The sequence below is a fragment of the Bufo bufo genome, chromosome 3 (genome assembly GCF_905171765.1).
Source record: "Bufo bufo chromosome 3, aBufBuf1.1, whole genome shotgun sequence".
Lineage (NCBI taxonomy): Eukaryota > Metazoa > Chordata > Amphibia > Anura > Bufonidae > Bufo > Bufo bufo.
Window position 1 is genome coordinate 615,304,552 of NC_053391.1, and position 144,179 is coordinate 615,448,730.

Genomic DNA, 144,179 nt, shown 5'->3' on the forward strand with positions numbered 1-144,179 from the left:
TTCAATAATAAAATTAATCCTCAAAAATACAACTTGCCTAATAATTCTGCACTCCCTGTATACTAAAAGGTTTTGCCTCACTATAGACAATTTTATTATGTAATCACCTTAAAACTAAGTGGTAGTTCACTAGAGACTTAGGGATGCATACTGAAAAAATATACCTTGCACCTTCCTTTGTCTCCATCCCACTAATGGTGTATATCTGATACTTATGTTAATTGATGAAAATCAATATTAAAGGGTTTCTGTCACCTGAAAAATGGGTATTAAGCTGGCTGAGATTAGCAATGTGCTAATGTTAGCTGAATATAACTATATTAGTGCCATCTCACTGCCTAAAGCCTTTATTGAGAAAAAAAAACTTGTATAATATGGGGGGGGGGGGGGGGGGGGCATTGTTCCTGCTCCGAGAGGCTCCGTTCTCCCACCTCTGACCACGCCCTGCTACACTAGATTGACAGGGGCAGGCATCGTTGGTCTCCTACCTCCGGCCCTATCTGCAGTGGAAATCTCGCAAAGTTCAGTATTCGGCGCAGGCGCAGTGAGGAAGCTGGCAGTCGGTGAGCGCCCTTCACTGCTGTAGGTCGGCTTTAAAGGGAGTGCTGGAGTGCTGTGGAGGTCACAGTTAAGAGGGCAGGCTGCTGTTGAGGTCACAGTTATGTGGACGGTCCGCTATGGAGGTCAGTGTTAATGGTCAGATTGCTGTAGAGGTCACTGTTAAGTGGGCGGGTTGTTGTGGAAATCACTGTTAAGGAGATGGGTTACAGTGGAGGTCACTACTAAAGGGGAGGCCGCTGTGGAGGTCACTGTTAAGGGGGTGGGATGCAGTGAAGGTCACAGTTAAAGGGGCGGGTACTGTGGAGGTCTCTGTTAAGGGGGTAGGGAACGGTGGAGGTTACAGTTTAGGGGATGGTCCGCTATGGAGGTCAGTGTTTAGGGGAGGGCGCTGTAGAGGTCACTGTTAAGGGAGCGGGGTGTTGTGGAGGTCACATTTTGAGGGAACGGAGCTCTGTGGAGGTCACTGTTAAGGGGGCGGCTTATTGTGGAAATCACTGTTAACAAGACTGGGTACTGTGGAGGTCGCAAATAAAGGGACAGCCGCTGGGGAGGTCACTGTTAAAGAGGCGGGTGCTGTGGAGGTTACTATTAAGGAGGCAGGGGACTGTGGAGGTCACTATTAAAGGGGCGGACACTGTGGAGGTCACTGTTAAGGGAGAAGGGGACTGTGGGGTCACTGTTAAGGGAGCGGGGTAGAGTGGAGGTCACCGTTAAGGGAGCGGGGTACTGTGGCAGTCACTGTTAAAGTCTGTGGAGGTCTCTGTTAAGGGGGTTGGGAATGGTGGAGGTCACAGTTAAGGGGACTGTAACCTATGGTCAGTGTTAAGGGGCGGGTGCTGTAGAGGTCACTGTTAATGGGGTGTGCCCCTGTGGAGGTCAGTGGCAAGGAGGTGGGGTGCTGTGGAACTCACTGTTAAAGGGGCAGGCTGCTGTGGAGGTCCCATTTTAAGGAGGCGGGGCACTGTGGGGGTCAGTGTTAAGGGGTGGGGGGCTGTAGATGTTACTGTTATAGGGGTTGCTGTCGATATCTTTTAATGACACACACAAACAATAGGTCATCAGTATCTGATTGATAGGGCCTGATTGATAGGTCCATTCTGACTGAGTTGCACATAGGCCATGTAACCTCTGAACGTGATGTCACTGGCCTAGGAAGAGGCCTCTTCAAACAGCTGGCGTGGTGCCAGGAATCAGACCCCCATTGATTAGATATCGATTACCTATCCTGAGGATAGTTCATGAGTATTTTGCTCCCGGAAAACCAATTTAACATTTAGCAAATCACATACAGCCTAGTCTTAGATAGAAAATTCCATTGGGAAGTGCAGTTCCCAGCTGGTGGGTCATAGGTTTGGAGTTTCACTCTATTCTGGGACAATCTTCAAAATAATTAGCTGGAGGTTCATGGGTTTGGTGTCTTAATCTGTTCCGGAAACAATCTTCATAATAATCATATGACAAAAATTCCTGAGACTTCCAAGTCCCAGCGGCGGCAAAAAAAAGAAATGGTTAAAGTTCACATTGTACGTGCTAATAATCTCAGCAGTGTTACATAGTAACAGGCATAATGTCAGGAACATGGATTTTCAGAAAATAACACAAGACAAAGTCAGCAGAAGTCAACAGAGGAAGTGGAAAGTGCTGGGTCTGCACTCAAAAAAGAGGGAGGGGGGGGCAGAGGAAGAGGGAGACAGCAGGAAAGCTGAGGAAGACACTACAGCAACTTCCCGAAAGTCCATGTGATGGAAAACAAGGGTGAGTGGATGTGAAGAGGAGAAAGGATTAAGGAGAAGAGGTAGGCGCGGCAGAGGTGAGCTGAGACTTGTATCAGTGTTTTTGTTTCTTTCGCACCCTCCCTCCCCTTCCCAGTACCTTCCTCCCTAATCAAGTTCATTCAAGACCTGCGAGGAGGTGACATGGCTCTGGAGACATCTGGGTGAAGCCTTCCTGCAGTGTCACTTTATTGATGAGCTGTGGACAGGCGGTGAGGAGCTGCTGGTTGAGGTAAGACTACAATACACTCATTATACGTGAAGATACAATTACACTCTACTATTAGCACTCACAGGCAAATGCTGGGAGGATCTTGGCAGAGACGTCTATGTAAGGGGCCATGAGCAGGATGAGATTTTTCTTCAGATCTGAGCCTCCAACATCTTGGAAGAGTTATTACAACAAATAGTGAGACGAGGCAGATGTTATCCGTGATCGTGGCCGAAAGTCCATTGTGGGCCATTCTCATCTGAAAGTACAATGAGATCTGAATAAATAAGCACTTACCTGTACTAGAAAACATGGATACAACATAAGACATGATCTTCTGTCACCTATAGAATTCAACGTACATAACTATGTACCATGAGTATGTAGACACGAGACACGTAGAATCTGTGCACATATATACACATCCTCAGCATGGCAGCAGTTTACCTATAGAATCTAGTGCACATATATATCCTCAGCATGGCAGCAGTTTACCTATAGAATCTAGTGCACATATATACACATCCTCAGCATGGCAGCAGTTTACCTATAGAATCTAGTGCACATATATACACATCCTCAGCATGGCAGCAGTTTACCTATAGAATCTAGTGCACATATATACACATCCTCAGCATGGCAGCAGTTTACCTATAGAATCTGTGCACATATATACACATCCTTAGCATAGCAACAGTTTACCTATAGAATCTAGTACAGATATATACACATCCTCAGCATGGCAGCAGTTTACCTATAGAATCTAGTGCACATATATACACATCCTCAGCATGGCAGCAGTTTACCTATAGAATCTAGTGCACATATATACACATCCTCAGCATGGCAGCAGTTTACCTATAGAATCTAGTGCACATATATACACATCCTCAGCATGGCAGCAGTTTACCTATAGAATCTGTGCACATATATACACATCCTTAGCATAGCAACAGTTTACCTATAGAATCTAGTACAGATATATACACATCCTCAGCATGGCAGCAGTTTACCTATAGAATCTGTGCACATATATACAAATCCTCAGCATGGCAGCAGTTTACCTATAGAATCCGTGCACATATATACACATCCTCTGCACTATAATGAGGACGGGCTGGATGTCCGGCCACAGCAGGGCAAACATGCCGAGAGGAGGGCCAGACAAAAACTGCAGCGCGCTGTCGTTTTATTCCGGCCGCCTTTCATATCGCTGTAATCGTATTGACCCAGAGAATAACATGCCACATGGTCCAGAAAGGTGGCGTTCAAAAGTTTGCTATGAGGCCCAGTCCTTTCTAGTTAAGCCGCTGCCCAAAGTGCTGTATTGGTGGGACCTTTACTAAGTCAATTGAGTTTTTTCTTTAAGCGTGTCTTCTCCTCTGAGAATTTGAAATAATTGTCAGACTACTCCTTTAACTCATTATTGCAATGCATTTTGAGCAGCATATTTGCAGAAGATGCCTAAAGGCCCCTTTACATAGGTCGATGATCGGGGCAATTATCTAAAGAAGCATTCCTAAGAACGCTCCTTCCCGATATTTGCCCTGTCTAAGGCCTCATGCACACGACCGTTGTTTTGGTCTGCATCCGAGCCGCAGTTTTTGCGGCTCGGATGCGGACCCATTCACTTCAATGGGGCTGCAAAAGATGCGCCACTGATCACCCAATAAACTAGCAAGTGGTTAAAATATATTTACTGGGGCCAAAGCACGTTCACAGCAAAATCAGCCAAGTCAGTGCAAACTGAATGATCATCCGGTGGAAACAGAGCTAGTGCGGATCACTCTAGCAATTGCCTGTCCTCATACAGAAGAGGTGATTGGGGCATGTATGTGCGGCTCTCACCTCCTGTATCGAGCTGCAGTTATCGGGAATAAATGGTTTGTTCCCGATAAATGACTGTTGTGTCAGCCTGTGATAATTGGTACTTTGGCGCACTATCTTTTATAATGTGGATACTTTGTATATGGATACTGTATCATTGTTTCTACAGTCATGTTTATTTTGGTTTATAGGTGCACCTCACTATGGACATAATTACGCTATTGGAGATTGCTGTTTGTGTGTTCACATCTGCATTGGAGACTCTGTTCGGAGCTTCCTTTGAAGATTCTGTCATATTTGACAGAATATGAGTGGCGGTGCCCTCTGACAGACATTGGATTGCCAGTATCCAGTCTGCCATCCACTGCCTATGGTCAGCACTGAAAGCGGTCGGATCCCTGTCAGATCCCATTGTAGTCTGTCCTCCTGGAGTTCACAATGGAGATGTGAACGTAGCCTAAGGCCTAGTTCACACGAACGTATGGCTTTTATAGTTTTTTGCGGTCCTTTTTTCACGGATCTGTTGTTCCGTTTTTGAGTTCCGTTGTGTTTCCGTTTCCTTTCCGTTTTTCCGTTCCGTTTTTCCATACGGCATATAGAGTATACAGTAATTACATAGAAAAAATTGGGCTGGGCATAAGATTTTCAATAGATGGTTCAGCAAAAACAGAACAGATACGGAAGACATACGGATGCATTTCCGTATGTGTTCCGTTTTTTTTGTGGACCCATTGACTTTAATGAAGCCACGGAACTTGATTTGCGGCCAAATATAGGACATGTTCTCTATCTTTCAACGGAACGGAAAAACGGAAACGGAATGCATACGGAACACATTCCGTTTTTTTTGCGGAACCATTGAAATGAATGGTTCTGTATACGGACCGTATACGGAACACAAAAAAACGGCCCATACACTCGCAAAAAAAACGTTTGTGTGAACTGGGCCTAATTTTGACACAAATTTTGACACCGGATCCTTTTCCTGCATCTCACTTATTTTCAGCACAAATAACTCTCACGTGATACTAATAAAATGTGTACTGCAGTGTATGTGGCCATGTGTACAAGTCTATTGTCTGTGTGTATGCCATTGTGCTTGCCTGGGGTTATTAACTCAATTACAGATCATTACATGGCTGGAACAGATACCAGACAATGCAATATCACTGCTATTGATACCAGACATTGAACTAGTGCTCATTATTTACTATTTACTATCAGCCTTTACATTGGATGGGGTCTAGGGTTGCCACCTATTCACCCCTACATACTGGCTAGGTGTCAGACACTGACTTAAAGGGGTCGTCTCACTTCAGCAAATGGCATTTATCATGTGAAGAAAGTTAATACAAGGCACTTACTAATGTATTGTGATTGTCCATATTGCCTCCTTTGCTGGCTGGATTCATTTCTTCATCACATTATACGCTGCTCGTATCCAGGGATTATGACCACCCTGCAATCCAGCAATGGTTGTCATGGTTTCATACTATAGGAAAAAGCGTCAGCCTCTTTGGTGGCCAGGACTGCTGGAGTGCGCCTAGGGGGGCACTTTTTCCTATAGTGTGCAAGCACAACCATCACTGCCGGATTGCAGGGTGGTCGTAACCATGGAAACGATCAGTGTATAATGGGATGGAAAAATAAATCAAACCAGCAAAGTTGGTAATATGGACAATCACAATACATTAGTAAGTGCCTTGTAATAACTTTCTCTACATGATAAACACCATTTGCTGAAGTGAGACAACCCCTTTACTACTGTAAGTGGCACAGAATACTTATCTGGTGGCAATATTGTTTGTAAATTTTGTGCTGCCAGGTCTTCTGTATGGAAGACATGTGCCATGAAGAAGCTTCAGTGCCCACCGACCAGCTGTTCCGCATTTGTTTTGGTGCTGGAAATACTGTAGGCTCTAGAACGACACAGCTCTGTCCACTGTGTAGATGACGGAGCTGGTTACTGCAGTGCTACTACCACTGCAGTAACCAGCTCCAACCACTATACAATGGGTGGAGCTGTGTAGTCCCAGCGCCAATTTCCAGCCCCAGGGGTACTACAGAACAGCTGATTGGCTGGGGTGCAGGGAGTTGGATCCCCGCTGATCAGATAATGATCATTTTTCCTAAGGATAGGCCATTGATAGAAAAATATTGGAGTAGATTTATCAAAACTGGTGTAAAAAAAATTGCCTTTTTTTCCCCATAGCAACCAATCAGATTCCACCTTACATCTTCCGAAAGAGCGCTGAAAAATTGAAAGGTGGAATCTGATTGGTTGCTATGGGCATCCAAGCCAGTTTTCCTTTACACACCTTTGATAAATCTTCCCCATTGAGTTTAACTCAATATTACACTCTGAGTTAATTAATACAGTTACTATTATTGTAACGGGACGCCGTGTTCATTGTATGTACACACGAGTACAGGGAAGTCACTTGTGACCTAGAACAGCACAGATGATTGTTGCTTTATGAAACACAGATTATAGGATAAGGAAGACTTGAATCAACACGGCAAGATCACTCTACAGCTACACCGTAATCCCAATTTTTACTGGATGATGCCAGAAATAGCAGATATAAGAACCTTGGCGAAATACTATCAATTTTAGTAAATATGAAGATATGTATGTAAAGGTCCATGTATCTAAACATATAAACATTTACTCAAATCAAGGACAAGTATATCAGTTACACATTTTTATAATAGTTTCTATACACTGCAATGCAGATTCCTAGATATGTCCAGTAGGTATGGTCATATGGCAAAATGTTCTTTAGAATCCAAATTCAGCTATCCCCGTTTACTTCAACATTGACAGAGAGCCAACATAATACTGATACTCATTATCATCGGAACAATTTAATATTACAGTACAGCTACAGGGACTTTCTTGAGTAACTGTACCGCCCAATATCGACTAAACTGTATGTATGGCCGTGTCTGCAAAAAGAATGTTCAACAGATAATTGCTTGTTCAACTGCTGTGCAACCATCAACCAACTTCTATCTAATGTGTATGGCCACCTCTACTACTAGAACCACCAGTAATCATCTTTTCGTTGCCGATCTTACTTCTAGAACCACGAGTAATCATTTGCTGGTCTTGCATCTAGAACCACAATCAATAATCTGTTTACTGACAACCTTTCTATCTAATGTGTATGGCCACCTCTACTTCTAGAACCACCAGTAATCATCTTTTGGTTTCCGGTCTTGCTTCTAGAACCACCAGTAATCATCTTTTGGTTTCCGGTCTTGCTTCTAGAACTACCAGTAATCATTTGTTGATGACTGGTCTTGCATCTAGAACCACAATCAATAATCTGCTTACTGACAACCTTTCTATCTAATATGTATGGCCACCTCTACTTCTAGAACCACCAGTAATCATCTTTTGGTTTCCGGTCTTGCTTCTAGAACTACCAGTAATCATTTGTTGATGGCAGGTCTTGCATCTAGAACCACCAGCAATAATCTGTTTACTTACAACCTTGCTATCTAATGTGTATGGCTTCCTCTACTTCTAGAATAGTCAGCAGTCATCTGTTCACAGTCGGTCTTGCTCTAGAACCACCAGCAATTCATCCTTTCACTACTATTCTTGCTTCTAAAATGGGATATAGAAAATAACCCGGCCACAAGCAATGCTCACATTTCGTATAGCTGGCCACAGGCATTAGATGTATGTCCTCTGAACGACTTTGGCGGGATCCGTCAACCATCTAATATATATGGGGGCCTCTTGACATCTGCAGTCAAAGGCAGAGTAGGGTCAGGCATGTTGGATTTCAATATGCTGAATCCTTTTGTTCTCGGGAGCAGTGCATGTGACATGGCCTGTAGATGTGAGGTTGACAGTACCTGTAGGAACATTGTTCCTACAGGTCTTCTTTCATCGCTGCATACAACAGGGACTATATTGCATGTATTGTGACTATTTAATGGATGCTACATCTCACTGATGACCTATTATCTCGTTCTCACAGGCTATTTACAGTCAGGACAGCTATTTGGGGGTGGTTCAGTGGTAGCAGTTGTACCAGAGCCATGATGCTTGAGGGGCCCAAAGACCACATAAGAAGCTCATCATATAGTCACAGGCCTGTTGTTTAATTTAATGTAAATCTGGCAATGGTGATCAAGCATCACAAATTAGTAGTAACAGCCTGTGTGACTATCTGTATGATGGGACATGTGACTAAAAATACTATTGCCATGTACATCTGCAAGGGTTAATGTGCTATTTACAGCCTGTGAAGACAGACATTGGGGGAAATTATAAAAGGAGTTCAGGGAAAAGGGCTGCAGTTGCCCATAGCAACCAATCAGGTTACAGCACTCATTTTTCAGAGGCTCTTTGGAAAATAAAAGAAGCGACCTGATTGGTTGCTATGGAAAATGGCTCAATTTTTTTTCTTGTTTCAGAGTTGATAAATCTTCCCCATTATGATTTCTAATTAATGGAGAATAAGAGTTATTAAGTATCAGGGAGTTAGTAACAAAGATGAAAGGTTCACTTTAGGGTTTGTACACATGACATTGGGGCATATTGTTCAATGTGCACATTTGGAGTGTGCTGCCAAATGTATGCCTCCTATGCTATATGCCTGTTCATTTTGTGGGACCACCCATAAGTACTGAAAAGTGTAGTCAACACAAAAAAAGGTATCCAGCCAGAAACCAGCTAAACCTGGACAGATGTGCGACATACAGCTGGTCATGTAAACTCTTTAGAGTCTCATATAACCATGGTGCCATATGAGCAATAAAGCAATATAACGTATAAAGAAATAACGACAACCACTTAAATATGGTGCAAAATGGCATAAAATATTAATCATGAAATGATCAATAAATAATAATTTAATAAATTAATAAATAACCAATAAACCATCAGTAATGTCCACAATTGTCCCCTCCAGCAAAGCTGGGTGACTAACCCCCCTCTAATTTCGGACCGCGACTTGTAAATGGGGGAGGGCGGGCAGGGCGACGTCTTCTCTCTTCCAGGTTCGGCGACGGACAAGGCTCCAGACCCGCCGAACACCTCCTTAAATACTTGAATTTCCCGCTTCAGGTGGTAGAGCAGCCAATCAGAAAGAGGCAGAAAACAGGTACCCCAGTAACAGGTAGGCAACGATGAACCAATCACAGCTCTTCCTTAAATCACCTCAGATTAGCTGAAAGATAAATGGCAGAAAACAAGCACAAAAAGGGGAGAAAAGGGGGGAAAAAAGTGACAGAACTGCTACTCCCAATATGCTCAATGACACCATGGTGGGAGTCCGGCATACGCCATTGTGCCCACTGTCAGGAGCACGGTCCAAGTATGTGTGGTATCTTTAGCTTCATCACTGTGTTAGCAGAGGATGATACCTACAAAATATATGGTTCCCAACATGTAGCTGGTACATTCAGGGCATGTAAGCCCAGGCCTGGTTGGGCCCCAAACCCGCCAAGGATTACAAAAGCCCCACCCATTTTGGCCCGGGGCATTGCGAATTTGCCTGGACTGTCTTTAAAAATTGGGGATAGGCCCTTGCAAATTTGGGACTGTTGGCAACTATACCAAATTACTGGTACCTGCAATCTTGTATGACAACATCCAGAATCAGTCACAATAGATAATAATCCTTAATGAATCCTCCATTAAGGGTTGAATGAACCCCACCCGGGTCGTGCTGAAATCTCTGCGAACTGTAAGGCCCCTTTCACACAAGCGAGTTTTCTGCGTGTGAAGTGAACACATAGCAGCCGCACTGAATCCTGACCCATTCATTCCAATGGGTCTGTGTACATGAAAAAAAAAAACGGATGACGTCCATATGGCATCCATTTTTTTGTGGATCCATTCTAACAATGCCTATCCTTGTACGGAACGGACATACGGATGAGGATAGCACACGGTGTGCAGTCCGCATTTTTTGCGGACCCATTGAAATGAATGGGTATGCATCCTATCCGCAAAAAAAAAAACGTAACGGACACGGAAACAAAATACGTTCGTGTGAATGTAGCCTAATCCAGATGCAATTCGGGTGGAATGCGTTTTTTCACTGATGGTTGCTAGGAGATGTTTGTAAGCCTTCTTTTTTTTTTCACGCGCATTGCACCCGCGTGGAAAAAACTAAAAACACTGAACACAATTGCAGACAAAACTGACTGAACTTGCTTCCGAAATGGTGCGAGTTTCACTGAACACACCCTGAACGCATTCTGACACAATCCGTACCGTTCGCGTGAAAGAGGCCTAAGGCTTTATTCACACATCAGTGTTTGGGCTCATGCACACGAACGTATTTTATTTCCGTGTCCGTTCCGTTTTTTTTGCAGACTGTAGGCGGAACCATTCATTTCAATGGGTCCCCAAAAAAACGGAAGGTACTCCGTTTGCATTCCGTTTCCGTATGTCATATTATTGTTCGCATTACGGACAAAGATAGTACTGTTCTATTAGGGGCCAGCTGTTCTGCTCCGCAAAATACGGAATGCACACGGACGTCATCCGTATTTTTTGCGGACCGCAAAATACATATGGTCGTGTGCATGGGGCCTTTTGGTGAGTGATTTCCATCAGTTATGGTGAACCAAAATCAGGACTGGAGCCTCCACAGAGATAAGGTATTAGGCCTCATGCACACGACCGTTGTTTTGGTCCACATCCGAACCGCCGTTTTTGCGGCTCGGATGCGGACCCATTCACTTCAATGGGGCCGTAAAAGATGCGGACAGCACTCCGTGTGCTGTCCGCATCCGTTGCACCGTTCCGTGGCCCCGCAAAAAAAAATATAGCATGTTCTATTCTTGTCCGTTTTGCGGACAAGAATAGGCATGTCTACAATGGGCCGCATCCGTTCCGTTCCGCAAATTGCGAAAGTTCTTGGGAAAGAACTGCACCTGTTCTGTGTTTAGAGCCGCCCCTGGTTTTGGCTGAAAATCACTGATCGAAATCACTGACCGAGCACTGACTGTGTGAATAAGGGCTCATGTACACGACTGTATGTACTTTTGCAGTCTGCAAAACACGGATCCGGAAAAAAAAAACTGATGACATTTGTGTGGTTTATGTTGCATCAGTTTTTTTGGGCGGATCCATTGTAACAATACGGACAAACGGACAAGAATAGGACACATTCTATCCTTTTGTGTAATGGATATACGGACATGGAATTCACATGAAACCTTTACTTGTTTTTGCATCCCCATTGAAATGAATGGTTCTGTATACAGGCTGCAAAAAAAACAAAAAACGGAACGGACATGGACAAAAAATCCTTCGGTGTGCATGAGCCCCAAGGCACAACTCATCCTGGATGCTTTTACTTTCTCTGCAAAGGAATTCTTGATGTCATGACGGTGTCCTACATTCAAATGCAATCAAGTAAAGGGAATCTGTCATGTCCAAAAGCAATTTCATAGTAAGCATACCATGTATGGTAGGTGCTCGGAAACCTATCCATACCTTGGTTTTCGGTGCATTGTGGGCGGTTCTACCCCATTTAGTGCACCTGGTTTTCCGTGCATCATTACTACCAGCTCTGAAATCTCAGGAATTATCAATCAAACAAGAGGGGGGATACGTGGCATTACTGGGCAAACACTGGTACACAAATTGACAACATTAAAATTTTATAAAAATAAAAAGAAACATTTCTCAGGATCAGAGGGCTACATTTTCACAATAAAGGTATAGTTATGTTTTGGGGCACTAACCCTATATGCAGGGGTGCACCTAGACTTTCTGTTGCCTGAGGCGAAAACTGAAACGGCGCCCACCTTCCCCCTTCCCAATGCCAATTTCTTAACCTAACCCCTTCCCTTTAGCCCATGGCCCTTTGGCTGCCCCCTCTTGCCCCTACCTGGTGCTGCCTTAGGCGATCGCCTCACCTGGCCTCATTGGTGGTGCACCCCTGCCTGCATACCTTGAAACTGATTTTGGAGGTGAGAGACTCCCTTTATCCGTACACATTGACCGGACAGTCGTACAGCTGAATCTACATTGCCCTTGCTACTGCTTATGGAAACTTTCTACCCAGACGAATACCTATGTTTAGTATAAGATGTAGGTTCTGTTCAATTCCTATTCATATAATTTATCAGCCTTGGACACATTAATTATATAGTCTGTCCATACTGAACAGAAGGGGGCACACCTAACAATACAATTACGGAGTGCAGGCCTGGTATCAAAAAAGCAAACCCGAGCAACAATTTAAGAAAGAAATACCAAAACTCAGCCGCACCTCCAAAAATAAGAACTACATTTTATTAAGACAAATAGATTTAAAAACATAAATTAACATAGCCCTCCTCACAGGTGCTACAATGCATATTGGCTTCACCTATGCATTGTAGCACTTTATTCCCTCACCTGTGAGGAGGGCTATGTTCATTTATGTTTTTAAATCTATTTGTCTTAATAAAATGTAGTTCTTATTTTTGGAGGTGCGGCTGAGTTTTGGTATTTCTTTCTTAAATTGTTGCTCACATATAGGCTGTCCATGTTATGTATTGGAATATGGAAATTTCTGCTTATTGCATGGGGAGTTCCTATGCAATCATTAGGATTGCCAGAAGTTTCAGAGGACACATATCTAGGTTAAATTCTTTATCAGGTTTAATATGTTCTATGGGGGTCTCCCGAATCTCCTTGAAAGATGATGATGGCGGTAAGAAGGGCCACACATGTTCGATTTTAACATGACAATTAGCCACTGCCCAAAATGGTTGACAATGACATACTGCCCCCATTACAAGCAAAAATAGATGACCTGGTCTGATGAATCACGTTTTCTTTTACATCATGTGGACAGGTGCATGTGCATTCCTTACCTGGTTTAGAGATGACACTGGGATGCACTATGGAAGAAAGCAAGCTGGTGTAGGCAACCTTCTGCCGGGAAACCTGGGTCCTGGCACTTATGTGGGTGTTAGTTGACACCTACCAAGCTAACCTAAATATTATTGCAGACTTAGTACCTAAAAGGGTTTTCGGAGACTTTACTACTGATCAGAAGGAGTCTGACACCTGGGATAGGTCATCAGTAGTGAAGTCTTAGAAACTCCCTTTAAAGGGGTTGTCCTATGAAAAATATTCAACAGTTTTCAAAATAGCATCTGGATCTGAATACTTTTGTAATTGTATATAATTAAAAATGTTGCTTAGCCACTGAGTTATTCACATGCTCCATTTCGTCCTTCAACTGCCTCCTGGGCTGTGATAGCGGGAAAGCTGCAGCAGAAAGGACACGCCCCTGAGCTGCAGCAGAAAAGACACTCCCTTTGAACTGTCAGCTTGATATAAATCTAGAAAAGCAAGGAATGGGAAGATCTCTGGATCCATGAGGTACGGGGCTGGGTCTAGCTTTGTTAGGAAGAGACTGTCATGTACTATATACACTGCTCAAAAAAATAAAGGGAACACAAAAATAACACAACCTAGAACTGAGTTAATTAAATATTCTTCTGAAATACTTTGTTCTTTACATAGTTGAATGTGCTGACAACAAAATCACACAAAAATAAAAAAATGGAAATCAAATTTTTCAACCCGTGGAGGTCTGGATTTGGAGTCACACTCAAAATTAAAGTGGAAAAACACACTACAGGCTGATCCAACTTTGATGTAATGTCCTTAAAACAAGTCAAAATGAGGCTCAGTAGTGTGTGTGGCCTCCACGTGCCTGTATGACCTCCCTACAACGCCTGTGCATGCTCCTGATGAGGTGGCGCACGGTCTCCTGAGGGATCTCCTCCCAGACCTGGACTAAAGCATCTGCCAACTCCTGGAAAGTTGGTGGATAGAGCGAGACATGATGTCCCAGATGTGCTCAATTGGATTCAGGTCTGGGGAACGGGCGCGCCAGTCCATAGCATCAATGCCTTCGTCTTGCAGGAACTGCTGACACACTCCAGCCACATGAGGTCTAGCATTGTCTTGCATTAGGAGGAACCCAGGGCCAACCGCACCAGCATATGGTCTCACAAGGGGTCTGAGGATCTCATCTCGGTACCTAATGGTAGTCAGGCTACCTCTGGCGAGCACATGGAGGGCTGTGCGGCCCTCCAAAGAAATGCCACCCCACACCATTACTGACCCAATGCCAAACCGGTCATGCTGGAGGATGTTGCAGGCAGCAGAACGTTCTCCACGGCGTCTCCAGACTCTGTCACATCTGTCACATGTGCTCAGTGTGAACCTGCTTTCATCTGTGAAGAGCACAGGGCGCCAGTGGCGAATTTGCCAATCTTGGTGTTCTCTGGCAAGTGCCAAACGTCCTGCACAGTGTTGGGCTGTAAGCAAAACCCCCACCTGTGGACGTCGGGCCCTCATATCACCCTCATGGAGTCTGTTTCTGACCGTTTGAGCAGACACATGCACATTTGTGGCCTGCTGAAGGTCATTTTGCAGGGCTCTGGCAGTGCTCCTCCTGTTCCTCCTTGCACAAAGGCGGAGGTAGCGGTCCTGCTGCTGGGTTGTTGCCCTCCTACGGCCTCCTCCACGTCTCCTGATGTACTGGCCTGTCTCCTGGTAGTGCCTCCATGCTCTGGACACTACGCTGACAGACACAGCAAACCTTCTTGCCACAGCTCGCATTGATGTGCCATCCTGGATAAGCTGCACTACCTGAGCCACTTGTGTGGGTTGTAGACTCCGTCTCATGCTACCACTAGAGTGAAAGCACCGCCAGCATTCAAAAGTGACCAAAACATCAGCCAGGAAGCATAGGAACTGAGAAGTGGTCTGTGTAACCACCTGCAGAACCACTCCTTTATTGGGGGTGTCTTGCTAATTGCCTATAATTTCCACCTGTTGTCTATCCCATTTGCACAACAGCATGTGAAATTCATTGTCACTCGGTGTTGCTTCCTAAGTGGACAGTTTGATTTCACAGAAGTGTGATTGACTTGGAGTTACATTGTGTTGTTTAAGTGTTCCCTTTATTTTTTTGAGCAGTGTATATGATGTCTGATTCTCATTTTTTACATTAGTCATGGGATAACCCATTTAATGGAATTGGAAATGGTATTCAATAATGGCAGAAGCCTCTTTCAGCAGGATAGTATGCACCGTCATACTAAAAAAAATGTTCAGGGAATATGACAAAGAGTTCAAGGTGTTGACCTGGCCTCCATCTTCCTCAGATCTCAATCCGATCAATGATATGTGGGATGTGCTGTAAAGTCCTAAACACGGAGGCCCTACTTATGTATTAAAGTATTTAACCACTTGGTGTAAGATACCTCAGAGGTCTTGTGGAGTCTATGCCTTGATGGGTCACAGCTGTTATGGTGACATGAGGGGGACCTAGGAGATATTAGGCATGTGGCTTGAATGTTGCAGCTGATTGATGTATGTTCTTTTCTATACCTTATCTTATGAACTTGGTACCCATGTACCCACATACGTGTTTTTATTCTCCAGATCACTTTTTTTTTATAAAGCACTACAGATTATGTCAGTTGGTAGAAGTACGAAATAATAAAGATCCAGAACAAAATTAATTGAATTGAGATTATTGATCATACCTGTGACTTGTGCATTATCTGTGTTTATGGTGTCTTCACTTATTGCTAAGATTGTATATAAGAAACTGCAACACAGGAACATGATCGGATGCTTTAGTTATTGTTTTCCATTTCCTCTTAGCTCCGGCATTCATTGACAAGATGTCAACGGTAACATTTGCTCCCAGGGCAGAGGTCGTTGAAGTCAATGGGTGAGTGATCAGCTCAGATAATTTTTAAAGAGTTTGTAAATATTAACATGAATAGAGAGAGTTTCCAAGGTAAAGACATGACTTCATTCTAATTTTTCTTGCTTCTCCATTCATCAGTCTTTTGAGGAACATTTACACAATAAGGTACAAGGTAACATTTATACGGAGCAAAAACTGTCACCTACTACAGTACAGACCAAAAGTTTGGACACACCTTCTCATTCAAAGAGTTTTCTTTATTTTCATGACTATGAAGGCATCAAAACTATGAATTAACACATGTGGAATTATATACATAACAAACAAGTGTGAAACAACTGAAAATATGTCATATTCTAGGTTCTTCAAAGTAGCCACCTTTTGCTTTGATTACTGCTTTGCACACTCTTGGCATTCTCTTGATGAGCTTCAAGAGGTAGTCCCCTGAAATGGTTTTCACTTCACAGGTGTGCCCTGTCAGGTTTAATAAGTGGGATTTCTTGCCTTATAAATGGGGTTGGGGCCATCAGTTGCGTTGAGGAGAAGTCAGGTGGATACACAGCTGATAGTCCTACTGAATAGACTGTTAGAATTTGTATTATGGCAAGAAAAAAGCAGCTAAGTAAAGAAAAACGAGTGGCCATCATTACTTTAAGAAATGAAGGTCAGTCAGTCAGCCGAAAAATGGGAAAACTTTGAAAATAAGGGCTATTTGACCATGAAGGAGAGTGATGGGGTGCAGCGCCAGATGACCTGGCCTCCACAGTCACCGGACCTGAACCCAATTGAGATGGTTTGGGGTGAGCTGGACCGCAGAGTGAAGGCAAAAGGGCCAACAAGTGCTAAGCATCTCTGGGAACTCCTTCAAGACTGTTGGAAGACCATTTCAGGGGACTACCTCTTGAAGCTCATCAAAAGAATGCCAAGAGTGTGCAAAGCAGTAATCAAAGCAAAAGGTGGCTACTTTGAAGAACCTAGAATATGACATATTTTCAGTTGTTTCACACTTGTTTGTTATGTATATAATTCCACATGTGTTAATTCATAGTTTTGATGCCTTCATAGTCATGAAAATAAAGAAAACTCTTTGAATGAGAAGGTGTGTCCAAACTTTTGGTCTGTACTGTATATCATGATAGGTTTTCAAAAGGAGGCACATCATTCTTGCGACTTTTAGACCATATTCACATGACTGTGTGCATGAAGCCACTGCAGAGCTACATGCAATACATATACTGCTATATGGTGCCTCCCTATGGGGCCATATTGCAGATATGTTCTCCCCTAAAAGCAATGCCTCCTCTGCTCTTTCTATGCTTAGGAGTCATGTGGGTGCTGCCTTTCAGTGATTGACAGCTAACTCTACATGACTAGACACACAGGGAAGGCTGTCAGTCACCGATAGAACCGCCTGCATGACTCCTAAGCATAAAAAGAGCAGAGGTGGAAATGAATGAAATATAAGTTATACTGAATCTTTTCCTATAAAACCATACAGGAATCTGCTCAGCTCCTCCTGCTCTATAACATACTGGCTGCAGATTGGACTGCATTTTCATGATGACATGTTCCCTTTAAGGTGGCTTTGTAGGGAAAATCCCTTTAACAATAGTAACATTTTTAATGTAATCTGTGGGGAAAACCTGAGGGCAAATACCTTGCTATGTTACCGCAGAGAAAAGAAAGCATTACAATGCACCTGATTGTCCATTGACTACATGGATGGGCCTGTAAACTGTGCAGACAGCGTTATCTTAGACAAACAGTAATGACGACCTCACTATAGACTATATATACTGATCCTTGTTGACATTCTTTATTGCTTACTTTGTATTTCGCCCCATAGATTTGTCTTATCAGTGTCAGAAGTCATGTATCTGCTGAGCGAGCAAAGTGATTATCAGTGGCAATTAGGAAATGCAAATAAAGAGCTGCAAAAATATGTTGCAGCTTTGGTCTGGTCTGCTGAAATTATCATATTTCTAACTACAATGAGCATATCCTGTACTCGGGTGTTCCCGATGTAAACGTCCAACAGGCCTATAGAGTTCTATTGGCCAGGTGTATAATAGGTGGTAGTAATAGTGGCAGTTGTAGCCTTGGTGGCGGAGGTAGGGGCAGTGGTAGCGACAGATGCTGCTGATACTGTGGCAGGGCCGCTGATAGAAATCATGGGGCCCCGTACAGCATACATGACGGGGCCCCCTTCAGCTCCACCCCCTGATCCCTCCTTCAGCCACACCCCTGGCCCTGCCCTTGGCCCCTCCCCAGATGCCGCCTTGAAACAACATGCAGATTTGTCTACAAGTGATATTTATGGCGCTGGGGGGTCGTCTGTGAATGGCGCTGTTATGGAGGGGATCTGTGAATGGCACTGTTATGGAGGGGATCTGTGAATGGCACTTTTATGGAGGGGATCTGTGGATGGCACTGTTATGGAGGGGATCTGTGGATGGCACTGTTATGGAGGGGATCTGTGGATGGCACTGTTATGGAGGGGATCTGTGGATGGCACTGTTATGGAGGGGATCTGTGGATGGCACTGTTATGGAGGGGATCTGTGGATGGCACTGTTATGGAGAGGATCTGTGGATGGCACTGTTATGGAGGGGATCTGTGGATGGCACTGTTATGGGGGGATCTGTGGATGGCACTGTTATGGGGGGATCTGTGGATGGCACTGTTATAGAGGGGGATCTGTGGATGACACATACCGTATATAGCATCTTATGCTATGTGTCATCCACATGACAGACCCCCCCCCCCATAACAGTGCCATCCACGGATCCCCCGCCCTCCCTATAACAGTGCCGTCATGACGTCCTCCATATAGATATCCCCCCGCCACTCACAGTAGTATACATTAATAAATCGGTGCAGCCGTGCAGGCTGCAGACAGTAACTTTAATTTTAGCACAGGCACAGCGCTCATCTCTTTACTAAAATACTACCTTACATTCAGCTCCTGCCTCCTCCCTCCACCCTCCAGCCTCCAGTAACAAGTGCGGGCGGCAGCGCTCACTCACTGACGTCACGCGCCTGCGCCGCCTAGTGGGAGGAGCAGGCGTGTGACGTCAGTGAGTGAGCGCCGCCCCCACACTGCCTGCTGTTACTGGAGCCAGCCCACTGACAGCAAAAAAATTAAAATGGCTCGGGAGTCGGCAGCCCGGGCCCCCCTGCCAGCCGGGCCCGGTACAACTGGGCCAGCTGTACTGGCCTATCAGCGGCCCTGTACTGTGGGCACAGGCTCAACGCATGCCAGACCTAGACCAAGCTAGTCTGTCGCTAGCTCTGAGCAAGGATCTCCCTTAGGTCTCATTCAGATGGCCGTATGTGTTTTGCAGTCCGCAAACTGCGAATGCGCAAAACACGGATACTGGCCCGTGTGCATTGCGCAATTTGCGGACCGCACATGGTTGTCCTCTCATAGAAAATGCCTATTCTTGTTCGCAATTGCGGACAAGAATAGGACATGCTCTATTTTTTTTGCGGGGCTGCGGAACGGAACAGTGGATGCGGACAGCACACGGTGTGCTGTCCGCATCTTTTGCACCCCCATTGAAATGAATGGGTCCGCATACGGCTGTCTGAATGAGACCTTATGGTGACTTTTCTACACAAGGCTGGCACACAAAACCGCTGCTGTGTGCAAGATCTGAAGGATTAAGCATTGGGCATTTAACCCTTAGGATACTGGAGTATTTTTTTCGTTTTTGCTTTTTCATTTTTCTTCCCTATCTTTCTTGAGCCATGACTTTTTTATATTTCCGTTCACATAGCTGTATGAGGGCTTATTTTTTGCAGGACAAGTTGTACTTTCTAATGCCACCATTTATTATGGCATACAATCTAGTGGGAAGTGGTAAAAAAATTCCAAATGGGGTGGAATTGGAAGAAAAACACAATTCCTCCACCCCTTTACGGATTTTGTTCCCACGGTGTTCCGTTTGCGGAAAAACTGACCCATACCCTTTATTCTCTGGGTCAGTAAGAGTACAACTATACCACATATGTATAAGTTTTTTTTATGTCTAAATAGTATAAAAATAAATGTAAGCTTTGAAAACAAAATTATTTTTTACCATATTGTGACCCCCTAACTTTTTTATAGTTATAACTACTGAGCTGTAGTTTTTATTGATACCATTTTGTATGACTTTTTAATCACATTTTATAAAAAAAATTGTGCAAGAGAAGCAATGAAAAAATGGCAAATTGTCCATTTTGACCCTTTTTTCCATTACGCCATTCGCCATATTGGAAAAATATTTATATATTTTAATAGTACGGGTGTTTTTGGTCACGGTGATACCCATGATGTTTATATTTTTTGTTATTTATGTATTTATTTTTTTATTATACAGAAAGGGGGGTGATTTAAACTTTAATACTTTTTAATTTTTTTTTTATATATTTTTTAATATTTTTTTTACTTTTTTGTAATGATTTTAAAGCTCGTATTTTAGCATACAAAATCCAAATATTAGAATTTTTTTTTAATTCTGAACAATCATGTAATTTTTAAAGCCAGTTATTGCTTAGGATTGCTAATTTCTTATGTTGGCCTGCCAACCTGGTGGCCAAAATAAGAATTGCCGCTTCAATGCCCTCAGCCTCTTCAGCGAGGCTAAGTGTATTGAAATCAATTACCGGCATCCTCACTTGATCACAGCATCTAAAGGCTTTAATTACCGCGATTGACATTATTGCGAAAGGGTTAAACACAAACATAGGTATCAGGGGGTCTATTGCAGCATATGAAGTGGCATTATCAGATCCTGTGGGAAAATAGAACTGGCCAGCATTCTGAATCAGGACAAGTCTGTCCTCCTTCTCCCGATTTTCTTTGAAGCAACCAGGCTGTATCCCCAAGTAGTACAGTTTTCTTGTCCTCTGTGCCATTGTCAGACATTCATATTGGAATGTGTGACCATGTGAAAACTATTCGCAACCATCTTGTGTGCAAGCTGAACTCAGACCTGGCCAAGTAGCTGGTGATGCAGTTGCTGCCATACAACTTAGTTGTGGTAAATGTGTTCTGCACCTTCACCCAACTTTATTTCTGTTCTATATATTACTATTTTTGGCCATCTGTCTGTAAAAATTGTCTGATTTTATAATGCAGTTCTGTGCACATGATGCACCATTACAAGATGTAGTGGTAAAATAAAACTATCCTCCTTCTCCTGGTCTTATTAGTGACAGCCAGGCCGCAACCCCAAGTAGCAGTGTCCTTGTCATTGTCTTTGTCATTTGTTTTCCTGCTCAAACTCCTCCTCCTCCTCCACTCTGTCGTCAGTCATCGATAATGGAATGTATGTTCAGAAAACAACTTTACATGCTCAGCAATCCGTTTGGGAGCAAGCTGAACTCACCTGGCCAAGTTGCTGCCGGTGAAGTTGCTGCTGTACCATGTGTTAATAGGGTTTTCAAACACCCGGGACCCCTGCCGATCAGCTGTTTGAGAAGGCACAAGGGATAGGTCATCAGTATCAAAATCTCGTAAAACCCCTTTAAGAGTGGCATAGTTCCCTGTCTTCCCCAAAATGTGATTCTTCTATAAGATGTACAGTATTTTTGCTTTATAAGGTGTATTTTTTCCACCAAAAACGTGGGAAAAATGGCAGTGTGTCCTAAAAAGCTAATACTAATGAACGCTTTCATTATGGAAGTTCTCATTAGTATGCAAGAACCTGGTCTTCTTCCGGGAGCCATGCTACACTATGTCCTGACTGTGTATAGCATCAGGTCACAGTGCAATGTGGAGCTGGCAGAAGACCAGAGAGAGGTGAGTGCAGGAAGAGCCCACTGGATCTGCAGACTGGCAACGCTGTCTGGAGCAAGAGAGGTAAGTTAATCTATGTCCTGTCTGATCTGAGGTCTGATTTGTGGAGTCTGATCTGATGGTGTAATAAAGATTGAGGGTCTGATTGGAGGGTCTGATAAAGTTTGGGGGTCTGATACAGATCGGGGATCTGATTGAGGGATCAAATCTGAGGTCTGATAAAGTAGCGGGCTGGTCCCATGATCCCATGGTTAGTTAGTTGAATACGTGCTGCAAAAAAGTATGTCAAGACAGAAGCCTTATCCAGGATAACACCATTCCTGAGAATGAAAAAAAAGCCTGAAAGCAACTTTACTCAGAATTATTCCCTGAGAGAAAGAAGCACTGAATATTTTCAGAAGGGTGAGGACCAAAAAGGACATGCTGAACTGAGACAGTAATATAAATGCATGTTTATGGCAATAGACTTTACTGCATATGGAAAGGGTAATTGCTTCTGGTGCCTGCTACACTTCTGAGAGGGACTAGCATCTGAATTAGGAGTGCATCCCGCAGACTGGGCATTGCAGAGAAATACTGAGAGTGATTGCACACCTTTGGTCAATTTGGGAAGATTTCTAGTATCTATAGAAAGAGACTCAGGACCATCAGTACAGCTACTTCCGATATTCAGCCTTTGGGAAAAGTCCATCATGTGATATACCTCAGCATTGTGCCTACTTCTTGTATTTGTACTGCAACCCCCATCATCTGTTCAGTAAATAGTGATGGACCAACATCGGCCGGGACGATTCGCGAACCGCGTGTTCGCATCGCGCTCATTGACTTTAATGGCAGACGAACCTGGAAAACCTTCAGGTCATATTTGCAGCCACCAAATACAAAGTATGAGTGCACAAACAGTCCCACAACATGGACAGTGATATACCAGAGGGGGATCATTGGCAAAAATTCCCACAAAAAATATGTATTTTAATCAGGGGCCATTTTTATGCGTCTTAAAGGGAAACTCTAAAAAATGTGCCCTGCTGGAGCCTAGAAAAACTGTATTTTCTTTCGGTTTGATGTATACAAATGTGCAGCTATCTCCGTTAATTTTTTTTTCAATGCGAAAATCACATAGTTAAAATTCGTATAATGCGCATGCGTAAAAAGGGCGTGGCCTAGTCTAGCAACTGGTTTGAACTACCAGAAGTTTGATGCGATTGGAAAAGATGGTTGGAAGCAAATTTCGCGACAGTGAGGAAGAACTCCTGATCACTGTAAGTAATTTCACATTACACCAGTGTATTTGATTACATTTCACATGCATGTCAGACCAATCCAGGGGCGTAGCTAAAGGATCATGGGCCCTGGTGCAAGAGTTCAGCTTGGGCCCCCCTTCCTTAACCACCTCAGCCCCCAGTGCTTAAACACCCTGAAAGACCAGGCCACTTTTTACACTTCTGACCTACACTACTTTCACCGTTTATTGCTCGGTCATGCAACTTACCACCCAAATGAATTTTACCTCCTTTTCTTCTCACTAATAGAGCTTTCATTTGGTGGTATTTCATTGCTGCTGACATTTTTACTTTTTTTGTTATTAATCGAAATTTAACGATTTTTTTGCAAAAAAATGACATTTTTCACTTTCAGTTGTAAAATTTTGCAAAAAAAACGACATCCATATAGAAATTTTGCTCTAAATTTATAGTTCTACATGTCTTTGATAAAAAAAAAATGTTTGGGTAAAAAAAAAATGGTTTGGGTAAAAGTTATAGCGTTTACAAACTATGGTACAAAAATGTGAATTTCCGCTTTTTGAAGCAGCTCTGACTTTCTGAGCACCTGTCATGTTTCCTGAGGTTCTACAATGCCCAGACAGTACAAACACCCCACAAATGACCCCATTTCTGAAAGTACACACCCTAAGGTATTCGCTGATGGGCATAGTGAGTTCATAGAACTTTTTATTTTTTGTCACAAGTTAGCGGAAAATGATGATTTTTTTTTTTTTTTTTTTTTTTCTTACAAAGTCTCATATTCCACTAACTTGTGACAAAAAATAAAAAGTTCTATGAACTCACTATGCCCATCAGCGAATACCTTGGGGTCTCTTCTTTCCAAAATGGGGTCACTTGTGGGGTAGTTATACTGCCCTGGCATTCTAGGGGCCCAAATGTGTGGTAAAGAGTTTGAAATCAAATTCAGTAAAAAATGACCTGTGAAATCCGAAAGGTGCTCTTTGGAATATGGGCCCCTTTGCCCACCTAGGCTGCAAAAAAGTGTCACACATCTGGTATCCCCGTACTCAGGAGAAGTTGAGGAATGTGTTTTGGGGTGTCTTTTTACATATACCCATGCTGGGTGAGATAAATATCTTGGTCAAATGACAACTTTGTATAAAAAAATGGGAAAAGTTGTCTTTTGCCAAGATATTTCTCTCACCCAGCATGGGTATATATAAAATGACACCCCAAAACACATTCCCCACCTTCTCCTGAGTACGGAGATACCAGATGTGTGACACTTTTTTGCAGCCTAGGTGGGCAAAGGGGCCCATATTCCAAAGAGCACCTTTCGGATTTCACTCATCATTTTTTACAGAATTTGATTTCTAACTCCTTACCACACATTTGGGCCCCTAGAATGCCAGGGCAGTATAACTACCCCACAAGTGACCCCATTTTGGAAAGAAGACACCCCAAGCTATTCCGTGAGGGGCATGGCGAGTTCCTAGAATTTTTTATTTTTTGTCACAAGTTAGTGGAAAATGATGATTTTTTTTTTTTTTTTTCATACAAAGTCTCATATTCCACTAACTTGTGACAAAAAATAAAAACTTCCATGAACTCACTATGCCCATCAGCGAATACCTTGGGGTCTCTTCTTTCCAAAATGGGGTCACTTGTGGGGTAGTTATACTGCCCTGGCATTCTAGGGGCCCAAATGTGTGGTAAGGAGTTTGAAATCAAATTCTGTAAAAAATGACGAGTGAAATCCGAAAGGTGCTCTTTGGAATATGGGCCCCTTTGCCCACCTAGGCTGCAAAAAAGTGTCACACATCTGGTATCCCCGTACTCAGGAGAAGTTGAGGAATGTGTTTTGGGGTGTCTTTTTACATATACCCATGCTGGGTGAGATAAATATCTTGGTCAAATGACAACTTTGTATAAAAAAATGGGAAAAGTTGTCTTTTGCCAAGATATTTCTCTCACCCAGCATGGGTATATGTAAAATGACACCCCAAAACACATTCCCCACCTTCTCCTGAGTACGGAGATACCAGATGTGTGACACTTTTTTGCAGCCTAGGTGGGCAAAGGGGCCCATATTCCAAAGAGCACCTTTCGGATTTCACTCGTCATCTTTTACAGAATTTGATTTCAAACTCCTTACCACACATTTGGGCCCCTAGAATGCCAGGGCAGTATAACTACCCCACAAGTGACCCCATTTTGGAAAGAAGACACCCCAAGCTATTCCGTGAGGGGCATGGCGAGTTCCTAGAATTTTTTATTTTTTGTCACAAGTTAGTGGAAAATGATGATTTTTTTTTTTTTTTTTTTTTTCATACAAAGTCTCATATTCCACTAACTTGTGACAAAAAATAAAAACTTCCATGAACTCACTATGCCCATCAGCGAATACCTTGGGGTCTCTTCTTTCCAAAATGGGGTCACTTGTGGGGTAGTTATACTGCCCTGGCATTCTAGGGGCCCAAATGTGTGGTAAGGAGTTTGAAATCAAATTCTGTAAAAAATGACGAGTGAAATCCGAAAGGTGCTCTTTGGAATATGGGCCCCTTTGCCCACCTAGGCTGCAAAAAAGTGTCACACATGTGGTATTGCCGTACTCAGGAGAAGTTGAGGAATGTGTTTTGGGGTGTCTTTTTACATATACCCATGCTGGGTGAGATAAATATCTTGGTCAAATGACAACTTTGTATAAAAAAATGGGAAAAGTTGTCTTTTGCCAAGATATTTCTCTCACCCAGCATGGGTATATATAAAATGACACCCCAAAACACATTCCCCACCTTCTCCTGAGTACGGAGATACCAGATGTGTGACACTTTTTTGCAGCCTAGGTGGGCAAAGGGGCCCATATTCCAAAGAGCACCTTTCGGATTTCACAGGTCATTTTTTGCTGAATTTGATTTCAAACTCCTTACCACACATTTGGGCCCCTAGAATGCCAGGGCAGTATAACTACCCCACAAGTGACCCCATTTTGGAAAGAAGAGACCCCAAGGTATTCGCTGATGGGCATAGTGAGTTCATGAAAATTATTTTTTTTTGTCACAAGTTAGTGGAATAGGAGACTTTGTATGAAAAAAAAAAAAAAAAATCATCATTTTCCACTAACTTGTGACAAAAAATAAAAAATTCTAGGAACTTGCCATGCCCCTCACGGAATACCTTGGGGTGTCTTCTTTCCAAAATGGGGTCACTTGTGGGGCAGTTATACTGCCCTGGCATTTTCCAGGGGCCCTAATGTCTGGTAAGTAGGTAAATGACCTGTGAAATCTGAAAGGTGCTCTTTGGAATGTGGGCCCCTTTGCCCAGCTAGGCTGCAAAAAAGTGTCACACATCTGGTATCTCCGTACTCAGGAGAAGGTAAGGAATGTGTTTTGGGGTGTCATTTTACATATACCCATGCTGGGTGAGAGAAATATCTTGGCAAAAGACAACTTTTCCCATTTTTTTTATACAAAGTTGGCATTTGACCAAGATATTTATCTCACCCAGCATGGGTATATGTAAAATGACACCCCAAAACATATTCCCCAACTTCTGCTGAATACGGAGATACCACATGTGTGACACTTTTTTGCAGCCTAGGTGGGCAAAGGGGCCCAAATTCCTTTTAGGAGGGCATTTTTAGACATTTGGATACCAGACTTCTTCTCACGCTTTGGGGCCCCTAAAATGCCAGGGCAGTATAAATACCCCACATGTGACCCCATTTTGGAAAGAAGACACCCCAAGGTATTCAATGAGGGGCATGGCGAGTTCATTGAAAAAAAAAAATTTTGGCACAAGTTAGCGGAAATTGATTTTTTGGATTTTGTTCTCACAAAGTCTCCCTTTCCGCTAACTTGGGACAAAAATTTCAATCTTTCATGGACTCAATATGCCCCTCAGCGAATACCTTGGGGTGTCTTCTTTCCAAAATGGTGTTATTTGTGGGGTGTTTGTACTGCCCTGGCATTTGAGGGTCTCCGCAATGATTACATGTATGCCCAGCATTAGGAGTTTCTGCTATTCTCCTTATATTGAGCATACGGGTAATGAGATTTTTTTTTTCCGTTCAGCCTCTGGGCTGAAAGAAAAAAATGAACGGCACAGATTTCTTCATTCGCATCGATCAATGTGGATGAAAAAATCTCTGCCAAAAAAAGAAAAAGGAGGGGAAAGGCGTCTGCCAGGACATAGGAGCTCCGCCCAACATCCATACCCACTTCAGCTCGTATGCCCTGGCAAACCAGATTTCTCCATTCACATCAATCGATGTGGATGAATAAATCATTGCCGGGATTTTTTTTTTTATATATACAAAGTGTTTGCCAAAGTATATGAACACCGCCACCTCCTCAGCTCATATGCCTCGGCAAACATATCTTTTACTGCTGAGGAGAAATCTCGTCTTGCAGCGCCGCATACACCGACTTGCGTGTAATCTGACAGCAGCACAATGCTTCTGTCCGAATGCACATCAGTGCTGCAGCTGGTCGATCGGTTGGTCCACCTGGAAGGTAAAAAAAAACAAAACAAAAAAGAAAAAACCAGGCCGCAAAGCAATAACTTTATTAACTTTAGAACAGAACATATTAACTTTTTTAAACTTTTTTAACTTTTTTACTTACCGGTAATTTTTTTTTTGTTTAGTTTTTTTTACCTTTATAGAACAAACCTCTCCTTCCCCATGGGACAATGTGCAAAGCGCAAATCGCCCAAAGATGTGGCGAAGTACGTTATGCACTTTATCCCAGGTGAAAGGAGAGGTTTGCAGCAGCTGAGAGTAAAAGGGCCCTAATAGCCCTGTGTGCCTGTCCTGTGAGATGCAATCCCTATGCTAGGTGTACCTGTGTGTGGTACTTCCGGAAACACTCTCCATAGCATAGGGCAGGGTGGTCAGCACAGTCAGGACAGAAATAGCGGGTGTCACGCCTTATTCCACTCCTGCTACAGACACGACATCTTTTTCGGGGTGACGGTTGGGTTGAGGTACCAGGAACGACACTGGGGAAATGTCGCTCGTGTAGACGGCTAACTACACTGGGGGATGGGGCCACGGAACCTCCTGGGTAAAGGAGGTTCTCGATGATCTCTTCCTGGAATTTGAGGAAAGATCGTGTTCTCCCAGCCTTACTGTAGAGAACAAAACTATTGTACAGCGCCAATTGAATTAAATATACAGACACCTTCTTATACCAGCGTCTGGTTCTGCGGGAAACTAAATACGGAGACAACATCTGGTCATTGAAGTCCACCCCTCCCATGAGCGCATTATAGTCGTGGACACAGAGGGGCTTTTCAATGACACGGGTTGCTCGCTCAATTTGGATTGTCGTGTCTGCGTGAATGGAGGAGAGCATGTAAACGTCACGCTTGTCTCTCCATTTCACCGCGAGCAGTTCTTCGTTACACAAGGCAGCCCTCTCCCCCCTTGCAAGACGGGTGGTTACAAGCCGTTGGGGGAAGCCCACGCGACTAGTTCGCGCGGTGCCACAGGCGCAAATCCGTTCTAGAAACAAATGCCTAAAGAGGGCCACACTTGTGTAAAAATTGTCCACATAAAGATGGTACCCCTTGCCGAATAAGGGTGACACCAAGTCCCAGACTGTCTTCCCACTGCTCCCCAGGTAGTCAGGGCAACCGACCGGCTCCAGGGTCTGATCTTTTCCCTCATAGACACGAAATTTGTGGGTATAGCCTGTGGCCCTTTCACAGAGCTTATACAATTTGACCCCATACCGGGCACGCTTGCTTGGGATGTACTGTTTGAAGCCAAGGCGCCCGGTAAAATGTATTAGGGACTCGTCTACGCAGATGTTTTGCTCGGGGGTATACAAATCTGCAAATTTCTGGTTGAAATGGTCTATGAGGGGCCGAATTTTGTGGAGCCGGTCAAAAGCTGGGTGGCCTCTGGGACGGGAGGTGGTGTTGTCGCTAAAATGCAGGAAACGGAGGATGGCCTCAAATCGTGCCCTGGACATAGCAGCAGAGAACATGGGCATGTGATGAATCGGGTGCGTTGACCAATATGACCGCAATTCATGCTTTTTTGTCAGGCCCATGTTGAGGAGAAGGCCCAAAAAAATTTTAATTTCGGAAACTTGGACTGGTTTCCACCGGAAAGGCTGGGCATAAAAGCTTCCCGGGTTGGCGGATATAAATTGTGTGGCATACTGGTTGGTCTCTGCCACGACTAAGTCCAAGAGCTCCGCAGTCAAGAACAGCTCAAAAAATCCCAGGGCCGAACCGATTTGAGCCGTCTCAACCCGAACTCCAGACTGGGCGGTGAAAGGGGGAACTACAGGTGCGGCTGAAGTTGGTGACTGCCAATCAGGGTTTTCCAGCACCTCAGGGATTCTAGGGGCTCTACGGGCCTGTCTTTGCGGTGGCTGCGACGGGGTAACTAGTGCACGTGCCACCGTACCAGCTTCAACTGCCCTTCTGGTGCTCGCCACGTCACCATGTTGTACGGCAGTGCTGGTACTAGGTCCAGGGAGGGCTGCGCTGCTGGTGTATGCCTCACCACGTGATCCGGCAGCGACAGCCCCACTCTGCTGCTCTTGAAGCGGATCCTGCATAACCTGTGGTCTAGCGACATGGGGCCGGGTACGCCTGGTGCTGCCAGGGACCTCCACCTCCTCGTCCGAACTTTGGGTCAGAGAGCCACTGCTTTCCACAGGTTCATATTCTGACCCGCTAGATTCATCAGATGAGGGTTCCCACTCCTCATCCGACTGGGTCAGAATCCTGTAGGCCTCTTCAGAAGAATACCCCCTGTTTGACATTTTGGACTACTAAATTTAGGGGTATTCCCTGAGACTACCCAAGAAAAAAAGCAAACCTGTCTTACAAAGGGGAGGCTAGCGAAGTACCGGAGGCCGCTGCGGTTGATAAAAAATATCAAAACTGATTTTTTTATCGCCGCAGTGCGTGTAAAATGAATGTGCAGTGATCAAAAAATATATTTTTTTTGTCACTGCGGTGGGGCGGGCGTGGGTGAACGCACGTGTGGGCGACCGATCAGGCCTGATCGGGCAAACACTGCGTTTTGGGTGGAGGGCGAACTAAAGTGACACTAATACTATTATAGATCTGACCGTGATCAGTTTTGATCACTTACAGATACTATAAAAGTACAAATGCTGATTAGCGATACGCTATTCAGCGAATAAAAGTGACTGCGGTGCGGTGGGGTGGGCGCTAACTGACGCTAACTACCTAACCAAGGGGCCTAAACTATCCCTAAAACCTAACAGCCAATACTAGTGAAAAAAAAAAAGTGACAGTTTACACTGATCACTTTTTTTCCTTTCACTGGTGATTGACAGGGGCGATCAAAGGGGTGATCAAAGGGTTAATTGGGGTGCAGGGGGGTGATCTGGGGCTAAGGTGTAGTGTTGGTGCTACTCACAGTTCAGTCTGCTCCTGTGCTGGATCCAACCGACGAAAAGGACCAGCACAGGAGCAGAGAAGCCATATAACAGATCATATTTACTAATATGATCTGTTATATGGCTTGTGATTGGATTTTTTAAAAATCGCCAGCCTGCCAGCCAATGATCGTTGCTGGCAGGCTGGTGACGAACTTCTTCTTTAACTTTTGCCGGCCCGCGATGCGCATGCGCGGGCCGGCTTGGAGCGAAATCTCGCGTCTCGCGAGATGACGCGTATATGCGTGACTGTGCGCAGCGCTGCCACCTCCGGAACGCGAATCTGCGTTAGGCGGTCCGGAGGTGGTTAAAGAGGACCTTTCACTAGATTAAAAAATCTAAACTAACTATACAGACATGGAGAGCGGCGCCCAGGGATACCCCTGCACTTACTATTATCCCGGGGCGCCGCTCCGTTCGCCCGGTATAGGCTCCGGTATCTTCACATGTTAGGCTCCACCCAGTGGAACCTGCCGGCGTCTCTTTCTCCCATGCTGTAGCGCTGGCCAATCGCAGCGCTCAGCTCATAGCCTCAGAGAAATAAAAACCTCTCAGGCTATGAGCTGAGCGCTGCGATTGGCCAGCGCTACAGCATGGGAGAAAGAGACGCCGGCAGGTTCCCCTGGGTGGAGCCTAACATGTGAAGATACCGGAGCCTATACCGGGCGAACGGAGCAGCTCCCAGGGATAATAGTAAGTGCAGGGAGATCCCTGGGCACCGCTCTCCATGTCTGTATAGTTATTTTAGATTTTTTAATCTAGTGAAAGGTCCTCTTTAAGTGCTTTATGGCCAGGGGCAGGGGAGCACATTGCCTTCGTGCTGCCTAAGGCAAACATTGAAACGGCACCCCCCTGTACAAATTCTTGACATTACCCCTTTCCCTCCAGCCAGAGGTGTAACTTGACCGGCATGCACTTTCTATAATACTGGTGTCTTCTTATGTGGCACAAGGGTCTTTGGGCCCCCTCAGGCTCCTGGGCCCGGTAGCGACTGCTACCTCTGCACCCCCATAGCTACGCCCCTGGACCAATCGCTTTATATCAGTTGTTAGTTGAAGCTGGTATATCACCCTCAAGCAGTAATTTTGTGGACACAGGTATATGGAAAACCTCTCTCACTATTTTGTAGAAGCTGATATATGGCCGGCCCTAATCAGTATTTTCTGGAAGCATACAAATGCACTATAATATACTTTCTAAAGTATATTATAAGTATATTACACCCCTCTGTGTATCACACCTATCGATAGCACAACATTACTAGTCCTTAAAAGGATGTTTGTGGCCCTATTAGCTAGCGTTTGATGTCCCTAAGTTCCTTACAGCCTGTCCCTGCTCCAAAATGCAACCTCTCCCTACACTGGTAAAACACAAAATGTAAAATGGCGACCAGATCAGGTTCTGTTATAGGGTAGGGGGTGTTTCCATGTGCTGAAACGTCTCAATTGGCTGTCCTGTCCCACCTGATGGATGTGTCATGGGTCAAAGTTCAGCGCAATGCAAAAGAATATGGCGGATGCAAATATCGGCATCTGTTCGCATGTTTGGCGAATCGCGAATGCGCAAAGTTCACCGCGAAACGACCGCCGGGTGAACCGCAAGGCCATCGCTATCAGTAAAGAAATACTTTATTTCAACCAAACGGGGCAGGTCATTGCTGGTACCATACACTGGGCCTCTCCAGCTGCTCTCCTGCCTTGCACCCTGCTACTTATCAACCCAATATCAAGGGCACCCTAGCCACCAGCAGTCCAGGAAAACGTGTGTAATTATCCTAAAAATGTGAAATCCAATATCCATACAGAAAATGCAGATTTTCCTCTCATGTGAACTTCCAGAAGTCTCTCAACTAAGGAGACGTAAAAGTTAATGAAATAAGTGAAATGCGTCACTACTGCTGACAACAAACGTAGTAAATGACTCACAGGGTGTTTGTGACTGAGTCTTCCAGTAACTCAGTTATCTTCATTATTATTAACTCATGTAATAACAGACCTGCTGCAATGGGCACACTGATTTGCATTTGTTTGGTTTCCTTTAAGTAGAATTGAATACAGGTCAACTGTTTTTGTGGACCAATGTATTTAACCATAGTTACACAACAGTGTACAGATGTAGTAGGGTTTATCATTTAGCAGAAGTTACCCTGATAGGTTACATGACAAATTTAATTCTGTTACACGTTGATATTGTGACCTTTATTGTTCATGTATTAACAGCCATTAAATGCAAGTTGTTCATTAAGACTCCAGCTTACTTATTGGTGCAATGGCCTGAAGTCTGAACCAACTTTAGCAAAAATGAGGTCCAGCACCTATGAAGTCCACTAAGCATCTTAATACAAATGATTAAAGGGAGTCTGTCACCTACTTTACACAGTATTACCCTGCAGATGATATAAACAGTTACATTCCCTGGATTTTATGTGGCTGTCATTGCCCATGAACAGGTAGGAACAAGAGTTAGGGACCACTCATGAGATGACCTTGACGCGGTGAGTGGCTTACTATGCTTTGGCCAAAATATAAACCAATGTCTCATCCAGCATGGAGGGCAGAGTGCTGGATGTAGTGTGCGATCACATTTGCATTTTCCGTTTGTATATGTATTTCGCCATAGTGATGTGCACCTGCAGGCAGGTTGTGCTGACCCAACCCCTAATTTTTTTCTTTGTAGTATATATTGGAGGCGTGGCGATCTCCTTGGAGTCATTGCACACCTGACCAGTTAATCTGTCCTTGAGGCTGGTTTTAAAGTCAGTATAAAACTGAGTCTGCTTGTATAGAACCTACCATTAGCCATCTGGCTCCAGGAAAAGTATATGGTGGGTTCAACATGCATGTTGGTACTTGCATCCCTGGATCCGATGAAAGCTGTAATGGCACCGGACGGGGTTACAAGCAAAGTGTACTTGGCTTGCATGCTGACCTGCATTCCCTGGATTTTATGTGGCTGTCATGGCCCATGAACAGGTAGGAACAAGAGTTAGGGACCACTCATGAGACGACCTTGACGCGGTGAGTGGCTTACTATGCTTTGGCCAAAATATAAACCAATGTCTCATCCAGCATGGAGGGCAGAGTGCTGGATGTAGTGTGCGATCACATTTGCATTTTCCGTTTACATTTCTTTCTTGTTTGATGTTAAAAAATAAAATAAAATTGAAGATATATTCTAATGACTTGCAAATGCCCAAGGGGCATTCCTCACTGATGCAGGTGCCCATGCCCTTTGGAGACTGCAAACTTTTGGTCTGTACTATATATCACCTACAATGATGACAGTTTAATATGTGTAAAGTAGGTGACAGACTCCCTTTAAACCATCTGATTATTCTGTCCTATGTAAGGACCCTATTTACAAGGTCATAGAGTTGTGAAAGAAATGGAGAACCGCACTCTATTTGTTCTTCTGGTGCCAGTCAAGGGCTCAAATTAGCCACCATCTATGTAACGAAAATTGAGGCACACAGATTGCTAGGTTTTGCGTTTCAAAAGAATATATTTATTCACACAGTGGTTTCATGATCCAGTTGCCCAATACTTTACATCCAAAAGCAATAACATAAATCCTTGACCGTACGTTTCGGTCTGAATAGACCTTCTTCAGCGGTCACATATTATCTGTAGCACATGTGCGGCGATTGGCTGTTGAGTGGTGACTTCCAGCGCCCAGCCACTCGCCGCACATGCTGCTACAGATAATATGTGACCGCTGAAGAAGGTCTATTCAGACCGAAACGTACGGTCAAGGATTTATGTTATTGCTTTTGGATGTAAAGTATTGGGCAACTGGATCATGAAACCACTGCGTGAATAAATATATTCTTTTGAAATGCAGAACCTAGCAATCTGTGTGCCTCAATTTTCATGACATATTACAAGGTCGGGCCTGCCGTCCTCTGCCCTTGTATAGGGCAGAATATTCAAGTGACTAAAAAAAACCTTCATAGCACTGTACAAACTATGAGCACCAACCAACCCTCTTGCCTGTGTATGGCCATGTCTGAAAAAAAACAAAAAACAGCACTCGGTGACCAGCTCTTAATACTATGAATATGACGACGGGTAAGCACTGCTTATTAAAGAGATAATTAAAGGGATATTCCAACTACAGATATTTATGGCATTTCCTCAGGATAGGATACTTTGTCTCATTCTGCATACGGACACCTCCAGCTCTCTGCTTCTTTTGTCTGAGGCATATTTGGAATACAGCTTTAAGCAAGGTTTAAAAACATTTTGCTAGAAGAAATATTTCTTGTGACATCTCCAAAATACTTTACTCTTGGAGAAACATAATATCAAGTGTTATTATATATCTTTTATTATTATTATTATTATTATTATTACTACTACTTTCATCATTATTATTACTATTATTGTTCTGCTTCGCGTTGTTGAACTGTTGTATAACACTAGTCAGACAGCTTAACAATAATTCAGAAGTCAAGAAACGTGAGACATCAGATCTGTATGTATTCTCTTTTCTGAATAACTTTGTAAAAAGACAATTCCATCATTAGTCCAGGAATAGGTCAAGAGCTCCTCTGCATGCAGCCTGCAACATCCAGGAGCAGTGATGAAATGGAGGAAATACAGTTCCAGGTTAAAGGTTACTGCCTCTGACAATACACTTCCTGTAAAGTTCTGGCGAAGTAGAAACTAACTTTGACCACTAGATGGCAGCAACGTCAAACATAACATTTCAGTATAATCTTTACAGCACATTACATCCATTTATTATGCACAAAATGAGCAGAACAATTATTAATACTATTTCTGGCCTTTATTTATACCAGGTTTAATAAAACAGAAGAGAAAGTGCAGATTGATGATGGGAAGAATGAAACAGAGGAGCCAGCAACATGGACCAAGTAGGTGTTGACTGAAAGCTTTCACTACCCAGTATACAGTATATATTATATATTCACATGTATTATTAGAAGAGGTCCTGTGTAACAGAAGCCTGATAAATGATACGTGTGACAGAGTGGATGAGACACATCCATTTCAGAGCATCCTAGGTAAAGGTATCAGTACTACCCCGAGTTTATTTATATAGACAGCAGTGTATGAAGGAGATATGGATATACATTGGGGGGGATGAATGGAGCCGGACGTTGGAGTAACATTCTTCTAACTTATTAAGAGGAGCATGCCTGGTAATAAATTTGGCACATCTACGGGGTGTCCAGAAAGCCAAATCTACACCTTATATGACCCAGCGTGGATGTATAACATAATTGACGCAATTTCTGGCATAACGTATGGTAAATCTTGTCAGGCTGTGGAGCCCATTGCCACCCTGATATGCCCCTCTCATTTTTCTTGCCAAATTTTTTTTAAGGGAAGCACAATGGGTGAAAAGTCGCAAATGTTTGCACTAAATGTGGACTGCTCAAAAACGTGCCTCTTTAGTATCCAGCAATGGTCCATCAGTTTTTATTAGACCAAGCTGTTTGGTCCAGATGATAGGAAAACAAAATGGACTGGGTCATAGATAGCCATGGGGGAAAAGTGTCTTTATCACCCAACAAGGGAAGTTTTAGCATGATTAATTTCTTATTCATAAAACGACAGAAGCCTTGATAAAACAGGGGCGTCCAAAGAATGAATGGTGCAAATATTAAAGAAATTGATTGTATCTCGTAATATGAACCATGTTTGACTTTTTGCATGGGTTAATATACCTTCAGGACTGGCTATCAGTACTTGATCAGCAGGGTCCGACATCCCGCTGACCAGCTGTTCTGCAGGAGCTCCAGCATTTGAAGGCAGTGCTGGAACTACACAGCTCCATCTTCCATGATTTGTGCCTTGGATGCGCTGGTTAGTGCAGCACTGCTCTCTTTCACCTCAATGGGAGCAGCGTTGCAGTAACTAGCTCCTTCCACTGCACAATGAGCAGAGCTATGTTGTTCTGGCACTGAAGCTACTGCAAAACAGCTGAGTGGTGGGGGTGCCGCTATCTTTTCTGTCTTTTTCTTACTATTATGGTAAAAATATATATTTTTTAAAATATTGGACATTCTGTAAGGCCTCGTTCACATTTCTGTGTTCTTTCGAGATCAGTGGAAAATCCGTACATGTTTCATTTCTGTCCATGAAGGATCCGCTTTTGGTCCGTGTCTCTGTTGTTTGCTCTCAGTCTGTCATACGTATTCCATGGACGCTGCTAGCCTGTAAATTAATTCCCAGAGCATCTATTAGCATTTGAAAAATGGACCAAACATGGATGCCATCCATTTTTCATGGACCCATAGACTTCAATGAGCGTGTTTGGTCTGAATTATGGTGCATGTCACTGACCTAGTGAAAAACTACTAGTGTGTGAACACATTAACACCAATGAGTAAGTGTGTTGTCAGCAGAAAATGCATATGTTCCTGAAAAACGGAAATGTGAACAAGACCTTAGGGTAAAGAAACTGTGATGTCAGAAGTTACTTCAAAGTTTTGACTTATATGTTTTCTATGGTGGTCACATAACCCTACATTGATATAATATACCATACATAGAACAGCATTCATCGTAGATGTATATATTTTTTATTTCATTTTACCTTCTCTTGATTTTCAGCAAGCTGAGAAAATTGATTTCTCCCATTGTCATGTCATTTGGATTGAGGTAGGATTTTTTTTTTACTTAACTGAAATTTATCTAAAGGGAATTAAAATTATATATACCATTTTTTTTTTACTTCATGAGATGCACCTGATGATAAGACACAACCCAGGTTTTGAGGAGGAAAATAGGAAAAAAATATTTTTCATTAGACCTCCCATCAGATCCTCAGATCAGACCCCCATATCAAATACTCAGATCAGACTCCCAAATCAGGAACTCAGTTCATAACCCCATCAGACCTGCATGTCAGACCCCCATCAAACCTCCATGCCATACCATCAGACCTCCATGTCAGACCCCCATCAGACCTCAGATCAGACTTCAATGCCAGACCCTTATCAGACTTCCATTCCAGACCCCTATCAGACTTCCATGCCAGACCCCTATCAGACTTCCATGCCAGACCCCTATCAGACTTCCATGCCAGACCCCTATCAGACTTCCATGCCAGACCCCTATCAGACTTCCATGCCAGACCCCTATCAGACTTCCATGTCAGACCCCTATCAGACCTCAGATCAGACTTCCATGCCAGACCTCCATCAGACCTCAGATCAAAGATAAAATAAAGAACTTTACTTACCTCTCCTGCTCCGCCACTTTCCGGGTCCGGCGATCACTCCTCCAGTCACACTCCCTTGTCTTCTCCGGCCCGCACTGCACTGTCACCTGAGGGGTCATAGTGCGCGGACAACGTCCTGACGCTGTATGCAATCAGGACCTGCAGTGCAGCATGGCGTGAGAGAGGAAGACAAGGGAGGATGAGTATCAGCAGCGCTTACAGTGATTCACCCGCTCCCTGCTCCTAATGCATACTAACGAGCACTTATATAATCGAAGCGCTCACTAGTATTCGCTTTATAAGAAATATGGCCCCACTTTTGGGGGAAAGAAATGCATCTTGTAAAGTGAAAAATATGGTATATATGTATGTAAGAAACCCAACTATAAGTTGATTTGAAGTCCCTCAATGATGCAGGACCCTCACCAAGATCAGCTGGTATCAGGTGTGAAGACCCTATCGCTGCTTAGCCCCTAAGGAAGTAAACAGCGGTGGCAGTTCTTCTTTGTAAGTGTCAAAGGGTATAGGCAAAAAACAAGAATCCCATGAAGGACCCTAAGGGCTCATGCACACGACAGTATGGCTTTTTCTGTGTTTTGCGGTCCGTTTTTTTACGGATCCGTTGTTCAGTTTTTTGTTTCCATTGTGTTTCCGTTTCCTTTCAGTTTTTCCGTTCCGTTTTTCCGTATGCCATATACAGTATACAGTAATTACATAGAAAAAATTGGGCTGGGCATAACATTTTCAATAGATGGTTCAGCAAAAACGGAACGGATACGGAAGACATACGGATGCATTTCCGTATGTGTTCCGTTTTTTTTGCGGACCCATTGACTTGAATGGAGCCAAGCACCGTGATTTGCGGACAAGAATAGGACATGTTCTATCTTTTCACGGTACGGAAATATGGAAATACTGAAACGGAATGCACACGGAGACACTTCAGTATTTTTTGCTGAACCATTGAAATGAATGGTTCAGTATATGTTCCGCATACTGAACTCAAAAAACGTCCAGTATGCTGAACTCAAAATACTGTCGTGTGCATGAGCCCTAAGGGTATATTCACACATCCCATTCATCTGAGAGGAGCTTGTAGAAATCCGCTCACTAGCTGCCAAAACAATCCCATTCACCCATTCAAATCAATGGAACTGATGTTCAGTCCACATGTGAATATTCCCAAAATCTAGCCATACATATTAGATTAACGTCGACCAAACTGGACTATTGTGATAGTACTGATTATCTAATGTTTAAAGGGGTTGTCTCACTTCATCAAATGGCTTTTATCATGTACAGAAAGTTAACAGAAAGCACTTCCTAATGTATTGTGATTGTCCATATTGTCTCCTTTGCTGGCTGGATTCATTTTTCGTCATATTATACACTGCTCTTTTCTAGGGGTTATAACCTCCCTGCAGTCCATCAGCGGTGGCCTTGCTTGCACACTATAGGAAAAATGTCCTATTCTGGTCTTCAAAATGTGGTTCACGGACCCATTAAAGTCAATGGATCTGCAACAAAATTCGGATGGCACATGGACATTATCCGTATTTTGCAGATCCACAGTTTGCAGACCCAAAAATAGATACTGTCGTGTACATGAGGCCTAAATAAATATCCTTGAGAAGACCAAAAAATAACATCTTAAAAAATGAAATAATTGTGGGAAAAATAGCAATATGGCACAAAAACATTTTTCTTTTACAGCAAATGTACATTTGATTAATTAAAAGGCACCAAAAATAGGCAAAAGAAATTATGTCTCTATAATCATAATGATCTGTATAATAAATTTATACTATTGGCGAATGGCTTAAAAATGGCTTACGGTAAAAGACGAAAAGTAAGGTGCAAATAGTTTTTTTTATTTCTGCAGTTTCTCCATAATATACAATTCTAAAACAACATATTTGTAACCCAAAATGATGCTGAGAGTGAAACAAGGACTCACGCAGAGTTATGTACATAAAATAAGATGTATTTGCTGAAGGTGTAATACCCATTTAAGCTGAATTGTAAATGAACATGTTTGGTGATAAGAGGTTTATATGTCAGGGTACGTTCACATCTGATGGACATAAAATCAGTGCGGATTTTGATGCCATTTAAAACAGATTTCACCCTATGCATCAGCGTGAAAACCCTGGTGAAAATCCATAGAAAGAATTCAATATAAGCGCTGATTTTGTTCCACATCATGTGAGAATCTGATCTGCTTTGCTGCTACTGTAATCTGCTGAGGGTTTTCCACCCGCACTTTGGGACGGAAAATCCAAAGCATATCTGCTATGGGTGAACATACCCTAAAAGGGTTGTCTTATCTGAGGCATTGGTGGCATATCACTAGGATGTGAGATGGATGTGGGTCCCATCTTTTAAACCTGCACCTTTCTCTAGAACGGGTCCCCACAAAGTGAACAAGTGTGTGCTGCGCAAACATGGCCATCTTCCGTTCACTTCTATGCAAGTGCTGGCTTGGCTTTTTCTGGAACTCTCATAGTGGTGAATGGAAAAGAGGGCGTGCATACGCAGTGCATTCTCCATTCACTGCTACTACTGTATTCTGACTATTTTCGGAACACACGCATGTGAGTTGCGCACTGACCCGCACCTATATGACATTGGTAGCATATCATAGCAATACCACCAATGTCTCAGGTGACACAACCCATGTATTGTATGTAGCTGCATGAACCGCTAGCATTTTCATTGCACTTTTCCTTCTACTTTTTTTGCTGCTGCCTGATTTTTGCTGAGTTATAAACGCTAAGTTACACATTTAACGTAAATCATATTATGGCGTCTGCAAAAACAGTTGACTGCGGGCAAATACCAAGAAGGCGTCTGTCCTTATTCCATGTTCAGCTGGAACCGCACTAGACAACATTTTGCCAGTGAGGTAAACATTTAAGTTTACAATACAGATGAAATGTAGACTTAGGTGGAGCAGGGCTTTCCGTGACAACACTGGAGAACAAGATTTAAAGGGACACTGAACTTGCCAGTATTGATGTTTATAATGTGTTGACGAAGCAGGTTATCCTCGATGACTAATTCAGTTTAGTACCAAATCCTCCAGGTTTGATCTTGCTGATTTGAACAGACCACAGGTTAGTTTAAGCCACTTTGTATGCTAGACCTCTTCTAGCTAGGAAAGCCTTCCATGCCACCAACTTTTGTGAGACTTCTCCTGGCCACATACAGTACATTAGATAATTGTTGACATTCAGATTTAGTATCATCTGCCATGGTACTACGGTCTTTATATGTGCCAGAGTGACCTATGGCTCTCACATCAAAGCTTGAGGGTAACTGCTACCCCTCCACCTCCTGTTGGCATCCATTCTAACAGGATCTACCAACATGAATTTCCTTCACATCTACTGTGGAAGCAAATGTGGTTCAATGGCATGTCTGATCTTTTGTTTCTCAGGAGATAAGTGAGACCAGAGATGTCTTCTTGCCACTTATGACACTATTTGTATGACAGTAAGCACCTACGTTTGAGTGATCCAAGCATTCCAATTTATGAGATAGGTGGATCAGCTGAGCAACAGTTTTACAAGATAATACAGTATCTACAGTGTATGGCCACCATACATTAAAGATGCCCATGTATGAAGAGCATGTGTGAGGAGTCAAGTAGAATAGCTGCCAGCCGTTTTACCAACAGCAATGGAAAATGCATGGGCATAATCATGTGCAATTTCACTTTTTTAATGGGGCATCAGATAGAAGAACAAGACTGTTCCATACACCACTGTGGCTGTTCTCCCCCTGGGTACTCTAGGACAAAATCTATTTTTGAAAGAAAGAATAGCTCCGCAGACTGCACTATTCTCGCCCCCAAAACACCAAAATCAACAAAAGCCTCAACAATACAGGTCATAATAGAACCATTCACAAAATGTATTGACTGGATTTGAGGATACCACTACCACTTACATGTTATATGTTATGAGCTCTAATGTGTTATTTTTTTATATTTTTCATTTCAGGGTATTAGGGGTTGTCCTTATAATTGTGGATTTTGTGTTTGTAATTGTGGATCTCTCTGTTACGAACAAAAGCAAAGAGACAGCAACTATCATATCTAGCATTTCCCTATCCATTTCACTCTTCTTCCTGTTGGATGTTCTGCTGCACATTTTTGTGGAAGGGTACGTGACAAACGCCTGTAATATCGTCATGTGTTAAACTGGAATGTGTCTATAATAATAAACCATGCACCACTTGTGAAGGGGGTGGGGGTATAGAGGTCCAACTTTCTCAGGGGCCCACCGGGGGATTCACCTGTACCCCTGTGGGCCAGTGTGAACCTGCTTGTTATAACTTTCTTAGGCTACTTTCACACAGGCGGCAGCAGGGTTTGGCAGGCTGTTCTGGCAGGGGAACAGCATGCCCGATCCGTGCTAACGCTAGCCCACCGTGCCGCCGGAAGTCCGCTCCGGTCCCATGCTGTAGTTTTTGTCTGGCCACCTCTCGGTATGTTTGCCGTGCTGCGGCCGGACTTCCGGCCCACCCCCATTATACTGAATGGTGCCGGAGCGGACTCCCGGTGGCACAGTGGGCTAGCCTTAGTACGGTCCGGCAGGCTGTTCCCCAACAGCGTTATTGCTCTGCACAGAATTGCATCTGTCATGGCAGTAGTTTGCACCTCAGAGCTTATCTTCCTGTGGATATGAATTTTTATAATTTGCTGTGTGAAAATAATGCAGTGCTCATATTGCTCTAATGTTCTCCTTCCTATCAACCTGAGCATACATCACCTGTATATTAAAAACAAAAAACTTGCCTTGTGGGGTTCTCTTTGGGGCACTCTTTATCAGTAGGGAGACAAAAAACTATGCATGTATGCAGTATTGCAGGGATGGCCAACCTAAAGCTCTCCAGCTGTTGCAAAACTACAACTTCCCTCATGCCCGGACAGTCTACAACTATCAGCCTACAGCAGGGCATGATGGGAGTTGTAGTTTTACAACAGCTGGAGAGCCACAGGTTGGCCATGCCTGCAGTATTGTATTCCTGGCAACACTATTCTTGGTTTCTAGAAAGAGTATATTGCAAATCAAATGTCTTATTTCTTCTGGCATTAGATGGGATATCCCTCTTTTCTTTTTTTCTTTTTGTCAGTCAAGCTAATTTGCATGCCTTTGGTTTTCTGGGAAAGAAATTCAAATTATGTTTGAATGAATGAATTTCTATACATTCACATGGATGTTTATATGTAGTATTCATCATGACGACCAGGAATTTCTCTTTAAATGGTAAAAAGACAAAATTCAAGGGAAGGCAGTGACACTTTTCATCAGAGCAGTGTTATAAGATCTCTGTGAATTATTTAGATGATGACCTGCCGTGACTTTTTCCATTTCCTCGTATTTCCTCATTATGCTCAGCACACTGTGATAATGTATCCGACTGTCACACATTGTCCTCTGCTCCTCACTCTCCAGATCTTAATTGATATGAACATGTCATGTGCTGCTCTGATTGACTCCATTCATCTTTTTGTTGGTCCCAATGTTTTTCTCACAGAATTCAGAAGTACTTTAGGTCTAAGCTGAACATCTTTGATGCTGCCATTGTTGTGGTCACCCTCATAATTACGCTGATATATGCCTTCACGGATTTCAGTGGAGCTACCAATATTCCAAGGTAGAAATTTATTTTTCAAGGGATAGTTTAATTTTAAAGGGGGTTTCCAGGCTCCTGATATTAATTACCTATTCTCAGGACAGGCAAAGGATAAGAAATGGATGGAGACAGCATGTCCTCAATTGAAGATTTATTCCAGATGCAATGTTTCGGCTTAGAGCCTTTTTCAAGCATGCTTCTCAGGATAGGTCATTAATATGCGATTGGTAAGGGTCCAACATCCCTCACCGATCTGCTGTTCCCTGCAAGCTCTTGTGATGGAATTAGCACTGTGAATGGTATAGGATGCACACAATGGTCGTGTGCATGAGGCCTAAAGGTGGGTTTACACCGCATGATGTTACAGCCAACAGCCGAAGACAAGGGATCGGTATTGCTGTTTAGACAGCACGATCTGCTGCCCAGAAACGATGACTGATGTGCCTGCATGAACCACAGGATCACCTGATGAACTAGCGTTTTGCTCGTTTATTGGGTGATCGACGGCACATTTAGATGGACAGATTGTCGGGAATGAGCATTCGCAGGAACGGTTGTTTCAGATAATCTGCCCGAAAATCGGGCAGTCTAAATCCACCTTTACTTTGGTGGGCTTACATGTCATGTTATCAAGTATGGTGGGCTTCTTGGCAAAGTAATCAACCCAATGAGCTGTTTGTCTATTTGGTTCCTGTTCTTCCACATAGTGATTAGTGATGAGCGGCAGGGGCAATATTCGAATTTGCAATATTTCACAAATATTCATCATAAATTCGAGAATTTGCGATTATTTTCTTGATTGCGAAAATTGCCAATGTATTATTTGCATAATGCGCGCGCAATACAAGTTTCCTGAGACTGGAGAAAATGGTTTGCATGGCAGAACATTGCAATAGTTTTATATGCAGATAGAGTGCTCCAATATATTCGCAATTGCGTTAATCGGCAATTAATGATGCGCATATTTTGGTGCAATACGTGAAACTTCACATTTTAGCAGGTCTGACTACATATTACTGATTGGTGCACTAAGTATTGTTGTGAACTACCTAACACCCTGCACTATACAGCTACACTATATCAGGATCTAACCTACACTGACTATCTCCCACTAACTATCTGTATTATATATATATATAAGCTATCTAACTAATGTAATTACACAGCAAAGCACAGAGCACAGTAATAACACTGCTGTCTCTCTCTCATAACTGCAAAAAACGACTGCTGGGGGGGGGGGGGGGGGCTATATAGTAAGGGGTAGGCAACTTTCCTATTGGTTGCTAGGGATGTTGCTAATCTCAGACAAAGACATTGCAGCCTTCTCATTGGCCCACAAGCAGGAAGGAAGGGTACTGATGAAAAGAAAATCTAGAATATTCGAGATTACGAATGTATAGCACTATATTGGCGATAGTCACGATTAAAATTCGCCATTCGAATATTCGCGATCAACACTAATGGTGATATCTTATGATTGAAACTTAAGAAAATGTGTCACCAACACATATCCTTTTTTCCTAATCTGATTTTATTTTTTGATTACAGATTTTTCTCTGTTTTATGAACATGATTATGGGGGCGGCCATCTTGCCTGAACTGTTCTTAAAGGGATTCTGTCACCAGGTTTGACCCCTGTCAGCTAAACATATGCTGATGTTCAGGGCGTCTTCACGATTCCTAATGTGGGCTTATAAATGTCATCTGTGGGCTTATTTAGCTAAAAAACAGCTTTTACTAACCTGTCAGTCAAACAAATAAGGTGCCCAAGAGGATGTTAATGGGTGCAAGATGCCCGCCGCACCCACCGCCGTTCGTGCCCAGCGCCGCCTTTCCAGACTTCTGCGCCGCCTCCTAATCCTCTGTGCCGCTCTCCCTCCCTCCCCCCTCCTTCTGCTGTAAGATCTCGCGCATACAGGGGTTGAGCGAAGTGCCGGCGCATGCGCACTTCGCTGTAAGAAACCAAATGGAGAAGTCCGCACGGGCGCATCAGGCAAGATCTTACAGCAGAAGGAGGGGGGAGGGAGAGCTAGAGGCGGCACAGAGGATTAGGAGGCGGCGCAGAAGTCCGGAAAGGCAGCGCTGGGCACGAACGGCGGTGGGTGCGGCGGGCATCTTGCACCCATTAACATCCTCTTGGGCACCTTATTTGTTTGACTGACAGGTTATTAATAGCTGTTTTTTAGCTAAATAAGCCCACAGATGACATTTATAAGCCCACATTAGGAATCGTGAAGACGCCCTGAACATCAGCATATTTTTAGCTGACAGGGGTCAAACCTGGTGACAGAATCCCTTTAACAGCATTTACACAGCATTAAAAAATCCAAGTCATTGGATGTCTTGATTGTTCTTTCACAGTTAAATTCCACATGAAAAATGTTGATTATGGTTGAAGTAATCAATGTTCCTCAACTTTAATGTTTGGGCAGCTTTGTTTTCTATTATCGAGAAATTAGGCCTTTGTTCTTTCAATGGAGAAAGAAGGATGACTGTTGATTTGCTGCCGCCTAGGGTGGTAATATCTAGAGTTATAGTCAATACCATACAATATGCATACAAATATACATCTTTTAACTATTCGGATATATTTTGTTCTTCCAGAATGGTTAACTTCTTCCGAGCCTTGAGAATAATTATCTTGATCAGAATATTCCGTCTGGCTTCTCAGAAAAAACAGCTTGAGAAGGTCACTCGTAGAATGGTGAGTTTGGGAGTCACTAAAACTTTGACTTGGTATCTGTTACTCACCTGTTCTGGGATCAAATTAATCACTCATATAAAAGTTACACCGACTAATAAAACAGCTAATGAAACCCATCACTTTTGCAGCATTGATAACATCTGCTGTATGAGGAGCCTTCACTTGTCGCTTTGTCTGTGATGCCAGTTGTGCAACTCTATAAGTTGTCAGTTTGGGTGAGGCCAAGATCATGTCACCATTTATTTTTCCTTTCCTCTGATCCGTCAGAAGAACAGAAAAATAAAGAAAAAAAAAAATGGATCCTGTATTTAAAGAATCTGTTATGCACATTTGGCATCCGTTTTTGCCATTTCAGTCTGAGATCTGTTATTTTTAATGCAAAAAAAGGCCTGCAGGTCTTTTTTTTTCTGTCTAAACTAACGGCTCTCAGATGAAAATGGTTAAGACCTCTTGCACACGAACACTGTCCGTGGGGCAGCCGCAGCGGATCGCGGACCCATTCACTTTAATGGGTCCGCGTTCTGGCCGTTCCGCAAAAAGATAGGACATTTTTGCGGAACGTAAGTACGGGACAAGACCCCACGGAAGCACTCTGTAGTGCTCCCGTAGGGTTCTGTTCTGCACCATTCCGCATCTCCGGATTTGCGAACCCATTGAAGTGAATAGGTCTGCATCCATGATGCGGAATGCACACGGAACGACACACCGCAATACGGCAACGGGGCGCACAAGTTCGTGTGCAGGAGGCCTAAAACTGATGACAAATGTGCATAACGGTTGCTTTAAATGCAGGATCCATTTTTTTTCTTTATTTTTCTGTTCTTCTGACGAATCAGAAGAGCAGAAAATTAAATGGTAATGTGAACCTGGCCTAATTTGTCGACAGGACTTTGTTTTCCGTCCTGCGTAACGGAAACCAGACGGATCCGTTATGCTTGTCCATAGACTTCTATTATGATGGATCAAAATTGAATGCCTCTTAAAGGCTTCCGTTTTGCATTCCGTCTACAAATTCCATTGTATTCCGCTATAAATGGAACCTATAGCAGAATACCCTAAGACAAGTGGCAACCCGCCCTAACTAGTGCTGGATCGTTTGTGACAAAAATGTAAATGACAAAAATGTAAATGTGATTAACAGAAAATTTAACCTTGATTTTGATTATAGAACAATTATTTGTGAGTGGTGGCTTGGGGCATGACTTACCACAGGGTGTTATACAACACCAATAGATTGACCATATTTTGAGTTCTGTGAACATTTTTTGGGAGGTTGAAGTCACAAAAATAGCTGTTTTGGCATACATTTTTTTTTTTTTTTAATGGCGTTCACTTGATGGGATAGATCATATGATATTTTTGTAGAGCCAGTCATTATGGACATGGCGATACCAAATATGTTAATTTTTTTAAAATAGTTTTACTCAATAAGAGCATTTTTCGAAAAAAAAGTCATGTTTTTGTGTTGCCATTTTCTTAGAGCCATATTTTTTTTACATTTTTCTGGCTATGGTCTTGTGTGAAGGCTTGTTTTTTGCAGGATGAGGTACCATTTTGTTGTACATATGACTTTTTGATCGATTGATATTATGGGGCACATTCATTAAGATAGGCGTTTTAGATGCCAGTCTTAACAAAAGGCCCTGCGCTAGTGGTGGATCCACTAAAGTTGAAGAAGTCGAAGAAGCGCCGGCCACTCCATGACTTTGGCGCATCCAGCACCAGTTCTAAATGACAGCTTCCGAGCGGTCTTACACTGAGACCATTTTCTACACCTAAAACAGGCGTAGAAAATGATGAATGAGAAGGGCCTTCTGGCCCATCCGCTTCCCTGCCCATGCCACGCCCACAATTTTAGACTTGGCGTTAGCGGGGAAAATTTGCTCTAAACGTTCTACCCCCATCTGTGCCTGAAATATGCCTAATTTAGACATATTTCAAATTAATAAATGACCCCCTATATTTTTTGGGAGGTAAGGTGACTAAACATTTTATAGAGCTGGCTGTTACAGACGCGACGATACCAAATATGTCTATTTTTATAAAATACTGTTATGTTTACTTGTTTATTTTTTATTTTACACTTTGTGCCCCCATAAGGTCATACAAGACCTCTGGCAGACACTTAACTACACTTAAATTTTTTTTTTACTATTGATTTCTCTTGTAACTAGAGCTGACATAGTAGCTGTTTTCCCCCAGAGAAGCTGTACTAGCCTCAGTGCAGGGCTGATCGAGGTCTCGGCGGGACAGGAATCACAAGCGCTCATTCAGCACTGTGTATACAGCAATCTAGAAGGCAGGGATACAGGGAAACGGTCCCTTCCTTATTTATGGGGTGACCTTCTGTCGCTGACAGCGGACCCCCCGCCCAACAGCTGCACGATTAGTGTGCAGCTGCAATCTCTGAATGAACTTTCCAGAACGTCCAATCAGAGATAGACTATAAATATCACAAAACCCAACTGAATAAACTGACATAGGCAAAGTGCTGTCGGTTAATCAGGCTGATTGTTGGTTTCTTAATTATTTTTTTTCGATTATAGGCCAAGCCCTACTATTATCCGTTTTTGCTGGAGGCATTGCATGCAAATAAACGTTAGCTTTAGATGTTATCTGAAGGACCAAATACTGTATTTCAAATGTTCTGCGTTGGACTACACCTTATTCTTTCTTTATGAGTGGTTATGGTTTGTCTATGCTGATGGGATACTCAAATCTACCTCTCTGGCCGAGATGACACTTCGCTGGTATCCAGAAACCAAGCATGTCCTGCTTGTTAAAACTCAACATGGAGAAAACAGAATTCAACATCTTTCCCCCATGTCACTCAGCCTCCTACCAGACCTACCCATTACAATTATCAGCACAAAGCTTTCTCCAGTCTCACATGTTCCATACACTAGGATAACAATTGATTCTGCCCTGTCCTGCAAATCACACATACAAACCCTTACCGCCTCCTGCTCCCTTTAACTCAAGAACATCTCTCATATTTGCTCCTTTCTCACTTCTGAGTCAACTAAAATGCTAGTGCATTGTCATCTTCCGCATGGACTACTGCAACATCCTCCTCTGTGGCTTCCCATCTAGCACTCTCATACCCCTCCAATCTGTTCTAAATGCTGCTGCCGGGTTAATCCATCTCTTCCCTCATTTCTCCTCTACCTGTTCCCTCTGTCAGTCTCTTCACTGGCTCCCCATTGTCCAGAGAATTCAGTTCAAAATACTAATGACAACATATAAGGCCGTCCACAATCTGTTCCCTCCTTATACCTCTGACCTACTGTCCTGAGACATTCCCACACATAATCTCAGGTCCTCACAAGACCTCATCTGTTTTCCTGTTTCCCTGTTTTAATCTTGTCTATTTCTCGCACAGTCATCTACAGGATTTCTCACGTGCCTTTCCCATAATCTGGAACTCATTACCCCAACAGATCAGACTCTCCACAACATCCAAACCTTCAAAAGCAACCTGAAAACCTTCTTCTTCAGGAAAGCCTACCACCTGCAATGAGCATGCTGCCACCACACAGCCAGATGAGCAGCTTTTACCCTCACCTACTATGTCTTTCCCTTGTAGATTGTGACCTCTCGCCAGCAGGGTCCTCACCCCCTCTGAACCAGTTTTTTAATAAGTTCATGCTCATGGAACCTATGTTGTTTTATATTATGGATATATACAGTACAGACCAAAAGTTTGGACACACCTTCTCATTCAAAGAGTTTTCTTTATTTTCATGACTATGAAAATTGTAGATTCACACTGAAGGCATCAAAACTATGAATTAACACATGTGGAATTATATACATAACAAACAAGTGTGAAACAACTGAAAATATGTCATATTCTAGGTTCTTCAAAGTAGACACCTTTTGCTTTGATTACTGCTTTGCACACTCTTGGCACTCTCTTGATGAGCTTCAAGAGGTAGTCCCCTGAAATGGTTTTCACTTCACAGGTGTGCCCTGTCAGGTTTAATAAGTGGGATTTCTTGCCTTATAAATGGGGTTGGGACCATCAGTGGCGTTGAGGAGAAGTCAGGTGGATACACAGCTGATAGTCCTACTGAATAGACTGTTAGAATTTGTATTATGGCAAGAAGAAAGCAGCTAAGTAAAGAAAAACGAGTTGCCATCATTACTTTAAGAAATGAAGGTCAGTCAGTCAGCCGAAAAATTGGGAAAACTTTAAAAGTAAGGTCTATTTGACCATGAAGGAGAGTGATGGGGTGCTGCGCCAGATGACCTGGCCTCCACAGTCACCGGACCTGAACCCAATCGAGATGGTTTGGGGTGAGCTGGACCGCAGAGTGAAGGCAAAAGGGCCAACAAGTGCTAAGCATCTCTGGGAACTCCTTCAAGACTGTTGGAAGACCATTTCAGGGGACTACCTCTTGAAGCTCATCAAGAGAATGCCAAGAGTGTTCAAAGCAGTAATCAAAGCAAAAGGTGGCTACTTTGAAGAACCTAGAAAATGACATATTTTCAGTTGTTTCACACTTGTTTGTTATGTATATAATTCCACATGTGTTAATTCATAGTTTTGATGCCTTCATAGTCATGAAAATAAAGAAAACTCTTTGAATGAGAAGGTGTGTCCAAACTTTTGGTCTGTACTGTATGTATATCCCCTCTTAGATGTACAGCACCATGGAATTAATGCCACTTTTGAATAAATAATAATATTCAAGTGATAACATTTAAATGATAATGTCCTCAAGACCAATGTCATTGGACACCAATAATGATGCTCTGAAAGTGTCAACTTGTTGGAAAATGAATCTGAGAGACCTTTGTCAATAGTGGCAGATGTCCAGCTGGAGATGCATCCTGCTGACCTGCACTAAAATCATCCAGGTCAGGGATGGACAGGAGGAGAATGTATGCATTTTACAAGTATCATTTGTTCTTTTAAAGGTTTCTGAAAACAAAAGAAGATATCAGAAGGATGGATTTGACCTGGACCTCACTTATGTCACTGGTGGGTATCACAAGACATAGACCAGGCAGTATTATGAATATCTATAATAGGTATAAAAACACATTAATTCCACCTGCTTATGAATAGCACCAGACTCCTCCTGTGTCAGTGTTAGTCCATCTAGAAATAATCATTATGGTAATTGGTCAATAATTATACTTCACAGAAACACAAAAAAGATATTGTACTCTAAAATCTAGGGCTTAAAAGGAAAGTATCACCTATATTTATTTTATGACATAAACCAGATACTGATAAACATTTTTTCCCCTAATCTGGTTCATTGTCATTATATTTTCTGTACATGATTTTGGAGGCTGCCATGTTTTAGCAACATTCAGAGATAGGATTTAGAGCAATCACTTGCCGCAGGAACCTCTAGTCTGGAGATGACTCATTGACTTTTATAGAAGAGTGTTGTGAGCATGTTCTCTGACCTGTGCGGAGGTAATTGTGCAGGAAGGAAGTGAACTGTCACCATTACCTAATATCAGTACCACATCCTGTGCTAACTACCTGCAGCTTTATAAGAAACCGATTACCGTTCATTACCTGTGTTGATAATGAGAAGACTTCAAACTATAAAACAGCAAGTGTCAGCCCATAATGATGCTCATTGGATGATAAGTTAATGATGTTCTTAAAAAGTTCTTAAAAATATGCTTACTATGAAAATGTGATTTCAGTAATAAATAATTTTCTTATGACATTCCCTTGTGGATTTCTGGGATTTTGATATTGATGGCCTAGCCTCAGGATAGGGTATCAATATCAGATCAGCAGGGGTCTGACACCCTGCTCCCCCACCAATCAGCTGTATGAAGAGGTCACTGTGCTTCTTGACTGCTTAGGCCTCTTTTTAGGACATATGATGTCATGCTTATCGGTGCAGCTTAGTCCCATTCAATTGAATGGGGCTGTCCTGCAATACCAAGGACAACCTCTGTCAAATGGGCAGCTCTTGGTAAGCTGCAAGAAGGCTGTGACACACTGGAGCTCCGGTGAGCGCCACAGCTTTCTTAAACAGCTGGTCGGCAGAGGTACCTGAAGTCGGACCTTCACTGATCTCATATTGATTGTCTAGGATAGGTCATCAATATGAAAATCCCAGAAAACCCCTTTAAAGGGGTTGTCCAGGAATAATTAAATTTTATCTAATAGCCACATCCTGCCTCCTGAAACAGAAAATTCATACCTACCTGCTTCTGCAGCGATCGGGCCGCCTGGGCAATATGTGAGTGTTGGTGGGCCGATTGGGGTAGTAGTTGTTTACTCACTGTTCTGTAGAGCTCCCTGTGCCGGTGTGCAGTGAACGGAAGGACAGCACCAGTTCCTTCGGGGCACACGCTGTTGTCCAGGGACTCCCGCCAGATGGTGGTTAAGGTGCCCTTGGTGGAATGGTTTAAGGTGCAGTGGAGGCAGGGTCCCTAGTGTTCGTGACGCCAGCTCCGTTAGGTGCAAAGGAAGGTGGTAGAAAGGATGAGGAGTCAATGGTTGTAAACAACAGAACTTTTTACTTAATCAATTGCCTTGAGGTAGTTAGTGCAGTACATTTACATTTCAAGGGTGACAACCCATATGATGCATACACGATTGGCTTAGCTACAATCCTAGTAACAGGCTTGACAATAGGTGCATTGAGATTTTTCTTTTGGCTGGTATGAAAGAGTTCCTTTCTAACTGTCCTCACTTGGTCCACACACTACCTGCTAGATACTTGATATAATAATGACACTTACTTGTGTTTGGCAACCCAAAGGGCGGTCTCCCTATTGTTAGGCATTAATCCTCTGCTCCATTTTTTGCACTGGTTGCTTTCAGAAACACTGGTCCACAATATCCATAGAGGTATGTGGTAATGGACAACCTTGCGCCTAGTTGTCCGGCTGTGTCCAGGTGCTTTTAGGCTTCTCCCAGTCACTGGTGCTGTGGAGTCCATAAGCTAATGCTGCTTCTATCACTACAGTTTACTCTGGTCTGTGCTAGGTAGCTGTAAGGATGTTCTCCCTGCTCCCTCAGCTTGGCCAGGGCCATGGGGCTAAGATGGCAGCTACATATTGGACTTTGCTTCTCCTGCTCCTCACACATCACTACCTCTCTCTTTACTCCTCAGCTAACTACTTTCCTTCTCCCTCTGACTTAACACACCCTAAGATATATATAAAAATATATATATTTATGACAGCACCACCTAGGGGTGAATGGATGTAATGCAACTACCAGCCTGTTGTAGGGAATTTGCAGCTTAATACATAGAAAATACAATGGCATAAAATGACACACATGAGATTTAAGGGGCCCACTTCCAACACGGAGTGGAACACTACACTTCGCGTGCTGCCTCCGCTGTGTCTATGTTCTGGTCCTTGGCGTGTTTGCATCCAGCAATGCATGGGCATGGCCACCTGCTCCACTGCAGTCAATGACTGGCTTCAGCGGTGATGTGGCCACAAGCAGCACATCACCGCTGAAGCCACTTATTGGTTGCAGCAGAGCATGTGACTATGCCCATGAAGCGCCAGATGTAAACACTCCGTGGACTGGAACATGGGCACAGTGGAGGCAGCATGGGGGATCGAAGCAGCAGGAAGCCAGCAATTATGAATTTTCTGTTTCAGCATGCATGATATAGGTATTAGATAAAAAGTAATTATTCCCATAAAACCTCTTCAAAGGGGTTATCCAATACTATAAGAGACTGAGTTCGGTCTCCATTGCTCCACGGCTAGCTGTTCATCTCCCTGCTGTGCTAAAATCAACACCCTGTTGCCAGTGGGTGGACACATGACCCTGCAGCCAATTGCTGGCTGCAGCAGTGACCTGATCTCCTTGCGGACCGGGTAAGTACGATCACCACCGCAGATCACCTACTATGTGAGATCTGTCATATTCTTGAATAACCATATACTGTATATTATATAAAATGTATTTCCATTGGAGTCTTTCGGCCATGAATTTGCCAGTTAAACTGATCTAAATTGTTAAAGATGAAATCAGCCTGCATTAAAGGCAGAAGATGGATTTTTATTTTTCCAGGTCACTTCTAAGCTAGTATACAAAACCTTCCAGCAGTAATGTATATCCAAGGGTAGAGGTTGAAGTTCCTGCCCAACATGTGCTGCTTATACAGGTGACTTCTTATGTGCCCAGGTACAATGGCTTCCTGGATCTACACCCTGGGTTGTACCTTTTATTTTGATAGAAATTAACATTTCTGCGACAGCTATAGGCCAAAGAGTGGTGTATATGTGTTCGTAAATGAGCCCCTAACACTTTATCAAGAGCATAAAGCTAGACAAACCATCTCTGGAAGAAATGATATCATACTTGTCCAATGCTATGTTGTCTTAGGTTTGTTTAAAACTATTGTGTATTTTCTGTGATTTTCGTAGACCGGATAATTGCGATGTCATTTCCATCATCTGGAAAACAGTCTTTTTATCGGAATCCTATAAAGGTATGTCTTTACTAGGGATTATTTCAATTTACTATTTCTTAAGTCCTCAAGGAACAAGCATCAGGACAAAACAAGCAGAACTTTGATGGTTTCCCAAAACTCAAGTGTCAAATATAGATTTAGTGAAGCTAAGCAAAGCCAAGTTCACATCAGCGTTCAGCCCTTCTGTTCTTCTGCTACGTTATAGAAGCAGGAGAATGGAAAGGATGGACTCGGCACATAACTGACCTGAATGGAGCCTAAAGGGCCCCATAGACTATATTGTGCATGCAGGACTTTTGGCTCCACTTCAAAAATCTTCCTCTGAGAGGAAACCTAACAGACCCGTTATAGTCTATGGGGCCCTTTAGGCTCAGTTCGGCTCAGTTAAGTGGCGATTACGTCCTTTCCATTCTCCTGCTCCTATAACGGAGCAGAACGGAAAGGCTGAACACTGATGTGAACTCAGCCTTAAGCTTATCTGTTATATGCTGTCCCATGTGATGACAGCATTTTATATGGACAGGGTTATTTTACTATTAGCCCAATAGAACAAAAATCCCTATAGCCCCATGGTTCCCTAAGGCTAAAATGCCCTAATAAAGAGTTCAACAAACTCATAGATATGGGTCCACTGTATTCATGAGGGGAACCCACCACCTGCCCTCCTCTCCAATGTCTGACAGGGTGGCATATACCTGTTTCTGCAGTCACTACTGCATGCAGTACTTTTAGTCCGGCTGCCTCTCGCCGTGCGCTGCCGTGCCACCGCCGGTACTCTGCCCCCCGCCCTTATTATAGTCAATGGGGACGGAGCGCCAGTCCAAGGGCACACGTGAACTAGTGGCAGGACGGATCTGACAGGCTGTTCACCTGCAGGAACAGTCTGTCGGAGTCCCCAGCCGCTAATGTGAAAGTACCCTAAGTCTGAATTTATTTGTTTTTTAAAGGATGTTGCACGATTTTTGGACTCCAAGCATAAAGACCACTACAAGATATACAACTTGTGCAGTAAGTAGTGGTTAATACGGTTATGTGACTTTTGGGTGCAGATACAATGAGATCTTCATTTTTAGGTAAACTACAATCGCATGTTAATAATTTTAAATATCATTGAAAAGTTAATTTATTTCAGTAATTCAATTCGAAAAGTGAAGCTCATATATTATATAGTAACATAGTAATTTATGGGGTAAAGTAAAACTGGCTTAGTTGCCCATAGCAACAAATCAGATTCCATCTTTCATTTTGGACAGCTCCTTTGGAAAATGAAAGGTGGAATCTGATTGGTTGCTATGGGCAACTAAGCCAGTTCTACTTTGCACCAGTATGATATATGACCCCCTTAGTTTTTCAGCCTGTTATCCTGCAAGTTGATCCAGAGGAAGAAGAAAAAAAATATGAGGTCGAAGACAATTTTCCTCATTTTAGTGGAAAAATTTTTCCTTCCCGACTCCAATCAGGCAATCAGAATAACTCCCTGGATCAATGACCCTTCTCCAGAAATCTATTAACTAGAACCTGTAATATTATTACACTCCAGAAATGCATCCAGGCCCCTCCTGAACTCTTTTAGTGAACTCACCATCACCACCTCCTCAGGCAGAGAGTTCCATAGTCTCACTGCTCTTACCGTAAAGAATCCTCTTCTATGTTTGTGTACAAACCTTCTTTCCTCCAGACGCAGAGGATGTCCCCTCGTCACAGTCACAGTCCTGGGGATAAATAGATGATGGGAGAGATCTCTGTACTGACCCCTGATATATTTATACATAGTTATTAAATCTCCACTCAGTCATCTTTCTTCTAAACTGAGTAGCCCTAATTTTGATAATCTTTCAGGGTACTGTAGTCCACCCATTCCAGTTATTACTTTAGTTGCCCTCCTCTGAACCCTCTCCAGCTCTGCTATGTCTGCCTTGTTCACAGGAGCCCAGAACTGTAGACAGTACTCCATGTGTGGTCTGACCAGTGATTTGTAAAGTGGCAGGACTATGTTCTCATCACGGGCATCTATGCCCCTTTTGATGCAACCCATTATCTTATTGGCCTTGGCGGCAGCAGCTGCCTGTCACTGGTTTCTACAGTTAAATTTGCTGTTCACTAAAAGTTATTTTCCATGTCAGTGTTACCCAGTGTAACTACACTGAACAAAAATATAAATGCAACACTTTCGGTTTTGCTCCCATTTTGCATGAGCTGAACTCAAAGATCTGAAACATTTTCTACATACACAAAAGACCCATTACTCTCAAATATTGTTCACAAATCTGTCTTAATCTGTGTCAGTGAGCACTTCTCCGTTGCCAAGATAATCCATCCCACCTCACAGGTGTGGCATATCAAGGTGCTGATTAGACAGCATGAATATTGTACAGGTTGTGCCCACAATAAAAGGACACTCTGAAATGTGCAGTTGTATCACAAAATGGGAGCAAAACCGAAAGTGTCGCGTTTATATTTTTTTTCTGTGTATGTAGTATGTACAGGTGACTTGCATTATTCCTTCCCATGTGCATTTGTCAGTGTTAAACCTCATCTGCCACTTCTCTGCCCAAGCCTCTAATCTATCCAGATCCCTCTGTAGCAGTATACTGTCCTCTTCCATGTTAATTACTTTACACAGTTTAATGTAATCTGCAAAAACTGATATTTTACTGTGCAAGCCTTCTACAAGATCATTAATAAATATATTGAAGATAATAGGGCCCAATACTGACCCCTGTGGTACCCCACTTGTGACAGTGACCCAATCTGAGTGTGTACTATTAATACCCACCCTCTGTTTTGTATCACTGAGCAAGTTAGTTACTCACATACAGACATTTTCTCCCAGTCCAAGCATTCTCATTTTCTATACTAACCTTTTATGTGGTACAGTATCAAATGCTTTAGAGAAGTCAGAATATATGACATTCATTGACTCACCCTGGTCAAGTCTAAAACTTACCTCCTCATACAAACAGATTAGTTTGAGAACCGTGCTGATACAGTGTTAAATGCTTATTTTTATTGAAGTACACCAGGATAGCATTGCTTAGAAAACCCTTGAACAGTTTACCCATGACAGATGTTAGACTTATTGGCCTATAGTTTCCGAGCTCTGTTTTTGACCCCTTTTTGAATATTGGCACCACATTTGCAATCCTGTGGAATGCTCCCTGTCAATATAGAGACCTGAAATATCAAATATAAGGGTCTCTCTATGAAATTACTTAATTATCTTAGTGCATGCCATCTGGACCTGGTGATTTTGTCAATTTTAATCTTTTTAAGACACCGCTGCACTTCTTTCTGGGTCATGCAGGCCACTTTTAATGGGGAGTTTACTTTGACACTCTGCATTTCATCTGACAGTTCATTTTCCTTACAGTTGAGAAAAAAATATTTACTAGATTCACTTTCTCCTCATTGCTCACTACAGCTCCTCCCTCATCACTCTGTAAAGGGCCAACAATTTCCGGTTTTAACTTTTTACCATTTTTATAATTGAAGAATATTTTAGGGTTACTTTTACTCTCTTTTCAATGAGTCTCTCTGTCTCCAGCTTGGCTGATTTTATCTGTCTTTTACATATCCTATTTTTCCTTATAGTTTTTCAATGCTTACTTATTACCTTCCTGTTTTAGTGATTGAAATGCTTTCTTTTTGTCATTCATTACTCCCTTTACATTTGTATTTATCCACAATGTTTTTATTCATGTTCCTCACCCTTTTATTTCCATACAGTATGTACCTTTCACAATTAGTGCTTAGGATGCCTTTAAAAATATCCCATTCTTTGGCTGCATTCCTATTCCCGAGGACATTGTCCCAATTAGTGAGGCTAATGGCCTCTCTTTGCTGGTCAAATTGTGCTTTTTGGAAGTTTGGTGTTTTTGTGCCTCCCTGAAGAAACACTCTTTTGAATGATAATTGGAATTTTATTATTTTATGGTCACTATTTCCCGGGTGTTCCTTAACCTGCACATCTGTTGCTCTGTCAGGTCTATTGGTTAGCAGTGATGGTCAGTTCGCAGTGTTCGCCAATGAACACATGTGGGCTGCCATCTTGACTCACCCGTCCAGCGATGCACAGGTAAGCCCTTACCTGTGCCTGTGCCGGGAGCCAAACTGAAATCAAATGCGGTCACGGGGAGCAGGCATTTCCGAGAATAGCCGTCGGGGGCCTTCATCGGGCTGTTCTCTGAACTGCCTGCTCCCGGTGACCGCATTTGATTTCAGACCGGCTCCTGGCACAGGCACAGGTAAGGGCTTACCTGTGCATCGCCGGATGGGTGAGTCAAGATGGCAGCCCGCATGTGTTCATTGGCGAACACTGCGAACTGACCATCACTGTTGGTTAGTACTAAGTCCAGTATGGCCGTCCCTCTAGTCGGATTCTAAACCAGTTGGGACAGGTAATTGTCTTTGGTTATTGCCAAGAACCTGTTTCCTTTATGAGATCTATAGGTTTTAGTCTATATCTGGGTAGTTGAAGTCCCCCATATTAACGACCTCATTATGATTTGCCCTCTCGTCTATTTTTCTTAGTAGTAGATTTTCTTTGGACTCTGGTATATTAGGTGGTTTATAAAAAACTACTATCAGTATTTTATTATTGTTTTTGCCTCCATTTTTTTATACTTACATTGAATCTACATGTTCATTTCAACTGGAGAGGGGAAGGGGTTTTTCTTTGGTTTTTATGATCCTTTCTATACAGATTGTAACCCTGTACATTAACCGCTCAGTCATAGCTATCATCCAGCCATGTCTCAGTTATTCCCACTGTCATAGTCCTCCTTTCACATAACTAATTCCAGTTCACCAGTTTTATTAGTTAGACTTCTGGCGTTAATATACATACAACTAAAGCTACTTTCACACTTGCATAGTCAATTCCGGTTTTGAGATCCAGCAGAGGATCTTAATACCAGAATTAAACAGATCCATTTTTATTTTGCACACCAGGATGCATCCGTTCCATTAGGATGCAGTTGTGTAAAATCAAATTGGAAAAAAAAACGGATCAGTCACTAGATACATTGCAAGTCAATGGGTGATGGATACGCTTTTTTAGGCTCTTAAAATAACTGATCTGTCACCACTGACTTACATTGTTTTCAGTGATGGATCCGTTTTTTACTGTTTTTATGACTGGACACAAAACCGCAACGAAAGGACGAAACGGAAATGTTTTTTTCCGGTATTGAGATCCTTTGCTGGATCTCAATACTGAAAAACAACAACGCAAATGTGAAAGTAGCCTAAGAGGTTTATGTACTGTATATTTTTTACCCTGCACCTTGAACTGTTCTAGTCCCTCCTTCCATTCCTCCCCCAGTTTCTTTTCCTCGCCCCAGGTCTCTGGTAATTACTGGTGTTGTGTGAATCAACAAAGCAAATTTCCTTGCGCTTCGTGGTAACGAATCATTTTTTCCTAAAATAATAATTGCCTCATCTACTTGATCGCAGAGAGGCCGTCTGCTCCCGTCTTGATTGAAGAAACCCGCCAAAGAACCAACGGAGAGCAAGAAGACGTCACCACACTGGCCTCACGTAGTGACGTTGTGCAGGTTCTTTTGCGGGTTTTCTCCAATTAAGATGGGAGTGTACTCCGCAATCAAGTGGATGAGATGAGTATACACTGCGTGCAGAATTATTAGGCAAATGAGTATTTTGACCACCTCATCCTCTTTATGCATGTTGTCTTACTCCAAGCTGTATAGGCTCGAAAGCCTACTACCAATTAAGCATATTAGGTGATGTGCATCTCTGTAATGAGAAGGGGTGTGGTCTAATGACATCAACACCCTATATTAGGTGTGCAAAATTATTAGGCAACTTCCTTTCCTTTGGCAAAATGGGTCAAAAGAAGGACTTGACAGGCTCAGAAAAGTCAAAAATAGTGAGATATCTTGCAGAGGGATGCCGCACTCTTAAAATTGCAAAGCTTCTGAAGCGTGATCATCGAACAATCAAGCGTTTCATTCAAAATAGTCAACAGGGTCGCAAGAAGCGTGTGGAAAAACCAAGGCGCAAAATAGCTGCCCATGAACTGAGAAAAGTCAAGCGTGCAGCTGCCAAGATGCCACTTGCCACCAGTTTGGCCATTTCAGAGCTGCAACATCACTGGAGTGCCCAAAAGCACAAGGTGTGCAATACTCAGAGACATGGCCAAGGTAAGAAAGGCTGAAAGACGACCACCACTGAACAAGACACACAAGCTGAAACGTCAAGACTGGGCCAAGAAATATCTCAAGACTGATTTTTCTAAGGTTTTATGGACTGATGAAAAGAGAGTGAGTCTTGATGGGCCAGATGGATGGGCCCGTGGCTGGATTGGTAAAGGGCAGAGAGCTCCAGTCCGACTCAGACGCCAGCAAGGTGGAGGTGGAGTACTGGTTTGGGCTGGTATCATCAAAGATGAGCTTGTGGGGCCTTTTCGAGTTGAGGGTGGAGTCAAGCTCAACTTCCAGTCCTACTGCCAGTTTCTGGAAGACACCTTCTTCAAGCAGTGGTACAGGAAGAAGTCTGCATCCTTCAAGAAAAACATGATTTTCATGCAGGACAATGCTCCATCACACGCGTCCAAGTACTCCACAGCGTGGCTGGCAAGAAAGGGTATAAAAGAAGAAAATCTAATGACATGGTGAACAGATCAAAACACTGACAGAATCCATGGATGGCAGGCTTTTGAGTGGCCTTGCAAAGAAAGGTGGCTATATTGGTCACTGATTTGTTTTTGTTTTGTTTTTGAATGTCAGAAATGTATATTTGTGAATGTTGAGATGTTATATTGGTTTCACTGGTAAAAATAAATAATTGAAATGGGTATATATTTGTTTTTTGTTAAGTTGCCTAATAATTATGCACAGTAATAGTCACCTGCACACACAGATATCCCCCTAAAATAGCTAAAACTAAAAACAAACTGAAAACTACTTCCAAAAATATTCAGCTTTGATATTAATGAGTTTTTTGGGTTCATTGAGAACATGGTTGTTGTTCAATAATAAAATTAATCCTCAAAAATACAACTTGCCTAATAATTCTGCACTCCCTGTAATGTATTTATTTTTAACACTGAATTAACCCCTGAGGAGATGAATTTGAGTCTCAGATGCCACGATCAGCATTGAACGCAGCATCTGAGGGGTTAAATGATGGGGGGCAGCGCGATCGCCCTTCCTCATCATTGCACCTGCTCCATACAGTGAAAAGCAATTCGTGAGGAAGTAATTCGTAAGGAATCAAATTTTAGGATGCAGTTTGACAAAGCTGCTGAATCAAATTTTTCAAAACTTTGCTCATCTCTAGTGATTATCCTCTCCCTCCCAGTCCCTAGTTTAAACACTTCTACAAACTTCCAGCCATCTTCCCCCCCAACATAGCTGCACTTTCGCCATTGAGGTGCAGCCCATTCCTCACCTGTAGCCGACAGAGAAGTCGGCCCAATTGTCCAGAAACTTAAATCCTTCCTTCCTACACCAGCTCTTGAGCCACTTATTTGCCTACGTAATCTCCTGATTCATCACACACAGAGTGATCTATTTCAAGCGTTTATTTATTTTAATGTTGATGATTATGGCTTCCAGCTAATGAAAACTCAAAGGTCAGTATTGTAGAAAATGACAATATGATATAAGACCAATTAAAAAAAATATTTTTAATACAGAAATGTTGGCCTACTGAAAAGTATGTGCAGTGTATGCACTCAATACTTGGTTGAGGCTCCTTTTGCGTGAATTACAATAGTGTTATAGAAGCCCAGGTTGCTTTGATGGTATCCTTCAGCTCACCTGTATTGTTGGGTCTGGTGTCTCTCATCTTCCTCATGACAATACCCCATGGATTCTCTATGGGGTTTAGGTCAGGCAAGTTTGCTGGCCAGTCAAGCACAGTGATAGCATGGTTATTAAACCAGGTATTGGTACTTTTGGCAGTGTGGGCAGGTGCCATCTCCTGCTGGAAAATAAAATCAGCTTCTCCATGAAGCTTGTCAGCAGAGGGAACCATGAAGCGCTGCACTGCGCTGACTTTGGACTTGATATAACACAGTTGACCAACACCAGCAGATGACACGGCTTCCAAAACATCACTGACTGTGGAAACTTTACACTAGACCTCAAGCAACTTGGATGGTGTGCCCTTTCACTCTTCCTCCAGACCCTGGGACCTTGATTTCCAAATGAAATGCAAAATTTACTGGATATGTCTCTGTGTGGTGTCTTTTGAACCACTGACTCCAGCCACAGTCCTTTCCTTGTGAATCTCCACCAAATTCACTTTTTCCTTTCACTCAACTCTCTATTAATATGCTTGGATACAGCACTTTGAACAGCGACCTTCTATAGCAATGATCTTTGGTAGCTTACCCTCCTTGTGGAGGGAGTCAATGACTGTCTTCTGGACAACTGTCATGTCAGCAGTCTTCCCCATGATTGTGTAGCCTGCTGAACCAGACTGAGGGACAACTTAGAGGCTTAGTATGTGTTTTGTGTTGATTAAATGATGAGTGTGACACCATGAGTCTACAACATTGAACTTTTTCACAATATTCAAATTTTCTGATATACTAACTTTTGGGTTTTCTTTAGCTGTAAGCCATAATCATCAACGTTAAAAGAAATAAACGCTTGAAATAGATCACTCTGTGTGTAATGAATCTATATAATATATGAGTTTTACTTTTTGAATTGAATAACTGAAAAAAAAAAATTAAGATGACATTCGAATTTATTGAGCTGCACTTGTAAACCACTGTTTATAGCAATCCTATTTCTCGCAGCTATCCTTTTCATCTCAGGCATGTTGATCATTAATGGGCATACACTACCCATGCTATGTATGAGATACATGAGCCTGATGGAGCCCAAAAGTGTCCTTCTGGTCTCCATGAAGTTATTATATGTCAGAATATCTAAACAAACTATGGTAATAGTAGTAGTAGAATATGCCACTCCATACAAGTTCATCCAGTTAAAAAAAGTATACTGTGCAGTGTACTCCATAGGTGTTGGATGCCACTGTATTATATCTGTTGAATGTATACATCCTGGTGTATGAGTTAAACAGAAGTGATGTGAACAGAGCCTTACCTGTGTGTTCATAATTCAGATTTCTTGTGTAATTTGCAGCTTTTTGCTCACAAGATCTCTCTTACAGGTGAAAAGGGCTATGACCCAGAATTCTTCCATTACAGAGTGGAGCGATACTTTATAGATGACCACAATGTCCCGGTTTTAGCGTAAGTGCATTAAGTCTGTGGTAATAAGCAGGGTCAGACTTTACCACCATACAAACCAACCAAGGAAGACCCCAAATATTAGGGGGCCCCCTTTTGGCCACAATCGGTTGGCTGAAAAAAAGGACTAAAGGAGTGGACATACCACCTGTTCAGACGGTCGAGCTGCACAGGGAACCAGGGGGGTCCTTTCCAGCTGTAGAGCAGTAGCAAACGTGCCCAGTATGCACTGCTCAGTGTGGATCTTAGCAGACCAATGGAGCTGTATGATGGGGGCAGAACTTAGCAAAACGATAGGATTAGGGCGTAGCGGAGGGATGGGGTTCACCATACATAACTTTACTTGGGGTCCCAGAAATGGCAAATCCATCCCTGGCAATAAGTCTACTATTGATGGAAAATGGAAGGGATTGTTTAGTTCTATGTAAGAAAAAAAGTAATTTCACCTTTTTCTGCTTGTTGTCAGTGACTGGAGATATTCTGTGGGTCATTTATTAAGCTGAAATACACCTATATTAGGCATATTTCAGGCACAGAGTGCGGCGCAATGGCTACTTAAACCACAATCTGTGCCTTCTCCCGCTCATGGCAGGTCTAAAAAAGTGGGCACGATGTGGGCGGGGAAGGGCCGGCAGGCCCGTCTCATTTACCAATTTCCTTTTTCTATGCCTGTTTCAGGCGTAGAAAAAGGTCTAAATGTAAGACAGCATCGGGATTTGAACTCCCAACCTTATACATTAGAGGCAAGGATGTTAACCACTACATTATACAGCTACATGTTAACCTGCACAGAAATATAAAATAAGTCTTCTGATGAATAGGAATACTCACTATAGCAGAAACTTCTATGAGGTTTTTATAGCACAGTTCAGCATTCAGCCTTATAGCTGAGTGGATAAGGTCCTTGCCTCTAATGTACAAGGGGTTGGGAGTTCAAATCCTGGCAGGAACTGTTCAGCATTAGATGATAAATTACATTTAAATACACATGCTCGAGCACACGTGGTGTTCGGCTGAACTCTGCGATGCTTGATCAGCACTAGTCTTAAAAAATGTGCCCATGACTTTCTGTTGTTTTGCTCTTATAACATAAGTCAGGACCAGTTCCCAGCCTCTAAATGAATACAAGAATATTTCCATTCACTGGCATCAGTCAGAGATTTTGAAAATGGTGAGCAATCAAAACAAAATAATCTGCAGAACTTTTTATTATACAGTTTATTTGCACTAAATTAGTAAAACCTTACAGGATTTGTTCACACATTATAAAAATCCAATGCAGCAATATTCCAGTGAGATGTGTGGGATTGATTTCTGAAATTCGCCATGTGAACATGTGCCATTGGGTATTCCACATAAGCTGTCAAGTAACTGCATTGCCCTTTTCTTCCTATTTAGGGACATGTTGAAGTTCACAGCCAGTGTACGTTCTTGGATAGCACAGGACCCAAAGAATGTTATAGCCATTCACTGCAAAGGAGGAAAAGGTAATAGTGGAGTTCGATCCAAATTTCAGGGAAAATTCGATTTGCTGTGAAGCCGAATTTCCCTAAAATTGCGTAATTCCCCCCCCCAAAAAAATTACACACCTCATCTGTTTTGAGTGTGAAGAGGCTGCCGCAGCCACCTTGATTGAAGATCCCACACGAAATCTTGTCCATGGTGATGTATGATGTCACCACGCTGGCCAGCGTGATGACCTCATCATGCATTGTGCGAGATGGTAGCGGCGGCCTATTAGCGCTCAAATGGATGAAGTGAGTGTTGCCACGATCAACGAGGAGAGTCTGTGCTTTTAATGCTTTCTCATTTTTATTTGCCTTTTATGTCATTTTTATACATGTTACATCCAGTTTGCACATTTTTTATGGGAATCTGTCTCCAGCTACCTCCCTATGAAACTGTTTGCATGCACACATCGATGTGATTCACCTGATTAAAACACAGTTTTTCGTTTGTTGTCTTTTGTCGCTGCTCCCTGTTATTGCACCCCCTACTTACAAATTACTTAGTGACAAAGCACATTTTTTTTGTAAAATTCAGAGAAGCAGCCGAATTGAGTTTTTGAATACTTTGCTTATCTATAGCAATCACATCACTCAGCCCCTTTGGGTTCAGTATGGATCCACAGTGATATAAGCTCTGTTCAGTAGAGCCATGTGAGGTCCAGGTACTGCAGATTTAATATGGACCTTAAAGGGTTCTCCTGCAATTAAGAAAATGAAAATACTTAAATAATAGTTTAGTATAAATATATTCCCAAATACATTTGATTAGCTATAATGGTTCATTTTGTCTGGGGAGCAATCATTAGGAGAAATAAAATGGCCACCGTCCTATTAGAACACACAAAACCTGTCCTAATCACACAGCAGGATAAGTTACTTCTCAACGCTGAGCTAAAGAGCTGCCTCATCCTCAATCTCTGAATATAAGATCATCAGCTGAATCTCTATAGGAATGGAGTTCATAAGGAGACATAATGTACAGAGAGGACAGACAGGATAGTCTGTGGTAATGGTGACTGATTACAAGTGCTGCTGCTCATTATCCACACCCCCACCCTCCTCTCTGTACTTCATGTCTCCTAATGAATTCCATTCCTACAGAGATTCATCTGAAGATCGTATTAAACTGTATTCAGGATCATAATCCCTGACAAGTAAGAGAGGGAGATGGTGCAGCTCTTTAACTTGTTCTCCTGTGTAATTAGGACAGGTTTTGTGTGGACTAGTAGGATGGCGGCCATTTTATTTTTCCTAATGATTGCTCCCCGGACAAAATAAACCATTATAACTAATGAAAGGTATTTGGTAATATATTTATATTTAAGTAATATTTAAGTATTTTGATTTTATTAATTCCCGGAGAACCCCTTTAAATACTACCATATCATGGCTTTGGAAAAAAAACTCCATCTCATAGTAATATAATTATGTCACTGCGTAATATTATATTAGTTGGATGTTTTTTGGGGCAATGTTTGCCTAGGATGAGTCTTAGGCTCGCCCTATAACTATAGTATAACAGATATAGAACTGTGTGAAGTGGCCATAAAAAATCTATTGTATGGCTTTAATATTATATTGCATTCTGTATTATAGGCAGGACTGGCACCATGGTTTGCACGTATCTTGTTGACTCAGACCAGTTTGAGAGTGCAAAGGTAAGTGGAATATCCCTCTCCCAACCTGAAATAGCGTCTACATTGTGAGGGGCACTAATCACACCAATGATACCCTCACATGTCCAGCGCTCATTCACTGACTATAAGGCAGACTCTTTATGATCGTGTCCAGGGATTGAATCGTGTTGTGAATTACATGTCTTGGTTTTGCTCAGGAAAGTCTGGATTATTTTGGAGAACGTAGGACGGATACGTCAGTCAGCACTAAATTCCAAGGTGTGGAAACACCGTCCCAGGTAAGCCTCCCGGCACTGATCATTTTATAGGAGGGATTTGTATGACATTAGTATGGAATGTGGATTACAATGATAAGGTGGAGACTGCACATGTCAAGATTTGCTTGCCAGTTAGTTGTACTATTCTCATTCCGTCACACTTATAAGGGCTGTATTTCACCAACAGATTTCTGACAGATTTTCTGACCAACCATTGGTCATTTACACACACAGATCTTTTGTCTGATTGGGCATATATTGGTCAGATAATCTGTTGATTTAATAAAGCCCTTAGTTGCAACATTTTGGATGGCTCCGCGTCCTTCATGCAACCATGGATCAATGAGAATGGGCATAAAGCAGGACACCAGCAGTGATAAGTGCTGGACTGCTGCCCATTTCCACATCTAGAACTGGTGTAAAGCTTTATGCTCGTAGGTATACATCTATTCGAGCATAAAGCTTTACACCAGTTCTAGATGTGGAAATGGGCAGCAGTCTAGATGTATACCTACGATATTTCAATAAAAATTATTCTAACTAAAGCTTTATGCTCCTTCTCATTGATCCAAGACTGCATGAACTCCGTCAGTACGTCTGAAGAAGGCTGCTGTTCTGTCCGAAACTTTGCAACTTTAATGTAATTCAGTAGGCAGCCACATTAAAGTCCCCTGGCTAGATAAACTAAGGGGATTAAAACACCTGCCCGTAACAGTAAGCACTTCAGTCCATCGCATGGATTTCAGTATTGTGCATTAAACATAGAGGAAATATCAATTCTTGCTTAGGGGTTGTCTCACTTCAGTAAATTGCATTTATCATGTAGAGAAAGTTAATACAAGGCTCTTACTAATGTATTGTGATTGTCCATATTGCTTCCTTTTGCTGGCAGGATTATTTTCCCATCACATTATACTTTGATTGTATCCAGGGGTTATGACCATCCTGCAATCCAGCAGTGGTCGCCGTGCTTGTACACTATAGGAAAAAGTGTCCGTTTCTCTGGTGGCCAGGACTGCGGGAGTGCATGTAGGCACGCATGCGTAGCAGCACCCATCCTGACCACCTTGTATCTGCACTGTAGCGGTGGCCGTAACCCCTGGATACAAGCAGTGTATAATATGGTGGAAAAATGCATCAAGCAATTAAAGGAGGCAATATGGACAATCATAATACATTACTAGGTTCTTTTTATTAACCTTCTTTACATGATAAATGTTATTTACAAAACAGTCTGCTTATTTTTCCAGGGAGAGTGCCACTCCTGTCCATGGTAGTGTCTGGTACTACAGCTATGCCATATGTAGTGTACGGGAACTGTAATACCCGTCACTACCAAAGTGTCACTTGGTGTGCTGTCGTCCCTCCTTAGTTATGGGGAAGTTGTTATATGTCAGTTTTATAAAATGTCATGTAATGTATGTATTTTCCTGTTACTGAAACTTGCATGTACAGGCTTGCTAGGGGTGTCATTCCAGCTTCTAGTCACTAGAGGGAGCTAGAGAGCCCTAGTTTATATAAGGCCCAGTCAGGGAAGTGCAAGGCAGACGGAGTCTAGTGTCTGTAATCTACAGTTGGAGATTAGACAATGTCTGAGACAAGTCCAGGCCTGAAGCCTGCTGTCCAGGAGAAGATTCCCTCCTGAATTCCCATATGCAGAAACAGGAATATGTTAGATCAAGAACCTGAGGAAGTTTCCAGCAGCTGAGAGAGACAGAGGCAAAGATCAGGAAAGCCAGAGGTACTCAGAAAGACAGAGGAGGTACTTATGGAAGCCATAGCCAAGGATATAAAGCCAGAATTAGGTTAATGGGCCTTGGTGAAGAATTGCTGTATTCCATGATCAGACAGAATTAGAGTGCAAGCTCCTGTGCTGCAAGTCCTGTGTTCAACACTCTGTAATTACCCTGCTATAACTGAATTGCCTGCATCGACCGAATTGCAAAATCGACTGCATGCTTAGAAACTGCATTTCCAATATTGTCTCTGCTTGGAAAACTACTAAAGTTGGAGTTCTGTTTTAAGACTACGTTTCCTCAATTTATTCCTGCATCCGCAAACGGCGTGCCACCGTTTACTTGGCACTGGCGTCACGAACTATCTTTACCTATACCTGCCCTTGCAGAGAGTCAGCTGTACCAGGTTAGTGTATATTGCACTACATCACCCAGAAACACCTATTGCACACAACTTGAGTACGCTGCACCTCTCTTTTGGCGTCACGAACAGGATACGCACGCTTTCTAGTGCAAGAAGCGTGAACTTTGTGCCTTATACCGTTGCCCTGTGATCAAAGTGACAATTTTCCTGTTTTATTCAAGTGGACTTTGTGGACTGAAAAATCTACCCAAAGTGTACCAAAAACCTCTAAAAAGCGCTGTGCAGTGTTGCGCTACCCAGAGGAAGAAAATCGCCGCATTGGAGTGTGGTTTTGTGGACTTTTTGCATTCCTGCTTGCTGTCAGTGAATGGACAGCGTTTTGCTAAAGATGGCCGCTGAGCTGGCTGAATTTACTGCTGCGTCACCTTCATCCCGAAAAGGCGGGAAAAACTGGCGCCTTTCTGAGGAAAAAGCGGGAAGAAGGTCAAGGGCAGGCGCCACGGCTTATCTGGACATTTGCATGTCTGCCAGCATGGACACCGCCTTCCATATACTGGAATACCTGGGGGGCGGCTCCCCAGTGCAGTGGGAGGAGCTGGCTACTCTAATTGACGCGACCCTATCGCTCTCCTCAGAAGGATCGAGCATGTTGGAAAGTGAGCAGAGTGTCACTGCAGCGTCCGCACCTGAAATTGCAAAGATGACTGAAATCGGTGTAGAGCCAGAAGAGGCTCCACCGGCCTACTCTCCGGGACCGGAGCAACCCGCCTGCCGCCCAAGGGAGAAAGAACCCGAGCCCTGCTATGGCTCGTGGAGGGACTTTTTCCAACCATCTTTCAAATGGTCCTCCCTGATGGCGGAGATCCGGGAGGCCGCTATAAAGCGGAATACAAAGACTAAAATCCTCTATGAAGAACTAACTAAGACAATACATGAGAAGCATACGCACACCCAACCCCGCCTGGAAAGGAGAAAGGGAGTGGTGCTGTCATTTGACAAACCCCGTGGCTACGGGTTTATTCAGGACTATCTAACTGGCAGAGACCTCTATGTTAATCGAAGGTCTGTCAAAAGAGACTACCTCCCTTCGTACCAGCACAGCCTCCGCGAGGGAGAGGAAGTGGAGTACACCCCTGCCGAGAGCCTACGAGGCCCTTATGCAACTGCTGTGATCCGTCCCAAGCGTGCATCTGAGGACTGGGAGGCAGAAGAAGGAGAAGACTACTCTGGCTGCGAGCGGGAACCGGAACGCTCTCCAGAGCCGGCCCATCACGCCTTTCAGGAGCGGAGCTCCTTCATTGGGCCAAACGTCTTCTGGCAGCCAACCGTGTTGGAAAAATGGGTGAGCCCCTATCCTTCCCCCGAGCTGCCTCGTCGGGAGAAGACCATATCAGAGCTGGAACAGTTAAAAGGACTTAGTGCTACCTTTGAAAACATCCGGAGGGGTCGAAGACCAGACGCATCGCCAGAACCTGCAGAGGCCGAGTCCGCACCATCGGTGACTGTACCTGCGCCGGCGGCGCCAGCAGAGGACAGCGACTCCGACACAGAGAGCATCGGTGAGCAGATCGTCCGGCTGGAGGAGAAGTTGCGGGAGTTGCGCAAGAGGTACACCGCCAGGATCCAGACACCGCCGAGGAAGGATGAGGTAAGGGTGCCTGTCACCACCCGTAGACCGCCTTCTGTTGCCACCGCTCCGTCAGTGCCCCAGACCGGACCCGCGATTGCCGTAAACTGCTGCACCCAGAGCACCGGACCGCTTGCTGCGGCGGTGCCAAGCCCGTTACACCCTGCAGTGATCATGTCAGGACCGGCAAGGTCCACCAGAGGGTTCACCCCTAGGCCTATGGGGCCAATACCTATTAGGGGCCCCTTTACTCTACAGCTGCCCCCTGACACTGTTATGTGGGCACACCCGCCTGTGGAAGAATACTACAGACGATACTTGCCAGCGGAGCCAAGTGGATATGATATGCCACTGTAATCAGCCTGCTAGGCCTTTGATTTATTTCACCGCAGAAGTTTTATGTTAACCCTTCCAGGACAGGAGTCCTATGTTTCTGGTCCTTTGTTGCGGCTGCCAGTTTGTCCACGGCTCAGTGGTAGGTGTTGGCCACTGATATAACAAAGCTAACAAGGCCAAGTTGTTTCCAGGCTCTCCTGCCTGCTCTTGCTACCCCACACCAAGTTGTGCCTGTTCCTTTGTTGCACCTTTTACCCTTCACCCCCTTTTCAGGTTGATCAGGGGTATTACAGCACTTGTCTTTGCTGTCCTTTTATTGTGCAACCTCATACTAAGGAACCGTGCCCGGAGACAGACTCAAAAGTACCTGAGCCTCTGAGATTCTTATTCTTTTAAAAGTATTGTGCCCAGGGATGGACTCCACCGCATGAGAGCCTCTGTGATTTAATAAGAAAAAACCTGGGTACGGACTCATGTTTGTTCTTTGAGCCTCCAAGAACTTTTATACTGTTTTATCCATTTTGCTGTTCTATCATGGACTTATTCATTGTCATGGACTATCCTGGTTATAATGTTACGCTGTGCCAGGTCAGCGCCCCAGTTCCATTCACTATCCTGAGAGAAGAGAACGACGCCCCTTGTCACTACCCTTCACCTTTGCCAATTGGACCTGATGTAAATGTAAATGCAGATGAATTACATGTATGTATGCCTGCATGTCTCTATTTTCTATTTCAGGTGGAGATTCCAGTTGGGGGACCCATGATGGAGTACGAGGTCGTACTCAGCTTAAAGCAGTGGGGTATGTAGTGTACGGGAACTGTAATACCCGTCACTACCAAAGTGTCACTTGGTGTGCTGTCGTCCCTCCTTAGTTATGGGGAAGTTGTTATATGTCAGTTTTATAAAATGTCATGTAATGTATGTATTTTCCTGTTACTGAAACTTGCATGTACAGGCTTGCTAGGGGTGTCATTCCAGCTTCTAGTCACTAGAGGGAGCTAGAGAGCCCTAGTTTATATAAGGCCCAGTCAGGGAAGTGCAAGGCAGACGGAGTCTAGTGTCTGTAATCTACAGTTGGAGATTAGACAATGTCTGAGACAAGTCCAGGCCTGAAGCCTGCTGTCCAGGAGAAGATTCCCTCCTGAATTCCCATATGCAGAAACAGGAATATGTTAGATCAAGAACCTGAGGAAGTTTCCAGCAGCTGAGAGAGACAGAGGCAAAGATCAGGAAAGCCAGAGGTACTCAGAAAGACAGAGGAGGTACTTATGGAAGCCATAGCCAAGGATATAAAGCCAGAATTAGGTTAATGGGCCTTGGTGAAGAATTGCTGTATTCCATGATCAGACAGAATTAGAGTGCAAGCTCCTGTGCTGCAAGTCCTGTGTTCAACACTCTGTAATTACCCTGCTATAACTGAATTGCCTGCATCGACCGAATTGCAAAATCGACTGTATGCTTAGGAACTGCATTTCCAATATTGTCTCTGCTTGGAAAACTACTAAAGTTGGAGTTCTGTTTTAAGACTACGTTTCCTCAATTTATTCCTGCATCCGCAAACGGCGTGCCACCGTTTACTTGGCACTGGCGTCACGAACTATCTTTACCTATACCTGCCCTTGCAGAGAGTCAGCTGTACCAGGTTAGTGTATATTGCACTACATCACCCAGAAACACCTATTGCACACAACTTGAGTACGCTGCACATATCTAATATTGCAGACACAGCCTATGGAATGAAGCTTAGCTGCAGTACCAAATACAGTCTATGGACAGGAGTGGTGCTCTTTCTGTGATAAACAGACTTCTCCAATCTTTTTTTGAGACTAATTGTGTTTTTTCTGTCTCATCGTTTCCTATTTAACTGGAGTACAGTAGACTTGGTATGGTTGGGTGGACTGATGCCGTGGTAAGATCATGATTATATATTTAGTTTGCGCATGGATGTTGGCCAGATATTTTTTTTCCTTATTTGGTTCAGCCACGTAAGCTGACCATCTACTAAATTCCTTTTTCTGTGAATTTCATGATCTGAGCGGTCTTTACTCTTTGGTTTTTCAGAGTCGATATGTTTGTTACTATGAGATTATGAAGAACAAGTACAACTTACAGATGCCACCAGACAAATCACTCAGGATCCGAAGCATTAGAATCCACTCCATTGATGGTGACTGTTTTCTGGCTTGATGCTTGGTACTGACCACTTCATAGCTAAAGGGGGCTGGTTATTGCCCTAATCACTGGGGGTCTGGTAGCCGGTACGCCTAGCAATCAGGTGTTATCACTGGGGAAGCTGTAGTATCATATGGGGGCCACTAAATTCAATACATGGTTATGTAGAGTCCTCCAGGGCATTCGCTATTTTTTGAGGTGGCTCTCTACTGTGGCTAACAGACGAGTGTCCCAGGCAAGGGGAACTCCATCTGTATCATCCATGTGCCCTAACTGGGTATACAAGCAAGGGGGGTCCCATCGTGACTTTAATGTTGCAGCTACATAAGTTCAGTGAGTCTTCAATATGTTCCCATTAGTGCCAGCCAAACAATGTTATTGCTATTCACACCATAATATACTGAATGATTTGCAGTCTCTAAGGTATCTTCACATATGACAACTGCATTAGGTTCTCTCATCTCTGTTACTATGCAAATATAACTAAATTGCAGCTCTGACAGCTCTATCAATGGACAGGGCAGGCAGGAGGACGTGAAAGGATCAGAGGGCCCACCGGAGCATCCTCCGGGGCGACGGTGGACCAGTCCGATGCTGCTGAACACATAGCTGGAGATTTTCCGATCAAAATGCATCAGACTTCTGGCTCAATTTTCAACAAAAACGGTGTATATGCTTTGTACCACATTTAATATTTTAGATAAAGGGACAATGCTTGCTGGAAAGGGGTGCGACTTAAAATGCGACAATGCAGGAGATTTATCCGTGCGCCATTTTTATGGCTCATCATAAATTAGGCACCTCCTCTGGCAGCACAGGGGTTATCAAAACTAGCATAGATTGTGTCAGTCTTTATAAATCTCCCCCTATGTGCGCCAAATCACTTTGGGAAAAGTTTATTAAGACTGGCACAGGCATCGTCATAAATTAAGTGCACCTCTGTGTGCACCTAAACTGAAATCTACTGCAGCTCTCAGCAGTTCTCAACTGGTGTAAATGGAAATATATGTGCTGGGCCCCCTTGTCAAGACCCTCCCTGCCTTCCCATGTCCTCTTTTTGGAAACTGGTGAGGGTGGCATACAAACACCACTTACGAATATATTTTGCCGCAATGGCGTTCAAAAAGTTGCAAACATGGGGCTTGTGACTTTTTTCACCAGAATATTGGCATAGGGAGATAATAAATGCGACAATAAGAGCCAAAACACTGTGCCACCTAATAAGCCAACCCAACAGGCTACTTTCACACTAGCAGCACGGACCTCCGGCAGGCTGTTCCGTCGGGTGAACAGCCTGCCGGATCCGTCCTGCCGCTAGTGACCGTGTGCCTCCGGACTGCCGCTCCATCCCCATTGACTATAATGGGGGTGGGGGTGGGGGCGGAGTTCCGTGCCGCTAGTGTGAATGTAGCCTAATAAGTGGTATAATAGTCTAAAGAAGCCCCAAATTTATCATCCAGCATTAGTCACTGTGATAACTCTGGCACATTTTTAGACTATCTAAATCTTCTATGGTGTTAGTAAACCTGTCCCACTTTTCATAGACCTCTTCATACTACCTGAATATGTACATATAACAGTAACATTCTGAATTTGTTGTGCTTGGTTTTGTTCATGTCTGACATCCTTAAATTATTCATTTATTTTATAGGAGTAGGAAAAAGCAATGGGAGTGATATGAAGGTCCAGATAATAGTTAAGAAAGAATTGGTATTCCAGTGCGTTTGTGAGACTCAAGATAAGTGCAAGGTATGTATGAAGTGGTGGAAGAATAAACTGGATTGTGAAGAGCAGTGACTGATGATAGGTTAGAGCAGTGAAAGACTATGATGGAGAGCAGTGATAAGGTAGAGATCAGTGACATACTGGAATGGTGAGGCACTGTACAGTCGTGGCCAAAAGTTTTGAGAATTACATAAATATTGGAAAATGAAAAAGTTGCTGCTTAAGTTTGTATAATAGCAATTTGCATATACTCCAGAATGTTATGAAGAGTGATCAGATGAATTGCATAGTCCTTCTTTGCCATGAAAATTACCTTAATCCCAAAAAAACCTTTCCACTGCATTTCATTGCTGTCATTAAAGGACCTGCTGAGATCATTTCAGTAATCGTCTTGTTAACTCAGGTGAGAATGTTGACGAGCACAAGGCTGGAGATCATTATGTCAGGCTGATTGGGTTAAAATGGCAGACTTGACATTTTAAAAGGAGGGTGATGCTTGAAATCATTGTTCTTCCATTGTTAACCATGGTGACCTGCAAAGAAACGCGTGCAGCCATCATTGCGTTGCATAAAAATGGCTTCACAGGCAAGGATATTGTGGCTACTAAGATTGCACCTCAATCAACAATTATAGGATCATCAAGAACTTCAAGGAAAGAGGTTCAATTCTTGTTAAGAAGGCTTCAGGGTGTCCAAGAAAGTCCAGCAAGCGCCAGGATCGTCTCCTAAAGAGGATTCAGCTGCGGGATCGGAGTGCCACCAGTGCAGAGCTTGCTCAGGAATGGCAGCAGGCAGGTGTGAGCGCATCTGCACGCACAGTGAGGCGAAGACTTTTGGAAGATGGCCTGGTGTCAAGAAGGGCAGCAAAGAAGCCACTTCTCTCCAAAAAAAACATCAGGGACAGATTGATCTTCTGCAGAAAGTTTGGTGAATGGACTGCTGAGGACTGGGGCAAAGTCATATTCTCCGATGAAGCCTCTTTCCGATTTTCTGGGGCATCTGGAAAAAGGCTTGTCCGGAGAAGAAAAGGCGAGCGCTACCATCAGTCCTGTGTCATGCCAACAGTAAAGCATCCGGAGACCATTCATGTGTGGGGTTGCTTCTCATCCAAGGGAGTGGGCTCACTCACAATTTTGCCCAAAAACACAGCCATGAATAAAGAATGGGACCAAAACACCCTCCAACAGCAACTTCTTCCAACAATCCAACAACAGTTTGGTGAAGAACAATGCATTTTCCAGCACGATGGAGCACCGTGCCATAAGGCAAAAGTGATAACTAAGTGGCTCGGGGACTAAAACGTTGACATTTTGGGTCCATGGCCTGGAAACTCCCCAGATCTTAATCCCATTGAGAACTTGTGGTCAATCCTCAAGAGGCGGGTGGACAAACAAAAACCCACTAATTCTGACAAACTCCAAGAAGTGATTATGAAAGAATGGGTTGCTATCAGTCAGGAATTGGCCCAGAAGTTGATTGAGTGCATGCCCAGTCGGATTGCAGAGGTCCTGAAAAAGAAGGGCCAACGCTGCAAATACTGACTCTTTGCATAAATGTCATGTAATTGTCGATAAAAGCCTTTGAAACGTATGAAGTGCGTGTAATTATATTTCACTACATCACAGAAACAACTGAAACAAAGATCTAAAAGCAGTTTAGCAGCAAACTTTGTGAAAATTTATATTTGAGTCATTCTCAAAACTTTTGGCCACGACTGTATGTTAGAGTCTAGTTACAGACGGCTGGGGAGCAGTGATAGATGGTAGAGTACGGAGCAGTGACATATGAGAGTGATGAGGGAGTGTAGGTTAGAGTGCAATGAAAGACTATGGTGGAGAGCAGCGACTGATGGTAGAGTAGAGAGCACTGACACTATGGAGAGGAGTGAGGGACTGTAGGTTACAGTGCCGTGAAAGACTATAGTGGAGAGCAGCGACTGATGGTAGGATAGAGAGAATACTAGAATGGAGAAGAGTGTGTGATATTGTCGGAGGGCTGTGATCATGGCATGATACAAAGTAGTGATAGGGGATTCATTAAAGGGGTTTTCTAGGACTTAGATATAGATGGTCTATTCTCAGGGTAGGTCATCAATATCAAATCGGTGGCTGTCCAACACCTGGCACTGCCACTGATCAGCTGTTTAAGGCAGCTTACTGGCATTGGAAACCATACAGTGAATGGAAGGCTCTGTCCACTATTTAGTTTTCACAGCTCAGCATTCACTTGGAATAGGGCTTGGCTGCAGTACCGTAGCTTGGCCACTACACAGTGTGCAGCGGAAGCGCCCGTCGCTACTCGCTAGGGGTCCCGTTAAGAGGGGAAAAAATTACTTGTCTTGTCGTGACACTAGTTGCAGTGAAGTAACAAGGGCACAGGGCCCCTTTTTAGTGATGTAGTAGATGGTGGTACCCAGGTGTAGGAATGCCAGAGTGGTGTAGGGTAGCCTAAATGTCCCTTAATGGTGGTGCACGTGTCACGGTGCTCCTACCTGGATACGCTGGAACCCCAGGCGTTGGCTCCGATGCAGAAAAGGAATAATTGACAAAGGGGATGATGAAATTAATTGAGTCCAGACTTTGTATATAGTTGAACAGCAGCTTTACTTGAATAAACGTTCATCAGAAACAGTCTTCAAACTTTGTCTTGGTTTCCAGCAGGCTTTGGCATTAACTGTGGCAGGCAAACTCCTCTCTGCTACATCTGTTGCTCTCCGGCTCTGCTGTGCTAACAGGATAGCTATGTAACCTAGCTTTTTCTTTATGCTGTACTTCACTTTCTCTGGTTTGGTCTGTCTTTAACTTTATCCAGGGAAAACTTTACTCCTGGCTTCAGAGGCTTCCAGTTTTGGCCTCTGTGTCCAGCTGAGCTGAAGGTGCTCCAACTGGCCTGGGCAAGGCCACGTCCAGCAGCTACGGGCTCCTGTTTCCTTCCCCTAGCAGGGGATACTCCGAACTAACTCCTCACCAACTAGTCCCTCCCTCTCTTAGAGAGAGCTAGAATGGAAAGAAGGGTTCCATTCTAGGTAAAATAGCTCTGCCATTTATGCCACCATCTGCTGGTGAACAAGCCATATTACACTTGAACAGTTACATAACAAGAAATATGAATACACATTTTGCAGGACCTAGAAACTAATACATAGGATGATGTTAGGTTAACCATAGAAGATAGTAGCAGGGTGCAAAGGTGGTAACGGAAGGTTTCTGCTTCTGGCTCCATTCACTGTTTAGTTTCTTGGCTGCTGCGAAAACAGCTGATTGGTGGAGGTGTTAGGTGTCGGACCCCCACCAATCTGATATTGATGACCTATCCTCAGGACAGACCATCGATATCTAAACCCTTTAAGATGTTTCTTCTATGATTTTTATATATATATATTTTTTACCTCAGATGTTCTTTGATGCTGGAAACAATTCAGTGGTAATCAGCTTAGAAGAGTGCCCCTACATCTCCGGAGATGTCAAAGTCAGATTTGAATCTAGTGCTGTAAGTATATTCAGCTATATAGCTTCCATTTTGTACATTTTTACACTGCCATTGATAAGCTGTATGGAAACCAACCTTATCATTACACTAATGTATACATTTATAGAAGGGCACCAAACAATTATATACAGTATAGGATGTATGATTTTTATGTATCTTTTTACATATGTACGTATTTTTATGTAAAGCAGGTGGCAGCAATGTTACTATCTCTGGGCTAATTTTATTTATTTTTTGTTTAGTACTGAAAACTATTTGGTAAACTATGGTTAGTAAAGAGCAACTATCAGCAGGATTAACCCTATTAAACCAGGCATACTGCCTGACGGGGTTGATCCTGCTAGAGTCTTATTCAAATGAATGTAAAAATGGCAGAATTTTTTTAATTGGCCTTTACACAATGTTTTTTAGAACCATTGCAGTCTATAGGGCTATTCACATGGGGGACATTACATGTATTTACACTGAGGGGCACCATGGAGGCCATTTGATGTCAAGGCGGCACTATGGGGGCATTATGTATACTGAGGGCACTGCAGATGTAGGGATATAAAAAAAAGCCAATGAAATCCATACGTTTTTAATGTCCAGTTTTAACAGTCAGAAAATGGATGCAAAATGGGCTTGATAAAAATTACAGGGTATCCATTTTTAACAGCTTTTTTTTTTCCTTTTAATGGGAATGTAGGTTGAAATGACGCTTTTGTTGTTTCCAACAAAAAATACTTTTATTCTTTATGCAATGGAGGGCTTTATTGCACCCATGGGCGTAGCCAGCACTGGAAAGCTGACGTACACTGAGTGGCTAGTCCCACCCTTTGGTGCACTGAAGCCCTCCATTGCATAAAAAAAGACCTTTTTTTCTTAGGAATGACTGATTTTCACAAGGCAGATCTCATTTTAATCATCAGGATCAACACAACCAGACAGTATACCTAGTTTAATGGGGTTGATCCTGCTGATAGGTTCTCTTTAACCCTTTCAGGACCAAGCCATTTTTCACCTTTCTGCCCAGGCCATTTTTAGCAAATCTGACATGTGTCACTTTATGCGGTAATAACTTTAAAACGCTTTTACTTATCCAGGCCATTCTGATGACAGTGGTAAAATTGACTCAAAATATTTAATTTTTATTTATAAAAAAATACATTACATTAATACTTTACATTCCTCATATGTCTACTTTATGTTTGGATCATTTTGTGAATGCCATTTTATTTTTTGGGGACGTTAGAAGGCTTAGAAGATTATAAGCAAATTTTGAAACTTTTCTGAAAATTTCCAAAACCCACTTTTTAAGGACCAGTTCAGGTCTGAAGTCACTTTGTGAGGCTTACATAATAGAAACCACCCAAAAATGACCCCATTTTAGAAACTACATCCTCAAGGTATTCAAAACTGATTTTACAAACTTTGTTAACTCTTTAGGTGTTCCACAAGAATTAATGGAAAATGGAGATGAAATTTCAGAATTTCACTTTTTTGGCAGATTTTCCATTTTAATCAATTTTCCAGTAACAAAGCAAGGGTTAACAGCCAAACAAAACTCAATATTTATTGCCCTGATTCTGTAGTTTAAAGAAACACCCCATATGTGGTCGTAAACTGCTGTACGGGCTCACAGCATTGCGCAGAAGGAAAGGAACGCCATATGGTTTTTGGAAGGCAGATTTCACTGGGATAATTTTAAGCTGCCATGTCACATTTGAAAAAATTTTTACTTTATTTTGGGAAAAAGGACGCTTTTTTTAAAACTTTTTTTTCACTTTACTTTTTTGTCCCACTCTGGGACTTCAACTTTTGGGGGTCTGATCCCCTTTACAATGCATGACAATACTTCTGCATTTCCAACAATGGTGCAGTCAGAACTCCTTTTGTTCAGTGGCGTGGTGCACGTGTCCCGGATCAATCTCCCATGTACGCTATACAAGACAAGATCGGCACTCACTGGATGCGATATCTTTCTCTTTTTTATTTGTCACATGAAGAACAACTTCTGTATTGTTGTCATGCATTGGCTGTAAGTGTATTACACACTGTAATACACTCACAACCTTCTGCCTGTGAGATCCAGGGGGCTGGATTTTACAGGCTCTCCCGAAAGGCAGCTAAGATGCCTAAGGAAGGCATCGTGCCGCCTTCCATGCCATCGGGTCCCCGTCACAGCAGCACAGGGACCCCATGGCTGCTTCTTCCATGCATGGACATCGCACGTGGGCGTTCAGCACTGACCGCGGCTGTGCAGGGGTTAATGCGCCGGCATTGGTGATTTCACCGATGCTGGCGCATACAGCAGGGGTCCGGCTATCAGTGACTGCCGGACCCCTGCCGCCCAATCAGTGAAGCTGTGCATATACGGCGATGGGCGTTAAGTCACGTTCGGTTGCGCCATACATGTACAGCGCTGGGCATGAAGGGGTTAAATATGTAATATAATAATATTAGAATATATATAATATTTAGAATATAATATATGAAATATGAATCATGGACTTGCTATGCTTTGCTATATAACTTATTTTATGATGGATTTGCCTTTGTAATTTCTAAACTCATGATATCCTTTAAAAAATAAAATGACTGTTCTGCCCTTGAGCCAATTTCCCCTCATTAACCTTTTGTCTTCACTGCACTTCTGGTCGCCGAATGTAACCTTCCTGTGTGGACAGGGTCACATGCGCAGCTGCAGCCACTGACTAGGGAGAAGTCACTGCCAAGGCCAGTCACTGGACATGTTACTGCTGAGGCCAGTCACTGGACACTTCACTGCCGAGGCCAGTCACTGGACACGTCACTCCCGGGGCCAGTCACTGGACACGTCACTCCCGGGGCCAGTCACTGGACACGTCACTGCCGGGGCCAGTCACTGGACACGTCACTGCCGGGGCCAGTCACTGGACACGTCACTGCCGAGGCCCGTCACTGGACACGTCACTGTCGAGGCCAGTCACTGGACACGTCACTGCCGAGGCCAGTGATCTAACTCGTTAGAAAAGTGACAAACAGACAGGACATCTAGAGGGGAAAATCCTGCTTCACTTTGTAGACTGGAAGCTCATTGCGCCGTGTCTAACAAAGTTTAAAGAATTTGCTTATATCAACTAATTGGTTTCCACTTGGTTTTCAATTGGCTTTTGTAAGGTATATGTAACATATGACAAATTGGTTATGATTAGTGATGAGCAAGTATTGGAAAATTCGTTCGGCTGCTTTGCCGAATTTCCAAAAAAAATTGCTTTGACAAATTACTTTGTCAGGAAGTGCTATTGCAGCCCCCCCCCCCCTCGTCATTTTACCTTTTCAGATGCCGTGTTCATAGCTGATCGTGACATCTGACATCAATATAACAGTGTAAATTTTTTTTTAAAAATTCTGAAATCATACTTACCCTTATCATACTTTGATCGTGAAGGGCCGTCCGCAGCCATCTTGATTGTAGATCTAGCTAGAAATCTTGCGCGGCCCTTGATGACGTCATCATGTCGGCTGGCATGGTGATGTCATGTCACCGCGCACAGAATTTCACGCAGGATCTTCTATGAAGGATGAGGTAAATCTGATTATTTTTTTTAACCGCTATTAAGGGAAAATAGATTCGTTACCACGAAGCACGAGGAAATTCGGCTTCACGGTGAATCAAATTTTTCATGACATTCGGATCGAATTCTACTTCATCAGGTTTGATTCACTCAACACTAGTTATGGTAAGAAAATTAATGAGTATTAATAACTAAGGGTTAAGCTCATCATTTTTGGCATACAGTACACATTTCAATGTTAACCCCTTACTGCAAACAATTGTCATATTACATGCAAATTGCAAGCAGTCAAGCAGCAGTCTAATGTAATGGTTTGTTCTGGTAACAGTCATCTTTGGGGGTACAGCTGTGATTCCCACTGTATTGGCTTGGATTAGAGAAAGCTCTGATACCTGCTGTTTAACCCATTCCTCCTCCCCATTATCATTACTGGTAGCTATTTTCTGCAGTTTTATATATGTATGCTTTCCTTTCTTTAGGGTTTACCAAAGGGCTACGATGATTGTCCATTTTACTTCTGGTTCAATACTTCATTCATAGAAAATAACAGGTAAGAAAACCATGGTGCAAGTATTGGAGCATCTCAGGATCCTGTGGTATACACATATGGTGCACAGACACAATGGTGTACTCACCATGGAGGCAGACCACACAACTGCTATGGGGTAGCCACAAGGGGTAGCTCAGTGCAAACAAATTTTGTACAGCTTACATTGCATGGGTAACTGTATAAATTCCTATGCACTGAGCTCCCCCTAGTGGTGGCTGCAGGCAGTCACTTTTATATCATATAGTGTATAAAGGGATGCAGCGGATTTAGAGCTGTATGGGGAAGACCTATCAATGTATTTCTACCAGTTATCTGTTTTAAATACATTGAAAAATATGGTGTTCAGAATGAGAACCAAATTTAAAAAGCACCTGCTCCAAGTCAAGTATAGTGAGTGAGGTAGGGAATGTCTTTTTTCTTTATTAAAAAAGTCGTCCACTTAAAAAAATGTGGCAGAAATCTCATGAGGGGCATGCTAAGTTTTGCGATGGGGCCCTATGATATCTGTGTAGGCCCCTACACAGACATCTACAGGAAGGTGTACAGAGAAGAATTGAAGATATTTGTGCTTGGCTCTGTGCATGTGCTAGATGCCATCCATACACAGTGTGGAGGCTGCTGATAGATGGATCTATTCACGTGCCATTGGCAGCCATGTTGGGAGCAGGATCGTTATGTTTACACTGGAGCCTTCTGTCAGCACAAGGCACTGGCAAAAGTTGATTGTAACGCTGTTTCCGTCCCGTTTCTAAAAGTTTGAATTCAGTAGCCAGATCCTTTATTTAAAAATTATATCAACTTTGTCTTTGTATTTACTGCTGTAATTTTTTTTTTTTTAGGCTTTACCTTTCTAAAAACGAATTGGACAATCCTCACAAAGAGAAATCGGGAAAACTCTACAGTGATAAGTTTGCAGTGGAATTAAGCTTTGAATCTTGACAAACCGTTTGAGTTCCAGGCACATATCAAAAATCTGCACCTCACTGTGATATGTATTGAAGGATCTGAAAGGCATCAATGTGCCATACTGTTCTAATTTGTAATATTATAGACTTTTTATACGGCTGTTAATATGTAGATATATGCATGCGTGAGTGATACCTTGTTTTTTTTAAGTAGGCGCTTTGGTTAGATACTAATTCGAGCTTGTGTTGATGATGACCACATTTACCATTCGTTTTCATTAAGGTCGGTGCAGTTTGGTGCAGTTTTTGACTGCATTTACTGTACACCTCGCCTCTTTTTGTTTTCACTTCACACATATTTTCACTGCATTTGTTGTTGTTTTTTTGTTAGTTTTTTTGCTGTGGTTTTCCATAAAACTTACAGGACAAGGTTTCCATGATTAAAACACAGCAAAAACAAATGTAAAGAAACAGGATATGGCCTAAGCCATCCACCTGATTCAGCTCGAAAGAACAGATTCATTTTTTTTCATTTCATTTTAATTTCGAAAAATCATCCTCGTCATCATTTTTTTCATGACTGTATTTATATAAAACTTTATGTGAAAATGTCCTTTACAATATTGTATTAAAACACTATCGTTTTAAAAATAAAAAAAAACATTTTTCTAGTTTTTTACCCTAAGTGTCATGTTCAGGGGTAAAAAAAAATCCTGATGAACATAGAAGTGTACACAAAACAAACAACAAGATCCAGAGAAAGCCAAAACGAATGTTTTATTAAACATAAGTACCAGGCACAAACAATCAGAAATGACCAGGCCAGGAAGAAACTGCAACTAATAAGGACGCGGGTTTTAAAGCAAAGCAGGCTATACGGATCAGGCAGAAGTATAACAACTGTGCCAAGTAACGAGTTTTAATTTGGGCCAAACCCTAAAGTCATTATTCCGGTGCTCTCCAGGATCACAGACAGAGCCACGTAGCAAGGAACCCATGCAAATCAGGATACACAAAGCATGGTAAACATAAACAGACCAGAAAATAATCAAAGAAATACAAGCATGTCTGGAACCCCAACGGAAAAGGGAGCATGGCGTTTAGAGATAGACATGCAAAAATGTCTGGAATCAAAGCGAAACCGAAAGCATGGCCTTCATGGACAGACATAAAAGCACGCCTGGAACTCATGCGGGACAGGGATCATGGCGTTCAGATACAGACAAACAAACATGCCTGGAACCCATGTGGAACAGGAAGCATAGCGTTCACAGACAGACATATAAACATGCCTGGAACCCATGTGAACCAGGGAACATAGCGTTCACCGACAGTTCAATACCAAAAGACAATACCAACATGCCTGGAACCCATGCGTAAAAGGGAGCATTGCATTCACAGACAGACTAGGACAAAACAGAAACATGCAAACATGCCTGGAACCCATGCTTTACAGAGAGCATGGCTATCACAGACAGACTAGAACATAAGACATTGATGAATAACCAGGCTGACCACACAAGTCAGGATAGAGTAACAAATACAATGGTCAGGAAAGCAAGCATCCTGTACTCAGCGTTCCTGGAGACAGACTGAACTCCAGGCATATCGTACAAAGGTCTAAATCCCACCTGATATTCAAACAAGCTCAGGTAAGCATTAACCCTAAATAGACACAGGGAACACACAATTCACAGACCACAGTTCCCACACTATAGAAGACCGCGGCCAGCGCGCACCACCCAAGCAACCAGCATACACAGGAACATCAAACGCAGCCAGTACGCAAGAGTGCATGCAGCCAGCCTACACGGCAGCAATAGTTGCCATAGAGCTGCAGTATAAAGCCTAACATAAGGGGCCATAGGGAGGAGAAAGAAGCAGGGGTTATGAATAGAGATGAGCAAATTTAAGTTGAAAAAGTTGGTAAAATTCGATTTGCACCGAAGCTGAATTCCCTTGCGCTTCGTGGTAACGAACTGCATTTTTTCCTAAAATGGCTGCTGCACGTGTTAGGACATGGAGCAAAGAACTCTGGGAACGAGGGATCAGCCACAATGCCATGCATGCAGCCAATCAGCAGCCATCTAGCCCCTGTGATGTCACAGCTCTATAAATAGCCTCAGCCATCTTGGATTCAGTCATTTTCCAATGTACTTAGTGTCATAATTGCCATTCAGCGCTGAAGTTGCATTGTACTACAACCATTTAGGGGGTGTATTAATAGAAAAGATACATACATCCTATTTCTGCGGTGAATTGTGATTGTTATATTTCTTTTTTGGGGAGGCTTATTAATTGGAAAAAATATAATGTCTTAATTGTGAAGTTACATTGTACTACACCTATTTATACAAAGGTCTAAATTTTCTTTATACAAAGGTATAAAGAAAATAAACAAAACGATTCTCTGTTTAGTAATTTTCTTCTATAGTCTCCACGCTTTGGCAAAAAAACTTTTTCTATGCCTTGTACTAACATGCAATACAACCCACGCTGTTTATTTAATTACTTGCACAAAAGGTAAATTGCAATACGTGGGCTGTACTATTAATGCAATAAAATCTAGAATACGCAAACACATCTCCGATGTGCCCCACCATGGCAGTCGCAATGTATCTGCAGCTAGTCTGCATTTCGCTGTTTGCCATGGTGGGGACACATCAGACATGTTAGTACAAGGCATAGAAAAAGTTTTTTTGCCAAAGCGTGGAGGAGACTATAGAAGAAAATTACTAAACAGAGAATCGTTTTGGATATTTTCATTGAACACGCGCCAACCTTAGGGGCTCAATAAACGATTAGATCTGATTCTGCAACAGTAATCTATATACTAATAATCTGGTGCAATAAATCCCTCCGTTTTCTGGGAATATTATAGGAGCTAAATTTCTGTTGATCTGACTTCCATCACATTCCACCATATCTTGTCAAATAACTGTTATGTACCCAGCATATACCTTATGCGTATCCTTCTTATATATATATACTCTTCTGCATAGTTATTATATTTTTTTACTATGCATATGTATGGTTTCATGTTTTTGTTTTTTCTTTCATTTAATTTTCATGAGAAGAGTTAACTGAAGGTGTGGCACCTTTTCTTGGGGGCGGTTATAGGCCTGTGGAGACAATCAGTGGACACAGGTGCACCCTCCCCTTTAAAAGATCTCACTTTTAATGTCTTTCTGTGTCATGAAGAAGGGCTGGAATTGTCTCTGGTAGCCCGAGACACGTAGACAAGACTGCTAATTTTTGTAATTCATGGATGAGTTTTTACCGCAAGCTGAATAAACGCATATTCCTTTATCCAAGTGGAGCTGGATTTCTTTCACCTCTTTTTGCATTGCTGCCCGTACCTGACACTGGTTTTCCGTGCTCACAGCTGAAGGAGGGGCAGGTGAGAGCTGCTAAACTTCCCTTTCTTTAAAGAAAATAAACGTACGTCCTATTAGCCGTTCTGCTGTGAATTGTGCTTCTTATACAGTCAGGTCCATAAATATTGGGACATTGACACAATTCTAACATTTTTGGCTCTATACACCACCACCACAATGGATTTGAAATGAAATGAACTAGATGTGCTTTAACTGCAGACTGTCAGCTTTAATTTGAGGGTATTTACATCCAAATCAGGTGAACGGTGTAGGAATTACAACAGTTTGCATATGTGCCTCCCATTTGTTAGGCTGGGTTCACACGAGATTAGTTCCGGATGCGTCCCGGTGTGTTGCGGCAAACCCGCGCGAGTAGGAATGCAATTGCAGTCAGTTTTGACTGCGATTGCGTTCCGATGTTCAGTTTTTATCGCGCGTGTGCAATGTGTTTTGCACGCGCGTGATAAAAAACTGACTGTGGTACCCAGACCCGAACTTCTTCACTGAAGTTCAGGTTTGGGTTCGGTGTTGTGTAGATGTTATTATTTTCCCTTATAACATGGTTATAAGGGAAAATAATAGCATTCTGAATACAGAATGCTTAGTAGGTGATCAGTTGAGGGTTAAAAAATAAAAAAAATTAACTCACCTTCTCCTCTTGTTCGCGTAGTTCTCCCGGTCTTTAGTTCTTTAAAAAGATGAACTATGGGCTAAAGGACCTTTGGTGACGTCAGATCACATGCTCCAATCACATGGTACATCACCGCGGTGATGTACCATGTGATTGGAGCATGTGATCTGACGTCACCAAAGGTCCTTTAGCCCATAGGTCACCAAAGGTCCGTCACCAAAGGTCCTTTAGCCCATAGGTCACCAAAGGTCCTTTAGCCCATAATTTCCCTTATAACCATGTGATGCGTGAAAATCATCGCTCATCTGCACAGCCCCATTGAAATGAATGGGTCCAGATTCAGTGCGGGTGCAATGCGTTCACCTACCGCATTGCACCCACGCGGAAATCTCGCCCGTGTGAACGCAGCCTAAAGGGACCAAAAGTAATTTGCTTCTCAGCTGTTCCATGGCCAGGTGTGTGTTATTCCCTCATTATCCCAATTACAATGAGCAGATAAAAGGTCCAGAGTTCATTTCAAGTGTGCTATTTGCATTTGGAATCTGTTACTGTCAACTCTCAAGATAAGATCCAAAGAGCTGTCACTATCAGTGAAGCAAGCCATCATTAGGCTAAAAAAAAAAAAACATCTCAGAGAGATAGCAAAAACATTAGGCGTGTCCAAAACGACTGTTTGGAACATTCTTAAAAGAAGGAACGCATGGGTGAGCTCAGCAACACCAAAAGACCCGGAAGACCACGGAAAACAACTGTGGTGGATGACCGAATAATTCTTTCCCTGGTGAAGAAAACACCCTTCACAACAGATGACATGCAGAATGTAAAAATAAATTCCCCATTAAAAGTGTCCTGTCTGACCCAGGAAGAAGTACATCAGCGACTTAAAAAGATTAAAATAGACAAATCGCCAGGACCGGCTGGCATACACCCCCGTATTCTAAGGGAATTAAGTAATGTCATAGCCAGACCCTTATTTCTGATATTTGCGGACTCTATACTGACAGGGAATCTCCCACAGGATTGGCGCATGGCAAATGTGGTGCCAATATTCAAAAAGGGTCCAAAAACAGAGCCTGGAAACTATAGGCTGGTAAGTTTAACATCTGTTGTGGGTAAACTGTTTGAAGGTTTTCTGAGAGATGCTATCTTAGAGCATCTCAACGGAAATAAGTAAATAACGCCATATCAGCATGGCTTTGTGAGGGATCGGTCATGCCAAACTAATTTAATCAGTTTCTATGAGGAGGTAAGTTCTAGACTTGACAGCGGCGAATCAATGGATGTCATATACAGTATCTGGACTTCTCCAAAGCATTTGACACTGTACCATATAAAAGGTTAGTATATAAAATGAGAATGCTCGGACTGGGAGAAAACGTCTGTATGTGGGTAAGTAACTGGCTCAATGATAGAAAACAGAGGGTGGTTATTAACGGTACACACTCAGATTGGGTCACTGTCACTAGTGGGGTACCTCAGGGGTCAGTATTGGGCCCTATTGTCTTCAATATATTTATTAATGATCTTGTAGAAGGCTTGCATAGTAAAGTATCAATTTTCGCAGATGACACTAAACTGTGTAAAGTAATTTACACTGAAGAGGACAGTATACTACTACAGAGGGATCTGGATATATTGGAGGCTTGGGCAGATAAGTGGCAGATGAGGTTTAACACCCACAAATGTAAAGTTATGCACATGGGAAGGAATAATGCAAGTCACCCGTACATACTAAATGATAAAATACTCGGTAACACTGACATGGAAAAGGATCTAGGAATTTTAATAAACAGCAAACTAAGCTGCAAAAACCAGTGTCAGGCAGCTGCTGCCAAGGCCAATAAGATAATGGGTTGCATCAGAAGGGGCATAGATGCCTGTGATAAGAACATAGTCCTACCACTTTACAAATCGCTAGTCAGACCACACATGGAGTACTGTGTACAGTTCTGGGCTCCTGTAAACAAGGCAGACATAGCAGAGCTGGAGAAGGTCCAGAGGAGGGCAACTAAAGTAATAACTGGAATGGGGCAACTACAGTACCCTGAAAGATTATCAAAATTAGGGTTATTCACTTTAGAAAAAAGACGACTGAGGGGAGATCTAATTAATATGTATAAATATATCAGGGGTCAGTACAGAGATCTATCCCATCATCTATTTATCCCCAGGACTGTGACTGTGACGAGGGGACATCCTCTGCGTCTGGAGCAAAGAAGGTTTGTACACAAACATAGAAAAGGATTCTTTACGGTAAGAGCAGTGAGACTATGGAACTCTCTGCCTGAGGAGGTGGTGATGGTGAGTACAATAAAGGAATTCAAGAGGGGCCTGGATGTATTTCTGGAGCGTAATAATATTACAGGCTATAGCTACTAGAGAGGGGTCGTTGGTCCAGGGAGTTATTCTGATTGCCTGATTGGAGTCGGGAAGGAATTTTTTATTCCCCTAAAGTGGGGAAAATTGGCTTCTACCTCACAGGTTTTTTTTTTTTGCCTTACTCTGGATCAACTTGCAGGATAACAGACCGAACTGGATGGACAAATGTCTTTTTTCGGCCTTATGTACTATGTTACTATGTTACTAACAGTTGGCCAGATCAAGAACACTCTCCAGGAGGTAGGTGTATGTGTGTCAAAGTCAACAATCAAGAGAAGACTTCACCAGAGTGAATACAGAGGGTTCACCACAAGATGTAAACCATTGGTGAGCCTCAAAAACAGGAAGGCCAGATTAGAGTTTGCCAAACGACATCTAAAAAAGCCTTCACAGTTCTGGAACAACATCCTATGGACAGATGAGACCAAGATCAACTTGTACCAGAGTGATGGGAAGAGTATGGAGAAGGAAAGGAACTGCTCATGATCCTAAGCATACCACCTCATCAGTGAAGCATGGTGGTGGTAGTGTCATGGCGTGGGCATGTATGGTTGCCAATGGAACTGGTTCTCTTGTATTTATTGATGATGTGACTGCTGACAAGTGCAGCAGGATGAATTCTGAAGTGTTTCGGGTAATATAATCTGCTCATATTCAGCTAAATGCTTCAGAACTCATTGGACGGCGCTTCACAGTGCAGATGGACAATGACCCAAAGCATACTGCAAAAGCAACCAAAGAGTTTTTTTAAGGGAAAGAAGTGGAATGTTATGCAATGGCCAAGTCAATCACCTGACCTGAATCCGATTGAGCATGCATTTCACTTGCTGAAGACAAACCTGAAGGAAAAAATGTCCCAAGAACAAACAGGAACTGAAGACAGTTGCAGTAGAGGCCTGGCAGAGCATCACCAGGGATGAAACCCAGCGTCTGGTGATGATGTCTATGCGTTCCAGACTTCAGGCTGTAATTGACTGCAAATGATTTGCAACCAAGTATTAAAAAGTAAAAGTTTGATTTATGATTGCTATTCTGTCCCATTACTTTTGGTTCCTTAACAAGTGGGAGGCACATATACAAACTGTTGTAATTCTTACAACGTTCACCTGATTTGAATGTAAATACCCTCAAATTAAAGCTGACAGTCTGCAGTTAAAGCACATCTTGTTCGTTTCTGTTCAAATACATTGTGGTGGTGTATATATATGTCTTAATTGCCAATCTGCGGTGAAATTACATTATACTACACCCATTTATGGGATGTATTAAAAGGAAATATACGTACGTTCTATTAGCCTTTCTGTGGTGAATTGTGATTGTTATATTTTTTTTGGGGGTGTATTAATAGGAAAAATAATACATCTTAATAGCTGTTTTGCGGTGAAGTTACAAGGTACTACAGCCATTTACGGTGTGCATTGAAATAAAATAAACGTATGTCCTATTAGCCGTTCTGCGGTGAATTGCGACTGTTATATTTCTTTTTTGGGATGTATTAATAGGAAAAAGAATACATCTTAATAGCCATTTTGCGGTGAAGTTACAAGGTACTACAGCCATTTACGGGGTATATTGAAATTAAATAAACGTATGTCTTATTAGCCGTTCTGTGGTGAATTGTGACTGTTATATTTCTTTTTTTTGGGGTGTATTAATAGGAAAAAGAATACGTCTTAATTGCCGTTCTGGTGTGCATTTACATTGTACTACAGCCATTTCCGTGGTGTATTGAAAAGAAATAAACGTACGTCCTATTAGCCGTTCTGCGGTGAATTGTGATTGTTATATTTTTTTGGGGGGGGGGGGGTTATTAATTGGAAAAAATATATGTCTTAATTGCCATTCTGCGGTGAAGTTACATTGTACTACAGCCATTTACGTGGTGTATTAAAAGGAAATATATGTACGTCCTATTAGCCATTCTGCGGTTAATTTTAATTTAATTATTTTATTATACAGTATGTCAGACAGACAGGTGACAGACCCTTCAAAGGGAACGGGCAGAGGCCAAAATATTTCTGTGGCAGGCAGAAGAAGGAGCAGAAGAAGGGGGGAAGGGTGGTGGTAGCAGGAGTCGCAGCGAGAGGCCTGAGCTCCTGGTGTCATCTAGCGGTCATGTCTTGACCAGCAACCGAGCTGTGCTTAAATGGTTGACTCGGTCCTCGACTTCGTCGCAAGTGACATCAGACAATCCCAGCCAAGAGTTGGTGGGTTCCTCTGACACGACGCTTAGTTGGCATGGCCCGGGAGCTGTAACTACAGTCAAGGACAATATATGTGCTTTACGGCCCACTGGGTAAATGTGGTTCCTGCCCAGCCACACCAGCAATTTGGCCAGGTGATGCCGCTTCCGCCTCTACGTTCTCAAGCCATTGGTCCTGCGAGAATGTCCGCCTCTGCCTCCTCATCCTCCACCATGTCCTCAGCCTCTCCTGAAGTGACAATTCACAGTGCGCCTCCAGCATACCACATGTGCAGGGCACGGCGGTGTCATGCTGTTCTGCACCTAGTTTGCTTGGGTGAACGGAGTCACACAGGGGAGGAACCGCATCCATCTCCCCGCAGCGCCCACACACTGTGGCACAGGGACCACTTCGTCCACCTCTCTTCTTAATCTTTGTGACCAAGGTCCATCTGTGACCGAAACGTCAAGAAAACAGTCACATTCTAATTATTGGCAATTGTTCTTTGTAATTTTGCTTCTTTAGGAGGACTTGTGAAAATAAATACCCCCTTTTTTGCATACAACCTCTGAGTGTGCGGTGGTTCACTTTTTCGCCTCACCACAACAGTATGTCACTTGGCCACTCTGTGGTCTCCTTATGCTGCTGCCACCTCACCACTATGTCACTGGGCCACTCTGTGGTCTTCTCATGCTGCTGCCACCTCACTACTATGTCACTGTGCCACTCTGTGGTCTCCTCATGCTGCTGCCACCTCACCGCTATGTCACTGGGCCACTCTGTGGTCTCATCATGCTGCTGCCACCTCACCACTCTGTGGACTCCTTATGCTACTGCCACCTCACAACTATGTCACTGGGATACTCTGTGGTCTCCTCATGCTGCTGCCACCTCACCACTATGTCACTGTGCCACTCTGTTTTCTCCTCATGCTGCTGCCCCCTCACCACTCTGTGGTATCCTCATACTGCTGCCACATCACAACTCTGTGGTCTCCTCATGTTGTTGCCACATCACCACTCTGTGGTCTCCTCATGCTGATGCCACCTCACCACTCTGTCACTGGGCCACTCTGTGGTCTCCTCATGCTGCTGCCACCTCAACACTCTGTCACTGGGCCACTCTGTGGTATCCTCATGCTGCTGCCACATCACCACTCTGTGGTCTCCTCATAATGCTGCCACATTACAACTCTGTGGTCTCCTCATGTTGTTGCCACATCACCACTCTGTGGTCTCCTCATGCTGATGCCACCTCACCACTCTGTCACTGGGCCACTTTGTGGTCTCCTCATGCTTCTGCCACCTCACCACTCTGTGGTCTCCTCATGCTGATGCCACCTCACCACTCTGTCACTGGGCCACTCTGTGGTATCCCCATGCTGCTGCCACATCACCACTCTGTGGTCTCCTCATGCTGATGCCACCTCACCACTCTGTCACTGGGCCACTCTGTGGTCTCCTCATGCTTCTGTCACCTCACCACTCTGTCACTGGGCCATTCTGTGGTCTCCTCATGCTGCTGCCACCTCAACACTCTGTCACTGGGCCACTCTGTGGTATCCTCATGCTGCTGCCACATCACCACTCTGTGGTCTCCTCATGCTGCTGCCACCTCACCACTATGTCACTGGGCCACTCTGTGGTCTCATGCTGCTGCCACCTCACCACTATGTCACTGGCCACTCTCTGGTCTCTTCATGCTGCTGCCACATCACCACTCTGTGGTCTACTCATGCTGCTGCCACCTCACCACTATGTCACTGGGCCACTCTGTGGTCTCATGCTGCTGCCACCTCACCACTATGTCACTGGCCACTCTCTGGTCTCTTTATGCTGCTGCCACATCACCACTCTGTGGTCTACTCATGCTGCTGCCACCTCATCACTATTTCACTGGGACACTCTGTGGTCTCCTTATGCTGCTGCCACCTCACCACTCTGTGGTCTCCTTATGCTACTGCCACCTCACTACTATGTCACTGGGCCACTCTGTGGTCTCCTCATGCTGCTGCCACCTCACCACTATGTCACTGTGCCACTCTGTTGTATCCTCATGCTGCTGCCACCTCACCACTCTGTGGTCTCCTCATACTGCTGCCACATCACAACTCTGTGGTCTCCTCATGTTGTTGCCACATCACCACTCTGTGGTCTCCTCATGCTGATGCCACCTCACCACTCTGTCACTGGGCCACTCTGTGGTCTCCTCATGCTGCTGCCACCTCACCACTATGTCACTGTGCCACTCTGTTTTCTCCTCATGCTGCTGCCCCCTCACCACTCTGTGGTATCCTCATACTGCTGCCACATCACAACTCTGTGGTCTCCTCATGTTGTTGCCACATCACCACTCTGTGGTCTCCTCATGCTGATGCCACCTCACCACTCTGTCACTGGGCCACTCTGTGGTCTCCTCATGCTGCTGCCACCTCAACACTCTGTCACTGGGCCACTCTGTGGTATCCTCATGCTGCTGCCACATCACCACTCTGTGGTCTCCTCATAATGCTGCCACATTACAACTCTGTGGTCTCCTCATGTTGTTGCCACATCACCACTCTGTGGTCTCCTCATGCTGATGCCACCTCACCACTCTGTCACTGGGCCACTTTGTGGTCTCCTCATGCTTCTGCCACCTCACCACTCTGTGGTCTCCTCATGCTGCTGCCACCTCACCACTCTGTCACTGGGCCACTCTGTGGTATCCCCATGCTGCTGCCACATCACCACTCTGTGGTCTCCTCATGCTGATGCCACCTCACCACTCTGTCACTGGGCCACTCTGTGGTCTCCTCATGCTTCTGTCACCTCACCACTCTGTCACTGGGCCATTCTGTGGTCTCCTCATGCTGCTGCCACCTCAACACTCTGTCACTGGGCCACTCTGTGGTATCCTCATGCTGCTGCCACATCACCACTCTGTGGTCTCCTCATGCTGCTGCCACCTCACCACTATGTCACTGGGCCACTCTGTGGTCTCATGCTGCTGCCACCTCACCACTATGTCACTGGCCACTCTCTGGTCTCTTCATGCTGCTGCCACATCACCACTCTGTGGTCTACTCATGCTGCTGTCACCTCACCACTATGTCACTGGGCCACTCTGTGGTCTCATGCTGCTGCCACCTCACCACTATGTCACTGGCCACTCTCTGGTCTCTTTATGCTGCTGCCACATCACCACTCTGTGGTCTACTCATGCTGCTGCCACCTCATCACTATGTCACTGGGACACTCTGTGGTCTCCTTATGCTGCTGCCACCTCACCACTCTGTGGTCTCCTTATGCTACTGCCACCTCACAACTATGTCACTGGGCCACTCTGTGGTCTCCTCATGCTGCTGCCACCTCACCACTATGTCACTGTGCCACTCTGTTGTATCCTCATGCTGCTGCCACCTCACCACTCTGTGGTCTCCTCATACTGCTGCCACATCACAACTCTGTGGTCTCCTCATGTTGTTGCCACATCACCACTCTGTGGTCTCCTCATGCTGATGCCACCTCACCACTCTGTCACTGGGCCACTCTGTGGTCTCCTCATGCTGCTGCCACCTCACCACTATGTCACTGTGCCACTCTGTTTTCTCCTCATGCTGCTGCCCCCTCACCACTCTGTGGTATCCTCATACTGCTGCCACATCACAACTCTGTGGTCTCCTCATGTTGTTGCCACATCACCACTCTGTGGTCTCCTCATGCTGATGCCACCTCACCACTCTGTCACTGGGCCACTCTGTGGTTTCCTCATGCTGCTGCCACCTCAGCACTCTGTCACGGGGCCACTCTGTGGTATCCTCATGCTGCTGCCACATCACCACTCTGTGGTCTCCTCATGCTGATGCCACCTCACCACTATGTCACTGGGCCACTCTGTGGTCTCATGCTGATGCCACCTCACCACTATGTCACTGGGCCACTCTGTAGTCTCCTCATGCTGCTGCCACATCACCACTCTGTGGTCTACTCATGCTGCTGCCACCTCATCACTATGTCACTGGGCCACTCTGTGGTCTCCTCATGCTGCTGCCAACTCACCACTCTGTCACTGGGCCACTCTGTGGTCTCCTCATGCTGCTGCCACCTCACCACTCTGTCACTGGGCCACTCTGTGGTCTCCTCATGCTGCTGCCAGCTCACCACTATGTCACTGGGCCATTCTGTGGTCTCATCATGCTGCTGCCACCTCACGACTAAGTCACTGTGCCACTCTGTGGTCTCCTCATGCTGCTGCCACCCGCCCCACTCTATGACTAGGCCACTATTTTGCCTTTTTAGCCTGGCTGACATCATCATTTATTTGACCCTTCTTCTGATCTGTCAGAAGGAAGGAAAAATGAGACGCACAACGGATCCTGTCTATGTAGCAGCTGTAAGGCCTATATGACATGGTCCCTATTTTGCATCTGAATTGGCTTATGATTTGGTAGCCAAAAACAGGAGTGGGTACAAAACACAGCAGACATGCAAATATTCCATTCACATGTCATCTCTGTTTTGGATCCACTCCTTTTTGGCTTTAGCAATACTGATAGATTACTGAGCAAATGCTGATCGAGTGAAGGCGGATGCTCAACAGACAGAATCCGTTTTTTGGGGGTTATTGTTCTGATGGATAGAGGAAGGGCAAAATAATCAGTGACGTCAACACAAGCTTACTGCTGACACCCTCTCCACTCTGTCAGGAAGGCTCTACTTGTATAAGCATTTAATAGAACAGATTCTGTAGACATCTATGTGGAATCAGCTGACGATGGAGTAAAAGGAGTGCGTTCTTTCACGCTATAGTAGGATCTTGGGTCTCTGCACGGTTCTTTATACCTGATGCTAACATTGACCTGTAAGGCTGAGTTCCCACTTGAGTTATTTGGTCAGTTTTGGCCCCATAACTGCCCAAATAAGTGAAGTGTGCAGTGATTCTAAGAGCGATGCCTGTCATCTGCGTGTCATACTGACTGACAGTATTGTTTCATTACCACAGCAGACTCCCTATGTGTGTTTCTGCAAGGCACAGTGTTCTACACCACTATTCAGGCTCTCTGCAGCCAGGAAATAGCTGTTTTTTAACGGGATTCGCCACAAATAAATTTGGATCGAATCTTTTTGGAAAATTTGGTGAACCAACAGAATCAAATTTTTGAGAAATTCGTTCATCTCTAGTTATGAATATCTGTGAAACCTGAGGGACAAAATTGTAGCTCCACAATGACTAAAAATGGCTGTTGGAATTTAACTACTTACTGGATCCAGCTACATAAAGAAAAAGTGGTCAAGAGAATAACTGGCTGACAAAATATTGCACACTGAGAAGAAAAAAATATAGAAACTTTTCTTGCCCTAGTGGAACAATTCTCCAGGCCCGGTGAAGCTGAGAGTGCTTGACCTGTCCTCTCATGACTATACTGATAAAGCCAGAGCTGCATGTGGTGGGACAACATAATGTTGTAGTGATAACACAATGGTGGCAACTGGCAACCATGGGTGCAATGTTCCTTCCCTTCTCTGCTGGGCAAAGGAAACACAGTGAAGATGCCGGAAGCTAGAAGTGTCAAGTGGTTCCACTATTTGTACCTTATTCAACAACATTCACATACCATCAACTATCAACTAATGGCATGGATTAGACTTTTTAAGACCGTGTGTCCTATCAAAGGGTCCTTTAACATGAGTAGTTAATTCCTGTTACGAGCACCGACTGACAATACAGCAAGTCTATTAGCATTTGTAAAAAGGAGCTCCAAGGGTCCTTTTACAAAGACTGATGTGTCAAGCAATTATTGGGAACGGACAAGACATTCCCGGTTATTGCCTGATCATCAGCGGAGATGAGAGTTGTATTACATGCAGCAATCACCTTAGTTTTATGGGTTCAAGTGATCAATACAGTGCTCATTTGTTCCCGTAGGAAATCATTATTCCTGCGCAGCAGGTCGTTGTTAAGACAGCATGATTTGCTGCACAGGAACAATGGTTTTTGGTGTCGGCTCAAATACAAGTTAACCCGATGAAGGAGAGCGTTCATTGGGTGGTCATTGGCATCTTTTACACAGGCCAATTATTGAGAAGAGCATTTATACAACCGCTCAACCCCGATAATCGGCCTGATTATCGGTCTGTGTAGATGGAACTTTACACTTGTTAATTGTCGGAGTTGCGCAGCGGTTTATAATTTACGATCATTTATGCAACCATTGGTTTTCATTAGGGTCCATTCACACGTCCGCAAATGGGTCCGCATCCGTTCCGCAATATCGGTAATGGATGCGGACCCATTCATTCTCTATGGGGCCGGAAGAGATGCGGAGAGCACATTATGTGCTCTCCACATCCGCATTTCTGGAGCGTGGCCTGGAACTTCCGGGCTTCAGCCTCGAAGTTCTGGGCCGCGACTCCGCAAAAAAATAAAACATGTCCTATTCTTGTCCGCAATTGCGAACAAGAATAGGCAGTTTTATGGGGGGTGCCGGCCGGGTGTATTGCGGATCCGCAATACACCACGGACGTGTGAATGGACCCTTACTGTCAGCAGCACATGCCCTGTTTACACAGTGAGATGTGATGCCAACAGACAGTCAGTTGTGGTTGTTTGGCCAGTAATCAACACATGTAAAATGCCTTAAGCTGTTTCTGTAAGACGCTCTGTTTATGCCTCAGTCTTCATATATTTTTCACCACTTGTGTAAAACTGAAATAGGTTTAGGTATTTAGGCAAGATTACGTAGTGAAGGTCAAAATAAACGTCCAATATGAAAGCTATTTGAAAACTATGATTTCTGTCAAAACATTCTTACATTACAAGGTCTTGTGAAGATCGTTAGTCATTTTTCAGGTTCAGCAGAGGCTCAGGCTTCCTTAAGGCCATTGTTCTGGTTTATTGTTGAACAGGAAAAAAAACTCTCTGCCATGTGCATAAAAAAGATTTATGTAATGCTGTTAAACTAATGGAGCAGTGAGGTATCAGCAGCAATCTCTTCTGAATTTTCCATGCCAGGCAGCACTGTGTAGGACAATGTATAGCTGCACTAGGTAGAACAGGGAATGGGAACATAACAGTGGCATAGCTATGGGGGGGGGGGTAAAGTTAGCAGTTGTCCCCAAACCTTCTCCTCTATATGAAGACTCCAGGATCATAAATAGCACATGGTAGATGGAGGGTTATGTTACAGATTTTGTATTTGGGCCCTGGAGATTCACAATATGCCTCTAACCTTAGCTGTGTTTAGGAGTAAAAAATGTAAATAGGTTATGTTTTATATATTTTATATATATATATATATATATATATATATTTTATATAATATTTTATTTTATATATATATATATATATATATATATATATATTGTGACACAGTGAGGCAAGTGTCTGGCAAGGCAGGTATTTTCCCCCCAGCATGTGCGGCTGGGCTGGTTTCCAGCCAGGTGAGGTCAAATACCGGACCGGAGTTTAAGTGCTGGTCCGGGGTTTTGGCAGCACCTGGCTGTCCTTAAATAGGCAGCTGGGCTCAGCAGAGGGGTCTCTGTTTTTGGGATCTGAGGCTTTGTGCCGTGCTGGAGGGCTGAGAGCCGCACGCTGGGGAAACACTGACGTTTTGAGTTAAGAACTTGTATTTTGCCTCTGTACTGCGCCCGCTTACCCTATCTACCAGAGCGAAACCCCACTATATATATATATATATATATATATATATACACTGCTCAAAAAAATAAAGGGAACACTTAAACAACACAATGTAACTCCAAGTCAATCACATTTCTGTGAAATCAAACTGTCCACTTAGGAAGCAACACTGAGTGACAATCAATTTCAAATGCTGTTGTGCAAATGGGATAGACAACAGGTGGAAATTATAGGCAATTAGCAAGACGCCCACCAAAAAAGGAGTGGTTCTGCAGGTGGTGACCACAGACCACTTCTCAGTTCCTATGCTTCCTGGCTGATATTTTGGTCACTTTTGAATGCTGGCGGTGCTTTCACTCTAGTGGTAGCATGAGACGGAGTCTACAACCCACACAAGTGGCTCAGGTAGTGCATCTTATCCAGGATGGCACATCAATGCGAGCTGTGGCAAGAAGGTTTGCTGTGTCTGTCAGCGTAGTGTCCACAGCATGGAGGCGCTACCAGGAGACAGGCCAGTACATCAGGAGACGTGGAGGAGGCCGTAGGAGGGCAACAACCCAGCAGCAGTGTCACGAACTATGGATCCGATCGCTCCGGATCCCACAGCTCTGACGTAGTGGTCTGTGACGGAGTCTGCGCACACACAGAGACCTCACGTGACCGGGTATTACCATCCGGCTAACACCCCCCCACTACACTTCGGTAACTGCCACCACGTGGGTTCGACTATCCGGGTCATTGACTATCACACAGATCAGTGGATGAACCGGGTATCACTTACTGACCAACCGCAGTCAATCACCCCCAGCTACAATTCCTAAATGCAATTTAACTAACTACCTGGTAACGTCTCTTCAAAGGCAAGGTACGTTGTTCAGCAGCTTAGAATATGGAAGACTTGGCCACTTAGATTTTATAATCTTTAATAAGAGGTAAAAAGCAGTGCATACAAGTCTAATGAAAATGACTATAAATCTACAGAATAATAATAACAATATAAATAATCACGACAGTTCAAATGAAAGGGAAAAAGATGAAAGAATACTTAGTTTCTCTGGAGGGTTTCAGATGGTCGCTCATATGTCCTTTTTGAATCCTTGCAAACCCCGTTCAGTATGTATCAGGGGAGACCCTCAAAGTTCTTCTGATACAGGGATATGCCGTCAATGTCCAATTAAGTGTCTGGTGATGTTCCATGGGTCTCTCTCCTCTGTCCTTGTGCACAGATTTTTATGAACTCTGCCATGGGCAGGAGACTTACTCCTGTCAGCCAATGGCAGCAGAGTGACTGTGAAGCCTAGGGATTGGCCTCCAAGGGTTTTATGACCCCCATCAAAGTTCAGTTCCTACAATGAGGATTATACTTAAGCCTGTATCTCCCTGATACATCGGCATATTTTTATACAGAATACATATTTGCGATCCTTATTTATTTACATACAGAATGAGACCACACACGGTAATGCTGGGACCTGTAGTTCTTCTACCACCCATAGGTGAGCTACAGAATCACATCCTCTGGTCATATTTGATACCCAATTAATCACAATACTCTGTAGAGCCTGGATCTGGTGTCAGAAAGGGCATAAGTTGATTCATAACTGAAATATGAAAGTGGACTGGTTTTATGCCCAGAGCTAATTAAGGGCTATTAGCTCTCCTCAAACCAGACCTGGAAATTAATGACGTCACGCTCCAGCCAGGCTTGACAGCGAGCTGATCTTTATCTTATAGGACAGAATGAGCTGGGCCTGGTATGGCCTTTATGACCTTTTATAGCCGGCCTCACAGAGTAGTGGTAATAAAAGTGTCCATCTATATCATACTTGACCCAGGCTTCAGGAAGATGAGAGTTCACTGTTCTTTTACATAGGCCATAAGCATACAAAATGGCTACCCAGAGGAATTATGTATGTATGCTGGCACACCTCCCTCTTTTAAAAGGTTGCCTGGGGAAATGGCCACAAGCCTATTCTACAGCAACCCAGCCGTCTCCGGCCGATTCTCCCTGCCGCGACAACCCGTCGGCATTTCCATGTAAACTACCTTTTCTGTGCTGCACGGTGAAGTTGTACTGCTGCAAAATCAGGCTCCATCTCAGCAGTTTCGCATTGTCTCCTGCGAGACGTGCCAACCAGCTGAGGGGATTGTGATCGGTGATCACTGTGAAATTGCGTCCATACAGGTAGTGTTGTAGCTTTTGCAGGGACCACACAATAGCTAAACACTCCTTCTCTATTGTGGAGTAGCTGGTCTCCCTGGCCAGTAACTTACGGCTCAGGTATAGTACAGGATGCTCCTCCCCGGCCTGGTTCACCTGACTCAGGACTGCACCCAGACCAAAGGCGGAAGCATCCGTGTGGACCACAAACTTCCGAGTGAAATCTGGGGCCTGAAGCACAGGAGAACTGGCTAGTGCATCCTTCAGGGCCTGGAAGCCTTGCTCGCATTCCGGCGTCCATGACACCATCCTGGGCAGCTTCTTCTTGGTCAAGTCTGTCAGAGGCTTGGCCAGGGTGCTATAGTTCGGGATGAACTTCCTATAGTACCCGGCCGTTCCCAAGAAAGACATGACCTGTTTCTTGGTGAGGGGTGTTGGCCATCTCGTAATGGCTTCCACCTTCTCTATTTCAGGCCTCAGTGTGCCTCCTCCTACTCTGTGGCCTAAGTAAGTGACCTCATTCATGCCCAGCTGGCACTTGCTAGGCTTAACAGTTAGTCCAGCCGCAGCAAGTTTGTCCAGTACTTGCGACAGGTGCACCAGGTGCTCCTTCCACGTGGGGCTATACACGGCAATGTCGTCTAAATAGGCGACAGCACATTCTTCTAGTCCTTCCAGCAAAGCATTCACAAGCCTTTGAAAGGTGGCTGGCGCATTCTTCATCCCAAACGGCATTACAGTAAATTCGTGTAAGCCGAAAGGGGTGATGAAGGCCGACTTCTCCTGAGCCTCCGAGGTCAGGGGAATCTGCCAATACCCCCTGCTCAGGTCCATGATTGTCAGGTAGCTGGCTCCTGCCAACTTATCTAACAGTTCATCAATCCTGGGCATGGGGTAAGCATCCGAGGTTGTGATGGCATTCAGTTTCCGATAATCCATACAGAACCTGGTTGTCTGATCTTTCTTCGGGACCAGAACCACCGGTGAGGCCCAAGCGCTGTGGGATTTCTGAATGACCCCGAGCTGCTTCATCTCCTCTATCTCCCTCCTGAGGTCTGCCTGGACCTCCATTGAGACGCGGTAGGCGGACTGCTTTGTGGGAGCATGTGTACCTGTGTCCACATGATGGACTGCAAGGTGTGATCTCCCGGGTTTCCCTGTAAAAGTGTCACGGTGAGCCGTCAACACTTCTAAGAGCTGAGATCTCTGCTGGGACGAGAGTTGAGGGTTGAGGGTTAAGTCCACCTCCAACTCTCGAGTGTCAGCTAGCAGATCTAGTAGGGGGTCGGACTCCTCCCTTTCGGGCAGGCTGCAAACCGGCATAACATGTGGCGTTCTCTCGTGATGCTCCTTGAGCATGTTGACGTGTAACGTCTTCTGTCTTCTACCTCCCTCTCCAAGGCCCACCACATAATTTACCTTACTCAGACGTTTGACAATGGGGTACGGCCCTTCCCATGCAGCTTGCAGTTTGTTTTGCCGCATCGGCAGCAGGACATAGACCTTCTGCCCCTCCTGGTAGATTCTCTCTCGGGCAGTGCGGTTATACCACTGCTTCTGTTTGCTTTGGGCCTGCACCATATTCTCCTGTACCAGACCTACAAGCGACTCCATTTTGTCTCGGAACCTGAGGACATAGTCCACTACAGAGACTTCCGTTCCGGCAACCTTGCCTTCCCAAGACTCTCTGATTAGGTCTAGGGGACCTCTTACTCGTCGCCCATACAGGAGTTCAAAGGGCGAAAACCCGGTTGACTCCTGGGGAACCTCTCTGTAGGCAAATAGCAGGTGAGGTAGATATCGTTCCCAGTCCGTCCCTTGCGCCTCCACGAACGTCTTCAGCATCTGCTTCAACGTCCCGTTGAAGCGCTCACAGAGGCCGTTTGTTTGTGGGTGGTAAGGGCTGGCTACGATATGGTTCACCTGTATTTTCCTACAGAGCCCCTGCATTAGTTCAGACATGAACTGAGGTCCTTGGTCGCTGAGAAGCTCAGCTGGGAACCCCACTCTCGTGAAGATCCCCAGCAGGGCGTCCGCAACCTTGTCAGCCCTAATGGAGGATAACGCCACTGCTTCCGGGTAGCGCGTCGCGTAATCCACCAGGGTTAATATGAACCGTTTACCCGAACTGCTGGGGATGGCCAGTGGACCAATGATGTCCACGGCCACCCTCCTGAAGGGTTCATCAATTATCGGTAAGGGATTCAATGGAGCTCGGTGACGGTCTCCTGCTTTGCCAACTCGCTGACAGGTGTCGCAGGACCTGCAGTACTTGGCGACATCTGCCCCGAGGCCAGGCCAGAAAAAATTCTGCATCACCCGGGACTTTGTTTTGGTTACTCCCAGGTGACCAGCTAAGGGGATCTCATGAGCCACTTGCAGTAATTGTTCCCTGAACTGCACAGGTACAATAAGCTGCCTCTTGAGTGGCCCCACCCTACTGTCACTGTGGGAGATGTCCTCCTTATACAGTTTCCCATTGTCCCAACACACTCGGTATTTGTCTCCCTCAGTGTGAGGGCTAGCAGCTAACCCTCTTAGCTGCTCCAAGGTAGGGTCATCTCGCAGGGCCTGCTCAAAGGCGGCACTACAAGTCCCAGCCAGCTGTCCTGTGGCGAACAGGGACAGTGGCTGAGGCTCTGACGCGGTTAAGTCCACGGGGTCCGAACCAGTGGAAGGGGACACTTCCACTTGCTCTTCCCCAATGGAGCGTTCCGCTGCGGCTTTTGCAGCCCTGCGAGTGACGGGCAACACAGGCACAATAATGTCATCACATTTAACATTTGCACAACTTGAATCAGTTAAACACATGTCCGCTACCTGTGTACATACACCCGCCATCCCCTCTACATCTCCTGTCGTAGGAGAACTGCTCCCACACACCCCACCTCCCACCTCCCGCGGTCCATCCCCAAGGTTTTCTGATGTTATGCAAACATCCTTGCACAGTACCTCGGAATGTCCAGGGACCTCCATAGGGACGGGTGAGTCCTGTGTGCTTCCAGGGGGCACGTAGCACGAGACCAATCGTCCTAGGTCAGTGCCTAATAAAACATTTGTGGGGATCTCCGCAGAGACTCCCACCTCCCTTACTCCACTCCCAGCCCCCCAATCAAGGAAAACACGAGCTAGGGAAACATTAGGGCTCACCCCCCCAACTCCCGTGATGGTGAGGCTTTTGCCGGGAATAAGGTCTGCATCATCCACTAGTTCAGGCCGAACTAGTGTGACTTCGGCTCCTGTATCGCGGAAGCCTGTGGTGCACCGGTTGCCCACAGTAACCGACTGTAGGTTGTCTGCGGTGTGTCTTGCAGCTCCATTCACCAACAGCACAGATGATGGGTTGCGGGCAAGCTTGCCAGGGGGTGCTGTCTTCTTCTCCGGGCACGAGTGGCTGAGGTGTCCTGGCTTGCCGCACGCATAGCATTTGCGCACATCTGTCGGTGCTGGCTTGACTCCTTCGGGTCTTTGTGCAGGCCTGTGAAAGGGTCGCTGGACCGGAACCGACAAAGCTGGCCGGGAGGAAGAAGCAGATGAAGAGGTTCCTCCCAGGCGGGACAGAGTGTCTTTGAATGCCCGAGTGCTGGGCATGGCGACGTATTCATCGGCTAGCTCGGCCGCCTCTCGCGCACTCTTCGGCTTGTGCTCACATACATATTTTTGCACATCCGTGGGGCAATTTGAGATAAACTGTTCTCGGACCATCAGATCCGCCAGGGACTGCTTGGTGTCCTCTGTGAGGGGATCAGACCACTGTTGGAAGGTGGTCTGCAACTTGCCCAGATGGTCCGTAAAAGTATCTCCGGGCCCTCTCCGCAGGGACCGGAACCGTAAACGGTAAGTCTCTGGAGTCAGCTGGTACTTGACCAGAATAGCCTTTTTGATGACCGCGTAACTGGTACGCTCTGCTAATGGTAGTCCGACCAGGGCCTCCATAGCTTTGCCCTTCAGTGCGGACATTAGATGTCCCGCCCACTGTGGCTCTGGTACCTGGTACTGCTGGCATGAGGTTTCAAAAGCATGCAGGAAAAGATCAATGTCACAGTTCTCAGACTCCATCACAGGCAGTTTTGGCTTGACCATCAGGGATGGGCCTGTGGATGTAGCATGCCGGTCGGACCCCTGAAGCTGTACTCGGGCCATGTCCAGTTCATGCCTGCGGACAGCTTCCCGTTCTGCAGCCTCGCGCTCAGCCTGGCGCTCTGCCCGACGTGCCTCCAGCAGCCGAAAATATAAGTCCGGGTTACTGAGCATTAGTTGGTCCAGACCATTTTGGGATGGCATAGAGACAGAGTTATGTCCAGCTAGAGGACTGCAAGTCCCAGCAGGCTGTCCTCCTCCCAGTTCATCATCCTCATTCTGGAAGGGGTCACCTGGCTCAGGGGCCCCTGAGTGTCCTCCATTCTCTGAATCCTGCAGGGATGACTCTTGACTCCTCCGTGCACATAACTCCTGGATAAGGACAGTCTTATTTTTTCCATATACTTGGATGCCTTTGTGCTCACACAGAGCTGTGATATCAGACACGCTCAGGACGTCATAATTCACGGATTCGGACATTATTGCCAAATAAAAGATAGGACAGAAAACAAGAGAGAGGGGAGGGTACTGTCGTGAATTATTATTCTATCAAAACTAATGCACTGTGCTTCGTCTTCCAGAATTTTTCAATCCTTTAGTACAGAGTTATGGACATAACTTCATGCACTAATATTCTAAGCCTACAGAATTCCGTAAGCTGCCACCAGAAAATGTCACGAACTATGGATCCGATCGCTCCGGATCCCACAGCTCTGACGTAGTGGTCTGTGACGGAGTCTGCGCACACACAGAGACCTCACGTGACCGGGGTATTACCATCCGGCTAACACCCCCCACTACACTTCGGTAACTGCCACCACGTGGGTTCCCGGTCCACGAGCCGACTATCCGGGTCATTCACTATCACACAGATCAGTGGATGAACCGGGTATCACTTACTGACCAACCGCAGTCAATCACCCCCAGCTACAATTCCTAAATGCAATTTAACTAACTACCTGGTAACGTCTCTTCAAAGGCAAGGTACGTTGTTCAGCAGCTTAGAATATGGAAGACTTGGCCACTTAGATTTTATAATCTTTAATAAGAGGTAAAAAGCAGTGCATACAAGTCTAATGAAAATGACTATAAATCTACAGAATAATAATAACAATATAAATAATCACGACAGTTCAAATGAAAGGGAAAAAGATGAAAGAATACTTAGTTTCTCTGGAGGGTTTTAAGATGGTCGCTCATATGTCCTTTTTGAATCCTTGCAAACCCCGTTCAGTATGTATCAGGGGAGACCCTCAAAGTTCTTCTGATACAGGGATATGCCGTCAATGTCCAATTAAGTGTCTGGTGATGTTCCATGGGTCTCTCTCCTCTGTCCTTGTGCACAGATTTTTATGAACTCTGCCATGGGCAGGAGACTTACTCCTGTCAGCCAATGGCAGCAGAGTGACTGTGAAGCCTAGGGATTGGCCTCCAAGGGTTTTATGACCCCCATCAAAGTTCAGTTCCTACAATGAGGATTATACTTAAGCCTGTATCTTCCTGATACATCGGCATATTTTTATACAGAATACATATTTGCGATCCTTATTTATTTACATACAGAATGAGACCACACACGGTAATGCTGGGACCTGTAGTTCTTCTACCACCCATAGGTGAGCTACAGAATCACATCCTCTGGTCATATTTGATACCCAATTAATCACAATACTCTGTAGAGCCTGGATCTGGTGTCAGAAAGGGCATAAGTTGATTCATAACTGAAATATGAAAGTGGACTGGTTTTATGCCCAGAGCTAATTAAGGGCTATTAGCTCTCCTCAAACCAGACCTGGAAATTAATGACGTCACGCTCCAGCCAGGCTTGACAGCGAGCTGATCTTTATCTTATAGGACAGAATGAGCTGGGCCTGGTATGGCTTTTATGACCTTTTATAGCCGGCCTCACAGAGTAGTGGTAATAAAAGTGTCCATCTATATCATACTTGACCCAGGCTTCAGGAAGATGAGAGTTCACTGTTCTTTTACATAGGCCAGAAGCATACAAAATGGCTACCCAGAGGAATTATGTATGTATGCCGGCACAAGCAGGACCGCTACCTCCGCCTTTGTGCAAGGAGGAACAGGAGGAGCACTGCCAGAGCCCTGTAAAATGACCTCCAGCAGGCCACAAATGTGCATGTGTCTGCTAAAACGGTCAGAAACAGACTCCATAAGGGTGATATGAGGGCCCGACATCCACAGGTGGGGGTTGTGCTTACAGCCCAAAACCGTGCAGGACGTTTGGCATTTGCCAGAGAACACCAAGATTGTCAAATTCGCCACTGGCGCCCTGTGCTCTTCACAGATGAAAGCAGGTTCACACTGAGCACATGTGACAGAAGTGACAGAGTCTTGAGACGCCGTGGAGAACGTTCTGCTGCCTGCAACATCCTCCAGCATGACCGGTTTGGCATTGGGTCAGTAATGGTGTGGGGTGGCATTTCTTTGGAGGGCCGCACAGCCCTCCATGTGCTCACCAGAGGTAGCCTGACTGCCATTAGGTACCGAGATGAGATCCTCAGACCCCTTGTGAGACCATATGCTGGTGCGGTTGGCCCTGGGTTCCTCCTAATGTAAGACAATGCTAGACCTCATGTGGCTGGAGTGTGTCAGCAGTTCCTGCAAGACGAAGGCATTGATGCTATGGACTGGCCCGCCCGTTCCCCAGACCTGAATCCAATTGAGCACATCTGGGACATCATGTCTCGCTCTATCCACCAACGTCACGTTGCACCACAGACTGTCCAGGAGTTGGCAGATGCTTTAGTCCAGGTCTGGGAGGAGATCCCTCAGGAGACCGTCCGCCACCTCATCAGGAGCATGAACAGGCGTTGTAGGGAGGTCATACAGGCACGTGGAGGCCACACACTACTGAGCCTCATTTTGACTTGTTTTAAGGACATTACATCAAAGTTGGATCAGCCTGTAGTGTGTTTTTCCACTTTAATTTTGACTGTGACTCCAATTCCAGACCTCCATGGGTTGAAAAATTAGATTTCCACTTTTTAATTTTTGTGTGATTTTGTTGTCAGCACATTCAACTATGTAAAGAACAAAGTATTTCAGTAGAATATTTAATTAATTCAGATCTAGGATGTGTTATTTTTGTGTTCCCTTTATTTTTTTGAGCAGTGTATATATATATGCATATTGTGGGGATTCGCTCTGGTAAACAGGATAAGCGGAAGCAGTATAGAGGCACCAACCAGTTTGTAAACCAAAAGTTCAGTGTTTATTCACACGTTAGAAAGTTCACAGAACAAAAAAACACTTTTAAGCAAAAAAGTCACCTTGCAGTATTGGTGTCAGTTCACACCATGCGGCCTGTACTGCCAACAAGAGTCCATCAGAAGGCTGTAGTCGGCCTGTTTCCCCTCACATGGGTCTCAGCCCTCCACCCTGGCACAAGCCTCAGATCCCAATACAGATATCCGCTCTGCATGAACCCAGCTGTCTTTTAAAGGCAGCTAGGTGTTATAAAAAGAAAATGGACCGACACCTGCGATCCAGTCCGGTATTTGACCTTACCTGACTGTTAATTAGTCCAGCAGCACACACTAGGAGGAAAATACCTGCCTCCACATACAATTCCCTTTACTGTGTCACATACTCCCCCCTTTGTTCAACCTTGAGGGGGTGAACACTTGCATAAACAGTGCACCTGGGACAGTGCCTCCGTGTTTCCCTGCAACCGGCCTGCTCTGTGCTCATCAATGAACTCAAAGTTCTGCAGTGACCAGAGCCATCTGGTGACCCGTGACTTCCTCTCTTTGTCCAGGTGGTGACAGGCCGCGGCCAACCCCATATTGCTCCTTCAGAGTCGGCTTATCGCCGAGCCACGGGCACCCAGTACGTCTTTAACCAGACTTTTGCCTGGGGCTCAGTGACAATATCACGGTGGGGTACGGAAGGGCGTTCAGGGAGGTCAGAGAACACATCCGTTTTTCGACTAATGAACTCCCTGGCTCGCTGAGTCAGTAATCTTTTCTGTGGCAGCCGCTTCCCCTGTAGCAGAGCGACCGGATTCTCTTCCCCTATAAACCGGCCGTGGGCTGTTCTCAGTATAGGTCTCCCTAACCTTCCAAGGTTTTAGTAAATTGACATGGAAGATCTGCTTCGGCTTTTGCCGACCTGGCTGGCGTACCTTGTAATTTGTGTCTCTAACTTTAAAAATGGAATAAATGGACGGCACTCGCAACAAATGGGATCTATGGATATCATTTATTAGGTTATAAGGATAAGGGAGTTTAAAAATACCAGATGGTAATTAACATATAGTTGTATATCTATTCTATATGATTTTAGTAAAAGTTAGGATGTGCGCACTCCTTTAGAGATTAAACAATTGGTAAATAGATAAATAAATATATATTGGTTCCTATAAAAGATGTTAAATTATGTCCATAAAAAGATGTAAATAAATGTCCATATAAAAGGAAGATAAGTATTAATTAATGTCCATATGTGAATTTATGTCCATATAAGAATTCATATAGTCCATGTAAAAAAGTCCATATAATCGAGAATTCCTAAAATCTGCAGTTCATATAATCAAAAAAAGGGGTCCTTAAGAAAAGTTCATAAAAAATTCATATAGTTCAAAAATTATAAAAAGTTCATATAGTTCAAAAATTATATATACACTGCTCAAAAAAATAAAGGAAACACTTAAAGAGGACCTTTCACTACTGTACAAACTAAAAACTAACTATATCAGTGGGCAGAGCGGCGCCCAGGGGTCCCCCTGCACTTACTAGTATGTCTGGGCGCCGCTCCGTTCGCCCGGTATAGGCTCCGGTGTCTGCGCTCCCTCTGACAGATTTTTTGTATGAGGCGTGTCCCTTGCTGCAGCGCTGGCCAATCGCAGCGCACAGCTCATAGCCAGGCTATGAGCTGTGCGCTGCGATTGGCCAGCGCTGCAGCAAGGGACACGCCTCATACAAAAAATCAGTCAGAGGGAGCGCAGACACCGGAGCCTATACCGGGCGAACGGAGCGGCGCCCAGACATTCTAGTAAGTGCAGGGGGACCCCTGGGCGCCGCTCTGCCCACTGATATAGGGCTCTTTCACACTTGCGTTCTTGTCTTCCGGCATAGAGTTCCGTCGTCGGGGCTCTATGCCGGAAGAATCCTGATCAGGAATATCCTAATGCATTCTAAATGGAGAGAAATCAGTTCAGGATGCATCAGGATGTCTTCAGTTCCGGAACGGAACGTTTTTTGGCCGGAGAAAATACCGCAGCATGCTGCGCTTTTTGCTCCGGCCAAAAATCCGGAACACTTGCCGCAAGGCCGGATCCGGAATTAATGCCCATTGAAAGGCATTGATCCGGATCCGGCCTTAAAGGGTTTCTGTCACCCCACAAAACTCTTTTTTTTTTTTTTGGATAGTTAGATTCCTTATAGGGCGATATAGGAGAATATAATAGTCTTACTTACTTTCATGCGGCCGATTCTTTATAAAACGAAGTTTTATAATATGTAAATGAGGGCTCTACCAGCAAGTAGGGCGTCTACTTGCTGGTAGCCGCAGCAGCAATCCGCCCCCTCGCTGTGTTGATTGACAGGGCCAGCCGTGATCTCCTCCTCCGGCCGGCCCTGTCAGTAATTCAAAAATCGCGCGCCTCTGGTCATTCGGCGCAGGCGCTCTGAGATGAGGAGGCTCGTCTCCTCAGTGCGCCTGCGCCGATGACATCACCGAAAGAGAAGACGTCATCGGCGCAGGCGCCGAATGACCAGAGGCGCGCGATTTTTGAATTACTGACAGGGCCGGCCGGAGGAGGAGATCCCGGCTGGCCCTGTCAATCAACACGGCGAGGGGGCGGATTGCTGCTGCGGCTACCAGCAAGTAGACGCCCTACTTGCTGGTAGAGCCCTCATTTACATATTATAAAACTTCGTTTTATAAAGAATCGGCCGCATGAAAGTAAGTAAGACTATTATATTCTCCTATATCGCCCTATAAGGAATCTAACTATCCAAAAAAAAAAATGAGTTTTGTGGGGTGACAGAAACCCTTTAAGCTAAACGTCGTTTCGGCGCATTGCCGGACCCGACATTTAGCTTTTTCTGAATGGTTACCATGGCTTCCAGGACGCTAAAGTCCTGGCAGCCATGGTAAAGTGTAGCGGGGAGCGGGGGAGCTGTGTACTTACTGTCCGTGCGGCTCCCCGGGCGCTCCAGAGTGACGTCAGGGCGCCCCACGCTCATGGATGACGTGTCGCATGGATCACGTCATCCATGCGCATGGGGCGCTCTGACGTCATTCTGGAGCGTCCCGGGAGCCGCACGGACTGTAAGTATACTGCTCCCCCGCTCCCCACTACTACTATGGCAACCAGGACTTTAATAGCGTCCTGGGTGCCATAGTAACAATGAACGCATTTGGAAGACGGTTCCGTCTTCAAATGCTTTCAGTACACTTGCGTTTTTCCGGATCCGGAGTGTAATTCCGGCAAGTGGAGTACACGCCGGATCCGGACAACGCAAGTGTGAAAGAGGCCATAGTTAGTTTTTAGTTTGTACAGTAGTGAAAGGTCCTCTTTAAACAACACAATGTAACTCCAAGTCAATCACACTTCTGTGAAATCAAACTGTCCACTTAGGAAGCAACACTGAGTGACAATCAATTTCACATGCTGTTGTGCAAATGGGATAGACAACAGGTGGAAATTATAGGCAATTAGCAAGACACCCCCAATAAAGGAGTAGTTCTGCAGGTGGTAACCACAGACCACTTCTCAGTTCCTATGCTTCCTGGCTGATATTTTGGTCACTTTTGAATGCTGGCGGTGCTTTCACTCTAGTGGTAGCATGAGACGGAGACTACAACCCACACAAGTGGCTCAGGTAGTGCAGCTTATCCAGGATGGCACATCAATGCGAGCTGTGGCAAGAAAGTTTGCTGTGTCTGTCAGCGTAGTGTCCAGAGCATGGAGGCGCTACCAGGAGACAGGCCAGTACATCAGGAGACGTGGAGGAGGCCATAGGAGGGCAACAACCCAGCAGCAGGACCGCTACCTCCGCCTTTGTGGAAGGAGGAACAGGAGGAGCACTGCCAGAGCCCTGCAAAATGACCTCCAGCAGGCCACAAATGTGCATGTGTCTGCTCAAACGGTCAGAAACAGACTCCATGAGGGTGATATGAGGGCCCGACGTCCACAGGTGGGGGTTGTGCTTACAGCCCAACACCGTGCAGGACGTTCGGCTTTTGCCAGAGAAAACCAAAATTGGAAAATTCGCCACTGGCGCCCTGTGCTCTTCACAGATGAAAGCAGGTTCACACTGAGGACATGTGACAGACGTGACAGAGTCTGGAGACGCCGTGGAGAACGTTCTGCTGCCTGCAACATCCTCCAGCATGACCGGTTTGGCATTGTGTCAGTAATGGTGTGGGGTGGCATTTCTTTGGAGGGCCGCACAGCCCTCCATGTGCTCGCCAGAGGTAGCCTGACTGCCATTAGGTACCGAGATGAGATCCTCAGACCCCTTGTGAGACCATATGCTGGTGCAGTTGGCCCTGGGTTCCTCCTAATGCAAGACAATGCTAGACCTCATGTGGCTGAAGTGTATCAGCAGTTCCTGCAAGACGAAGGCATTGATGCTATGGACTGGCCCGCCCGTTCCCCAGACCTGAATCCAATTGAGCACATCTGGGACATCATGTCTCGCTCTATCCACCAGCGTCACGTTGCACCACAGAGTTTCCAGGAGTTGGCAGATGCTTTAGTCCAGGTCTGGGAGGAGATCCCTCAGGAGACCGTCCGCCACCTCATCAGGAGCATGCACAGGCGTTGTAGGGAGGTCATACAGGCACGTGGAGGCCACACACACTACTGAGCCTCATTTTGACTTGTTTTAAGGATATTACATCAAAGTTGGATAAGCCTGTAGTGTGTTTTTCCACTTTAATTTTGAGTGTGACTCCAAATCCAGACCTCCATGGGTTGAAAAATTAGATTTCCACTTTTTAATTTTTGTGTGATTTTGTTGTCAGCACATTCAACTATGTAAAGAACAAAGTATTTCAGAAGAATATTTAATTAATTCAGATCTAGGATGTGTTCTTTTTGTGTTCCCTTTATTTTTTTGAGCAGTGTATAAGAAAATCACGAAAGGCAGTTCATATAAATGGTTGGATGGCCCCAATATTAGTCTCTTTGAATATAAAATGATTGGTGATCCCTTATAATAAAGGGTGAATAGGAGTAGTTGTAAATACACCTCTCACCCCCATCGACTATGAATAGAATAGATACGTCCATCAAGATTAAAATACGCTTAGTAAAGAATATGCACATTTCCAGCAGTTTAAGTAAAGAATATGCACATTAAAAACAGACGAATATATATTTTTTTATATATTTTTAACACATTTTTTAATCGATACTTTTCTGTCGATTTTATATCAATTTACCCATAAATCGTGTTATCCATTTAAATACCTATCTATATACTTATTTATATACAACCTAATTCCTATTCCATTCATCTACATTTCATATTTTATAGTTTATATTTTATATATTCTTCTTATTTAATAATCAACCTATCTGAATTCCAGTCCATGTTTTACTAAAATCAGAAGAGGAGCCTACAATCCCCTCCTAATCAATTAATCAATCAATTAATCAATAATGACAAAAGAATATATATGGGCAAAAGGACTATGGCTACTTACACCCACTGAAGAAGGAGCTGAAGGCTCTGAAATGCGTATGGGGAGAGAGCAGCCATAATTCCCATATTTCTAATTATACTGGCCAGTATACTGAAGGATTGCGGATTATACAAAAAAAACGCCATTGTTTCAAAGATCCTGCTTAACAGAACACGTGGCACGCCAACTGCGGGGTTTCAAACACGTGACACGCCGACTGCGAAAATCTCCATCACCCGGAAGTGACGTCACCAGAAGGAAGAAAGAGCACGACGACGATACTCGTGTAACCCACGTGCGCAGTGAGAAGGATGCCACCTACCACCCGGACAGCCGCAGAAGCACATAGGAGTGGTAACCCATGTGAAATCTTTATCTTCCAGGTGGAGATCCAGCCTCAATACAAATGCAAGCTCCCATATAGGAGCATATACAGAAACTATTTACTTGTATTTACAACTACTCCTATTCACCCTTTATTATAAGGGATAACCAATCATTTTATATTCAAAGAGACTAATATTGGGACCATCCAACCATTTATATGAACTGCCTTTCGTGATTTTCTTATATATATAATTTTTTAACTATATGAACTTTTTATAATTTTTGAACTATATGAATTTTTTATGAATTTTTTATGAACTTTTCTTAAGGACCCCTTTTTTGATTATATGAACTGCAGATTTTAGGAATTCTCGATTATATGGACTTTTTTACATGGACTATATGAATTCTTATATGGACATAAATTCACATATGAAACATAGAAACATAGAATGTGTCGGCAGATAAGAACCATTTGGCCCATCTAGTCTGCCCAATATATCTGAATCCTATGAATAGTCCCTGGCCCTATCTTATATGAAGGATAGCCTTATGCCTATCCCATGCATGCTTAAACTCCTTCACTGTATTTGCAGCTACCACTTCTGCAGGAAGGCTATTCCATGCATCCACTACTCTCTCAGTAAAGTAATACTTCCTTATATTACTTTTAAACCTTTGCCCCTCTAATTTAAAACTGTGTCCTCTTGTGGTAGTTTTTCTTCTTATAAATATGCTCTCCTCCTTTACCGAGTTGATTCCCTTTATGTATTTAAAAGTTTCTATCATATCCCCTCTGTCTCTTCTTTCTTCCAAGCTATACATATTAAGGTCCTTTAACCTTTCCTGGTAAGTTTTATCCTGCAATCCGTGTACTAGTTTAGTAGCTCTTCTCTGAACTCTCTCTAGAGTATCTATATCCTTCTGGAGATATGGTCTCCAGTACTGCGCACAATACTCCAAATGAGGTCTCACCAGTGTTCTGTACAGCGGCATAAGCACTTCACTCTTTCTACTGCTTATACCTCTCCCTATACATCCAAGCATTCTGCTGGCATTTCGTGCTGCTCTATTACATTGTCTTCCCACCTTTAAGTCTTCTGAAATAATTACTCCTAAATCCCTTTCCTCAGATACTGAGGTCAGGACTGTGTCAAATATTTTATATTTTCTGCCCTTGGGTTTTTACGCCCCAGGTGCATTATCTTGCACTTATCCACATTAAATTTCAGTTGCCAGAGTTCTGACCATTCTTCTAGTTTTCCTAAATCCTTTTCCATTTGGCGTTTCCCTCCAGGAACATCAACCCTGTTACATATCTTTGTGTCATCAGCAAAAAGACAAACCTTACCATTGATGCCTTTTGCAATATCACTTATGAAGATATTAAACAAAATTGGTCCCAGTACAGATCCCTGTGGAACCCCACTGGTAACATGACCTTGTTTTGAATGTTCTCCATTGACTACAACCCTCTGTTGTCTGTCACTCAGCCACTGCCTAATCCACTCAATATGGACATTAATTAATACTTATCTTCCTTTTATATGGACATTTATTTACATCTTTTTATGGACATAATTTAAAATCTTTATAGGAACCAATATATATGTATTTATCTATTTACCAATTGTTTAATCTCTAAAGGAGTGCGCACATCCTAACTTTTACTAAAACCATATAGAATAGATATACAATTATATGTTAATTACCATCTGGTATTTTTAAACTCCCTTATCCTTATAACCTAATAAATAATATCCATAGATCCCATTTGTTGCGAGTGCCGTCCATTTATTCAATTTTTAATTCTACTACCCCGAAGCTTTGGGTTAGCTTCTTCGTGTCTCTAACTTTCTCTGATGTTTTGTAGGGCCCCTGCCACCTAGTGAGGAACTTACTGTCGACAGGAGGCCTAAAAACCAAAACCGGATCTCCCCGGCTACAGTTACGGACCCCAGATGCTTGATTATAGTCCCAATTCTGGGTTGGCTGAGCTATCTTACTATGCTCCATACCTATCCTATTCAGTGGGATTGTCTCCCCCTCACCCACCAGACCTACCGTGGGCCCCTCCGCCTTGGGTTTCTGGTGTTCTAACACCTCAAATGGGCCAGGCCTCGCAACTGGAGCTTTCCCTATCTTCCAGGGATCAGTATGTACAACGGCCGGCCACAGATCTGGGAACAACGGAAAGTCTCTTCCTAGTATCACTTTATAGTGTATGCTGGTGGTTACGGCCACCTCATGCATCCGCCTGCCGGCACACGTGCTTAGGGACACCAGAGCAGTGGGGTACTCTTTTAAATCTCCATGTATGCTGAGCACCCCGACTTTCCGGCCCATAAACTCAATAGGTTGCACCAGGTAAGCCCTCACAAGGGTCACTCGACTCCCTGAGTCCAGCAGAGCCACCACGGAAGTGACTCCCACCTCCACCTGACACAAAGGTTTGTTATTGAGAGTTTTTGGAGTGTCTGACACACAGACCCTTCTGGCATACCATGACTGTCGATACCCAAAGTTTACGTCCATGGACTCGACCAGGTGGGGACAGTTGGCCCGTACATAGCCGGGCTCATGACACCGCCAGCAGATTATCGGGTTCCGATCCCTAAAGGGCACATCCCATGCGGTCTTTCTTAGCTGAGGCCACCGGGTCTGGGGCAGGTATTTTCTGGATTTGGTTACACCCTTCCCCAGCGTTTCCCTCTAGAGTTCCTCAGTAGCCCCATACCGTTCGACCAGGTCCACCATCTCCAAGGCACTAGTAGGAGACGTCTGGCCAACCCAGCGCTGGAGGGGTGGTGGCAATGCCCTCCAAAATATTTCAGCTACAATACGGTCCAGCATTGCAGTAGGACTCACTATAATACTGGGGTCTCACTGGCTCAGCCGAGTTAAACTCTCACTCATGCACCTGCTGGGCCCGGACCAACACATTCACCCCCAGTCTCGCCAGGATCTCACCCTTGACCTTATAGTAGTCTGCCACTTGCTCGTCCGCTAAATCAAAGTAAACCTGTTGGGGTCCTGATGCCAGGAACGGAGCAATGACCTCAGCCCACTGGTCTCGGGGTAGACTCTCCCTCATGGCCACCTTCTCAAACACCGCCAGGTAGGTTTCAACATCATCTGTGGGTGCCATCTTCAGGTTTCGCCGAGCGGACCGCTTTCCGGGCATCGTGGACTCCCTGAGATACTCATGTCTTCTCCAAGGCCATCACGTGTTGCAGCAGCAGCTGGTTCGTTTCTTGCTGTTGCTGATTAGCCTCTAGCAGTTGTCTGTTATGCTCCATGGCCTGTTGTTGCCTTAGGTTGGCCTGCAACAGCTGCTTCATCATCTCCTCCATCTTGTCCTGTGATACTAGTTGCAACTTAGAAGGCTTAATCCAGGACATACAACAGAGCCCGAAAAAAATGCAACAAAAATATTTCAGCTTTATGCCAGCCTCACTGCGATTGCCCGCATCCTCCACCAGTTGTGGATAAGCGGACGCAGTATAGAGGCACCAACCAGTTTGTTTATTCACACGTTAGAAAGTTCACAGAACAAAAAAACACTTTCAAGCATATGCAAACTATTGTAATTCCTACACCGTTCACCTGATTTGGATGTAAATACCCTCAAATTAAAGCTGACAGTCTGCAGTTAAAGCACATCTTGTTCGTTTCATTTCAAATCCATTGTGGTGGTGTATAGAGCCAAAAATCTTAGAATTGTGTCGATGTCCCACTATTTATGGACCTGACTGTAGGTGTTATCAAAAACCCAGTGTTTAACCTTACCTGACTGCTAATTAGTCCAGCAGCACACACTGGGAGGAAAATACCTGACTCCACATACAATTCCCTTTACTGTGTCACATATATATTGTGGGGATTCGCTCTGGTACTTAGGATAAGCGGGCGCAGTACAGAGGCAAAATACAAGTTCATAATTCAAACTTTAGTGTTTATTCACACATGATGCCAAAAACAATACGTGACTTTTGCAGTGTTAGTGTTACTTCAAACCCAATGGCAAGTTAATAAAACAAAAGTCACCTTGGTGGCAGTTCTGCCTCAGAAAGTTCAAATACAGGCTTTAGGTGGCCTGTTCCCCTCACACATGTGTCCCCGCTCTCCAGCCCAGCACAGGCCTCAGATCCCAGCACACACACCTCCTGAGCTCCACTGTCAGACGAAGGTAATCCTCTCCACCTGGCAGTGCTGGCTGGTTTTTATGCCTGGCATAACCCGGCCTGGAATGTGGGGAGTAGTCTCCCACACAGCACTTTGACTACTCCCAGTAAGAGCCGTCCCGGATCAGCTATTACAGCCATGCTAAGTACCAAGGTATCAAGCAGCAACTGCTGCTGACACATAAAAACCGGCTCTTACTCCACCGAGGCCAGGAACCTCGGTGACACGTACCTATCATCCACAATGATTCCTTGTACCTTCTTACATACCTGGCCCCTTTTTTAAACCCTGAGGGGGTTAACACATGCCATACAGTATACTCGGGAAGGGCATCCGCGTTTCCCTGCAATCGGCCTGCCCTGTATTCTGCGGAGAACTTAAAGTCTTGTATGGACAGGAACCACCTGGTGACTCGGGCATTTCTTTCTTTGGCCTGGCTCATCCACTTGAGAGGGGAGTAGTGAGTTACCAGGCGGAATGTTCTCCCCAACAAATATTAGTGGAGAGATTCGAGTGTTCACTTGATTGCCAGGCACTCTCTCTCCACTATACTATACCGGGTCTCGGCTGGGGTGAGCTTACGGCTGAGGAAGACAACAGGAAGCTCCTCCGTGTTAAATTCCTGAGACAGTACAGCACTGAGGCCTACTTTGGAGGCATCGGTCTGTACTATAAACTCCCTTTTGAAGTCGGGCGTCACCAAAACCAGGTACCCACACAGGGCCGACTTCAAAGCGGAGAAAGCCTCTTCCGCCAAATCATCCCAGTGAACCATCTCCGACTTTTGTCCCTTCAAGAGCGCGGCCACCGTAGCAAAGTGGGCCACCTAACAGTACCATTTTGTGAGGTCCAAAACAGAAAAATATCAGGCTTGTCCTAACTTCTCGATAAGCTCTTCCACCCGGGGCATGGGATACACATCAAATTTGGAAATCTCGTTCAGTTTACGAAAATCATTACAGAACCGCAACATCCCGTCTGGCTTGGGTATTAAGACTATAGGACTGGCCCACTCACTTTTAAACTCCTCAATTACATCTAGTTGCAGCATTAACTGCACTTACTCCGAGATGGTTTGTCGCCAAGCCTCGGGTACCCGGTATGGTTTTAACCCACTTTGGCCTGAGGTTCCGTGACAATGTTTTGCTGGATTGTGGAAGGGCGTCCAGGCAAGTCCGAGAACACATCTGTGTTCCGACTAACGAACTCCCTGGCCTCCTGAGCCTGTTTAGAGGAGAGGCTGTCAGCAACTTTTACGGCGGCAGCCGCTTCCATTGCATCAGACAAAGGGGCCGGAACCTCTTCCCCTAGAAAACCCGTACGCGGGCTGTCTTCCGTAGAGGTCTCCCTATCCTTCTATAGCTTAAGTAAATTAACATGGTCAGGGCCGGACTGGCCTACCGGGATACCGGGAAATTTCCAGGTAGGCCGCCTGCCTGCTTTAAGATGTGCCTGCACTTTAGGGCCGAAAGCTCTGGTGTAGTGGAGCTGAGCAGGCCGGCCAGCCTCCGTGGGAGCGGCGCTGCCTCCCTCCGACCACCTGGTGTCGCTGTGATTTGCAGGCGCCGCCTGTTCACTCGTCCCTTTCAGTCTCGGAAGCCCGTGATCCCAGCCCGGCCTGGCCTGGCGGTCCTGTGTGTGGCCATCCCTCTCTTCCTGTGAGTGGCCTCCCACCACCTCCCTAGCCCGGAGTTGCGGGGCCTAACCTCCCGATTCTCAGCAGCTATGCCGGGCCCGCAGACCGGGAGCAGAGCCCACGTGTATGCTGATATAAACAGCCTGAGGAGCCGCATTCAGCTGATATAAACAGCATGTCCACGGTCGGTACCACAACCAAAACCCGATCACCTGGGTTAAAGATCTGGACCCGAGCCTGCCGATTATAGACCCGACTCTGGTCTCGTTGAACTGACTCCATATGCTCCCTAACAAGAGGCAACACTGTCTTTATCAGTTCTTGCATCTGGGTAACGTAATTAATAACACTTTTATATTGAGTGGGTTGTTGTTCCCATGCTTCTTTGGCTACATCCAAGAGACTGCAAGGGTGTCTGCCGTATAGCAGTTCGAAGGGCGAGAGCCCAGTAGAGGTCTGGGGTACCTCTCGCACTGTGAACATAAGATAGGGCAAAAGAAGGTCCCAGTCCTTCCCATCTTTAGGCACCACCCTTTTCAACATATTTTTTAATGTTTAGTTAAACCGTTCTACCAGACCGTCTGTTTGCGGATGTCAACGGACGTCCGTAGCTGTTTTATGTGCAGCAACTTACAGAGTTCCCTCATCACCTTGGACATAAAAAGGGGTCCCCTGGTCAGTTAGAACCTCTTTAGGTAGCCCCCACTTGGGAGAACATTTCCATTAGCTCCTTAGCTATCAGTTTAGCCGATGTATGTCGCAGTGGCACCGCCTCTCACCAAGATGTGTTGGTGTCCTCTAGAGGACTTTGGTACTGGGCCTACGATGTCCATAGCGATAAGCTCGAATAGTACCTCAATGATCAGGAGAGGTACCAAGGGACTATGGAAAAGATGCTAGGGGCTAGTTGCCTGGCAGGTCGGGCAGGACTTACAGAATTCTTCCACCTCGCTAAACACACTGGGCCAGTAAAATCGTTGTAGAATCCAGTCCTGTGTTTTCTGCATTCCCAGATGACCCCCGAGAACATGTTGGTGGACTAACTCTAACACAAGTTTGCGATAAGTCTGGGGCACCACCAACTGTTCAATGGGTTCACCCCGCAGCAGGTTTACCCGATACAACATATCCTGCTGAACCACAAAACGGGGGAACACCGACTCTGCCCCAGCTTGTTGTGGGTAACCATCTACTATTAATACATTTTCCCAGGCTCGGGATAGGGTGGGGTCCCGGTGTTGTGCAGTACCAAAATTATCCCTGGAGACATTGAGGTCTGCCAGCTCCGGCCCCGGCGGCAAGTCCTCCATGTCTCCCACCATTACACTCAGTGGGGTTGTCTCCCCCTCTTCCACTGAAGTGGCGGTCACCCCTACCACTGGCCCTTCGGCTTCGGGTTCCCATGGTTCTGGCCTTCCCCCGGAGCAAGGCCACTCTACTGGGGTTACCCCTGTCTCATGGGTATTAGTCACTTTCGTAGCAGGCCACAGTGCCAGAAGCCCGGAAAGTCTCTCCCTATTAAGTTCGTAGTGTAAGTTTGTGGCAACTGCCACTTCCTGAGTCCACCTGCCGTCCCCCGTGGTTAGAGACACCAGGGCGGTGGGATAGTCTTTTAAGTCCCCATGAATGCACATGACCCCGACTTTTTGGCGAGTATACTCAGCGGACCATACCAGGGGAGCCCTTACTAGGGACACTAGATTCCCTGAGTTCAGCCGGGCCTCTGCTGGAGTGTCCCCCACGTCCATCTGGCACAAGTGATTTAGAGTTTCAGGGGTACCTGCACACAGCTTCCTGGCATATAACGACTGACGGAAGCCATAGTTCGTGTCCATGGGTTCCACCTGATGTGGACAGTCAGCTCGTACATAACAGGCTCCAGACACCGCCAGCACACTATCGGAGCTGGATCCATAGGGGGTACATCCTGGGCGGGTTTGGTTAACACAAGTCGCCGGGTCTGGGGTGAAGACTTATGGGATTTGACTGGCCCCCTTTCAAAAGAACCCCCCTGTAGATTCCGGGTAGCCTCATAGCGTTCCACAAGGTCGACCATCTCAAGGGCATTACCTGGAGAGACCTGGCCGATCCATTGCTGGAGAGGGGGTGGCAAAGCCCTCCAGAACATATCCAGCAAAGCCATGGGACTCAGAACCTCAGGCTGTAGCCACTTTTGCAAAAGGTGGAGTAAGTCATAATACTGGGGTCTCGCTGGCTCAGCCAATTTAAACCCCCACTAATGTACCCACTGGGCCCGGACCAACACATTCACCCCCAGTCTTGCCAAAATCTCACCCTTCACTTTTTGGTAGTTGGCCGCTTGATCGTCCGGCAAGTCGAAATACACCAGCTGGGAATCGGATGCCAGGAACGGAGCAACGACCTCAGCCCACTGGTCTCAGGGTAGCTTCTCCCTTGTGGCCACTTTCTTGTACATCACCAGGAAGGTTTCAATGTCGTCTGCAGGTGTCATCTTAGGGATAGCCGCACGGACTGCCTTCCGGGCATCGTGGTCCTGCCATCTGCAAAGCCATTACGTGTTGTAGCAGCAACTGGTTGGTCTCTTGCTGCTGCTTGTTAGCCTCCCGTTGTTGCAGGTTTGTCTGTCGCTACTGCAGATTAGCCTCCATGAGGGCCTTCACAACAGCCTCCATTTTGTCTTGGGACACGGGTTGTAATACCGCTGGTTTGATGTATGACATACCACTGTGCCCAAAAATGCAAGCCAAAAAATATTTCGGCGTTCACACCAGCCTCGTTGTTCATGCCCGCATCCTGCACCAATTTTGGAGATTCGCTCTGGTAGCTAGTATAAGCGGGCACAGGCAAAAAGTTCGTAATTCAAACTTCAGTGTTTATTCACACATAATGCCAAAAAAAACGTCACTTTTGCAGTGTTGGTGTTACTTCACACCCAATGGCAAGTTAATAAAAAAAAAAGTCACCTTGGTGGCAGTTCTGCCTCAGAAAGTTCAAATACAGGCTTTAGGCAGCCAGTCGCTGAGGGACAGACAATGGAGTAAATTCAGACCAGGGTCTTGTTACCAGTCTGGTACCTCAGGGATCTGTTCTGGGACCCATATTGTTTAATATCTTTATCAGCAAAATTGCAGAAGGCCTCGAATGTAAGGTGTGTCATTTTGCTGATGACACAAAGATTTGTAACAGGGTTGATGTTCCTGGAGGGATACACCAAATGGAAAAGGATTTTGGAAAACTAGAAGAATGGTCAAAAATCTGGCAACTAAAATGTAATGTTGATAAGTGCAAGATAATGCACCTGGGGCGTAAAAACTCAAGAGCAGAATATAAAATCAGTGATACAGTCCTAACCTCAGTATCTAAGGAAAGGGATTTAGGGGTCATTATTTCAGAAGACTTAAAGGTAGGCAGACAATGTCATAGAGCAGCAGGAAATGCTAACAGAATGCTTGAGTGTATAGGGAGAGGCATTACCAGTAGAAAGAGGGAGGTGCTCATGCCGCTCTACAGAGTAATAGTGAGACCTCATTTGGAGTATTGTGCGCAGTACTGGAGACCATATCTCCAGAAGGATATTGATACTTTGGAGAGAGTTCAGAGAAGAGCTACTAAACTAGTACATGGATTGCAGGATAAAACTTACCAGGAAAGATTAAAGGACCTTAACATGTATAGCTTGGAAGAAAGACGAAACAGAGGGGATATGATAGAAACTTTAAAATACATAAAGGGAATCAACAAGGTAAAAGAGGAGAGAATATTTAAAAGAAGAAAAACTGCTACAAGGGGCAAAGGTTAGAAAGTAATATCAGGAAGTATTACTTTACTGAGAGAGTAGTGAATGCATGGAATAGTCTTCCTGCAGAAGTGGTAGCTGCAAATTCAGTGAAGGAGTTTAAGCATGCATGGGATAGGCATAAGGCCATCCTTCATATAAGATAGGGCCAGGGGCTATTCATAGTATTCAGTATATTGGGCAGACTAGATGGGCCAAATGGTTCTTATCTGCCGACACATTCTGTTTCTATGTTTCTGTTCCACTGACACATGGGTCTCCGCTCTCCAGCCCAGCGCAGGTCTCAGATCCCAGCACACAGACCTCCTGAGCTCCACTGTCAGACGGAGGTAATCCTCTCCACCTGGCAGTGCTGGCTGGTTTCTATGCCTGGCAAAACCCGGCCTGGAATGTGGGGAGTAGTCACCCACTTTGACTACTCCCAGTAAGATCCATCCCGGATCAGCTATTACAGCCATGCTAAGTACCAAGGTGTCAAACAGCAACTCTAGGAACCTCTGTGACACGCACCTATCATCCACGATGATTCCTTGTACCTTCTTACAATATATACTGTATATACAGTTTTATTAAATACTTAGTTTAAAGGGGTTGTCCAGCTTTGGGACATTTTAATTGTGGCCAGCAGCATGTTGTACCTGTTGAAAAATCCATAGTCACCTGCCCTCTGATGGTCCATTCCAGCTCCCTTCAACAGTATTCCAGTCCCCATCCTATACATTTCTGGACAGATAGCATCACGTGCGCTGCTGAAGCCAATGACTGGCCTCAGCGGTGATGTATCCCCAAGCTACATGTCACTGCTGGGTCACGTGCTGCTTGAGTACATGTCACCAAGGAGGGCAATTACTGGCTGCAGCAGCGCACGCGACCTCTTCCATCCCAAAGTTTACAGGATAGGGACTGGAAGACAAGAGAGCCGGGATGCCAGAATGGAATGTTGGGAGGCAGATGAGTATGATTTTTTTTCAACAGGTACAACACACTGCTGGCCACAGTCCCAAAGCTGGACAACCCATTTAAGAGTAAATACCAGTGTTAGGACCAAATGGGAGAAAACGTTTTGGCTAAAAAAACTAACTGTCCCAACTAAGCATAATGTGAAATTTATGATCTAATTTAATGTTACTAGGTAACCTGTAGCTTCCTTTCTCAGTCTACACTGAAGTCTTACTTATGAAGGGTCCCACCTCTTTCGTTCTCTGACTGTGTAGAGCACCAATGCCTCTAGTTTATGTCTTGTGAGTACCATTGCCTAAAGCTGCCCATACACTTCAATTACACGTGGTCGTCACATGTGTTGAATTCCTCCGAGATCCATGCCTCATTCATTTTTAGAAATGTGAGGTAGTCCACACTGTCGTAAGCTAGGCGAGTGCGCTTATTGGTCACGATCCCCCCTGCTGCACTGAACGTCCTTTCGGACAGGACACTCGATGAGGGGCAAGTTCCATGGCAAATTGTGCCAGCTCTGGCCACAGTTCAAGCCTGTACACCCAGTAGTCCAGACGTTTATCGCTTCTCAGAGCGTCCACATCGGCCGTTAACCCGATGTAGACGGACACCTTTTAGTCTAGGCGTTCCCTGAGGCTGGATCCGGAGGGCGGCTGTCAATGGGTTGGCTGCAAGAATGATCTCATATTCGAAGTGACCAACACATCTTCAAACCGCCCTCTTCTTGCAGGCACGGTAGGATTGGTACCCGCACCTGTTTCGCTGTGGGTCAAAATTCCTCTGCCAACAGCAGAATGCAGCATCTCTCGCAGCAAGGCCTGGAAATGCTGCATTCTGCCAGCCCTCTGTGATGCTGGTAACATGTCCGCCATTTAATGTTTGTACCGGGGTTCTAAGTACGTTGCCACCCAGTACTGGTCCTTGCTCTTTATGCTTTTTATACGGGCGTCCCTCTTCAAACACTGGAGCATGAAGGCCTACATTTGCACTAAATTGGAAGCGGTGGAGTGCCCTGCCTCCTGCTCATCGCCCAGGAGAATGTCGTCCTCGGTCTCCTCCCCCCAGCCATGGACAACACCAGGGATCCCCGAAAAGTTTAAAGTCCCCCTCAAAGCCTGCTCTTCTTGCTCCTCCTCCTCCTTGTGGCAGGCACAGCACTATGAAGTGCCTTTTGCGCTGTGGCATTAGAAGAATTTAGATATCTCTGACTTTAGTCTATTACTCTGTAATTCCTCTAGCACCGTTCTATGGAAACAGTAGGTTTAAAGAGCACACCAAATGCTTCAAATAACTTCTTTATTAACTTTCTTCATATATAACACTGCCACCTCCGCAGCAGATAGTCCATGTACAAAACATGTGTTGAAAAGATATCACAAAATGGCGATATGATTAAGATGGTGGTTCAACTGTTCAATCTTGTCATTCAACATAAAATGGTGGATATATTTCTCTCTTGAGTATCTGTACTCTCACTTTAAGTTTTTTAAGCACTTTATGATCTCTCTGAGAGCTATATCTGAGGTCTAACTAATAGTTCACTTGCAGTATGCAGTTAGCAGTGACTATTTGCAGATTCGTTGAGTATGATCTGGTATGGTTGTATGCAATTTGGAATTGCAATATGGAATCTGAATGCTTGCAATTGTATGCTTACAATTTGAAACTGGCAATTGAATTTGTATGGTTGCATTTGGTGGAACTGTAAGTAAACACATATATATCTAGTTCAGTATACAGTTTTAAACACAATACTAACAATATGAACATTATATAACTTGTTTTAAATACCTATATTGGCCTCTTGTTCCCATAAAACTCAGCTCTCAGTGGAGTGAATGTCTCTTCAGCTCCTGTCTCTGGTGAATAATGATTCTAGCAGCAGGAGCTGGGGGAATTCCCAGACAGGCTGTGTGTGAGGCTGGCTGTGATTAGTGAAAACTCTTGCTGTATGAGAAGCTGGCTGTGATTGGTCTAGACTTCTTCCCAGTAACGACAGATCAACACTATGCTTTCTGTTGTTTCTGCGGTGTCACTGAGTTGACCTTACATTACAAAATGAATCTTAAAGGCATATTATCTTTTTCTGCTTCTGTGAACACAAAATATAACAGTAATATGACATCCAAAACATGATGTCACAGTTAATAACTCTGCTTTTGTCTTTAACACATAAACATAGGAACTGTATTAAGGCTATTGGCAGGTTTAGATGTATACACATATAAGCTATACTAGCAACCTAGGACAGATCTTAGCTGGCCAGCTACACTCCCACCAAAATTACCTATAATTCTATGTTCTTAGTGGTAGGACTTGAACATGAATTTGAGGAATTTTCCATCAGGTTATCAACTTCCAAGTGTTTTTTATTACTCTCAAGTAGAACAACTAACTTCTGTTTAGACGTTCCAACTTGAGTGGAGTAGTGAGAAAGTTTTGAGTCTCCTATTTGTAACAACATGCTTCTTCCTAGTTTGTCTTAATCCTTTTGAACTTCTAGAACTTTGGCCAATTTCCATTGACTTCTAGGTAAATCTTCTTCTTTTAACTAACACTATGTCACCAATTTGGACATTTCTTCTGGGTGTTTGCCATTTACTTCTTAGCATAAGATTGGCTAAGTACTCTTTCTTCCATCTATTCCAAAACTGTTCTGATAGATATTGAACTCTTCACCATCTCCTTCTGGCATATAAATCCTCTTTGGTGAACTTGCCAGGCGGTGGCTGTATGTAATCCGACTTAGATAATTGGGAGTTAAAGGGTCCAAATTTGTTGGATCGTTGATGTTATCAACTGTAAGTGGACGACTGTTAACAATAGACATTACTTCATAGAATAGGGTCCTAAGTGAAGCATCATCTATTTTTCCGGAGTTCTTTTTCAACACTGAACTTACCACATTTCTTACAGTTCTGATTTGTCTTTCCCAAACTCCTCCTGTATGGCTTGCATGTGAAGCATTCATATGAAAATCACACTGTTTCTCTAACAAATACTCAGTTACTTTTTATTTTTCAATCTCTTTTAGTGCTTTCTTAAATTCCTTCTTTGCTCCGACAAAATTAGATCCTTGGTCAGATCAAAGCTCTAATGGCTATGAAACATCTTAAGGGGTTGATGAATGCGTCAGTTGACATATCCTCTAACATTTCCAGGTGAATTGCTCTGGAACTCAGACATGTAAATTTTAGTCCATATCTCTTGTACTCCTTGTGGTTTTGCTTGGTGATGAATGGGCCAAAGCAATCCATTCCGCTATAAAGAAATGGTGGTGATGGGTTTACACGATCTGCCAGTAAATCTGCCATTCTTTGTTCTTCTGTAGGTCTACGTGCCTTTCTGCAGACTACACATTTACTTATATACTTTGCTATAACTTTGCTTCCTTTCACAATCTAGTGACCACCTTCTCTTAAACAGCTTTGGGTAAAGCTTCTTCCTTGATGCAAGGATTTATTGTGGTAGTGACCAATAATCAATCTTGTGAAGGTAGAGTTTTTGGGTAGAATTGCTGGATGCTTCACTATGCTAGATAACAATGCATTTTCCAGTCTCCCTCCCACCTTCAGTATACCATCCTGCAGAACAAGATTAAGCTTGTACAATGGGTGGTTGTTTGGAAGCCTTTTAGTTTCTTGACTAAGTCTCTTCAACTCTTCACTGTAGAATTTCTGTTGAATGAGTCTTATGACTGTCTGTGAAGGTTCTCATTTATCCAGGTCATGGTATATCTGTAAAGAATAAATCAAGGCAACTGGACTTACTGCAGATTTCTTGAAAACGTTTCACTCGTTCTTCCAACGAGCTTTCTCAATTCTGAGTCTTATGACTGTTTCTTCAGCTTTTATTCTTTCTTCTACATTCAACAATTCCTTCTTTCTGATTCCCTTTGCCAAACGTTGAATTTGAGCTACTACGTTTATGACTGTATTCTATTTTGAACATCTGGCTAGTCTTTCAAGTATGTCATCTTGACACTTGGCAGCAGTACTCAATGTTTGTACAACTTTTACTTCTGGATCACCCATAGACAATTCTGTATGTTTAATGGGCGTGATTCCCTTTTCCCAAAGGAACTATGGACAGGTGATCCAGTTAGAATTTTTCAATTCTGTTACATTCAGGCCTCTTGAAGCATTATATGCTGGGTTATGCTTTGTGTCAATGTGATGCCAATGTTCCGGATTTGCTATTTCCCGAATTTTCTCAACTCTGTTGGCGACAAAGATATGGAATGTTCGAGCTTCACTGTTTATGTATTCTAGGGCAACTTGTGAGTCTGTCCAAAAATATTCTTCATCTATTTTCAATTCCAATTCTTCTCTCAGAAACTTGCTTACTGATGTTAAAACTACAGCTGCTGTCAGTTCAACTCTTGGTATTGTCTGAATACTGGTAGGTGCAACTCTGGCCTTCCCCATAACCATGGCCCAGTGTATCTTTCCTTCTCCTATTACTCTGATGTAGGAGCACTGTCCATATCTACTGGCATCTGAAAAATTAAGTTCTATTTTCTTGTACTTTCCGAAATCATGAGGTACAAAACATCTGGGTATTCGAACTTCTCTCAAGTTTTGCAAGTCTCTTATCCAACTCTCCCACCTTGGCCTCAAATTTTCAGGTATGGGCTCAACCCATCCCAACTTCTGTCTGCATAATTCTTGCATTATTTGTTTTGCTCTGAGGATTACAAGGGCCAAGAATCCCAATGGATCAAATATAGAAGCCACTACGGAAAGAATGGTTCGTCTAGTTGCAACTTTCTCTTCAATAGATACTTCAAAGAAGAACTTGTCGTTTTCTACATTCCATCCCACTCCAAGTACGTTCTGAACTGGAAGATGATCATAATTGAGATCTACATTCTTAATTGTTGCTTCACGTTCAGAGTCACTGATGGATTCCAGTACCTCTCTGTTGTTTGAGATGAATTTGTGAAGGCGCAGGTTTCCTCTTGCGCATAACTCTTGGCTTTCTTTTACTTGTTTGATTGCAGATTCTGTAGACTGTAGACTGATGAGACCATCATCTACATAAAAGTTTTTCTTCAGAAAATTTGCAGCTGATGGGCAATCCTTTTCATTATGATTGGCCAGGTACTTCATACCATAATTGGCGCAACCTGGAGATGATGCTGCTCCAAACAAGTGTACTTTCATTCTGTATTCTGCTGGCTCTGTATCTGTATCTCCGTCTTCCCACCATAGAAACCTCAGAAAGTCTCTATCTTCATTTTTCACATGAAACGGGTGGAACATCTTTTCAACGTCACACATGACGACTACGGGATACTTCCTGAATCTACAGAGTACTCCAGGCAGAGCATTTGTAAGATCTGGTCCTTTTAGTAGATGATCGTTCAATGCAACACCATTGTAATTTGCTGAGCAATCAAATACTACTCTAATCTTATCTGGTTTCTTTGAGTGGTAAACACCTTGATGGGGATGTACCACACTTCTCCTTCTTTAGGTTGGTTATTAACTTTCTCTGCATGTCCTTTTTCGAGGATGCCTTCCATGAATTTCAAATAATTCTGCTTGAATTTGGGATCTCTACCCATCTTTTTCTTCAAACATTTCATTTTTGGCTATATAGCTCTAGGATGCCCTTCTGGGAAAAATATTTCCTTCCGGGGACCTTCCATTGCGGTGTGCCAATGGCCACAAACTTTCTAAAGGCCTCCGAGTCCACCAGTTTATATGGCAGTAGTTGGCGGGCTAGCGGTTCCGACAAGCCAGCGGTCAGCTGTTGGGCAAGAGGGTTATCTGGCATCATCAACTTTTTGGGCCACGGAAGAGAAGCCTGCCTTCTGCCAGATGATCGCGACAACGGCACGGTGGAAGGTCGAGTGAAGGACAAATGGGAGAAGAGAGGAGAAGAGGCAGGACTTGAAGCGCTAGCAGTGTGGCCTTGTGGGTTCTGACGGCGTTGCTCCCACTGGGCTCGGTGATGGGAGGCCAGGTGCCTTCTTAAGGCAGTCGTCCCTAGGTGAGTGTTGGACTTACCATGACTTATGCGTTGACAGCACAGGCTGCAGATGGCAACACTATTGTCAGCAGCTGACATGTTAAAAATAGCCCACACTGCGGAGCCATGTGCCGTCCTGGGAGCGCAAGCGCAAGACCGTGCATGGTGGATGGCTTACTCCAGATACATTTGCAATCTGCTTTTTGCCTCCTGTGCACTGCGAGTTCTGCCTGATTCTTCTCCTTCTCCTCCCTCTCTGCTGCTCCGTCTCTCCCTCTGAACTCCCCTCCTCTTTCTCTCTTGTGGGCACCCACATGACGTCCATCGCACCATCATCATCTTCACCACCACTGACATTAGAGATCTTGGAGTAGGCAGCAACAGCGGGGACCATTCTCCTTGGGCTGATCTGGGTATTGTCATCAGACCGCTGGGTGGCGGCCATTGCTACCTCCTTTTCCTCATCCGATGTCGAGAAAGGCTGCGCATTGGTAAGGTCTGGGAATGAAAGGGAAAGTAATTCCTCTGACTCAAGTGGAGGGGCTATGGTGGTGGTGTCTTTGGAGGTGCACACAGCAGAGAGAGTGGACGGTGCGGATACAAAGGATGAGGAGGATGCAGAAGCGGAAGGCTGAGTGAGCCACTCAACGAACTCTGGTGCGTCCTTTGATGTAATCGCACACACCTTCTCAACTTCCCACTTAGGTTTCGGCCTGGTGCACCTGCCCGACCCCTAAAACCCCAGCGGAAAAGCCTGCCTTTTCCATTGCCTGTCATTTTCAAAATGACCCTGTGCCAAAGTCCCTAGAGAAGAGCAGTATTTGTGGAAGCAGGTATATCGCAGGCCTCAATCAGTATTTGGTGGAAACATGTATATCAATCCCCTTAATCAGTATTTTGTGGAAGCAGTTATGTCAAACCCCTTAATCAGTATTTTGCGGAAGCTGGTGTATCGCAGGCCTCAATCAATATTTGATGGAAGTAGGTATATTAAACCCCTTAATCAGTATTTTGTGGAAGCAGGTGTATCGCAGGCCTCAATCAGAATTTGGTGGAAGCAGGTATATCAAACCCCTTAATCAGTATTTTGTGGAAGCAGGTATATCGCACCCCTCAATCAGTATTTTGTGGAAGCAGGTATATCAAACCCCTTAATCAGTATTTTGTGGAAGCAGGTATATCGCACCTCTCAATCAGTATATACAGTACAGACCAAAAGTTTGGACACACCTTCTCAATCAAAGAGTTTTCTTTATTTTCATTACTATGAAGGCATCAAAACTATGAATTAACACATGTGGAATTATATACATAACAAACAAGTGTGAAACAACAGAAAATATGTCATATTCTAGGTTCTTCAAAGTAGCCACCTTTTGCTTTGATTACTGCTTTGCACACTCGTGGCGTTCTCTTGATGAGCTTCAAGAGGTAGTCCCCTGAAATGGTCTTCCAACAGTCTTGAAAGATTTTTCAGAGATGCTTAGCACTTGTTGGCCCTTTTGCCTTCACTCTGCGGTCCAGCTCACCCCAAAAGATCTCGATTGGGTTCAGGTCCGGTGACTGTGGAGGCCAGGTCATCTGGCGCAGCACCCCATCACTCTCCTTCATGGTCAAATAGCCCTTACTTTCAAAGTTTTCCCACTTTTTCGGCTGACTGACTGACCTTCATTTCTTAAAGTAATGATGGCCACTCGTTTTTCTTTACTTAGCTGCTTTTCTCTTGCCATAATACAAATTCTAACAGTCTATTCAGTAGGACTTTCAGCTGTGTATCCACCTGACTTCCCCTCAACGCAACTGATGGTCCCAACCCAATTTATAAGGCAAGAAATCCCACTTATTAAACCTGACAGGGCACACCTGTGAAGTGAAAACCATTTCAGGGGACTACCTCTTGAAGCTCATCAAGAGAATGCCAAGAGTGTGCAAAGCAGTAATCAAAGCAAAAGGTGTCTACTTTGAAGAACCTAGAATATGACATATTTTCAGTTGTTTCACACTTGTTTGTTATGTATATAATTCCACATGTGTTAATTCATAGTTTTGATGCCTTCAGTGTGAATCTACAATTTTCATAGTCATGAAAATAAAGAAAACTCTTTGAATGAGAAGGTGTGTCCAAAATTTTGGTCTGTACTGTAGAACCCCTTAATCAATATTTGGTGGAAGCAGGTATATCGCACCCGTCAATCTGTATTTTGTGGAAGCAGGTACATCAAACCCTTTAATCAGTATTTTGTAGAAGCAAGTATATCACACCCCTCAATCAGTATTTTGTGGAAGCAGGTATATCAAACCCCTTAATCAGTATTTTGTGGAAGCAGGTGTATCGCAGGCCTCAATCAATATTTGGTGGAAGCACGTATATCAATCCCCTTAATCAGTATTTTGTGGAAGCAGTTGTATCGCACCCCTCAATCTGTATTTTGTGGAAGCAGGTATATCAAACCCCTTAATCCGTATTTTGTGGAAGCAGGTGCATTGCAGGCCTCAATCAATATTTTGTGGAAGCAGGTCTATCAAACCCCTTCATCAGTATTTTGTAGAAACATGTGTATCGCAGGCCTTAATCAATATTTGGTGGAAGCAGGTATATCAATCCCCTTAATCAGATTTTTGTTGAAGCAGGTGTATTGCAGGCCTGAATCAGTATTTGGTGGAAGCAGGTATATCAAACCCCTTAATCAGTGTTTTGTGGAAACAGGAATATTGAACCCCTCAATCAGTATTTTGTGGAAGCAGGTATATAGAACCACTTAATCAATATTTGGTGGAATCAGGTATATCGCACCCCTCAATCAGTATTTTGTGGAAGCAGGTATATTGCACCCATCAATCAGTATTTTGTGGAAGCAGGTATATAGTACACCTCAATCAATATTTGGTAGAAGCAGGTATATCGCACCCCTCAATCAGAATTTTGTGGAAGCAGGTATATCAAACCCCTTAATCATTATTTTGTGGAAGCAGGTATATTAAATCCCTTAACCAATATTTGGTGGAAGCAGGTATATCAATATCCTTAATCAGTATTTTGTGGAAGCAGGTATATCGCACCCCTCAATCAATATTTTGTGGAAGCAGGTATATCAATCCCCTTAATCAGTATTTTTTGGAAGCAGGTGTATCTCAGGCCTCCATCAGTATTTGGTGGAAGCAGGTATATCAATTCCCTTAATCAGCATTTTGTGGAAGCAGGTGTATTGCAGGCCTCAATCAGTATTTGGTGGAAGCAGGTATATCAAAACCCTTAATCAGTATTTTGTGGAAGCAGGAATATTGAACCCCTCAATCAGTATTTTGTGGAAGCAGGTATATCAAACACCTTAATCAGTATATTATGGAAGCAGGTATATTGCACCCCTCCATCAGTATTTTGTGGAAGCAGGTATATCAAACCCCTTAATCAGAATTTTGTGGAAGCAGGTGTATGGCAGGCCTCAATTAATATTTGACGGAAACAGGTATATCAAAAACCTTAATTAGGATTTTGTGGAAGCAGGTGTATCGCAGGCCTCAATCAATATTTGGTGGAAGCAGGTATATCAATCCCTTTAATCAGTGTTTTGTGGAAGCAGGTGTATCGCAGGCCTAAATCAGTATTTGGTGGAAGCAGGTATATCAAACCCCTTAATTTGTATTTTGTGGAAGCAGGTATATCGCACTCCTAAATCAGTATTTTGTGAAAGCAGGTGTATAGAACCTCTTAATCAATATTTGGTGGAAGCAGGTATATCGCACCCCTCAGTAAGTATTTTGTTGAAGCAGGTATATCAAACACCTTAATCAGTATTTTGTGGAAGCAGGTATATAGCACCCCTCAATCAGTATTTTGTTGAAACAGGTATATAGAACCCCTCAATCAATATTTGGTGGAAGCAGGTATATCGCACTCCTCAATCTGTATTTTGTGGAAGCAGGTATATCAAACCCCTCAATCAGTATTTTGTGCAAGCAGGCATATCAAACCCCTTAATCAGTATTTTGTGGAAGCAGGTGTATCATAGGCCTCAATCAATATATGATGGAAGTAGGTATATCAATCGCCTTAATCAGTATTTTGTGGAAGTAGGTATATTGCACTTCTCAATCAGTATTTTGCGGAAGCAGGAATCTTGCAGGCCTCAATCAATATTTTGTGGAAGTAGGTATATTAATCCCCTTAATCAGTATTTTGTGGAAGCAGGTATATCAAACCCCTTAATAAGTATTTTGTGGAAGCAGGTGTATCGCAGGCCTCAATCAATATTTGGTGGAAGTAGGTATATCATTCTTCTTAATCAGTATTTTGAGGAAGCAGGTGTATCAAACCCCTTAATCAGTGTTTTGTGTAAGTATGTATATCTCACTCCTTAATCAGCATTTTGTGGAAGCAGGAATATAGAACCCCTTAATCAATATTTGGTGGAAGCAGGTATATCGCACCCCTCAATCAGTATTTTGTAGAAGCAGGTATATCAAACCCTTTAATCAGTATTTTGTGGAAGCAGGTATATAGCACCCCTTAATCAGTATTTTGCGGAAGCAGTTATATAGAACCCCTTAATCAATATTTGGTGGAAGCAGGTATATCACACCCCTCAATCTGTATTTTGTGGAAACAGCTATATCAAACCGCTTAATCAGTATTTTGTGGAAGCAGGTATATTGCACCCCTTAATCAGTATTTTGTGGAAGCAGGTATATAGAACCCCTTAATCAATATTTGGTGGAAGTAGGTATATCAATCGCCTTAATCAGTATTTTGTGGAAGCAGATATATTGCACTTCTCAATCAGTATTTTGCAGAAGCAGGAATCTTGCAGGCCTCAATCAATATTTTGTGGAAGTAGGTATATTAATCCCTTTAATCAGTATTTTGTGGAAGCAGGTATATCAAACCCCTTAATCAGTATTTTGTGGAAGCAGGTGTATCACAGGCCTCAATCAATATTTGGTGGAAGCAGGTATATCAATCTTCTTAATCAGTATTTTGTGGAAGCAGGTGTATCATAGGCCTCATCCAGTATTTAGTGGAAGCAGGTATATCAAACCCCAATCAGTGTTTTGTGAAATTATGTATATCGCACTCCTTAATCAATATTTTGTGGAAGCAGGAATATAGAACCCCTTAATCAATATTTGGTGGAAGCAGGTATATCGCACCCCTTAATTAGTAATTTGTAGAAGCAGGTATATCAAACCCTTTATATAAATATCTTGGTCAAATGCCAACTTTGTATAAAAAAATGGGAAAAGTTGTCTTTTGCCAAGATATTTCTCTCACCCAGCATGGGTATATTTGGTGGAAGCACGTATATCAATCCCCTTAATCAGTATTTTGTGGAAGCAGTTGTATCGCACCCCTCAATCTGTATTTTGTGGAAGCAGGTATATCAAACCCCTTAATCCGTATTTTGTGGAAGCAGGTGCATTGCAGGCCTCAATCAATATTTGGTGGAAGCAGGTCTATCAAACCCCTTCATCAGTATTTTGTGGAAGCATGTGTATCGCAGGCCTTAATCAATATTTGGTGGAAGCAGGTATATCAATCCCCTTAATCAGATTTTTGTGGAAGCAGGTGTATTGCAGGCCTGAATCAGTATTTGGTGGAAGCAGGTATATCAAACCCCTTAATCAGTGTTTTGTGTAAGTATGTATATCTCACTCCTTAATCAGCATTTTGTGGAAGCAGGAATATAGAACCCCTTAATCAATATTTGGTGGAAGCAGGTATATCGCACCCCTCAATCAGTATTTTGTAGAAGCAGGTATATCAAACCCTTTAATCAGTATTTTGTGGAAGCAGGTATATAGCACCCCTTAATCAGTATTTTGCGGAAGCAGTTATATAGAACCCCTTAATCAATATTTGGTGGAAGCAGGTATATCACACCCCTCAATCTGTATTTTGTGGAAACAGCTATATCAAACCGCTTAATCAGTATTTTGTGGAAGCAGGTATATTGCACCCCTTAATCAGTATTTTGTGGAAGCAGGTATATAGAACCCCTTAATCAATATTTGGTGGAAGTAGGTATATCAATCGCCTTAATCAGTATTTTGTGGAAGCAGATATATTGCACTTCTCAATCAGTATTTTGCAGAAGCAGGAATCTTGCAGGCCTCAATCAATATTTTGTGGAAGTAGGTATATTAATCCCTTTAATCAGTATTTTGTGGAAGCAGGTATATCAAACCCCTTAATCAGTATTTTGTGGAAGCAGGTGTATCACAGGCCTCAATCAATATTTGGTGGAAGCAGGTATATCAATCTTCTTAATCAGTATTTTGTGGAAGCAGGTGTATCATAGGCCTCATCCAGTATTTAGTGGAAGCAGGTATATCAAACCCCTTAATCAGTGTTTTGTGAAATTATGTATATCGCACTCCTTAATCAATATTTTGTGGAAGCAGGAATATAGAACCCCTTAATCAATATTTGGTGGAAGCAGGTATATCGCACCCCTTAATTAGTAATTTGTAGAAGCAGGTATATCAAACCCTTTATATAAATATCTTGGTCAAATGCCAACTTTGTATAAAAAAATGGGAAAAGTTGTCTTTTGCCAAGATATTTCTCTCACCCAGCATGGGTATATTTGGTGGAAGCACGTATATCAATCCCCTTAATCAGTATTTTGTGGAAGCAGTTGTATCGCACCCCTCAATCTGTATTTTGTGGAAGCAGGTATATCAAACCCCTTAATCCGTATTTTGTGGAAGCAGGTGCATTGCAGGCCTCAATCAATATTTGGTGGAAGCAGGTCTATCAAACCCCTTCATCAGTATTTTGTGGAAGCATGTGTATCGCAGGCCTTAATCAATATTTGGTGGAAGCAGGTATATCAATCCCCTTAATCAGATTTTTGTGGAAGCAGGTGTATTGCAGGCCTGAATCAGTATTTGGTGGAAGCAGGTATATCAAACCCCTTAATCAGTGTTTTGTGGAAACAGGAATATTGAACCCCTCAATCAGTATTTTGTGGAAGCAGGTATATAGAACCACTTAATCAATATTTGGTGGAATCAGGTATATCACACCCCTCAATCAGTATTTTGTGGAAGCAGGTATATTGCACTCATCAATCAGTATTTTGTGGAAGCAGGTATATAGTACACCTCAATCAATATTTGGTAGAAGCAGGTATATCGCACCCCTCAATCAGAATTTTGTGGAAGCAGGTATATCAAACCCCTTAATCATTATTTTGTGGAAGCAGGTATATTAAATCCCTTAACCAATATTTGGTGGAAGCAGGTATATCAATATCCTTAATCCGTATTTTGTGGAAGCAGGTATATCGCACCCCTCAATCAATATTTTGTGGAAGCAGGTATATCAATCCCCTTAATCAGTATTTTTTGGAAGCAGGTGTATCGCAGGCCTCAATCAGTATTTGGTGGAAGCAGGTATATCAATTCCCTTAATCAGCATTTTGTGGAAGCAGGTGTATTGCAGGCCTCAATCAGTATTTGGTGGAAGCAGGTATATCAAACCCCTTAATCAGTATTTTGTGGAAGCAGGAATATTGAACCCCTCAATCAGTATTTTGTGGAAGCAGGTATATCGCACCCCTCAATCAGTATTTTGTGGAAGCAGGCATATCAAACCTCTTAATCAGTATTTATGGAAGCAGGTATATCGCACCCCTCAATCAGTATTTTGTGGATAGAGGTATATAGTACACCTTAATCAATATTTGGTGGAAGCAGGTATATCACACCCCTCAATCAGAATTTTGTGGAAGCAGGTATATCAAACCCCCTTAATCAGTATTTTGTGGAAGCAGGTATATTAAATCCCTTAACCAATATTTGGCGGAAGCAGGTATATCAATATCCATAATAAGTATTTTGTGAAAACAGGTATATCGCACCCCTCAATCAATATTTTGTGGAAGAAGGTATATCAATCCCCTTAATCAGTATTTTTTGGAAGCAGGTGTATCGCAGGCCTCAATCAGTATTTGGTGGAAGCAGGCATATCAATCCCCTTAATCAGTATTTTGCGGAAGCAGATGTATTGCAGGCCTTAATCAGTATTTGGTGGAAGCAGCTATATCAAACCCCTTAATCAGTATTTTGTGGAAGCAGGAATATTGCAACCCTCGATCAGTATTTTGTGGAAGCAGGTATATAGAACCACTTAATCAATATTTGGTGAAAGCAGGTATATCGCACCCCTCAATCAGTATCTTCTGGAAGCAGGTATATCAAACCCCTTAATCAGTATTTTGTGGAAGCAGGTATATCACACCCCTCAATCAGTATTTTGTGGAAACAGGTATATAGAACCCCTTAATCAGTATTTTTTGGAAACAGGTATATCGCAGCCCTCAATCAGTATTTTGAGGAAGCAGGTATATCAATCCCCTTAATCAGTATTTTGTGGAAGCAGGTATATCGCACCCCTCAAGCAATATTTTGTTGAAGCAGGAATATCAATCCCCTTAATCTGTATTTTTTGGAAGCAGGTATATTGTAGCCCTCAATCAGTATTTTGTGGAAGCAGGTTTATCAATCCCCTTAATCAGTATTTTGTGGAAGCAGGTATATCGCACCCCTCAATCAATATTTGGTTAAAGCAGGTATATCAATCCCCTTAATCAGTATTTTGTAGAAGCAGGTATATAGAACCCCTTAATCAATATTTTGTGGAAGCTGGTATAGCGCACCCCTCTATCTATATTTTGTGGAAGCAGGTATATCAATCCCCTTAATCAGTATTTTGTGGAAGCAGGTATATTGCAGCGCTCAATCAGTATTTTGTTGGATCAGGTATATCAAACCCCTTAATCAGTATTTTGTGGAAGCAGGTATTTCACAGCCCTTAATCAGTATTTTGTGGAAGCAGGTGTATCGTAGGCCTCAATCAATATTTGGTGGAAGCAGGTATATCAATCTTCTTAATCAGTATTTTGTGGAAGCAGGTATATCGCACCCCTCAATCAGTATTTTATGGAAGCAGGTATATAGAACCCCTTAATCAGTATTTTTTGGAAACAGGTATATCGCAGCCCTCAATCAGTATTTTGTGGAAGCAGGTATATCAATCCCCTTAATCAGTATTTTGTGGAAGCAGGTATATCGCACCCCTCAAGCAATATTTTGTTGAAGCAGGAATATCAATCCCCTTAATCAGTATTTTTTGGAAGCAGGTATATTGCAGCCCTCAATCAGTATTTTGTGGAAGCAGATATATCAATCCCCTTAATCAGTATTTTGTGGAAGCAGGTATATCGCACCCCTCAATCAATATTTGGTTAAAGCAGGTATATCAATCCCCTTCATCAGTATTTTGTAGAAGCAGGTATATAGAACCCCTTAATCAATATTTTGTGGAAGCTGGTATAGCACACCCCTTTATCTATATTTTGTGGAAGCAGGTATATCAATCCCCTTAATCAGTATTTTGTGGAAGCAGGTATATCGCAGCCCTCAATCAGTATTTTGTGGAAGCAGGTATATCAATCCCCTTAATCAGTATTTTGTGGAAGCAGGTATATCGCACCCCTCAATCAATATTTGGTTAAAGCAGGTATATCAATCCCCTTCATCAGTATTTTGTAGAAGCAGGTATATAGAACCCCTTAATCAATATTTTGTGGAAGCTGGTATGGCACACCCCTTTATCTATATTTTGTGGAAGCAGGTATATCAATCCCCTTAATCAGTATTTTGTGGAAGCAGGTATATTGCAGCCCTCAATCAGTATTTTGTTGGAGCAGGTATATCAAACCCCTTAATCAGTATTTTGTGGAAGCAGGTATTTCACAGCCCTTAATAAGTATTTTGTGGAAGCAGGTGTATCGTAGGCCTCAATTAATATTTGGTGGAAGCAGGTATATCAATCTTCTTAATCAGTATTTTGTGGAAGCAGGTATTTCACACCCCTTAATCAGTATTTTGTGGATACTGGTGTATCGCAGGCCTCAATCAATATTTGGTGGAAGCAGGTATATCAATCCCTTTAATCAGTATTTTGTGGAATAAGGTATATCGCACCCCTCTACCAGTATTTTGTGGAAGCAGCTATATAGAACCCCTTAATCAATATTTGGTGGAAATAAGTATATCGCACCCCTTAATCTGAATTTTGTGGAAGCAGGTATATCGCACCCCTCACTCAGAATTTTGTGGAAGCAGGTATACTGCAGGCCTCAATCAGTATTTTGTCGAAGCAGGTATATCAAACCCCTTAATCAGTATTTTGTGGATGCAGGTGTATCGCAGGCCTCAATCAATATTTGGTGGAAGCAGGTATATCAATCCCCTTAATCAGTATTTTGTGGAAGCAGGAGTATCGCAGGTATCAATCAGTATTTGGTGGAAGCAGGTATATCAAACCCCTTAATCAGTGTTTTGTGGAAGTATGTATATCGCACCCCTTAATCAGTATTTTGTGGAAGCAGGAATATAGAATCCCTTAATCAATATTTGGTGGAAGCAGGTATATCACACCCCTCAATCGATATTTGGTGGAAGCAGGCATATTAATCCCCTTAATAAGTATTTTGTGGAAACAGGTATCTCGCACCCCTCAATCAGTATTTTGTCGAAGAAGGTATATCAAACCTTTTAATCAGTATTTTGTGGAAGCAGGTGTATCGCAGGCCTCAATCAATATTTGGTGGAAGCAGGTATATCAATCCCCTTAATCAATGTTTTGTGGAAGTATGTATATTGCACCCCATAATCAGTATTTTGTGGAAGCAGGAATATAGAACCCCTTAATCAATATTTGGTGGAAGCAGGTATATCGCACCCCTCAATCAGTATTTTGTGGAAGCAGATATATCAAACCCTTTATTCAGTATTTTGTGGAAGCAGGTATATATCACACCTTAATCAGTATTTTCTAGAAGTAGTTATATAGAACCCCATATTCAATATTTGGTGGAAGCAGGTATATCGCACCCCTTAATCTGTATTTTGTGGAAGCAGGTATATCAAACACCTTAATCAGTATATTGTGGAAGCAGGTATATTGCACCCCTCCATCAGTATTTTGTGGAAGCAGGTATATCAAACCCCTTAATCAGAATTTTGTGGAAGCAGGTGTATCGCAGGCCTCAATTAATATTTGACGGAAACAGGTATATCAAAAACCTTAATTAGGATTTTGTGGAAGCAGGTGTATCGCAGGCCTCAATCAATATTTGGTGGAAGCAGGTATATCAATCCCTTTAATCAGTGTTTTGTGGAAGCAGGTGTATCGCAGGCCTAAATCAGTATTTGGTGGAAGCAGGTATATCAAACCCCTTAATTTGTATTTTGTGGAAGCAGGTATATCGCACTCCTAAATCAGTATTTTGTGAAAGCAGGTGTATAGAACCTCTTAATCAATATTTGGTGGAAGCAGGTATATCGCACCCCTCAGTAAGTATTTTGTTGAAGCAGGTATATCAAACACCTTAATCAGTATTTTGTGGAAGCAGGTATATAGCACCCCTCAATCAGTATTTTGTTGAAACAGGTATATAGAACCCCTCAATCAATATTTGGTGGAAGCAGGTATATCGCACTCCTCAATCTGTATTTTGTGGAAGCAGGTATATCAAACCCCTCAATCAGTATTTTGTGCAAGCAGGTATATTAAACCCCTTAATCAGTATTTTGTGGAAGCAGGTGTATCATAGGCCTCAATCAATATATGGTGGAAGTAGGTATATCAATCGCCTTAATCAGTATTTTGTGGAAGTAGGTATATTGCACTTCTCAATCAGTATTTTGCGGAAGCAGGAATCTTGCAGGCCTCAATCAATATTTTGTGGAAGTAGGTATATTAATCCCCTTAATCAGTATTTTGTGGAAGCAGGTATATCAAACCCCTTAATAAGTATTTTGTGGAAGCAGGTGTATCGCATGCCTCAATCAATATTTGGTGGAAGTAGGTATATCATTCTTCTTAATCAGTATTTTGAGGAAGCAGGTGTATCAAACCCCTTAATCAGTGTTTTGTGTAAGTATGTATATCTCACTCCTTAATCAGCATTTTGTGGAAGCAGGAATATAGAACCCCTTAATCAATATTTGGTGGAAGCAGGTATATCGCACCCCTCAATCAGTATTTTGTAGAAGCAGGTATATCAAACCCTTTAATCAGTATTTTGTGGAAGCAGGTATATAGCACCCCTTAATCAATATTTTGCGGAAGCAGTTATATAGAACCCCTTAATCAATATTTGGTGGAAGCAGGTATATCACACCCCTCAATCTGTATTTTGTGGAAACAGCTATATCAAACCGCTTAATCAGTATTTTGTGGAAGCAGGTATATTGCACCCCTTAATCAGTATTTTGTGGAAGCAGGTATATAGAACCCCTTAATCAATATTTGGTGGAAGTAGGTATATCGCACCCCTCAATAAGTATTTTGTTGAAGCAGGTATATCAAACACCTTAATCAGTATTTTGTGGAAGCAGGTATATCGCACCCCTCAATCACTATTTTGTGGAATCAGGTTTATAGAACCCCTTAATCAATATTTGGTGGAAGCAGGTATATCGCACTCCTCAATCTGTATTTCGTGGAAGCATATATATAAAACCCCTCAATCATTATTTTGTGGAAGCAGGTATATCAAACCGCTTAATCAGTATTTTGTGGAAGCAGGTGTATCATAGGCCTCAATCAATATTTTGTGGAAGTAGGTATATCAATCGCCTTAATCAGTATTTTGTGGAAGCA

General features: G+C 43.8%; 1 protein-coding gene across 3 annotated transcripts; it reads left to right on the forward strand.

Moving 5' to 3' along the window:
* The first annotated feature begins 2,166 nt into the window (after nt 1–2,166).
* On the forward strand, nt 2,167–84,201 carry LOC120996266 (phosphatidylinositol 3,4,5-trisphosphate 3-phosphatase TPTE2-like). 3 transcript variants are annotated; one of them, XM_040426077.1, is made up of 19 exons: nt 2,167–2,356; nt 16,031–16,100; nt 35,319–35,393; nt 37,099–37,146; nt 41,713–41,874; nt 43,253–43,372; nt 45,956–46,055; nt 50,979–51,042; nt 54,435–54,499; nt 55,429–55,489; nt 63,629–63,710; nt 65,106–65,194; nt 66,812–66,873; nt 67,050–67,130; nt 73,237–73,342; nt 74,999–75,096; nt 78,466–78,561; nt 82,580–82,650; nt 83,490–84,201. In XM_040426077.1, the coding sequence occupies exons 2-19, from the start codon at nt 16,051–16,053 to the stop codon at nt 83,587–83,589; spliced, it is 1,530 nt and encodes a 509-aa protein (XP_040282011.1). In that variant the 5' UTR covers nt 2,167–2,356; nt 16,031–16,050; the 3' UTR covers nt 83,590–84,201. The 3 variants fall into 3 exon arrangements, with proteins under 3 accessions (XP_040282011.1, XP_040282010.1, XP_040282009.1); XM_040426076.1 differs by having other exon boundaries at nt 2,168–2,371; XM_040426075.1 differs by lacking the exon at nt 2,167–2,356 and adding an exon at nt 2,400–2,565.
* The last annotated feature ends 59,978 nt before the right edge of the window (nt 84,202–144,179 follow it).

Bases quoted from the DNA above. Each gene is read 5' to 3' on its own strand.
- LOC120996266 (XM_040426077.1), top strand. From the start codon at position 16,051: ATGTCAACGGTAACATTTGCTCCCAGGGCAGAGGTCGTTGAAGTCAAT. The intron at 37,147-41,712 runs GTAGGATTTTTT...TTTTCATTTCAG, and splicing joins GTCATGTCATTTGGATTGAG to GGTATTAGGGGTTGTCCTTA. The intron at 82,651-83,489 runs GTAAGAAAACCA...TTTTTTTTTTAG, and splicing joins TCATTCATAGAAAATAACAG to GCTTTACCTTTCTAAAAACG.